The sequence below is a fragment of the Rhodamnia argentea genome, chromosome 4 (genome assembly GCF_020921035.1).
Source record: "Rhodamnia argentea isolate NSW1041297 chromosome 4, ASM2092103v1, whole genome shotgun sequence".
Lineage (NCBI taxonomy): Eukaryota > Viridiplantae > Streptophyta > Magnoliopsida > Myrtales > Myrtaceae > Rhodamnia > Rhodamnia argentea.
This window is the reverse complement of record NC_063153.1, coordinates 11140184-11278755: the sequence shown is the minus strand read 5'-3', so window position 1 is coordinate 11278755 and position 138572 is coordinate 11140184. Positions and strand designations below refer to the sequence as shown.

Sequence of the window (138572 nt, the reverse complement as noted above, 5' to 3'; positions counted from 1 at the left end):
TGTCATCTATCCAATGACACGTGACACCCATATAAGAATGAATTTGCCAAGGATCACTCCAAATATCGCTACCTATATGCACACGTCCATTGAATTCCGCAAAAAATTTTGCTAAAGATTTTTTTCCTTTTTTATAAAGATGAAAAACTTCGCGTTTAAGAGTATTTTTTGGAATAGTTGGCGCTTGCGTAACCAACACAGTATTTATCAACTATTTCATATTAAAATTTTCACCAGTATTAAACCGAGCATGATCAAGGGCAACATATTCACCTAATGTTTGTTTATAAAGTGCTTCAGTGAAACGAAATAAAGGATGAGGCTTAGAAGTGGCGTACCCGGAAATTTGTTGTTGCGTATTGTCGATCCCCGCTTGCGTTGGATGTTTTTTCGTCAAATGCCGACGGAATGTTCCGTAGCCGTCTCCTTTCGTGAATTTATATGTTTGCGAACAATATTTACATTTTACATTATACTTACATTCGACTTCATCACGTACCTTGTCGAAGTGTAGCCACAAGTCCGATATATCATCTCGGCCCTTCCGTTCCGGCTCATTTGCCGTTGACGTTTCTTCGACACCAGTGGGAGGATGAAGACTTTCTTGTGTTGGGATGTGCTCGACGTTCGGAATCGGGACATAGTTGATATTATCGTCGTCGTCTTCCCAACTTGCATACTCACGAGGATCATATTCGGGAATGGGATACTCGAAATCTCCCATAGTCATCTTGCCCTTGTCGGCATTTCTGTTTCCACTTGCCATTTTTGAGAGAATTGATCGGAAATCCGATTGAGAGAATTGAGTCGGGATTGAGAGAATTGGGAGAATTTGAGCGATTTGAGAGGATTTCAGAGAGAATTCGAGAGATTGTTCGGAGAATTTGTGACAAAAATGAAAGGGGAAGCATATGCATTTATAGGCAAGAATTATTTTTAATTCTTTTTTTTTATCCAAAGCAACGGCTAATTTGGCCGTTGCACGTTGGCAACGGCCCAAAGGAGGGGGGGGCGGGGGCGGAGAGCCCAACGGCTATCTGCCCCCCGGCCCAATTTTTTTTTTTTGGGCCGGTTATGGGCCCACGGGCCCAAATGGCCCCCTCTACCGAGAGTGCTGCTACGATTTGTTTTTTTTTTTTTTTAATCTTGAGCTGTTTGTGTTATTTTGAAGAGAGTGCGAGGAGAGGAAAGAAGTGGTGAAAGAGATAGCGGAGAAAAAAGGGTTGGGGGGAGATGTGAGATTGGGATAAGGGAAAATGATGAACATTGCTAGTCTTTGTCAATTGGAGTTTACACTAATCTTAACTAATGTCTTAGGCTAGATATGCCTTAAGGCCATACACGTGGACCATGGGAGCAAGAGTATGTTTCAGATTTGCCTACTCATGAAATTGGGTTTGTATTCATTTGATTTCTTTGTTCAATGTGCGTATCAACCTCGGCAACTCCAACAACAACAATTCGGTCCTCCACAACCTCTGCCGGGAAAAGTACACTAGAAGTGCCATAACTTGTGTACGGCGTTCACTTGAGTGTCATAACTTTCAAAACGTTCACTTAAGTGCCATAACTTTAAAAAATCGTTCACTTGAGTGCTACGTTGGAGCAAAATTGTTCACTTGAGTGCTATAGTAACTTTTCCGACGTGCCAAGTCGGCTTTCCGGCATGCCACGTCATCTTTCCGGCGTCTACGCTAACTTTTCCGGTGTCTACAATAACTTCCCCGGTTGCCACGTCGGCTTTTCCGGCTGCCACGTCAACATGGCACTCAAGTGAACGATTTATAAAAGTTATGGCACTTAAGTGAACGTTTTGAAAGTTATGGCACTCAAGTGAACGTCGTACAAAAGTTATGACACTTCTAATGTACTTTTCCCACCTCTGCCAAATAGCTTGTGGTGCCAATAGTTAGTTCATCATTGGCAACACTCCCGGCGTAGGGAGCTCGATTCACTTCCGCGGTGTAGACAGCTCCATCCACTTCCTCAAGAACATCAATCTCGACGACTCCAATAACAACAATATGGTCCTCCACAGCCACTCCCAAGCAGCCGATGGTACCAACAGTCAATTCGTCGTGGACAACTCTCTAACGTCCATCCACTTCCTCGGCGACAACAACACAAACCTCCTCCACAAGCACTACCAAACCCTAAGAGCCGGTGGTGGCAACAATCAATTTGCCATTGACAACACTTAAGGCATTGACTAAATTCTTTTCTCCCTTTGTTTTTCTCTAGCATCATTTTTTTTCTCACATACTTATTGTTATGAGAAGTAAAAGCAATGGGATATAAGAAAACGACAAAATGAGCCTAAAGCAAATTGCAATTAACTCACTACGGTGAGAAACTCTACGGAGCAATCTCGTACATGGAACATTCACGGGTTTTCCATAGCTGCAAAAATTGAGTTAATTTGATATCAGACGAAATAGTTGTGGCCTGTCAAAGTTTGGCCAAATTTTCGAAAAGAACGTATGTACATGAATTTTCAATTTATTTTCAAATTTAATGAATTGAAAATACTAGGTCACGATAAGTGTAACGGAAGACTACAAGATGAATTATTAAGCTTAATCTAAAATTCCCAAATTCAATGAATGGCCTAATTCAAATCGAGTTCCCAACAAATCCAAGACGGAACCAATGAAATGAGCAAATCAACTGGAAAAACTCACCAGGACGAGCATAGGGCATTGGACCGGAGGAATCCGGCCTCCATCGGAATCGTCATCGGCAGCCACCAACTATACATTACCAAACTGGTCTTGGTTCATTCGTAAAGAGAGACGTCTTGGCTTCCAAGGCCTTGATCTTCCACCAGAGCTCCTCTGGGGACTCACCGCAGCCCTCGCAATACCAGGCCTGGCTCATATTGCTTAGCTTGTTGGACAGAAAAGTTATATTCGGACAAAATTTGGGCAAATTTGTGTCAAAAAACACTTTAATACGACCTTTTAAAAATCTTCTCAATTTGATGAATTGAAAACATTGAGTCATGGGCTTTGCGTAGTGCCAATGGGATGTCGCCAAAAATTATGTCCAATCAAAATTTGGCCAAATTTGTGTAGAAAACACTTGAATTCAATTTTTCAAAAATCTTCCAAATTTGATGAATTGAAAACATTGATCACGGGCCTTCCGTAGGTGCAAAGTGGAATCAATAGGAAATTGGGGGGAAGAAGTTATGGCCAGTCAAAGTTTGGCCAAATTTGTGTAAAAAACACATAAAATTTATGCCATATCAAGATTTTTGAAAATTTTTGGCGAATTCAAAACATAGATGTAAAAATCAGAGTCTATGGAACACCACCAAGAGATACATTGGTGTCTAGCCATCCAATAAGAAATTTCAATATTTTGATTCTCTTGAAGAAAGGGATTCTCGAGTGCTGAAAGCCCCTCTATGTTTTGTGTCTATTGAGATTTGATTTTTTATCTTGAGTGGTTTGCATTATTTTGAAGAAAGCGATAGGGAGGAAAGGAAGGATGGGAGAGATAGAGGAGAAAATAGGATTGGGGGAAGAATTGAAAATATCGAGTCACCGGTGTTTCGTAAGTGGCAAGAATTGAGTACGTTGGGCGGAAGAGTTATACCCGGTCAAAATTTGGGCAAATTTGTGTAAAAAAAAAAATACATGAATACAATCCTTTCAAAAAAATATCAATTTGAGGATTGAAAACTTCAAGTCACGCGATTTGGTAAGTACAAAAATCAAGTCAATGGGATGTCGGACGAAAAACTATAACCATTCAAAATTTAGCTAAATTTGTATAAGAAAATACATGAATATGATTTTTCAAAAAATTTCCCACTTTGATTAATAGAAAACATTGGTCACAGGCCTTCCAAATGCACAAGTCGCACAGAGAAGTTATGGTAGGTCCAAGTTTCAAATTCCGACCCAAAAAAAGTTTGGTCAAACTTGTGTAAAAAACATATGTTTATGATTTTTCAAATTTTTTTCTAATTGCTGAATTGACAACATCGTGTTGGGCTTCTCGTAAGCGCACACATCGACCTAAAGGAATATTGGACAGAAAACTTATACCTATAAAGAGTTTTGCAAAAATAAAATGATAATTCAAAATATCGACTTATGATTTTTTGTAGGTGCAAAAATCGAGCCGGATGGAAAACATATGACCGGTCAAAGTATGGTCATATATTGTCTAAAAAAAAAAAAAACACATAAACGTGTTTCTTCAAAAAGATTTCCTAACTATTTTCAATTTCAAAGTGGGAAATTTTGAAATACCTGGTCTGCAACATATCCAGCACGGGCAGAGTGGAGGAAAATCTGAACCTTTTTTTTTTAGTCAAAATATATTTCTCTCTGTTCTGGTTCTATCAGATGCTGACGTCTTTTACCAAATCATCCTGAAGTCACATTGACAAACGAAGGGGACTTCAAAGATTAGATTAAAGAAAATCATTCAATATTAACCTGAATATGGTGCACCTAATTGCCTTATGCCAGGCCTCAGGACTCTACAAAAATTAATAATAACAAATTTGCAAGTCCTGTACTAATTACTACTTCCCTTCACATGATTATGATTACCTCAGCCCTTTGTGAGAGAAGAATAACGGGGATGAATTACGAAGCTTCATATCAAATTCCCAAATTCAAAGGAATGCCCTAATTCAATTCGAGTTCCCAACAAATACAAGATGGAACCAATGAAAAGAGCAAATCAATTGGAAAAACTCACCAAGATGAGCCTGAGGCTGGCGGAGTCCAGCCTCCGTCGGAATCATCATCGGCGGCCATCAACTGCACGTGAGAAAATATTGGGTATAAGCGTGGTAAAGTTGATGTAGTCCAAATCACCGTTCATTGTGCAACACATGGTGCACAAGGGCCCACCTTCGCGGCTGGGATGCCACTTTGATGAGCTTGCACCACCACGGGCGCGAAGCTCAAGCAGTTTGATGTTTTAGATACATGACTGCGGAACTGCGGTCAAGTGTGGTCCCTTTCTTTTGCTCAGCGGCAGTCATAGTTAGGAATGCTCACATCCCTTTCTTTCAACATTGCCTTCATCCCTGGAATGTGGGATGTGAGCATTCCCAACTATGACTGCCACCGAGCCATCCCAGGGAATGCCCACATTCTAGGGATGAAGGAGATGTTGAAAGAAAGGGATGTGAGCATTCCCAACTATGACTGCCGTCGAGCGAAAGAACGGGACCACACTTGACAATAGTTCGGTAGACATGTACCTAAAACGTCAAACGGCTTGAGCTTCGCGCCTGTGGTGGTGCGAGCTCGTCAAATCGATGTCTCGGCCGTGAAGGTGGGCCCTTGTGCACCACATCCAAGGGAATGCCCACATTCTAGGGATGAAGGAGATGTTGAAAGAAAGGGATGTGAGCATTCCCAACAATAACCGCCACCAAGTGAAAGAAAGGATCGCCTTTGACAGTAATTTTGCACTCATGTACATAAAACATCAAATGCCTTCAGAAAGACATTAGAAATCAAACGAAAACGACCTTTCAAGAATAGAAATAAATCGCGTACTCATTTCAGTCATCTAGGATGATCCTGGTGGCGTTGGAGAAGTTCTTGCGGATTAACCAAAACATCAAGTCATGGCTTTACATAGGTACCAATGGGATGTCACGAAAAATTATGTCCGATCAAAATTTGGCCAAATTTGTTTAGAAAACACATGAATACAATTTTTCAAAGATCTTCCGAATTTGATGAATTGGAAACATTGGTCACAGTCTTCATTCGAGTCAATAGGTCGTCGGAGGGAGAAGTTATGACCAGTGAAAGTTTGATCAAATTTATGCAAAAAACAGATGAAATTTATGCCCTGTCAAGATTTTTGAAAACATTTGGCGAATTCAAAACATCAACTTAGGAGTTTTTCGTAGATGTAAAAATCAGAGTATATGGAACACCACCAGGAGATACATTGATGTCTCGCCATTATCAAATAAGAAAGATAAGAAATTTCAATATTTTGATTCTCTTGTAGGAAGGGATTCTTGAGTGCCAAAAGGGGCGATCTGTTTTGTGTTTATTGAGATTTGATCTTTATCTTGAGTTGTTTGCATACTTTTGAAAAAAGTGATAAGGATGAAAGAAGGGCTGAGAGAGATGAAAGAGAAAAGAGGATTAAGGGAGAGTGAGAGATTGGGATAGGAAAAATGACGAAGAGATCATATTTTTTCCCAATTTAAAGAATTAAAAATATTGGGTCACAGGCGTTTCGTAAGTGGTAAAAATCGAGGACATTGGACAGAAAAGTTATACCCGGTCAAAATTTAGGCAAATTTGTGTAAAAAACACATGAATACGATCCTTCAAAAAATTTATCAATTTGATGAATTGAAAACATCGAGTCACGGGCTATGGTAAGTGCAAAAATCAAGCCAATAGGACGTCGAACGGAAAAGTATAACTGGTCAAAATTTGGCCAAATTTTTTAAAGAAAGCACATGAATATGGTTTTTCAAAAATTTCCCAATTTGATTAATAAGAAACATTGGTCACGGGTCTTTCAGGTCCACAAGTCGGACGGAGAAGTTAAGGTCAGTCAAAGTTTGGTCAAATTTCACAAAACTTGTGTAAAAATCACATAATCGTAATTTTTCGATTTTTTTTTCAAATTGTTGAACTGAAAACATCATGTTGGGCTTTTCGTAAATGCAAACATCGAGCTGAAGGAATATTGGACGGAAACCTTATGCCTATAAAATTTTTGCAAAATTTTTTTTTTTTGATGAATTCAAAATATCAACTTACGATTTTTCGTAGGTGAAAAAATCGAGTCAAATGGAAAACATATGACCGATCAAAGTATGGTCATATTTGTATAAAAAAAAAAACCCATGAATTTGATTCTTCCAAAAAGTTCCCTAACCATTTTGAATTTCAAAGTGGGAAATTTTGAAATACCGGGTCACCTTAAGTGCAACGGAAGACTAACGGGATGAATTGCGAAGCTTAATCTCAAATTCCCAAATTTGAAGGAATGCCCTAATTCAAATCGATATCCCAACAAATCTGAGACCGAACCAATGAAATGAACAAATCAATTGGAAAAACACACTGTAAGTAGGACATCGGGACCAGCGGAGTCCGGACTCCGTCGCAACCGTCATCAGCGGCCACCAACCGCACATCGGCAAACTAGTCTGGCTCATGTCGCTCAGCTTGTTGGACAAAAAAGTTATATCCGGTCAAAATTTGGCAAATTTGTGTAAAAAAATGCATGAATACAATTTTCTAAAATTTTTCCCAATTTGATGAATTGAAAACATCGAGTCATGGGCTTTGACTAGGTGCTAATGGGACTTCGCAAAAAATTATGTCCAATCAAAATTTTGCAAAATTTGTGTAGAACACACATGAATATGATTTTTCAAAAATGTTCCGAATTTGATGAATTGAAAACATTGGTCATAGGCCTTCCGTAGGTGCAAAGTCGAATTAATAAGACGTCGTATGTAGAAGTTATGGCCTATCAAAGTTTGGTCAAATTTGTGTAAAAAACACATGATTATGATTCTTCAATTCTCAAGTGCTGAAAGCGCTTGTATGTTTTGTGTCAATTGAGACTTGATTTTTATCTTGAGCTGTTTACATTATTTTGAAGAGAGAATCACACGGAGGAAAGAAGGGGTGAGAGACAGGATAAAAGAGGGTTGAGAGGGGCAGGTGAGAGACTGGAACAGGGAACACGAGTAAGAGCCCACTTCTTTTTTGTCACCTTTTTGTCAATTATAGCTCACAATAGTCTTAACCAATGCCTCTAGTACATTGTGGATGAAGTGAAAGACAATTGCAAGAGTGACATACACGTCGCCTCGTGGGAGCAAGAGTATGTCTTAAGATTTGCCTACACAGGAAAATGGGTGCATATTCATTTGATTTCTTTGTTCAATGTGCCTATAAGTAAACCTTTTTTTCCATTTGTTTTCCCGATCATATTTTTGTTTTTCCTATACTTACCATTAGGAGAAGTAACAACATTGGGATTAAAAGAAAAACAAAAAGAGGCAAAAGAAAATTACAATTAATTCACTGTGTTAAGAACCCTGCGGAGCAATCTCGTACATGGCACAAGTCACGGGATTTTTCATAGCTACAAAAATCGAGTTAATGGGATGTCAGACGAAAAAGTTATGCTCGGTCAAAATTTAGCAAAATTTGTTTAAAAACACGTGAATATGAATCTTCAAATTTTTTTCCTGAATTAATGAATTGGAAATATCGGGTCACAGGCTAAGTGCAAAAATCGAGTACGTTGGACGTTAAAGTTATACCCGGTCAAATTTGAGCAAATTTATGTAACAAATACATGAGTACAATTTTTCAAAAATTTTCCCAGTATGATGAATTGAACACATCAACTCATGGGATTTGCGTGAGTACAAAAATCCAAGTCATTGGGACGTCGAACAGAAAACTATGCCCTATCAAAATTTTGCCAAACTTGTGTAAGAAAACACATGAATATGATTTTTCAAAAAAAATTTCCAATTTCATGAATTGAAAACATTGTTCGCCCTTCCGGTAGATGGAAAAATGGAATCAATAGGGCGTCGGAGGAAGAAGTTATAAGCAGTTAGAGTTTGGTCAAATTTGTATACAAAACACATGACTATGAATTTTCAAATTTTTGTTATTATTAATGAACTGAAAACATCGCATCATGAACGTGCAAACATCTAGTTTATGAGCATCGGATGGAAAATTTATGCCCTTCAAGAATTTTGAAAAACACCATCAAGAGATACATCGGTGTCTAGCCATCAAACAAGAAAGATAAGAAATTTCAATATTTTGATTCTCTCGGATGAAGGGATTCTCGAGTGCTGAAAGCGCCAGTATGTTTTGTGTCTATTGAGATTTCATTTTTATCTTGAGTTGTCTGCATTATTTTGAGAAGAGTGATAGGGAAGACAGAAGAGCTGAGAGAGATAGAGGAGAAAAGAGGATTGGGAGAAAGTAAGAGATTGGGATAGGGAAAATGATGAAGAGATCCTTTCTTTTTTCTCCAATTTAAGGAATTGAAAATATCGGATCAAGGGCGTTTCATAAGTGGCAAAAATCGAATACGTTGGCCGGAAAAGTTATACCCAGTTAAAATTTGGGCAAATTTGTGTAAAAGCCACATGAATACGATCCTTCAAAAAATTTATCAATTTGATGAATTGAAAACATAAGCTCACGGGCTTTGGCAAGTGCAAAAATCAAATCAATGGGCCGTCATACGGAAAAGTCATGGTCAATCAAAGTTTGATCAAAAAAAGTTCGGTCAAACTTGTGTAAAAAATACATGATTATGATTTCTCAAATTTTTTCTAATTGTTGAATTGAAAATATCGTCTTGGGTTTTCGTAAGTGCAAACATCGATCTAATGGAATATTGGATGGAAAATTTATGCCTATCAAATTTTTGCAAAAAAAAATGATGAATTCAAAATATCGACTTATGGTTTTTCGTAGATGCAAAAATTGAGTCGAACGGAAAACTATGGCCGATCAAAGTATGATCATATTTGTGTAAAAAAACACATGAATATGATTCTTCAAAAAAATTCCGTAATTATTTTGAATTTCAAATTACTGACGTGAAGAAACGAGAGCAATGAAAAAAGCGTGCCCCTGCTTCTTCACTTTTTCACTTGTTTTTTTCTTTTTTTTGGGGTTCCATTGTTTGGGGAAACAGCTTTCTTTCGTTAAAATTAAATAATAATCTATCTCCAAATCCTTGTTATAATTAATCAAGTAGCTTAAATTTGTGCCGTATTAAATTAAATTGGACTATCATCTTCTACCTATGAGCTAACTGATGTATCGCATCTCTCCTTCCATGCTTATTATGAGGCATCTTATTTAGTGTTAGGGATGACCCAAACTGCTCCAAAAGGTGTAGAGATTTCATCATCTTGAAGGTGAATAGGGATTAGAAAAATGATATCCTTAAAAAATATGTATCCTGATGACATATTAGATACGTTTGAATCAACCTTAAGTGTCGCCCCATATGTCCCTCGATAGTAAATACATCAAATGAAATTAACTGTTGGCAAACCACTTGAGTGCAAGAATTTGTATAGGTATGCAATGTAGTGATTGAAACTAAATGATAACGTAAATTGGTAATGATGCGTTTGTTTTAGTGAAATTTTTTTCCTGAAATTGATTTTCCGGACTTTCACCTGTTTGGTTCGCCGAAAATGATTTAGTCAATGGAAAATTCACGCATAAAATCAGGAAATTGAATTCCTCAATCTAAAGAGGAAAAAACACTTTTCGGAATTGCTCCTCTCATTTTTTTTTATATTTTAATATCCAACGGCCAGTCACGGTGGAGGGAGGAAGTTGAAAAAAAAAAAAACCTAAAATAATCTTTCAAATAAGATGCAACCACCAGAAAATATTTTCGATCGTATATCACGAAACAACGGAAAACAAATCATTTTCCAGCGACCCTCACTAACCACAGGCTATGGTGTCAAGGCCCCGCCTAGATCTAGGTGAGGGCTAGCGATCGCCTCACGATGCCCTCGCCAACCCAGAGTTGCAAAAAAATAAAGAAAGAAAAGAAAAAGAAAATTTAGAAAACATATTAAAGATTATAAAATTTGTCCATTTTAGCGCTGGTTGTGCCACATAAAACGATCGGCGTCCATATCGGTGATTTCCAGCTAAAATTGACAAATGGACTACATTGACAAAATGTCAAAAGATTTACAACTCAATTGATAAAATTGAAAAACCGAGGATTACAAATGCAATAAATTTAAGACTTTTCTACTACTTTTCCTCAAGCGGAACATATTGACTTCCTATTTATCTTACTTAAATGAGTCAATGATGCTCTCCTTGGATTTGAGCTAACATAAGATAGATTGCTTTTGGCTTGCTGCAAAATCCACAATTGAAACGAAGAATTGCGAGCATTTGTAAAGTCTCCTAATTCTTTTTCTTGCTGCTTGTGGTTTTTTCAATATGTTTTTGCTTGTACCAAATGACATTTGATGCTTTCTGCCATATGAATCTAGCATTCTTCTCTACCAATCATTGATTGCAGGAAAATTGGGAACACATATAAAAAACATGGGGTTCAGAGTTTCTCATCAAACGGCTGGTCAGTTCAACTGTCTCACCGGTTTGCCGGTGTATTCTGTATTCATGGCAAAGGCTGCGTTTTTTCAGGGATCGAATGTTCTTTGATATGGTATTTTTCACTTCCGTCTGTTCTTAGGCGACAAACGTGGTCGATTCCTTAAGTTCCCCTGCTTTTTCATTATTTGTCCTAGTTTGCATCATTTGAGAAAGCCAAGGAAGTGGAGGACCTCTCTGCGACTTGCGAGAACACTGAAGCAGAGCATTGAGCGGGCGAACATCAATGCACAACGGGTTCAAAAGCATTCAGAACGACGAATGTGTTGCAGAGGCAGCGAAGGAGCCTGGCATACAGGAAATACTAATATTGTCGGTTTCATGGTTTGATGCTTAATTGTTTGTAAGCAAAACACGTCAAAGTGACATCCCATCTATGCCTTCGCTGTAACTCTCTTCAACAGCCGTGAATGTTCATAACCAAGCTCATGCTTCCAATGTATGAATGATCAAACTCATTCTGCCACTGCCCGAACGCGCAATATGTACATCCTTTAAAGGAATGAGCAAATTTATATAAGTCCAGCTGAGCCCCAATTCTTCTCTTTACCTTTTGATTAGCCGGTCATGAATGGCTAATGGAACTATCATCGCCCAAATCCAGTAATAAAACTGCCTATGGGTCCAATCTTATGGCTTGCACTGCATGAAAACTCCCATGGTGTCCTATGGCAGATGAGGACTGCTATAACGTTGAAGAAATTAACAAATAGAGCATAACTTTTTCTGCACTTGCAAAGCAACCTAGAAGTCTGGCATAGGCATTATGAACATGTAAGAGCGGCAAAACTCGGGGAAGAGGTATCCGCCAATTTCAAGCTATTACTCGGCATCAGAATTGCTCTTTCAATCGATGTAGCCTGCATTACTAACCCAACACAAAATCCTCATCGAACCTCTAGACCTACCCGACTATGAGGAATTAAATTGCTCGTGATGTCAAAACAGCTGCGAGGTCACCACGATCTCAGTCACTACAAGCAATATACCTGCCATGTACAGAAGCCAGTAATAGGCAGTGCGTAACAAGGGAGCATGTTCCCATGGTACATTAAGAACGATACTCTCGTAAATCGTAGAGCCCTGGGGTAAAAACATAGGGGCTAATCTTATCCGACCTTACGCAGCTTTATATACTACAGTCAAAGAACAAGAATCGCTATTAAGAAGCCAGTATACAAATCATGTCTTGCTCTTGAACTTCCGTTGAGCTTTCAAATCTACAACAACCACGGTGATGTTGTCCTTGCTTCCCCTTTGGAGAGCACATTTGGAAAGGTACTCAGCTGCCGCTTGAGCTGCGGGGTCCATCACCTCGCCCCTATTGGGAAGATGCGTGACCCCATTCTTCTTGTGCCATAGAAGTAATCTCTTTCGAGCCAAATCACATACCTCCTCATTTGTCATCACATCCCATAAACCATCACTTGCCAAAACAAGGCATTCATCTTCCCTTGATCGGGGAACGAACATGACTTCTGGTTCAGGGATGATCCAAGGTTTCAGGTATCTATCACCTGCAGTCCAAAAAGATAGTCCCACTCAGCAATCAATCAGGTAGTACACATATCTGAACAACTTGGAAATGTCATATCTATCTCACTACTAGGTTTGTGTCGATTCAGTCATTTTATGACCTTAGGTCAAGTTCTAGTATTGCAGAATCCCGTACAGGTATGAAATTTCATATTTCAGAGTGGAAACACTGAAAACAAATGATCCTCCAAATGGTACTCCCTACCAAAGAGCATGTGAAAATCAATTTATAACTGCAAAAGGAAGCCAATGAACTCTTTCAAGACAATCAACATTGACTAAAACACAGAACTCCACGGAAGAGAATGATAAGAAAATCTGTTGAATCGAGATGCTCAATTAACAGAGAGGGCCAGAACAAGTCGATTACTAAAGAGTCGAGACAATTTCTAGCAGGCCCTGTCTTAACAAGTTGAGTTTAAAAAAGAGTAACCTGGCTAAACCAAAGTCTGGGGTCACAAGTAAACACCAGACACTTTTTACAGCATAAGCTCATATACTTTGATGGACCTTTGATATACCACTGGATGGTTTCTACTTTTTACATTCAACACAGAGAGAGTCCTCTATCAATGTTTTGGGAGGACTTTTAACTTAAACTTGTAAAGAAGGAGAGACTGGATCAAAGACAGATTATCATCACGAGAACTCCGACTTATTGCCAGCAAGTAAAAGGACATTTTGCCAGGATAGGATCACATTTATGTCCCAAAATAAACAAGCTGAGTACATCCATATCGATAAGCAGACATCCTCCACAGATAAGCTCTTCAACATCATGATCATGATAAAAGAAAAAAGGTCGGCAATTCAAGTCCCATCGAAAGTGGGAGACCGAGGGAAAAGGGGAAGTTCAGATGGACAAATCAAGCCCCTTTTGACACGTAAATGCAATATCAAAAAGAGGCTATGAAGAAGTTGCTTACCAATAGACCTTGACATTGCCAGAACACCAAAGACGCGATGACCATTCCACTGGATCACCTTTCCTCCAGCTGCTTCGATCCTAGCATATTCATCTTCCCGATTTGGCTGCCACAGCATGATTAACCAAAATGAAACTAAAGAAAATAACACGTTTCGATCGTGTAGATTCTCAATAGGAGGATTCTTACCTTATGATCCACTGACAGTGCAATGGGTTCTTTTCCACGATAAAGAACTGCTCTGGAATCTCCACAATTTGCCACAACAATATGTGATGAACAGATTATGGCAACGACAGCAGTAGAGCCGACTGTCTCTGGGGCAACGGGTTCAGCGCTAGCTTTGCCGCTGACTTCCGCATCAACCTTAACAAAGCAATTTGTAAATGCCTTCCTCCATAATTCTTGGCAACCGTCCATAAAATTGGCATTAGTTAAGCGATCCCTGAAATACTCTATTTCCACGGCCAATGCTAAATGAAGATGCTCTCGACAGTAATTTGCAACCTAAAAGTAAATCAAACAACTCAATAAGTAATAAACAGTGTAGAGGTACACTTTTTCTTTTCTATGAGTTGGTTGCTGAAAAAAAAAAACCTCCAAAATAGACAACCCGAAAAGGAAAAGGTAGACTAATCATGACTAAAAGATGGAAAACATTGGCTGAAAATTATTCAGATAAAACATAAAAATGAAATACCTGCAAACCTCCATGTCCATCATAGACTCCGAAGAAATGAGCAGTCTGCTGACTCACAAAATCACTGATGCCATCAAGGGCTGGACCACCAACCAGCATCTGGATAGGAATTTTTAGAAACTGAGGCACAATTGCGACCGCATCTTCCATCTCAGGTCTCCTGCCGCACAGCGAAGTGAATCCCCAAAGGGGTACATATTCCACCTCAAAAACACTTCGGCCAACAGTCGCACTCACTTGTTTGCCTAAGGGCAACTGAACTACAACAGCGGAAGATTGGGAACTCAAACTGTTCCTGATATCTTCCTCGAGGCTCCCTGCAACAGAGAGAGGTCCATTGGTCATCTCTCTCTCAACATTCAACTCCTCCACGTCAGGCGCCTTGGCAAGAATTTCGACACTGCAAATACTCTTCTCAACATCTAAGCACCTAGGTGTTTCTATTTCAGAATTAGCATCTACAATTAGGAAATCCTCTGCACATAAGCTACTAGTCTCACTTGTCACTGAAAGAGAACACGAGCTATCAAGGAATCGATCACCCTCCAATGATAAGGAATCATCTTCACTTTCTTGGGCTATCACATCACCAGTAGCAATCCAGTCAGTTTTGTCGTCAGTTATCATATCCAGCAAAGGTATTTCATTGCTTTTTTCCTCTGCCGGAACTGACACTGCTACAATCCTAACCTCATTATCCAAATCACCACAGCTAGAGTCATCTTCTTCGCCAGAAACCACCTCTGTTGTATCCTTCATCACAGAATCGGATAGTGAATCCGAAGTATTTGCCATCAAATTTAACCTTGACAAATCCACCTGGCTTACCCTTCTTATATGATCAGAGCCTGAATTATCTACTCTACACAGCACCAAATCCACCAGAGACATCTCCTACATCAAAATCCTTCACCCGAACAAAGAAAAAGTCGCCCTCAAACCCCTCAGAAAGCAAACAACCTTCCATTTTTCAACTAAATCATCAACTCCATCACTCTCTAAGAAATATTCAGAAAGACAATTTGCACCATTCAATTGTCCATTTTCCATGCCCAAGAGCCAACACCGGAGAAGTTGCTACTCCATGCTTGCCGACATTGAAGTTGGTGAAAAGTGTTGAGAAATGCAAAACGGCAAGCATAATCTGGCCCCGTAGAGAATTTAAACCAGACAGGTACGGCAGACCTCTAATAAAGCCTTACAACTTGCCCTTCTCTGGAGTCTTCTTTATCCACATCCATCAACTACAGTGAAAGCGAAATAACCAGAAAAGAAAAGATGGTTTGAAATCCTCGAAACAAGGATTGCAAAGCAAAACCCGATAGTTGAAACCAACCCCTTTTCTCCAAACAGAGAGAAAGTGAAAGGGTCATGAGAAAGTGAACCAAGAAAAGGGTAGAAGTCCCAAGAATCACAGGGCAACCCTAAAAAGATATTACCCTTTTCCTCTTACTACTTGAGTTCCCTGGATCTGAGGCAACCCACTTCAACCTATTGCAAATTGACTCTCTCTCTAACCTCTCTTCTCTCTCTCCCTCGCGTATGTTGTATTCACAATTAATCAAGAAAAAGAACTTGGAGGAAAGGCAAAGAAGACTCGCTACCAAATATCTTCAACTGTAAGAAGCACCTCCTCCCTCATTCTCTCTCTACCTCTCTTGCATAGACTCCTAAAATCTGAAATCTGAGAGCCAGAAGCTTTCAGGAAAAAAACCACGGAACCAGGCTTGAACGTTGCCAAGAATCACAATATAACAGCTCAAATATGATCACAACAGTTAAAGGACTCGAATTTCACTCTCTTTTTGTTTTTTTTTTTTTTTTTTGAGAACTGAAAGAGAAAGAAACCACGAAGGTAGTGAAGCAGCAGAGCAGAGGATGAAATAAGAAAGGGGAGATATTAAAATGGAGAAAAAGGGGAGACCCAGGAAAGAGAGAGAGAGAGATGGTACACGTGTCAGATCTCGAAGAGCATGTCAAAGCATCTCCACCCATTTTCATCCCATTTTGCTTTTTGCTTCTCCAATCCGAAGTCTCTCTCTCTCTGTCCATTTCCATCCATTGCCTTTGCTTAAAGGGACCTTCTTTGCTTTTTTGTGAGCACACACAATCAGAGGAGAAATACAATGTTCCCTTTGTTAGGTTTTGCCCATTATTGTCAGACACTAGAGTTTCTTTTGTAAAATGCGAAAATTCCTTAAGAAAGCACCTTTTCTTCTCATTTGGAATTTGCTTACTTTAATTTCTCCCTCTATGGCCAAATCAAATCCACTGGTTGGTTTCCTTTTTCTTTTTCTTTTTTTATACCTGTATGATCTAACAAATCAAGATGGTTCTCTTTGTCTATATGAATAAGTTTTGATTCGCAAATTCTAAGCAACAGGGGTCGAGTCCTAATCGAAAACCTTATGAATATCGTTCTTAGATTCTCGTTGGGTTATTCACATCGTTCTTTTATGCTAAATTTATGCTCTCGATATTCTTCTATATGTGCTTAAGGTTTGAGTCGGGTAGGCATTCGTATCATCTGAAAAGTACTTCAAATAGTTATTATGGTAAATATAGTTCGGATCTTGATCAATGGTCTCTTGGTTACTTTCTAATTCGCATCCTCGTGAAATCTTTTGCATTGTTTTCATTCCCATAGCTTTTTGTCACCCTGAAATTCATGTATAGTCTCAGACAAATTACTCTCATTCCAAGCTCCTCTAACAACTGAACCCCTAAAAGGAAAATCTATATGACTCCACTCCACAAAAGGAGGAGTCAGTTGTTATTATTGTTGCTAATATTGTCATTGGTAATTTTACCTTCCTGTATCAATGTTAGTAAGAAATCATGTAGTCCCCCCTCACATGCACCCGAATAATTTGAACACCCAGAAAAAGAGAATCTCAAGGCGTGTGCCCATAGCTGGTAAACACATGGTGCCCAAGCAAACAGCCTGCAATAAGATGAAACTTTCACTGGTCAAAATCACTTTAAAAAAGGCTAATTAGAGCACTTTCTTGGTAATGGAAAGCAGACTTCTTTGCTCTTCCGTCAAACAAGGAGATGGAGGCAAAGATCAAATCGATTGGTCGAGGAAGGTGTTTTGTCTGATGTGGGTCTGGCCTCCCCCCTCGTGACAACGTCTGCAGTGAAAAAGAAGTTTGATGTTGTTGTCAATCTTTCTGAGAAAGTAGACACTGCTTGCTTTTGACTTGGTTTTTGGGTCCTGAGAGAGGGTGGTTTGGCTCTAGATTTACTCCAATGAAAATCCAAACCTTACCTAATTTGTAATGTCTGTCTGGATATAATTGCCAAAGATCAACTCCGAAACGGATTAATTAATTGGATTTTTCCGGGAGGCAAAAAGGCAAAAGATCGAAAAGGATAACGAACTGTGCGTAGTTGATAATATTCAACCCGAGTAATATAAATATAAGGTGATTGTCAGGAAGTTTATATTTGTTATGTGAAAAATCGTTTCATGCTTCAGGCGAGTCTCAAGATTAGTCTTTCACCAGATTTTCTTCCAATCTAGCAGTCAGTTTTCCTACCTTTTACCAAATAATGGGTGTATTTAATTTCTCATGTTTTGGTGAACTTCACCCTTTTTGTAGGTCAAAATTTGACCCCAGTTCTCGTACACCATGAGAGTCAACACGACTTAAGCTCACAAGGTCAGTTGTTTTGCTTCTTTTTTAAACAACAGTGCTTATATTATTAAATAGGGTACAAGGTTACCTAACAAATAGAATTTGTATCGAAATGAGTCATACGGCGCAAATAAGTCGGAAAACATGAAGTTATTTCCGATTAATCATTTCACCAGCGACAATTTTTATGTTTTAATATTTTCAAGGAAAAGTACTTGAATAGCGAAACAAAAATAAAATGGAAAAATTATCAAAAAAGTCTTAAATCTATTACAATTGTGCTAATTCAACCCTAAATCTATTTTTTTGCCGATTCAATCAGAAACCTTTTGCAATTGTGCCAATTCAGTCCATCCAAAGAATATTGGCCAACCAACGATTGAATATTTTAATAAAATTTTCAATTTTTTTATTCTTTTCTTTTCTTTTTCTTTTTTTTCCCCTTCCCTTCCCTTCCTCTTTCCCTCTCCCGTTCTACCTCCAGCTTCTCTATTCTACCTCCACCGATCATCGACCTCAACGAAACCAGCTAAAGAACGACCTGAAAGGCTCTCGCAGGCCTCACCATGGCCAGGTGAGGCCCGACCTCACAGTGGCCAAGCGACACCAAGCCTTGCCATGGCTAGGCCACGCCGACCTCGCCAGCCCAAATCTGGCTTTGGAGAAGGAACACGTCGTCGCAGTGGGGGAAGAACTCGGGAAGGGCCGAGGCGGGAGGGTGGTGATAAGTGATTTCCACGGCCGGGGTCGAGAGCGAAGCTCGCTGCAGCACCTTTGCTCCAGCTCAATCCGGATGGCAACCGTGCTCGATGACTCCAAGCTTATGAGCCTAACCATTTTGAACCAGAATAAAGTTGAGAACTGCGTTTGCGCTTCACCAAATCCATCACGGATCATCAAAGGCGATCTTGCGATGGGAACAGGACTTGATCGGGCTCCTTTTGCTTTCTTTCCCTCTCTAGGTCAGCCATGGTGAGGCTGACCTTGCCAGATCTAGGTTGGCAAGGTCAACCTCGCCCGGTCAACTAGAGCCTCGTTGGTCGCGGAGTTCCGGTGATCAATGGAGGTAGAACAGAGAAATAGAGAAGTGGAGGTAGAATGAGAAAGGGGAAGAGAAAGGGAAGGGAAAGAAAAGAAAAATTAAAATATTATTAAAATATTTTATTATCGGCCGGCAAGCGTCCACGTCGTCCCCAAGCCGTTAAAATTCACCGGATGGACCGAATTGGCATAATTACAAAAGATTTAGGACTTAATTAACAAAAAAATATGTTTAAGACTGTATTGACAGATTTACAATAAATTTAGAACTTTTTTGGTAATAAAATGATACGGGAATTGAAATATTACATGCATATATACCTATATATCTTAATAATCTTTGTGCCTCATACTTTCCATTCTCACACAAAGATTGGCCAGATCCATGGGCCCCGTGGAAGCATTGCAAAAAGTCTCAATCTTCTCTTTGCCAAATACAAAGCCTGAAAAAGTCAAAACGTTCTGTAAAAATGGCCAATGGCACACGAGACTTTGGTATCACAGATTGAATCTTTTTTGTTTCCAAGAAAAAAGTCATTCTCTTTCCTTCAAATTGCCAACCTGGTGGTTCTTTAATTGGAGCTTCACGTGCTACGGGAAGGAGAAATGAAAAATAAAAACAGAGCATTTCCTTTGAGTTGGGACCAACCATGTCAAAACAGCAAATGACAAACCATCTCTTGCTGAAGTCAAGATGATGCGGTCTTAGCTCAGCATATAGAAACTAAACAGGACAAGATGCTGATACTCCACTTTGAAAGACTCGGTAGCTCGCATTTGCTATCTGATCAAATGTCTTCGAAATGTCAACCGGTAATAAAATTCAGGTAAAAAGATCGGTGAACTAACCCGATGCAGACATCATCGGGAAAAATTTAATAGCATTGATGCTTCCAACAACTTCAGATGCTCAAAAAGAAGGGCAAGACTCAATAGGTAATTCCACGAATAGTAGTGAAGTACCAGAAACTGCCGCTAGAGAAGGCAAGTGTGTCACTATACCAACCTGGGCAGTCAGCACATGTTTGAATCACCATCTCTGTCCTAGAATGAATATACAAACTCTCTTTATGAAAACCTCCTTAGTACCACCGATTCATCTACCACGGCTAAGAGGCAAAGGCAACAGCAGCATGGAGAAATCACCATCTTGCAGGTTCATGGTAACATGGCGTCACCTGATGTTTCCAGCATATGCACCTCTGTCTCGTCGGTACTCACCTTGGAACCGTGTGTAGCCCTAGGATCACCTACATGCCACAGACAAGAGGTCAATAATTAACAAAGGGAAACAGAAATCATGGTATTGGGTAAAGAACCCCATTTAAGTAGGGGTTAAAAATAGGAAGAAACATGACTTCGAAAGAACACCCGACTGGTGTTGTTTCCAAGACTTACAGGGAGCATACCAGTACAGAGTGCAAACATCCCTTCAACAATGAGTATAACCAATCAAAGCATCAGCTCACAAAATTTGGTCTAGACATCCTTGTACAAAATTAAAATACACCTAATGATGAACCTACTTCTTCCTTACCTGATGAGAATAAACAAATTATGTTTGCCACATTTAGCCTCATTAACTTTTCTCCAGTACAATATCGAAAGATAAGTGCATGCCCTTAGATGCAATGAAGCAAAAAATGTTACATCTTGTGTTTTCCTTATTTCGCTTCGCAGTTACTACCTCAAACTTGCAGCTGCATATGAAATGCTCGGAAAGAAATCAAAATCTCTAGTCAACTCCATAGCCTGAACTAGACCAACAATAGCTGCATTCTCAAACCTGGTAAATTTTTTTGTCAGTTTCAAGGACAACTTAACTATTGGCACAAATAGTTGCACAACAGCATGAGTTATAGTAGTTGTTCCTTTTCTATTCTCTAAGCTTCTCCCAAAAAACAAAAGGAGTAACCTCTCCAAAACCTTACTTGGCAGTTCTCCTTTTGCCCAAGGCAACTCAACAGAAAGCTACCATAGAATCCAAAGCAGATCCTGTAGTTGGGAAGTATTTATGGGGTCAAGCCCTAACTTTCCAAGTTGAGCTTCTTGACGACCTTCTGTTGTTGCATTCTCGATTTCACTTAAAGATGTCATATTTTAGCAATGCCTTGTTTAAACTGCGTTCTGAACATCGTGTGCACATCAAAGAACTGACTTACCTACTATAGAAAGAATAGCCTGCCCAAAATCTCAACATGCACCCCAAACCAACAAAACAATGTCACTAAACACTTCTCATCATTCCTCCTGATTTTTGCATCCTTATCCGATCTACTCTACTGAATCTTTGGACATGGTTGGCGAATTACTAACAATAGGGAGATGCTCCTGTTTATTTAGGATGTATTATCACATATGTATCTGACCTCGGTCCACCTGATAGGCTACTCAATGTGAATACAAATCAGAGCAAACATGAAACTTGAACTAAGAAGCAAGAGTACATACCAAAAGCACGACGCAATCCTTTCACGGCATCAAAGTTCTTGTATGTATAGCCAACGAAGCTTAGATCTTTGGGTGTCAAAAGCAGCTGGAATTCATGAAAGACAAGTTTTAACAGAGAATTCAGGTGATGGAAATAACTTCAGGCAAGACTGCAGAGGATCAAAACAAATAAAACAAAAGGATGTTTGTTTAAGTAATCAAACCTTCCGGGAGGGTCCTGATCTGGTTCTTGAAGGTGTTGGAGGATTTAACTTCAACATCCAAAAAGCAAAAATTAATATAGAATATAACTACTTATAAAATAGATGTAGTACAGAAATTTCTAAAAATCGATACTAATGAAACTTGGAAAAGAAAACGCTGAAAACAAGGAAATAGTTTAGAAGTTTAGCAGCACTAATGAAAATTAAATAAAATGTGATATCGTAATGCTACTAGTAGTCTTGAGATGAACTCTACCTTTGTATGTTTACATAGCCTCTCCCAAGCCAGGGTAAAGGCGGAGGGTTGCGTCGGGCGTAGCGAGCCGGTTGTAAAAAAGAGCTATTTTTATGAGATAAACCCTTCTAATTTTTCGTTTAAGCGTAACCTTCTTAGCGACGCGTTGCATTGGCGCCCGGGAGTAGTGAAAAATAGGCAAAGATCCTTGCACCAAGATAGGTGGGTGCGAGGGGTAAGGAAACTAGCTTTGGGCCATCATTCCCAGAGTGATGCGCCACATCGGTGCTCGGATGTAGCGGTAAGTGAGCTAGGGTCCTTACACTTTTATGGGCATTTTGGAGGGCAAGAGATACCTAGGGGGTAAGGATTCGGTTGGAGAGTTGGAACATAGGAACCTTAATGGGTAAGCTAAGGACGTTAGCATATACTTTTGCTAGAAGGAGAGTGAATATTACTTGCCTGCAAAAGACTAAATGGGTAAGATAAAAGGCTAAGGAAGTGGAAGGCATCGGATTCAAGCTTTGGTACACGGGCACAAAAAAGAGTATAAATGGAGTTGGGATTTTGATTGACAAAAGTTTCAAAGATAAAATTGTTGATGTTAAGAGAACAGGAGAAAGGATAATTTTGGTTAAGCTAGTAGTTGGAGACTTGATTTTGAATATCCTTAGTGTGTATGCCCCCCAAGTTGGATTACAAGTATCCGATAATAACAGATTTTGGGAAGACCTAAAGGAGATTTTAAGGGGGATACCACGCAAGGAGAAGGTATTCATAGAAGGAGATCTAAATGGACATGTTGGTCAAAATAGTGGAGGTTTCGATAGAGTTCATGGAGCATTTGGCTATGGGACTAGAAATGAGGCTGGCAAAGACATCTTGAGCATTACATTAGCTTATGATTTGATGTTGGCAAGTACCTTCTTTAGGAAAAGAGAGTCACATCTAATCATTTTTCGCAGCGGTCAAAATTGTAGCCAAATTGATTTCTTTCTTGCTAGAAGAGAGGATAGAGCCTCGTATGTAGATTGCAAAGTCTATCCTGGAGAATGTGTAGCTACGCAACATAAGTTGGTGGTCTTAGAGGTTCAGTATAACAAAGTACAAAAAATGCAAAGATGTACTCGGAACCCCAGAATAAGATGGTAGAAGTTAAAAGAGGAAAAACAAACATATTTCAAGGAAAGAATGCTTCGGGAAGGACTATAGCAACTAGAGGGCGAAGTACATATGATGTGGAATGAGATGTCTAACTGCACCCAGAGAGTGGCAAGAGGGGTGTTAGGGGAAAGTAGAGGGAACGGACATCAAACAAAGGAAACTTGGTGGTGGAATGAAGAGGTGTAGGAGGCAATTAAACAAAAGGAGTGTTTCAAATGTTTGCATAAATGTCCTAATGAAGAGAATTTGCAAAAGTTTAGATTGGCGAGAAAAAAATGCCAAGAAAGCTGTGCGAAAGGCTAGAAGCAAGGTTTTCTCCGATATGTACAAAAAACTTGGGAGCAAAGAGGGAGAAAAAAGTATCTATAGGCTTGCAAAGATAAGGGACAAGAAAAGTAAAGACTTGACACAAGTTAGATGCATCAAGGATGAAAATCAAAAACTCTTAGTAAGAGATGCAGAAGTTAAGGAAAGATGGATGAGCTATTTGAACAAGCTTTTTAATGGAAAGCGCGATAGAAGTGAGGTGGATTTGGAGGATGCTTCTGATGATTTAAACACAAGGTTTGTGCGTAGAATTAGAGCACATGAAGTTAAGGAGGCACTAAAGAAGACGAAGGATAGTAAAGCCTTGGGACCCAATGGTGTCCCTATTGAAGTGTGAAAATGCTTAGGAGATGTGGCAATAAGTTGGTTGACTAACCTTTTTAACAAGATTCTTCAAACTAATAAGATATCCGATGAACGGAGGAAGAGTATGCTTGTGCCTATCTACAAGAACAAGGGGGTTATTCAGAATTGTTCCAACTATAGAGGCATTAAGCTTATGAGCCATACAATGAAGTTGTAGGAGAGAGTTATTGAGCATCGTTTAAGAATAGGGACCAAGGTCTATGTAAATCAATTTGGATTTATGCTAGGAAGATCTACCATGGAGACTATCTTCTCGATACGATAGTTGGAGAGATATCGAGAAAAAAAGAAGGACCTACATATGGTGTTTATTGATCTCGAGAAGGTGTATGATAGGGTTCCAGGAAAGGTTCCGTGGTGGGTGCTTGAGAAGAAAAAAATACCTTCAAAGTATGTAGAAGCAATCAAGGATATATACGATGCTGTTGCTACATGTGTAAAGGCTTGTAATGGGACATCAATTTATTTTCTAATCACGGTAAGCTTACACCAAAGTTACGCTTTGAGTCCTTATCTTTTTGCCCTAGTTATAGATGTGCTAACAAAAGATATCCAAGATGAGGTGCCGTGGTGTATGCTATTGTGCTTATTGATGAGACCGGGGCTGGAATTGGCGCTAAATTAAAATTATGGAAAAGCACGTTGGAGTTTAAAGAATTTACGTTAAGTCGAAGTAAGACCGAATATATGAAGTGTGAGTTCGACACAACAAGAGGAGGAAATCAAGAATCCGTGAATATGCTTGGATAAGAGGTACCCAAGAAAGGTGCTTTTAGATATCTAAGATCAATACTGCAAAAGGGGAGAGAGATTGATGAGTATGTAAGCCATAGAATCGGAGCGGGTTTGATGAAATGGCGCAGTGTATCGGAGTTTTTGTGTGATCGCAAAATCCCTCTTAGGTTAAAAGGAAAATTTTATAGAACAGTAGTAACGCCTACAATGCTATACAGAGCTGAATGTTGGCCAACACAGAGACAACATGAGCATAAAATGGGAGTAGCGGAAATGAGGATGTTACGATGGATGTGCGATCATACAAGGATGGATAAGATAAGAAATGAAGATATTCGACAAAAGATGTTGTACTGGTGGCGAAAAAGATGAAAGAGCATAGATTTAGATGGTTTGGGCATATTCTTCGAAGATCCCTAGATACTCCGGTAATAACAGAAATTTGTTACCGAGAACATGACATGAAAAAAGGAAGAGGTCAGCCCAAACTTACCTAGGGGAAAGTAGTAAAACAAGATTTAATGAAATGAGAAATAGATTGGCGTACGGTTTATCTTAGGACGGAGTGGGGAAAAGCTATTAATGTTGTGGAGGGGCGGAATTCCTATATTTCAAACCTGTCCTTTTTAATCCTTTTCCCTATACATATTTATATATTTTTATTTTTATATAATTATTTCTTTTCTCCCAATCGGTCATGCTTTTATTTTATTTATTTTTGGGTTCATCGATTGCCGACCCCAACTAGTTTGGGATAAAGGTGATGTTGATGTACTGGTAGTCTTGATAAATTACCAAACACGAGTTATCTTGAGCTGAAAGTACTCTTGGCGACATTAAAAGAAACAGTTGAGTCTTTACTTCGTCAAATTTCATGAAGTTCTGAGTGTCAAGCTCTCCATTGACCTCCGGTTTGAATGCTGCCTCCATTTCATAAAGTCTATCCCACTGGATGCAGCTGAACCAAGGATGAGCCTAGTACAATGAAACTTGTTCAGAGAGAGAGGAACATAAGTGAACCAAATGACTAATCGATTCAGATAATTACTTTGATTTGCACTGCTCCTGCAGAACCTAGCCTATGCTCAGCATCACAAAGCAACCGACAAATGAGATCCTTTGCTGCAGGGGACAATCTTGCATCTTCCGGAAATTTCAATTGATTTCTCCAATTAACAATCTGACAAAATTGGTGAAATTTGTAAGAAAGATCTGTCCTTATAGTCCGCATAGAGTAATTTTCAAAAAAAAAAAAAAACAAAGTAGACTTGGCTTTTGTTTTTCCTCTCCTCACGTTCCCTCTTTTTTTTTGTTTTTTGGGGGGGGTTCCCCTCACATACGCTCCTCGATGTTCCACATATGTGAATGGTGAGCATTACAATTTCATGATAAAGAAGGACTTAAATGTCAAGAGTTCTCATCTGATCATTCTTTTGCAAGGGAATGATGAAAGACTAGCAAATATCATACAAGTATTTAAAGGTCAGATAGACAGGTGATAGTACCTCGGTATCACCAGTAATTACCTTTCTGCATGTAGTTATTGGGTCATCTGAGTAGAAAGGTGGATACCCAACAAGCATTTCATACATAATTGCTCCAAGCGACCACCTGAAACCCAAGAAAGGTCAAATAAATAGGGACCAGAAATCAAAACACAAATGGAATGAGGAAAGATGCAATGAAATTCCACATTTGTCAAGAAACGATTAATCTGACTGGAAACATAACTAAGAGACAAGAAACCTTCAGCATGTGCAAGTCATACCATGCAAAATTAATCTGGTTACCTGAAAGTGAACGTATTACAGAAGAACCAATGCAGAGATATAAGATTCAACTATTTTGAGATGATAAAAGTCGAAATTCATTCATGTACTAATGAACTTCAATTGAAAAAAAGACCAGCAAGGGATGAGCACAATACTTACCAGTCGCACTCCATGCCATATCCTTTCTTCAGTAGTACCTCTGGAGCAATATAGTCGGGTGTTCCAACTGTCGAAAAAGCCTTCAAAACAAGATGGTGAAAAGCATTAGAGTTTTCATGACAATTTTAATTAAAAGTTCAGATCAAAACTCTGTCTGTGCCTGTATGTGTACATGTCCTCGGAAACAGCATTAATTCTAACGAATTCATTTTAAAAGTGTGAATCATCAAGTTTACGAGAAAATGCTTCCATTTCTTCTGCACAAAAGGAATCGCGAAAAAGAAAACCAAGATAGTATAAGAGAATGAATAGTTATTATTCACATTCCTAAGGACCAGAATGGAGTCTTTGCTAATATATTCTGTAAACATACTATACAGGTAAATAGTATGAACCTTACCACTGGTCGTCCCAGAACCATGATCTGAATTGCAATTGGTCAATGGTTCAGAAGAAGCACATGCATGAAAATGAAAGAAAAAGGAAATAGGTTTTCAAAGCTGCATGCTATCAAATTTTAAGGGGATATCCTTACATCCGAAAAATGAATATACAAGGTAGTATCCATACCAAGGTCCTCCTGTTCATCTGCCAATGCTGAAGCTGTTCATGGGGGCTCCTCCAACTACTCCCACAGTTTGTACCAGTTGAACATTGATCAATATCCATTGGCTCTGCCAATTTTTCGTCTTCCATCATCTTATTTTCATGAATTGCAGATAAAGTTGTACAATCAAGAGGCTTGCAAAGGCCAAAGTCAGAGAGCTTCATGTGACCGTTTTTGTCGAGGAGAAGGTTGTCAGGTTTGATATCTCTAAAACAAAAAGAATGTGAACAAGTGAGAAAAGATAAATATTCAAACTCAAACCAGACAGCTCACAACCTGTAGGAGTGCAAACCAACATATGATGATGTTTCTGTCTTCTAACCTGTGAATGTAGTTATGTTCATGAATGGATTCTATTGCCAGAACACTTTGAGCTATGTAAAATCTGGCCACATCTTCGGATAACGTGTCTTCCCTAATAAGCAAGGTCATCATGTCTCCACCGGGCAGATATTCCATAATCAAATATAAGTACTCTGCATCCTGAAATGAGTAGTACAGTTTCACAATGAATTGGCTGGCAACTTCTGCCAGCAAGTTCCGCTCTGCTCTGACATGCTCCACCTACAATTATCATTATATCAGTACTTCAGCAATATAAAGGACTCGAAGAATGGAACCTCGGATAGAAATGATAGAGTACTTAAGACAGTGCGTTAGAAAAGACTGTCAAATCAAGAAAGATAGCTAAATAGGTGGCCAATCATTTTTAAGAATCAGGTGCATAAGTTACGGCATGGTAGTTTGATAAACTATTGATTGATCAGTCAGAATCATGCAAGCTAAGTTCAAAGATCATTTTAAATATAAAGAAGCTCAAAAAAAACATTTACCAGAATCAGTTCCCAAAAGAAACTATGTGAAAGCTTCATCTTGCATGGTATATAATACAGTTCCTCACGTGCTCAGGAGTATGACCTATTTCCATATGCACCCAGAATCATTCTTAAAGGGAATGGTCACTAGCTGGTCTATGAGTCATGACATGTCACAAGCACCATTAAATTTCTTAGCATAAAGATCTAGCATCTTACATATCTACTATGCAACTTAATCCAGTGGAAATTCACTACAGACTGCCTCAATATGCAGTACTACCTAAAAAAATCTGTCAATTTCATGGGTGACATGTTGCAGCAAAGAAAAAGTGGCAAAAACATGGTGGCATCGTGAAGCTTCAAGGCCTAGGAAATGAATTTGACATGTGCTTAACAAGTAATAAAACAAACAGTTGTTTGATTCTAAGACACTCATGTGGAGGCAAGGCCATAGGTTAATGTTAGCTAGTGACATGCCGATAAGACTTTATCAGCAATATCATATAACAGGTAATCGTACTTAACTTGAGTAGCACATGCAAACTGATCATTAACAGTAAATCAGTAAGCCGTACCTTACTCACATCAACAGTTAAAATGTCTCATCTCACCTGCCCCCTCTTGAGCATTTCGGATTTCTTCAACTTCTTCATTGCATATATATTGCCAGACTTCTTCTCCCGACATAATCGCACCTGAAATCAAGGAATATGCAAAACATGGTTCATCACAATGCATGAGGAGACATTCATAGAAGGATAAAGATGCAGATAGACATTCAGTGATTGACTTATCTTACCTCGCTGAAAGCTCCCCTTCCTATTATTGCCAAAAGCTCAAAATCATCCACACATATTTTGTTCCTTTTGAGTCGCATATATTCTGTCTCTTTCCGCTCCAAATCTTTTATCAGATCGATTTGCACTTCCTTGGGAACATCTGAAATAGCTAATTTTCTTTCCAACACCCATCTCCTGCAATATCGGCATGTAAATTAGGCATTGTTTAGGCATCTCGAATCAGGATGCCACCAACATGTATCGATCACACTCATAATTACACGGGCCAATCCCCCAAAACAATACGCGAGATTGACGACTGAGGATTGATGACGTTCGCCTGTGCATCCCACCATGAACGCATGCATAACAGCCCAAAATTCGAGTCTCATGCAAAGTAAAGAAAAAGGATAAGGATAGAGATGTTTTTATTACGATTATGAACATGACCAAAAAAAGAAAAGGAAAAGGGGAGACACACTGCTAGAAACTCAAATGGACCATCTTCTCTTCATAAAAAATCTTCTCAAAAGATGCCTCAATAAGCTGCACAACCACAAACTGCATGCTCTTCACTTTTACTAGACAGGTCCAGTGGCAGTGATAAAAAGCAGACTAAAAGATTTGGCAAAATAAAATGATTAACCTGACAACCCATGACATCATCACTAGAGAAAAAAATCATTCTTTCCTCAGTTCCCATAAGATAATAATCCATCATTCTGCGCATCTTGGCATACCCTAAACTAAACCAAATTGGTAAGAGCTTTAAAGATCGAATCATCAAGACAATGCATTTAAGCCCATATCACAAGCTTGGAGTTTCATACTACCTGGCCTCTAAAAAACCTAGTACTCACACTGGGCTTCCTCCACTTACCTACATTTTCTCAACAACCAAACAGATCATAACCGAAAGAATGAACCAAAGGAACTGAATCTGATGCTGTCAACTGTTTTGCAAGTTAGAGGCCGACAATACATGTTGGAGTTCAACACCTAATATGAGATACCTAGCAAGGTTGCGCACTCTACAATTTGTCCCGTACATATACTTTCCTCAACTCAATTTTTCTCCCCCAGCATAACCATACTCCAATATTTTTAACTTTTCCAGCTACCATCGTTCCTTTTACACATATTTTCCCGGCGACCAAACAGGGCATTAGCCAAGAAAAAAGAACCGATGAACTATCACACTTGTTTCCCTCTTTTTCGAGCATTACCTTTCTTTTCGTTCTTGAATGTTCTTCATCTGAGTCCTGTAATGGTTCTCTATGTACTGCTTCGCTGCAGCCACTTTCTCCATGGTCAGGCTCGAGCCCAGCACTTCCTCTCCGCGATTCTCGCCCTCCTCCTCCACTATATCCTCCATGATCTCCTTCTTCACGAGCATAAAAATCGTACCTTTCCGGCAAAAGTACAATCTTTTACTAGATTTCACTCGTGCCCTTTTGCTGATAAGCTCTCAATTCGCGAAAATCCTTTCAACCCACACCCTATATATGCTTTTTTCGCTTTTCATGGTCTGACAAGACACCTCCCTCTGCCTTCTCTCTCTCTGTAAAGTGTGACCACTTTCTTGTTGCTTCAAAAGGAAAGAGATGAATGCTCTCCCAGTAGATTCTGAAGTGTATGCCTTAATTGCAACAACTCAGAGGGAGAGGGAGATGAAATGATGCAAGAACTGGTCAAAAGGGTGACTAAGATCCATCTTCGGCCAACTCAGATCTTTTTCCTTCTCTTGTTTTTTTCCTCCCTCTCTTGCCTGATTTCCAACTCAGAATGTTGAAGCGCCCCCACGTTATTTATCTCAGCAGCACCTTTTCTTTTTTCCCATTTTTAAATAGTTGTCTAATTTTGTTTTTTTGTTTTGTCTGAATAATTTTGTTTATTGTCTCCTGAAAAAGTAGGGGGTAAAAAAAAAAAAAACAGAGCATCACTTGTCAGTGCGTGGCATCCTCATGCGTTAGGACGACTCAATTTGACTCTCAATCCACCGCAAACTGAATTGGCAATTTTTGCATCAGAACTTTAAGGAATGCTTTCTAGATTTTGTCCCAAGACACGAATATTCAGTTTATAATCATATTGACTGACATACATATGTTTAATGCAAATTAGTATAATCTCTAAAACACTCAAATTAGTACAATAGTTGAATTCAAATTACAATTTTTTTGTTATTGTTTGCTTGCCAAGCGTGGGCTTTAATCACGAAAGCCGTTTTTATTAGGATTTTAATTAAGAGTATGTTATAGGCACTTTTTTTTTTTTTGCGGGGAATGGTTAATGGATATTTAAAAAGACAAAGATTATTTTTGTTAACTATGAGAAAGATATCTAAATTTAATTACGCCTGAAAATCAAAATTCCTAAAGCCATTTGGTTCGACGCGTTAAAAGTAGCTAATTCAAATAAAATAAAAAAAAGTGGAAAGTGCTTTCGTTTGCCTGCTTACAAGCACGAAAACAAGGTCTTGATAGCGATAGTCGATTCACGAAAGAACTGGCCATCAAGGGCACTCTATCGGCCTTTGTTGACAAAATTTCCGACTTATAAGAAAGAGCCCGGTAAAAGAAGAAGCTTGGTATGCCCATTTTTTCGTCATAACAAAATAAAGAAATTGTGTAGGAAAAAAAGGCACGTTTGGTTATAAACAATTTCAATGTCTATTATCTTTGGTAACTTCAAAAAGCTAAATTTAAAATGATGCGATCGAAAAAGTTAAAATGATAAATAAATGAAAAACACTCAGAGCAGACACCCCTATTATAATTCTGATCAATGACGTGTCGGTTTTACATCAGATGCTGAAATAAGTCGATCGCTTAAAAAATGAATTACACTCGTTTCGGCAGTCGATTAAAAAGAATTGAAACAATCAATAAGATTTTCTCCGAATACATCCGAACATTTCTCGATAATGAAGAAAGAAAGGACAACATCTTGAATTTTCGGATGGGGTGTCTCTCTTTCTTCGTAGTTGCTGCTTATATTTCATTCATCAAGTAAAGATTGATTCAACCGCCCACTCTTTGGCCCCCCACCACTGAAAAGAATGAAGGATTAGATGGAAGGAGCACGATTGTCCAACTTCTGCCGACGAGAGGAAGAGGAGGAGAATTGGGGGTCCGCGATTGGGCTCACGCGCGGTTAGGTGTCGTGTCAGGCCGTCTTTTTTGGGAAGGGAGTCGCGGTCAGGATCACGAGCTTTCACCCCATTGCCCAGTACCCGGTGCGCCACGTGTCGGTCCCTCCATGCACCGCCGTTGCTCTGCCCCCACGCGCGGAAGCTGGCGTTGATTCTCAAATTCCACGATCTTTGTACTTTATATACGTAGATAATAGATATTCGTGTGTACATGTGATTTGGGAAAGACGCACATTAATAGAGAACTCTTCTCTCCGGGTCGATTTCGAAGGATAGATCGGCTCTTAAATTCTTCGGACGAGTCGGGATGAATCCAAGAGAGGGAAAGGGTGAGATTTCTTGGCTTATCGTGTTATCATGTGTGCTTTGTGATGCTGTATTTTGTCATCACGCTTATAAAATCATTGCCGTTAGGAATGTGCACAAGTAAAATCAAATGATTAGCGGTAAGATTTGCTCGCTTATCTATGAGCCTATGACACACGCAACGTGTGCCAATTGATAATACGATCATATGGTCATATGACTACAACACATGTTCTGTCCCTAACACGTAACCGCATTAGCCTAATTTTCTCCTTCTCAACAGATATCGCAATTTGCTAGAATTGGCTAGAGATACACATATCCAATGACTTCTCACATGTCACCACTTTGGAAAAAAAGGATAAAGCGGGATAAATCTTGTACTCAAACGATGTTTGCAATTAATAATTCATGATTTTCGCTGTTATGTCCATCATTTTACAGACCTATAAACGAGGAGAAATCCACAACAAACAATATAGTTTAGAAAAAGAGAAATTTAACTCTCAGTCTCATTAAATTTTATGTACTGTAATAATTTCGATAATTGATTTTTTTACAAATGCAATGAACAAAAGCCAATTTGATAAGATCTCTGTCTTCCGGGCAAAAAAAAAATCTAAATGGGGACATCCGCCGGGGGAGGACGAAACCAAAAAGGAAGCCGTGGGACCCACTCCGCTCTCCTCCCATCACTTAATTTCATGCGACAAGAGTGGGACCCAAAGTGCATGGTCGGTTGGAAGCGACTCGGGTATCGCTCATATTTAATTCTGTCCTCTGACACTTTGCAGTGGTTTTTTTTTATTTTTTATTGTCCTTTTATTTTTCGGGCTAAGATTTTCCTTTATTTTAAAGGAAATACGACATGAGGCAGTTTATGATTATATAATGTGGTTAGGTTTCCTTCTTTTTTTTTTTTTAAACTTCTTTTCGAGATCTGTTTTTCAGCAAGGACAAACTGTAATGTTATGTATTAAATAAAACATGGGTTTTCGACAAGCATGTGATATTTATGGTGCGACAGGGAACCACTCCAGATTTTGATCGGTCCTTGGTCAAAATATTCATTAAAATCACTTTTGTTTTTCATATAGTCTTGTTAATAATCTTTTGTTACTTTCAATTTCTCTCCAGAAGAGAAGATTGACTTTATTATATTTCTGTCTACTTAGATTTTGATGAAATTGAGCAGTTGATCTTGTTCACAAGCCCCTTTGGTGGACGTGGAAAAGAAGTCGGTACTTGAACTCTTTAACTTAATTTTGTCTTATTCATTATTAATGAGTGAAGAACGTATCAAACGAGCAGAATCACGTGAAAATGAGAAAACGGGCTGAAACTCGAGCTGCTTGTGAAGAATGCGGAATTAGCTTTGACTATCCAATTTTAAATTAATCGATAGCAATGAAAAGAGACTTAACATTGAAGTTTTAGGCTTTTTTTTTTTTTTTCTCGTGAGAAGTTTGCACATTCCTTGGCGCTTCAGCTAAGGATAGAGTGTGTCATGGTTTAACATCGGATAAATTCGTGTTAATTAAGAAGCCATAAAGCCTTTGAAAATTAAAAAAAAAACTTTATTATTGCAAATCAAGAAAGATGCCTGCATTCTTGAAGCTGAAACTTTGCAGGCCAAACCTTCAAAAGGATCAGGAGGAGAAGTCGAAAGGTGGGCGTCTGTACTGAAGTGAGAAAAGCATCACTCCAAGAATAGCCAAAGCACACAAGGATGGATTATGTTTGGAGAAAGGTATTGTCGTGTCACATATACCGAAACTTGTGTGGCAACTGAGAGTGATAGGGACGATTTCGATTTTTTGTTGTTGTTATTCCCACATGCTCTCGACTCTCGAAACAATTTGTTATATCACTATCTCTTCAAAAGATGGATTTCAAAACAAAGCGAGGCGACTTGATACATCTTGATTGGATCAATACGAGAACTGATGAGTTACATTAAATTCATGGTTTCACTAATGTCTGTGAAATTGTTTGGCATTTTCAAAAACGGAAAGGTTTTAGATCAAATTCTTGGAAGAATCACATCCTTTACGTATGAAGAGTGCAAAGGCGAACAGATTCCCGTGCCAGTGACCAAAAAGGTTTGCAGGGGGGACCGTCCAGCATGTGCCAAGTGAACCTGAGTTTGATCCATCAAGCATTACTCAAATATTTTGTGTTTAATGAATGTCTCTTTTCCAATGTCGTGAAAACCCAAATTAAATAAGTAAATTTCAAGCTCATATAATACTTTACTATCTTTTGTAATCGATGTAAAACGCGAGCTAAAACTCGAGTGAATTGTTCAAAATACAGAATTTGTATGAATCATGTGGCACAGCGAGTCAATATGTCGTGTCGTGAGCCCAATCCGCACGGAAAAATCCGTTTATTAATCACTAAGCCAACCCGCCCTAAGTAAATTTTCTCTGGTGGTGACTTTTGACTAAAGATTCATCTTTTACTTTAGACAAAATTGAATTGAGGATGTCCCCTCCCCTTAAGCTTGCTCCGATCCTTCTATGAGTCTCAAGACTCAAACAAGCATAAAAGGGGCTCGAGGTGCGATTGGCCTACTATAAGAAGAAGCAAAGTTGTTCTCGACGACATTCATGCGACACGATGGGTCAAGAAAAGAGGTCGGCTCTCCTCACCGGAAGGTCGCCATGGTTTCTGAAGATCGTCGGTTTCATAGGACTAATAATCACTCTGGCAGCAAGAGTGAGTTCCGAGGATGCATCTGGAGAGCCCACGTATGGGATTTTGTGCATAAGCGAATGCCCGACGTGTCCCAGCATATGCTCGCCGCCGCCTCCTCCTCCGCCATCGTCCAAGTCATTTCCTCCTCCTCCGCCGACGCGGGGGCCGCCAGTTTCTCACTCTCCGCCTCAATATTACTACAATAACCCGCCATCGCCTCCACCGCGTTCATTGCCTCCGCCACCTACGTCGTCGCCACCGATTCAAGCGCCCGATATATATCCCATATGGGGTGCTCCCCCTCCGCCGCCATCGCCATCGCCACCGCCGCCTTACAAGTACAATAAACCCCCGCCGCCATCGATGACCAACTCCCCTATAATTGTGTCACCTACTAATAGCTCCTCTCCTTTCTACTACTTCTATGCCTCAGATGCTGCTTCTCTTCCTGCCTACTTACGTACCTTGTTGCTCCTCCAAGTTCTCTCTTTTCTTTCGTTTTGACAGGTTGTAATCAAACAGAAGGAGGTGGTGCATAGGGTCGGATCATCTCTGTAATTATGTATATTGCTTTTATGGTTTTCAGCTTCTATTGCCAATATGAGTGAGATAGATAATTTTTTCTGTATGTGTTGATTATAAATGAGCAGTATATAAAGTGCTAAATTTTGATTAATGTGTTTCTGATTGTCCCAATTGTTACCATGTTGAAAGGAGAAAGGTTGCTTCTTTGTCGCGAAATTGGGACCAGAGAGATTGTGAAGAATATTTTTTTTTTACAATTTTTCATACGGTACGACACTTTATACGAAAATTAAAATAGAACAAACATAATTATAACTAGTTATACCGGTCGAAAGTGATTGTGTCCGAGCATGAGCTCGATCCATTTTATCTTCGAGTCATATGAACTCTAACTTGAACTCGAAAAGAACTAAGATGGAAGTCCGTTTTCGACGGGATTCGACATGGCTATGGAAGCATAGATCGATAAGCTCGAACCCGACACGGATCGACATAATTCGTGAGAAAAATCAATGCACTATCACCTTCATATATGCATTCAAAGCCAAGCTTGACAACTTGAACGAGCATTGACAGGCCTAAATGGGCCTAAGTGTTGGGCCAAAGCCCAAGTTTGAGCCAATTTGATCGTCATCGGAAGAGGCCCATGATTTTGTTCATGCGGCCCATAAACTAGAGCTCATCTCGCAGGCCCATGAATTTGTCCACGCGGCCCATAAACGAGAGCTCATCTCGCTCCTTCAAGCCTCGACCATGGCGACTAGAAGCAGAAGGCAACGAACAGCTCGAACGGTTCATCGCAGAGGGAGCTTCAGATCCATTGTCAATGGAAGCTCGAACCTGAGCTGGTTCAGTCAACCGCTGGATCGACATCGTCACTCGTTAGATCCGTGGAAGGACCTCTCATGTCGAACTCAAACCCCTGATTGAAGACCCACCTCAATTCCGTACCACTTCTTTCAATCTCGATTCGTCGAAGTTAGGAGGAAACCAGAGAGAATGGAGCCCGACAATGGAGAGGAGACGGAGACGGTGGCAAGCCTCCTCCTCCCTCTCGCTTCCGCGGCTCAGCAGCCGTACGTCTCCGAGCTCCTCTCCTTCACTCTCGACCGCCTCCACAAGGTGCGGTCTCGAGAATCTCCCACTCGTTTGCGCTGAATTATGCGCATAAGCGTTGATTCGTTATGTGCTCGAACTGTAGGAACCGGAGCTACTCCGAGTTGATGCGGAGAGGATTCAGAGGCAAATGCAAGAAGTTGCTGTCGGAAATTACAGAGCCTTCATTGCGGCCGCTGACGCGTTGCTCGCGATCCGGGAAGAAGTTTCTTCTATCGATAAGCATCTTGAGTCTCTCGTAATTCTCGCTTTCTTCTGTAAATTTGGCATTGAGTGCAAAATTGTGCTATGTGCTGTGGTTACGCATTTTGAAGACTGAAAACTGCTGCTGATTCCTTCTGCTTATACACAATCTGTTCATGGATACTTGCTTGCATCAGAAGTTAACTTTTGCGTTGATTCGAATGAGAAAATCGAGTTTTGACCAGTATAGTAATGGTCATTGGGGATGATGTTTTATCTGTTTGCAGATAAGTGAGATACCAAAGCTCACATCTGGGTGCACTGAATTTGTTGAATCTGGTGAAGAAATTTTGGAGAAGAGGAAGATGAATCAGACTTTGCTTGCCAATCACAGTACATTGCTTGACTTACTCGAAATTCCTCAACTCATGGACACGTATGTGTTTGCCAAATTCATATGTCACTCATTCATTTGATTTCATCATATGTGTCTCATGAGGCTTTTGGAGAATCACTTAAGATGTATGGTGGATTGCATGTCCTCTAGATGGCTTATTTGTTCTCTGGCTATGTGAGCTTTGTTAGGTTGTCATAGAGTAAGAGTAGTCTGCATGCTGTTTCAGTTTGATCCAGTTGATTGAGATGGAGATCAAAGAATTTTGAACCTATTAGTGAAGGAAATGCACTATATTTATGGATCTTACGTCAATTTGGATATCTGGCTATAGGCATTTGAAAAAAATAAACATTACTGATCTTATTAGAGTAATTAAAACATCTAAGTTGGAGGTCTAGAAGGTTTCATTGGAGACCACCGCATAGTAGGATGGTATCCTAGATTATTATCAAGAAATGTCAAGAAAATTGCTGGATAGCATAGACCAACAAAGAATTGCTCGTTTGATAAAAGCAATCAGTCTGGCATCTTAACTCTCGTTCAACCTTTTGGAACGGGAAGTAGTGGAGTATGCAACAAATTAACAATCTGTAGCAATTTGCCTAGCATCACAGCTCTTCCTTTGCATGGCCTCTGTTTTGGAGGGTAGTAATTATGAATTTTTCTGAGGAAAGTGCATGCTGATACAGTACCATGAATAATATGCTGGGAAAATACCCTCTATTTTATATTTTTTCTCCTTCTCACAAAATTTATTAATTGTTTCAAAACTTCCACTCAAATTTTCATCCCCTCCATTTTCCCCATTTCCCAAAGAGAAAATGACTTGCCCTTGAGTGGCTTGCCCTGAGAAAATGTCATGCCTTGCCCCTTGACTAATTAATCTTTGATAGCCACTGATTCCAGACATGCTGCAGATGTGTAAGGAATGGAAACTATGATGAAGCTCTTGATTTAGAAGCATTCGTTTGCAAACTTTCAACAATGCACCCCAAGTGAGTTTCTCTAATCACTATACTTTGAGTTATGCCTTGGGTATTGCTTTTATCTAATTGGCTTGCTGGGGCTTTGCGTTTCTGTCCAAGATTACCTGTGGTTCAATCATTGGCAACCGAGGTTAAGCAAACCACTCAGTCTCTTCTTTCTCAGCTGCTTTTGAAACTCAAGTCAAATATTCAGGTAACCTTGCCTATTTGGTATGGAGTCATCTTGCTTCACCTGGATATCCATGCATGGATTTAACATTCTGAACTTGATTTTGCCTATTTCCTTGACAGTTACCTGAATGCCTCCGGATTATTGGATATCTACGCCGAATAGGAGTTTTTAGCGAATATGAAATGCGGTTGCAGGTAAAACTTGTTCTGCATTTATTATGAGAAGAAGACCACTCCACATTGCATTTAGATTTTTCATGAGGTCTAAAGATTCACAAGGGGCATGTGTTACGATTAGTCAAACTCAGCAGATGGGATATAGTTGATCTATCAATTCTGTTTTGCATGTCAGACGATTTACTTATCTCTCTCTTTTATTTCAGTTCTTACGATGTAGAGAGGCTTGGCTGACTGGGATTCTCGAGGACTTGGACCAGAGAAGCCCTTATGAGTACTTGAAAGGCATGATCAACTGTCACAGGATGCATCTTTTTGATGTTGTTAATCAATATCGGGCAATATTTGCTGACGATACATCAGGAAGTGAAGAAAACTATGACGGTGGCCTCCTTTTTAACTGGGCAATGCATCAGATTACCTCACATCTCAAAACTCTGAAAGTCATGCTACCCAAAATAACTGAAGGAGGGTCATTATCGAATATATTGGATCAATGCATGGTGAGATATATGATAGTTTGGTTTTATATGCATGGTCTGGCAATTCTTTTCTTTTCCTTTTTTGTTGTTGATAATTCTCTTACATATCTTTGTTCTTTGCCTAGAAAGATACACTAAAACTGCTCATGAATGGCAATTCTAGCTATCTGCTGTTCTTGATGATATTGTACAGATAGTCAAGTTCTATTGCATCTCGAGTTAATCGGGAGTTTACTTTTGCTGCAGTACTGTGCTATGGGCCTTGGCTGGGTTGGGCTCGACTTTCGAGGCTTGCTTCCATCACTGTTTGAAGAGTAAACATACATCTTATCCTTGTTTCCTGCTGCTTATTGGCTTTTCACTAGCTTCATGCAAAAGTTTGACTTTGGTCTGCTATGCAGGGCGGTTCTTAATCTGTTCTCAAAAAATATGAGCACCGCAGTCGAAAATTTTCAGGTGCATGGATGAGTATGATGTTTGTAAAACACACATTTAAATGTACTTATATGTTATTACTGGAGATATAGTGGAAATATTGAGCGCGGTGATTCTCATCTTAATGTTTTTGACCCAGTTGGTCCTGAATTCGCATCGTTGGGTTCCTCTGCCTGCTGTTGGTTTTTCAGCCAACAGTGTCTCAGAAGAAAGTCAAGAGGATGTCACTCCTCCATCTCATCTGATGGAACATCCACCTCTTGCTGTATTTGTCAACGGTGGGTGTTTTTTTGAGGAGGGAGATATATTTGAAGAATGTACACAAACATTTGTAGAGTTATTCCGGGGTTTGTTGCCTGCGCTAACTTCTCGACTATGGTGGTTGTAGGCGTATCTGCGGCAATGAACGAACTACGCCCTTGTTGCCCGATTAGCTTGAAGCTTATCATTGCTCAAGAATTAATTAAGGGATTGCGAGAAGTGGCTGAGTCTATATTAAGATATAATGCAACTCAGATACTGAGAGAAAACGAATCTAGCCTTTTTCTTTCTCTTTGCCGAGCATTTATCGAGGTACTGCACACTAGTATTCATCCACCCCACTGTTCAAAAATTACTTCTGCACCTTTGCGATCTAATTTTCTTTCTTTCCCTTTTTAGGTCGTTTATCCATATTGCGCCACTTGCTTTGGGCGATGTTATCCTGGTGGAGCGGCTCTTGTCATGGATGCAAAAGGTTTATACAATGGACTTGGCCGACTGTTAACGGTTACTCCTTCAGTAGAAGTACCTAAAACCTCGACACCTGTTGTAGAAAGGACCATATCTGCGAATGGTGAATTACCCATTCTAGAGAATGGAGGTCCTCCACACTCTGAGGAGGCCCGGTCTAGCAATGTGGACGAAACAGAAAAAACAACTTTGGAGGCCGATCCAAAAGATGAATGAATAGATTGAGGGCCAAGTCTCGGCAAAAGAGGCGTCTGTTGTTTTTGCAGTTCTATATTCTTTCCATTATTTCAATATGGGTCTCACCAGTTATATGTGGTCATAGGATTAGACTTGTCCATATGTATCCAATCCAAGCTTCTCTTTTTACCATATTAGAAGAAATGTAGCATGGGAGGAGATTGCCTTGTAGTGAACAGGTAGTAACTGCAGGGGCTTATACTTACAGGCAATTCATGGATTCTGTCTAGAGATATTATCTCCTCTGTTCGTTTCTCATCCAGTTTTGGATTTGCTTACTGGACAATGCTGGTGGAAATCGGTAATCACAACTGTCTGAGGTAGCTGAAACTGAAGTTGTGTTTGAAGCTTTGGATCAGATAACCTCCGTCTGAATTGGGAGGTTGTCGAGTTTGATGTACAGACTGATGAATTGTACACGTTCGAGATTGAAAACCGCATGAGCTATTTTGATACAGTGAAGCAAACTGAAAGGGGGTTTGCAATGGAAAATCCTTTTGCTTTGCTTGATCACGAGAGAAGTCATGCTGAGGGACTGATCATCTTAATTGTTTAGAACGCTGCAACTGTTGCAACGATGACCCAGGAAAGAAAGCTCTTGTGGTGCAATCTGACTGATAAATTGAATCAATTTCTGATCACGTCTAACAACAACCGAACATGAACCTACGTTTTCAAGGCATGGCATCTCAATTGTCCTATCAATTTGTACAAACCGACAAAAATAATTTGAATGGTAGTCGTACCTTAGATGGCCATCCCGACTGGAGCACGGTTTTACTTTGGGATGACACAGCAGAAATGCATAAGGGACGTAAAATCGTGAAAAAAAAAAAAAAAAAAAAAAAAAAAAACATTCTTGATTTTCACCCCTTTGACAATTTGCGAAACTACAAAATTCAGCAAAATTGTTCATCGATTTACAACTTTGCCATCTCACTTGTGCGGTGGAGGGGAGATGGACGAAGTTTTGCCATTGAATGGAAATTGAGCCATAACTTTTTGTAATTTTTTAGATAAAGATGGGAAAATTACAACTACTTCCGATTTCCGACAACTGCACGGTGAACCGAAGCGAAACCCTGCCGCCAAACCCCACACGCCCGTCGGTCTCCTTCAATTGTATTAGAATTTAGCCCGATCCTCACCTGCAAAAACAGTGATTTTGCTGCCAAAAAGAACGGAGAACTCTAAAAAGCAGGCAGTACCGGCTGAGCCATGTCATCTGATGCCCAGGCGAGTACAGAGCAGCAAGAACCCAACCCCAAGATTCAGATATACCCCACTTCAGCCGCTGGAGTTTCCCCTTTCTGGAGAGGTCTCGAGCGCTCTCTGTCCTCCTCAATTTGTGCCTCTTTTCTGATTGGAAATGGCATTAAAAATGCGATCTTTCTCTTTTGGGGTTGCTCTGATTTTGCAGACAAGTACGAGAGAGAAGCTAAGAAGTATTGGGATGTCTTCTACAAGAGACACCAGGACAAGGTTTGCTAGCTTTGGCCATTATTCTTTTGTCTGCTTTCTGATTGAGATGGATTTTTCATTTTTGTTTTGGTTTGAAGTTCAAATCTTTTGAGAGATTGATTTGTCTGCAAGTAAATTGATAGGAGCATTAGTGCTGCTTGTTAAGTTGTGACTAGTTGTTTTGAAGTTGTTCCGTTCATCTTATGCTCACTTTGCTGCTTTAGCTATTGTTGCTAGTTTTGTTAATGCCATCTCTCTCTCTCTCTCTCTCTCTCTCTCTCTCTCTCTCTCAACAGTTTTTCAAAGATCGGCACTACTTGGACAAGGAATGGGGCCAGTATTTCTCTGTGAGTTGAGAAAAACTTTTTCTTTCAATCTGTAATTCACTTTGTTCTTGGATGGTGTAGATTTTGTTTTGTGCTTTTCATTCAACTGATTCTTGTTTTGTCAGGGAGCAGGGAAAAAGATTATTTTGGAGGTGGGCAACTAGTGTCGTGTTTGTTTTCAGCAGACTGCTTTACTCTTGTTACATACAATTATTTTACCCATCATAAGATAACTCCATGGTTTGTATGGAGAAATCTTTCACTTTGTGTTGGTCTGTTATGGTTTGAGAACTTGTCTTCATTGCTGATGAATGGTAGTTTCTCAGTTCTAAGTTATAGGTCGCATTTTTCAAGATTGGTGCAAATACTCTGTGCAGGTTGGTTGTGGAGCTGGAAACACTATATTTCCATTGGTTGCTACATACCCAGAAGTTTTTGTTCATGCCTGTGATTTCTCACCACGTGCTGTTAATTTGGTTAAGGTTTGATTTCTGTCCTTGTCATTATCTACGTCTTTGTTTGTGTTAAGGTCTGATCACTATTTTCTGAGCTGACGTGGCCTCTTGCTGGAGTGCTGGGCTGGACATATTTGTTATTCCTACGACAAAGTGTGGGGGGCAGGTATGGTCGGGGTGGGGGCATGAGGATCAGGGTCTTGTGAAAATTTGGATGTTAATGCCAAATGACAAATATACGAGTCCCTCCCCTACATTAGCTAGCTTTTCATCGATAATTAAGCCCTGCTAGTTGTTCCATCCAAATATGAGTTCCAGAAGGTCTGATGTACAATGTGGATGTGGTTAAAATTTGTTTTTGTTAGATTGACATGGTTCATGATACATTTGGCATTTCTTTATTGACATGACCTTTTATTTTCCTCATTACAGCTGAATAAAGACTTCAAGGAAACACAAATTAGTCCATTTGTCTGTGATTTGACCGTTGATGACTTGAACCAGCAAATTCCATCATCTTCCGTTGACATTGTGACCATGGTAATCAAAAGAAAGAAATGATCTGAATTTAATACATCTTGGTAGCTTAATGAGCTGCTACTGCTATCTCATAGCTTTTGCTATTAACTCAGAGTTTGCTTGGTCAGTTAGTTATGCAGTTTCAGTAGCTGATTGTAAAGCAGATATTTGTGCTATCTGCAGTGTCTCCAGAGAAGATGCATCTAGTATTGCAGAATATAAGAAGGGTTCTCAAGGTACCAGACCTCCCTGTTTGTAAGAATAAAACTGGTAATATACTGATTTTATCAAAGTACTATCACTAGGGAAGATATAACTGCAATGTACTGTGTTTGCTTCCAGCCAAAGGGTCATGTGCTGTTCCGTGATTATGCCACCGGTGATCTTGCTCAGGTTGCTCCTTCAGTATAACATTTATTGTTTAGAAAATTCTTTTCTGCCGACAACTTATTGAGTGCAGCTGCACCGTTTTTTCGCTATTTCTTACGCATTTTCCCATGTCTAACTGTTTGCCGACAGGAAAGGCTTACTTGCAAGGATCAAATGATTAGCGAGAACTTTTATGTCAGGGGTGATGGCACTGTCAGTTCCTGCTATCTGTTTGTGGATACTACCTTTTATTTTCTCCTCTTAATGAGCCAATCTTGACGCTCTTTTCTTTCCTTACACAGCGTGCATTCTATTTCTCTAATGAGTTCTTAGCAAGTTTATTCAAGGACAATGGATTTGATGTGAAGGAAATTGGTCTGTGCTGCAAACAAGTTGAGAATCGATCTAGAGAGTTGGTAATGAATCGGTATGTTTTCAATTTTATTTTGGCTTCAGGAAGTCTCCTGTTGCTTTTTTTCGTTATGATTCTTGTTGCATTTGATTTCAGACGATGGATCCAAGCTGTATTTTGCCCCTCAGATTCTGAGGACCTTTCTAGCAGCAATTGTGTTAGTATTGAAGTTGACTTGCCAAGTCAAGAAAATACTGAATCCAACAGATCATCAAAGGCTTCAAAGGACCCTGTCAAGAATATTGAGATTGATATTTCTGAGGGTGTTGCAGCTGATATGTTTGGTATTTCATCTTCTGTTGATAACGAGGTAAAGTTTTCTCTCATTGTTAATTCTGTCGACATGTACCTATTATGGATCACGGAATGAGATATTCTGCCTCTCCTCATTGCATATGCTTTCAAGATATCAATGGATTTTCACCTTTGAAAGGATTCACCTGCGGACCGAGGTCTCCATGTATATTTTCTTGGACAATGACACCTGTTTTTGGCATTATTTCCTCTCAGATAATTCAGGTCAGTCTTAACGAGGAAAAATTTAGCATTAGAGTATTGTCCAAAGAGTATCAACACACATGCAAGTCAACTGGGTTGATGCTTTGGGAATCGGCTCAACTTATGGCCTCTGTTCTAGCCCGAAATCCAAACATTGTTTCAGGAAAAAAGGTTTTGGAGTTGGGCTGTGGTTGTGGAGGCATCTGCTCAATGGTGGCTGTTAGATCTGCTGACCTCGTGGTAGCAACTGATGGAGATAAAAGGGCCCTTGACCTGTTGATGCAAAACGTTGCTTTAAATATAGCTCCACCTTTCCGCGATAAATTGATCGTTAAGAGCCTAGAATGGGGAGATAGGGGCCATATAGAAGCAATCAAAGAAGTGAACGACGAAGGTTTCAACATCATCATTGGCACCGACGTGACATACATTCCTGAAGCAATTTTGCCTCTTTTTGCCACTGCAAGAAAACTGATCTCACCCAACAGAGGCGATGAAGAGGACCAGGCATCGGCACTTATTCTCTGCCACGTTGTGCGCCAAGTTGATGAACCATCTATGCTCTCTGCTGCTTCCCGGTATGGTTTTCGACTTGTAGAGAGGTGGCCAGCGGGAATTTCTGGTGATTCATCTCGGGGAGTTGTCGGCTCTTGGTTTGCTGAAAGTGGTATTGACAAGTATAGTTTTAGCGCGGCATTAAGCATCATGTATTTTCAGATCGAGTGACGATGATCTTCAGTGTTCATATTCTGTTCTTTTTGGGTCTCGAGCAGACATTCGTTAAAGCTGGTCCCGGGTTTGTGCCATCTGCCGTCTCTCATGCATGGACAGATTTCCCTAGAAACCTTTGAGAACAGATAATTTGAAGAAAAGATCTTTTGAGTACTTATTATGTCCTGGTTCTCATTAATATATGTAAGGTTCTGTGGTTTTCTTAAAACATGTTCGGCTCGAAAAACATCGTAGGTTAAGTTTAGCGTATCATATTGTGTCCACCTCTCTTAGTTTGGTCGAGCACAAATCATCCACGCTGCGGCTGAAAAAAGAGATTCAAGACGAATCTAAAACTCCTTTACATTTAGGGTCAAGAGGGTTATGCCCAGTTGGAATTGAACTTGCTGCTTTTATGTTTCTTGAGGTGACAATGACTCAGTCGAATGATCAACTCGTCTGAGTCCACAGTACCATGGACTATTTAATGATGTTGATCCAATTAAATTATCTTGTTTTTGAGATGTTTGAGCACTATTTTCGCGAAATACCAATTGTATTTCTCGTGTTAGGAGCACATTAATTTGTGATGGGAGACTTTGGACATTAGAAAGATAAATCTGGCTGTAGTCAAAATAAAGGCTCCGTTTATTTCTTGAAAAATAACTTTCGACGTTTGGTTGGTAAAAAATAAGCTAATCTAGGAAAATATTTTCCACTCATAAAAAAAAAAACTCCTTCAAAAGTGGGGAATATATTTTTCTCTTTTTACACTCTCAATTCCTTTACATTCATTTTCTTTTATACTATTTTTTTTCCTTTTTTATTTCTACTTCTTCCTTCCGCAGCTCCTTCCCCCGCCTACCTTGGCCATGAAGCAAGCTGCGGGAGGCTCAAGCTCACCTGGATCCGGCAAGCTCGTGGCTCATTGGCCTCTAGCGAGCCTAAGATTGCCGAGACCAGCCGAGTCTCGAGCTCGCTCGCGGCTGGTCAAAACCGGAAGGAAAAGAAAAAAAATAAGAAAAAAGAAAAAGAAACATAAATAAATTCAATTTTTTTAAACTTCAAAAATTTTAAACAAAAAACAAAAATTTATTGAAAAGAGTATATTAGCATGGAGGAAAATCAAATTCGAATCAAACAACTCTTTTTCATATTTAAGCCAAATACCAGAAAATAGTGTCATTTTCCGAATAACATTTTTCCGAAAACATCATATTTTTCGCGAAATAAAGAGAGCCTAAACTTCTTTGATTATATAAAACCGAAGAAATTGGTAGAAGACTTCGACAGAGAGCTGAGTTCATTCTTCACTGAAAATGCACTAACTTGTGCGACCACCAAATCCAAACATCCTTTTGAAAATATAAAAACCCTAATCCAATATGTCTTCTGCTTCATCTTCACTTCTTCAGCATGTCACCACAAGACTTGGCCCAAACTGTTGGGATTTATCTTTTCGGGAAATATCATCAATCTGCTTCATTTATCAATTCACAGATGAACCTCTGTATGTAAAAAGTATAGTTAAGTCCAAACATAATAAGTTTTTCTTTAAAAAAGTTGGAACTTGTTAAACATGCTTAATGTAAAAATTTCACAACATCTAATGCACAGTTGGTACTTTGACAATCGATTGTTTCATTGTTAAATATGTTTAACAAAAGTCCTGAGACCAATCGTTAACAACATTCTTTCCTTATAGCATTTTAAAAAAGGCAGTATCACGAGCACAAACCCAATAGATCAAAAAGAAAATTTAAAAAGAAAATTAGGATGATAGAGTTTGTGGCAGCCGGTCTGAACAACCTCCTACAGATGGAATGAGATGGTGATGCAGCATGTAACACTTGTTAGCAACAGCCCGTGCAGTCCCCAGAAGAGGTAGCAGTAGTCAAAACACAAACAAGTACAGGAATCAGATGGGTCTATGATGGCTCTTTCAATCACAACTTCTGACTTACACTCTCTGATTTAATTTCTCTTGTATTAATGATGCGATTAATAGGGAACAGGAAGACAAAGATTTTCATCTAAGGGGAAAAAAAGTGAGAAGTATGAATGAAAATCACACGCGAAAAAACTTGGACAGACAAAGATACTGTTAGGGCTTACAATGTCCATCTGATCAAGACCAAGGTCTTTTGGATTTGGGTACTATACAATATGTTACTTTATTACTCCAGCCAAGGTTTTTGCAGATCTACGTGGTGCTAGATAAGTATTACAAAAGAGAAGCATTACTGCAACTAGAATATGTGTCATAAAGGCCTGAAAGCTTTGTTTTCACTAGATAGAAATGGTTATGTTTTGTTTAATATAAGTGGGACATCTCTAAGAAACAATTTTTCGGTAAGATCGGAAAGAAGAAGTCATCCTTCATAATCCTAAAAGACAACCATGAAGATCAAAGAAACACAGACGCACACAAACGAGAGAGAGAGAGAGAGAGGGGGGGGGGGGGGTGGGGTGGGGTGACAGATAGAGAGTGAGCACACAGAGATTCAAGCATGATCATGCAAGAAAACACCGTGTGTGCTCACTCTCTTCTGTCACCTCCCTTACTCTTCTGAGGTTAAAGGGGAACCACATCACTAACCCAAGAACCATTCAGCCGATCGCTTGCTCCCTTCCTTGCCCTCACAAAAGTATAACTCAAAGCCCTAATCTTGACACTGTACTCTCAAACTCAAAGCCCTTGTTACTGTTACATTAGTGTAATGGAACAATTAGGCTTTGTCTTTGCTGATGAGATGAAGAAGCTGTACAGATGGGGCTTTACATAGATGGAGAAAGAAGGGGGAGGGAATAAATGTGGGTTCCTCTTCCCATTCTCTTCTTCTTATCTTTTATTATCATCCTTCATTCATTCATTCATGAGAGAGAGAGAGAGAGAGAGAGAGAGAGAGAGAGAGAGAGAGAGAGAGCAAAGGAAGTCTTCATCTTTTCTGAATCTGATCTCTTTTCCAGAAAGATCAAGCCAGACTCATTTACTCAGTTACCGTTTACCAATGCATCTTGTGATTCTAAATCTTATCTCCTCTCTCTCTCTCTCTCTCTCTCTCTAAAGATTAGAACTTCCAAACCCTAACTCCGACTTTGTCCCTGCCTGGTGGTCTTACTCTTTCTTCTTCATCACATTATCTTTTCACATGTATATCTTTGGAAGAACAATAGATGCCCATCCTGAGAAAGATTAATGATGAAGTACTCTGAATACTCATTTTGGTTGGTACATGTCAATAGAACAGGAATTGTAGATTCTTTATCATATTTCATAGTCCATTCAAATTAGAAACTGGGCAAATGTATTGAGATTGCACACATGCGACACGAATTGCAGCATAATAAGAAGATAGAAAACCTATTTGCACATAATATTTCATTTTGCCCGAAAAAAGTTAGCAATTGACCATTGCTGCACCTGTAGGATCTAGAAAGGGCTACGTTCACGCATCATTTTTTTTTTTTTTTGTTTATGCGTTACGATGGAACACTGACCTAAGGCTACAACCATATGCCACAAGGCAGCATATTCTTTGGTATAGTAGTTTTTGCATATAGTTATTTTTTCTAGCATGATCAATAGTTAGGCTGGCACAAAGGGTCTAGCATGTATTCAAGTTTCAGGTGCAGCTAACTTTTTTGAAATTATAGAGTGGTCAAAACGGCCAAAAAAAAAAAAACTCGAAAGATTACTTAACTACATCATTTACTTCTTTTCCTTATTCCTTCTCCCTTGAGAGTATCTCTTCTAGACTTTGCACAGGTACCGCATCAAATGGTGAATTTCCACCGCTAGTAAGTGTGGCCGTCTTCAAGAATGTTGGACAACTTGATATATCCCCTATGAAGCCTTATTGTTCCCTAGGATTGGCTTTGGACCTTTCTTGCGCAGATTAGTTGGAAAGCGAAGAAGGCCCCCTTCCCGGGGTGCTCTTAGGTATAGAGGCTATTAAACCATTATTAGTACTCACTCTCCTTTTGCTCTCTCTTTTTCTAATTATGACAGAGAAATAGCAGCCCATGCAGAAAGAATGAAAGCTTCCAGAACCAAGTATACCAGTTTAAACAAATATAGACTATTTGGAAAACGTATATTCATACAGCATCCCACTTGTATGATCCCAATCTTGAATTAAAGGAGAAGGCAATGGTTGCAATAGGTAACCATCGATACTCCTTTTTCAACCATTTAAACTCTATGAATGTTATAACATAAATCACTCAACCTGTAGCTAGTAGGTACGCCCGACATTGTAAAGAATTTAAATACTAAATCAAGCATTATTTTAACAGTTTAATACTCGAAAGTTCCGAGTTCAAATCTTTTCAAATCATATCCGTCTCTCTTATTATATATTTTTACACTTTGGTCATAAACTTTTAAAACAGTGATCCCATAAAATCTCTCATATAGAGCAGAGCAAAATTAGGATTTGTAGATATCACAACTAGAAGTTGTTTTCTGTTATGATAGACCGAGGGATAGCAGCAGCCCAGCTCACTAAGTGAAAACAAAGAATCGTACATTAGGTAATATTTTCAAAGATTTAGAAACATTATTGTGCAGGAAGTGTGCATTGATTGAGCCACATAGGGGGTATCAAAATGGAAAGAGACCCATCTTTAGCATCCTGGGAAACCCATGCTTTTTCTCATCAGAATGTCCCCTCCTCTATCCTTTGAATGGCTATTACAAGAAAGAAGCAACATGAAAAATATTGGATTTTCCCCCTCTTCTGAAGGAACAACACAAAGCCCACTGGTATATGTGGGGGGAGCGTCAATCAATTGATCAAAATCATCCCTAATGTTGACCCGTCCCCACCTGGCTCGAACCAAGGGGGAACAAGGGTCCAATGGCAGTATAACACAGGCACTTACGTACGTGAACCCTTTGTTCAAGCAACCATATATTTATGCGGCGCTGAATAAAGCAGCTCAAAGTATATATGCTTTCTGACAATTAGATGATCAAACTAAATTGGTGAAATTTTGTAGCATAAGAATCTTTGACATTGTTCCTACCAATCACAGACAACGCGTGGCTTTCGTGGGACCTTTTTGGCTTTCCTGAATTCCCCCCCAACACAACCTGAGCATCTGTTTTGTCCTCAGGATTTGATGCTTAAAGTCTTAAAGTTAAGAAGAATTAAGGTGATCGCATCCTGTCTTCCATCACCATGCAATCATCCGACTTTGGTACCATGAATTTACCAGTTAGGAGACAATGCAAATGTCGGGAGTTTACTTCCCGCGTCATTTATCTCTTAAAATTTATTTTGTCTCGCTCCGATTACCTTCCATACTTTCATAAGCAGCTGTCACAAAAAATTCAAGATTTATACTTTTCAAAGGAAAGATTATGGTCATCTTTTATATCGGCCTTTTTTCATAACTTGATTTAGATGGTCGCTTACAAACATTGAGAACAAGTATGAAACACGTCCCTAACCGTTTTTGAAATTCACTCGAACTAACATATTCTTTTGATTGTAGTAAGTGTCGCTAAGGCATATGATTCATCACGTTTTTATACCGTACAATAGGAATTGATTTTTCTGTTGCAACAGCAGTTGCAATTAGTTATTATATGTCATCAATATACGCTCAGGTCACTTGATAAATAGCACTCGGATGAACATGTTTTACACCGGCGGTTGGTATTAATTGCAAATCCCGGTTGAGATACATTAAAGCGACTTCCCTCTAGCAAAGTGGATAAGAAAGAAGATTTAGGGTTTCGCCTTTTGTAGTGGAGGAATGATATGGAAGACCTTGCACAGCCTCAATCACCATGGGAATTTTCTTATTCTAAGCAGATCCTGTGCTGGCTTGCTATCACTAGAATTGTTTTGTACAAAAGGAGCAACAACACAGACGCGTCACCAAGAAACTTAAACGATCGATAGAGATGAGCATCTGATCTTTTGCTTCCGGCCATGGCAACACCTTTAACCTTGGTCCAACCTCTGGTGCGGTGATCATGGCATCATTGGCATCTTCTTCTCTCACTTTCGGCAACTAGCTGAGAAAGGGGCCTCTCTCGATGATGGTATGACCTTTGCACAGTTGGTGTCCACGTGTCCTCGTTGGGATGAGTCTCTTGTTGGCTTAACCCCAACCATACATTTATCTGATATGAAAGAAATAATATCTTGCCAATTTAGTTGGAAAGGTCATATTTGAAAATCTAGATTAAAGTGTATTGATTGAATTATTGTCTTGCTTAGACCAAAAAAAAAAAAAAAAATTATTGTTTTTTGGTTAAAAAAAAGAATTATTGTCTTGTGGTTCTTTTGTCTTTTGATCCGAGAGCTGCATTCGCACTAGGCAAAATGTTTTCTTTAGTATTTGGGCGTGGGGGATGAAGTAATTGGGGCATGTATAGACTATAGAAAGATCCAAACATTTCGCCAGAAGAACACAGAAAATACATTGGCCAAGAGAAAATCAAACCACATAAAATACAAAAGGCCTATTCAAAATATGCCCATACTTGTAGAGAAGATCAGGATACACAACGGAATGCACATAAAACTCCCATAACGAACATCCATGTACTCTTAATTTCTCAAGTTGTGATAACCAGAAACTGGACAGTTTCGATGATAGAGAAAATTAATCTCGCTTTTGTCCGATGGACATGGTTCGGGATACATTTTGTTCATGATTTGACCGTTGATGACTTGAGCCAGCAAATTCCACCATCTTCTGTTGACATTGTGTGTGACCATGGTAATCAAAAGGAAGTGATGACTTAACTCCAATACATCTTGGTAGCTTAATGAACTGCTACTGTTAGCTCATAATTTAGGCCATTGATCTAGTGTTTGCTTGTTCAGTTACTTATGCAGTTTCAGTAGGTGAAGCAAATGTTTGTGCCATCTGCAGTGTCCCCAGAGAAGGTGCGCCTAGTATTGCAGAACATAAGAAGGGTTCTCAAGGTGCTATCACGAGAGGTAATATAGCTGCGAGGTAGTGCGATTATGCCACCGGCAATCTTGCTCGCGTTACTCTTTCAGCATGACATCTTACTATATTAAGAAATGAAATCTGCCGGCTATTTATTTTAGCATGGCTGCTCACTCATCTTCTGGTAACACATCTCGGGGAGTTGCTGGCGCTTGGTTCGCGGAAAGTGATGTTGACGAGTGTAGTTTTAGTACAACATTGAGCACCATGTATTTTCAGATCGAGTGATAATGATCGTCAACTTCGTATTCTGTTCTTTTATGGTCTCGACCAGACGTTTGTTATACCTCGTTCCTGGTTTGTGGTATCTGCCTTCTTTCATTGAATTTATCTTTGCCACAGGGAACAAAAACCAAGGGAACTTCTTATACTTATTAGAATCGTCTTTGGCTTCAAGATCAAAATGATTAGAGTTGCATTGATTTGTGCTGCGGGATTTCCTATATATATGGATTCAGACCTTAGTGAGCTTGGTATAGTTGGAAACTTCGTTTATGAAACTTTTTTCATTAATAAGGCGTTACGCCTGTTACGACATATGCTTGTTTTAACTCTTGAGGGAGGAATGCATAGTTAGTTTCTATTTAATTTGCCATTCTGTGGATTTTGGATATGATTTGAGCTGGAGTGAGGCAAGCATAAGGTTGCAAATGCCTCATTTTGGAAAAAAGCCATAAATACAAAAGAAGTTCTAAGTAAACAAAAACGTTTAGACCAGAATAAGCAGCAGCAGATCAAAAGCTCTTGACAAGGCCTTGAAAAGAGAAATGCATTGATACAAAGTTAAACACTTTTGTTGTCTTAGAGCACTGACCCAATCTGACATAATTAATACATGAGCTTATTACACAAAAGCAATTCAGTCTTATACACTTAACTTGTGCAACTGCCAAAATGTACAAGAAGCTTCTTCAAGCAATCCAATCATCTTTATGAAACATCTAAAAACCCTAATCCTACTACATGTCTTCTGATTCATCTTAACTTCTTCAGCATGTCTCCACAAGATTTTGTCCCAAACTGTTTGGGGTTCATCTATTCTGGAGATATCATCAATCGCCATCATTTGTCAATTTTCACAAATGAATATGAGGATAAGCACTATGTATCTAAAAGTAAAGTTCAGTCCCTATATTAGAAGAATTCCGTCTAAAAAAGCGTTGCACTTGTTAAACGTGCTTAATGTTGATCGATCGGTTCCTTGTTAAGCATGTTTAATATTCTTTCCCTGTAGCATGAGAAATAAGACAGTATCATGAACACAAACACAGTAGAGAAGAAAAGTTAAAAGGAAAATTAGGATGATATTTGTGGCAGCCGGTCTGAACAACCTCCTACAGATGGAATGAGATGGTGATGCAGCATGTAACACTCGTTAGTAACAGCCTGTGCAGTCCCAGAAGAGGTATCAGCAGTCAAAAGACATACAAGTACAGGAAGCAGAAGAGTTTAGGCTGGCCTTTCTTTCACTCCCCATCGACATGTTACGACTTCTTACTCACTCTCTCTCTCTCTCTAATTTGATTTCTTTTGTATATGAATATGCAAGAAATAGGGAAGAGGCAGACAAAGATTTACATCTCAGGGGAAAAAACATTCTGGGAAGGAAAAAAGTGAAAAACATACCCTAAAAAACATAGACAAACAGACAATAGTTTTTAGGGCTTACACTGAAGAACACCCTATCTGACGAAGACAATGTCCCTTGGATTTGGGTACTGTCCGACATAATACTTTATTTCTCCAGCCAAGGTTTTTGCTGATCAACTTGATGCAAGAAAACTATTGGTGCCAAAGAAAAGCACTACTGCCAATAGAAGTGCGAGTCATAAAGGCCTGAAAGCTTTGTCGAGTCGGACATCGATTTTTCTCCGTAAGATTTGTGAAATGGAATTCGGACTTCCTAATAGCAAAGGACAACCATGAAAATTAAAGAAACACCGACACAGACAGCACACGAGAGAGAGAGAGAGAGAGAGAGGTGGGGTGACGGATAGAGAGTGAGCACACAGAGATTCAAGCATGAACATGCAAGAAAACACCATGTGTGCTCACTCTCTTCTGTCACCTCCCTTACCCTTCAGAGATTAAAGAGGAACAGCATAACCAACACAAGAACCGTTCAACTGTTGATTGCTTGCTCCCTTCCTTATTTGCACCAAAATTTTGACACTACACTCTCAAACTCAAAGCCCTTTTTACTGTTCCATAGTGTGGGAAATTTAGACTATGGCTTTGCTGATGAGATGAAGAAGCTGTACATACAGGGATTTATATAGAAGGAGAAAGATGGGGAAGGAATAAATGTGGGTTCCTCTTCCCATTCCCTTCTTATTTTTCTTTATTATCATGATCCATGAGAGAGAGAGCGCAGAGAAAGTCTTCATCTTTTCTGAATCTGCTCACCTCTCCGAAAAGATCAAACCAGACTCATTTACTCAGTTACCGTTTACCAATGCATCTTGTAATTCTAAATCTTATCTCCTCTCTCTCCAAACCCTAGCTACTATGACCCATCTCTCTCTCTCTCTCTCTCTCTCTCTCTCTCTCTCTCTCTCTCTCTCTAAAAAATAAAATTTCCAAACCCTAACTCCGACTGTGTCCCTGCCTGGTGGTCTTCCTCTTACTTCTGCATCATACTATCATTTCACATGTATATATCTTTGGAAGAATGATCTTAACAATTCTAAGAAAGATTCATTTTTTGGTGGGTGGACATCTATAGAACAGGAATTTAGATTCTTTATCATATTTTAGTCTTTGATGATTTTTAGGAGACAATAAGCGAAAAATGCATCGAGATTTTACGCATCCGACACTAATTGTAGCATAATAGCAAGATAGAAAATCTGTATACATATGACACTTCGTTTAGCGAACAAAAGGCGTTAATTAATGATCGCTGCATTTGTCGGACCTGGAGAAGACTATGGTTTGTGTAACTCATTACAATAAAACACTGACCTAAGGCTACATCATATGCCACAAGGCCACATGATCTTTTGTATACTAGTCCTGGCAAATAGTTTTTATCTGTAGCAGGACCAGTAGTTAGGCCAAGATAAATATCCTAGCATGTATTTCAAAACTTACATGTGCGAAATCTAGCTTTTCTAATTACATAGTGCACAAAAAACCAAAACCTCATAGATCCTTTGACTTCTTTCCTATATTTGCCTTTTCACCTGAATAACATCTCTTTGAGACCTCGCACATGTACCGCATCAAACGGTGAAATTCCCCCATGCATGAGCGTGACCATCTTCAAGATGATAGATCTATTAGCTATAGATGCAAATACGATCATCATAAATTCTCGCTCTTTCTTTTACCATCATCCCTTTCGCTAATTATGATGAAGAGAACGAGCAGCCAATGCAGAAAGAATGAAAGCTTCCAAAACTAAGCATACGAGTTTGAAAAATCTAGTCTATTTAGGAAAATTTAGTCAGATAAAATGTATGTATAGAAAACCACTCCACTTGGGTTTTTACGAGCTCGAATAAAAGGAGAATGCAAAGGTTGTATGAGCCATTAGGTGGTCGGCAATCGTTTCAACAATCTAAACTCCACGAATGTTATAACATAAATCACTTAAACACTGGCTAGTAGGTTAGCCTGATTTAGTGTTATAATATTTGAATTACATACTCATGTGAAGCTTAAATATTTTTAACAGTTGCTAGTCTCACAAAAATTTTGCATGGTTTTGAATTCAAATCCTATTTGTTTCCTCTACTATATTTCTACGTTTAATTCTTAGACTTTTAAAATGGCCGGTAGTGGTCTTGCAAAATTTCTCCTGCCTGCAATCTCGATGGACCAACGCGTGTCAGTAGTGGCCCCTAACCCCAATGTCAAAACAAAATCATAAATATTGTAACATCAATATTTGTATATTGAGAATATATAGTTCAAAGTTTTGGTCTCGCCTTATTTCGGTGGTTGGCTATATTTAGGAATATCAAAAAAATCCTAAACCTATTGCAATTATGTCAATTCCATCCTAAGCTCTCTTTTTTTTTCAATTGACTCCTAAACCTTTTGTATTTATGCCAATTCATTCTATCCAGCCAACTTTGGCCTATCAATGCAGATATAGACACAGCGCTAATGTAGAAATTTATAATAATATTTTAATTTTTAATTTTTTTCCTTTTCTTTCTCTTTATTTTTTTCCCTTCCTTCTTCGTCCTCCAGCTGATCGCCGAATCTAGCGATAGGCCAGAGGTGAAGGTCGACTAGGTCCACCTCTCTAGTGCTAGTGGTTGGTGGGGGCGAGCTCGCCGGTGCCGGTGGCTAGTGGCGGCGAGCTCATTGACCCTCGTGTCCGGCCGGTCCTCAATCCGGCAATCGGCTAGAGAAAGAAGGAGAAGAAAAAAAAAAATAAAGCCTAAAATATTATTAAAAATTGCCACGTCAACGGCGAAGTGCCATGCGAAGACCGACAACGCCACACCGGGTCGACCGAAGTCCACGTTAGCATTGCCCGGATGGACTCAATTGGTACAAATGAAAAAGGTTCAGGACTCAATTGAAAAAAAAATTGAAGACTAAATTGGCACAATTGTGATAGATTTAGGACTTTTTTTTTATAATTTTCCAGTTATATTTACTTTAAGCGTTTAAACTTTCACTTTGACTTTCATATTGAACATCTCTATTCTTGCCAATAAGAATGCAGTCTTGCTAGTAAATGGATTTGGGGGGGAGGGGGACATAGATACGGAGTTCGACTCCCGCGCTCTATTAAGATATAAGCAAAAGTCAGAGAAAGGAGAGTTAGAGATAGAACAGATAAAAATAAAATCATCTCTGCTCTCAGAAATATATACTCATATATAATCTTTTTTTTTTTTTTGTAAAATGAATCTGAATGCTATTAAATACCTAAAAATAATATCATTTTTTTCTCTTTGAAAGGGAAAACCCAAAACCTCTTTCTAGAAGCAGCTTTTTACTCAGGGTCCCCCCAAACATATTTCCTCAAGAAATGTAAATTGAATCATTTAATGGGGCACCAAAATGGAAAGAGACCCATCTTTTGCAATCTGGGAATCGAGCTTTTTCTCAACAGATTGTGCCCTCCTTCCTTTGAATGGCTATTACAAGAAAGATGCAACATAAAGAAATGGATTTTCCCCTTCTTGAAGGAACAGAACATAGCTTTTGGATATGTTGGGAGCATCAATCAATTAATCAAATCATCTCTCCCCACCTTCTAAAGCAAAGGTGAAAGGCTCCAATGGAAGTATAACACGTACATGAACCCTTAGTTCAAGCAAACGGATACAATTCGGCGCTAACTAAAGCTGCTTAAAGTATATATGCTTTCTCATAATTAGACCAATTAACTTAAGTTGTGCTAGTTGGAGCATAAGAATCTTTGACTTGTTGTTCTACCAATCACAGCCAACGCGTGGCTTTCGTGGGACGTTTTGTCTTTCCTAAATTCCCCACACAATCCCAGCATATGTATTTTTGTCCTCAGAATTTGATGCTTGAAGTCGTAAAGCTAGGAATTAAGGTGATCGACCAGCCGCACTAGGCTTCATTGCTAGTAATTGCGTCCTTTCGTCCATCGTCATCACGCAATCAGCCCACTTTAGTACAGTAGATCTAACGAATAAAGAGAACTAGGAAAAAAAAAACACGGAAATGCCATAACTTTCATAAGGCGCTTACTTTAATGTCAAAATTCGACGTGCCAATGTTTTATCGTTGTATCGGATCAATGTGGCTTGTCGGTACTCCGAGTCAGCACCAATAGCCTTATACGACGTCGCTCAACATGTTTGCCTCAAATTTAAACCCTAATTAGGACAAATCAAGGGATTTTTCCTCTTCTCCACACCCTAATTCGGACTAGGCAATTTGGGGCAAAATTAAGAGTTGAATCTCGCAATAAAGAGCAGAAGCCCTACAGGCGGCTCAAGTTGGTTTCCACAAAATGCAAAAATTTTCAGGTCTAACAACAGAGGCGAGCAAGTGAGATTTGGGCAAAGTTTTTCAAGTTGTGCAAGGTTTTCACCTCTTTCTTCTCTATCTTTTGCTTCACTTCTGGTGAAGGGCCTCCCCACACCATATACCCATGTCCTAATTAGGGCGTTTCCCCAATGTTATGAGCTCAAGCTTAAATCTTCTGTTCTGGAGCTTCGGTGTGAAGTGACAGTCCGTCAATGGTGAAGAATCTGCTCGTCCTGGGCCTCGTGCTCCTACTGGTTTCGGGTTCTACTTCTACGGCTTTGATGTCTTTGCCTGCGAGTGAGTTCTCGAGTTGGCGCCTGCTTGTGGACGGAGCGAGCAAGCGAGTCAGAACACAGAGAGAGAGAGAGAGAGAGAGAGAGAGTTCCTTTACTGTGCGGCGTCTTTCTTATTCTTAGCATACGTGGACGTTTTTTTATATAAAAAATAAAATTCACGTAATATTCAATATTTAATTAAAAAGTCACGTTAATTTAATCAGCAATGCCGCATAACATTTTTTGCTTGCTGGATTTTGACACCGGAGACATTTAAGTGATTTTTTTTTTAACGTGGCATTGAATTGATCCGGCGAAAAGAGTGGATACTAAAGTTAATGTTGTACAAAAGTTATAATACTTCTATTGTTCTTTTTCCCAAAGAAAATACAAATATCGAGAGTTTGTTTCTTGCATCATTTTACCTCTTGAAAATTACGGTGATTAAAGTGGTTATCGACCCTCAATATGCACTCGTCTCATTTGATAAACACCACTCAAATAAGCATGTTGAACAATGTCGGTATGTGTTAATTGCAAAGGGTCTTATCAACATGACAGTGTGATAGTATAGTGGTGGAATGCTAGGTATAAGATCAAAGGTGAATCCCGCTATGATTGCTAAATATTTTTTATCATTAATAACACTTGCGGATATATTCAGCGACAACTTATCACTCGTGGCGTTATTGGCGGATCAAGCCCATTCAGCTTAAGGAAGTTTGTATTTTTTTTCTCTCCTCACGAAGCTAACTCTTGTGCAGATTGGCTAGTTAAGGCTCATAGATTAGGTTACCTCTCTTCTAATTGGCTGTCTATACCCCCCTCCATCCTTTGGGATTTGTTATGTTTTAATGTTACTTCGGGTTGTTTCTCAAACTTTGCTAAGTGAATGAAAGTACTGTCTTTTAGACCAAAAAGAAAAAAAAAACACTTGCAGTTGAGATTGCACTATTATACTGTTACATTGTCGGGTTTCAAAAATCCCAGTTGCAAGGTCCCGCTAAGATGCACAGAAGCAACTTTCCTTTAGCAAAGTGGATATGATAGAAGCATGTGATTCATATAATAGAAGATCTAGGGTTTCTCCTTTTCTGTAGTGGAGGAACGATGTGGAAGACCTTGCGCTGCCTCAATCGCCATGGGAATTTTCTTATTCTGAATAGATCTTATGCTTGCTTACCATCACTAGATTTGTTTTGCTCAAAAAGGAGCAACAACACCCACACACACACACACTCTTGCGTTGCTCAAGAAATTGAAATGATTGATAGATATGAGCATCTGATCTTCTTGCTTCGGCCATTGCAGCATCTTTAAGCTTTGTCCAAACCTCTGGTGCGGTGATCATGGCGTCATTGGCATCTTCTTCCCTCCCCCTATCCTCTTCTTTCTCCTTTCACTTTTGGCGACTGGCCAAGAATGGGCCTCTCTTGAGGACGGCATGACCTTCGCACAGTAAGTGTCCACGTGGCATCGTGGGGATGAGTCTCTTGTTGGCTTAACCCTAACCACACTTTTTTTTTATATGAAAGAAATCAGGTCTTGCCAATTTGATTGGAATGGTCATTTTCATAAAATATTCAAGGGCATTGATTGGATTATTGTCGTTGTGGCTCTTTTGTCTTTTTGGTCCGAGAGGTGCATTCGCAGTAGACAAAATGTTTTGCTTGTTAACGGAGGTATGTAGCCAGCAAGTTGGTTAATAAATAATGTGCGAAACACAGGCCAGCTACGCAGGAATCGAAATCCCGATAACTCACCCTAGGCGTGAGAGATTACTATACCTGCTTACCCGGTGGTAATCAATCGAAGTTGACATGGAGTTTACTTTCTCCATCGCTATCCTGAAGTTCGGAGAAAATATTTTTCTTTTCTTCATCTGTAATGAGTACCTCCCAAGTTTTATATTTTAGAGTTTAGATGAAACCTTTTAAGGCCATGTTTAGGACCATAATTGGGGCATGCATAGATAAATCCAAATATGTTGTCAGAAGAACAAAAAAACACACACACACACACGTTGGCCAAGGAAATAAAACTCAGTAAAGTACAAAACACCAATGTTAGAATGCTTACACAATAAATCACGCATTTATATAATTGTTTAAACTTTTAGTACAAGTTAGTAGTGGTTCCACAAAATCTCATATATATTAGAACTAAAGGTCCCGAGTTCAAATGTCCCGAGTTCAAATCTTTAGTTGCATTTTCAACGCTTTAGGCTAAGGCTAAAGTCAAGTCTACGCGTAAGGGGGAGTATCATATTTAAATAATGAATCACGCCATCATCTAATAGTTTATATTTTTAAAGCAGTTGAAAATGATCCCGCAAAATCTCTCAACGTACATAAATAAGTCCCTATTCATAAACAATAATGGAGTGCATGACATAATAGATGAAAGTATAAGAGAATGGTATCAATGCATGCAAGAAGTACCATTACTCACTCCACTTAGTCAAGTAGTTAATTAAACCATGGCATACAAATTATTGTTGCATGTTCGACTCTTGTTGGAATTTGTTAAGAATTTAAAGTCAAATCTTCTACAAAGTCGGGTCAAAGCACTCTCCCCAAAGGAAGGTTTCCTAGTTTAAAGGATTTTCTTCTCTATTGGGGGCTCAAATTCTAGATCCAAACACAAGAAGTTGTAGCCCTAAATAAGCTATAACAAGTACGCTTCACTCATAGGGCCTAATTGATGAATGCGACGTAATCTCATCGATCGTGAAGGTTAAAACGTATAATTGACCTATAAGGCCCATGGATGGAATGCATGATGAGCTCATCGATAATGAGTTTTTAATAAGCAGAGTTTCAGTGGAGTACATAACACGTGGCCATGATCGATTGACTCGAAGCCTACGTAGGAGTTCATCGAACGAGGGATAACTGTGGCTAAAGAATCGGTACGAATCATTCCTAAAGTATCATGCAAGTCAAAGCAGTTGTAAATTCTTGCAATGGAAAGGTAGAGGAGCAATCTAAGCATCGACAAGCGCAGACAATACACAACTATCAATCAACAGAGCATCAATCCAAGCATTCAAAAGCAGACAAGACATCATATTCTAAAGATGGGAAGATCATTCGTAATAGATCGATTTGGTTCTAACACTTGTCTTTGTTCTTGCCAATCATATTTTGTAAGCTTTTTGCATTCTCTTCGCACTTTAATCATCTTTATTAAGAAGTTTATGTTCAATTTCAGTCATCTGAGTGAGTATGGCATCCAAGAGTATAACTCATCTGTTCTGCTACAATAAAGTTTAATGTAATGCCCCTAGTTGTTCCCAATCTACTTTCTACGCGTTATTTTAGTAGTTCAAATTCTACAAAGCCTTTGAGGTTTTTTTCTTTTTTTAGGGTCGATTGACAATTTTTTTTTAGCTTGCGAAGAAGTTCTAGAAAAACCCAAACAGGGTGAATCTAAGCATAAAAGAAACCAAAGAGTTGTGGGGGAGCAAAAAACCAGCTTTGAGGAAGAGAGCCAAGTCATTGGTTCTTTGCGATCCAATCAGCAACTGCGTTTGAAGCCCGCGGCCAATGGGCTTTGCAGATAAAGGGGTGGGCCTTCGGGAGCTTGAGACAGCCCAAAGTGGCCGGTCCTCCCAAGTAAATTGATCTGCGGACTCGCTTATCAAAGCTTCCACAAGATCTACACAATCAGACTCCAAAGTAACTCTAATAGTTAGGGGTGAGCAAATCGGACCACCCGAACCGGGAACCGCTCGGACCGGTGGTCCAGTTTCTGATTTTAAATGGGTCCGGTCCCATTCCCGGTTCTTAATATTGGAACCAATGGCTAGGTGGTCCGGTTCCGGTTCCAGGGGACATAGGACCGAATTGGACCGCCCGCACCGGACATGTCGAATTTAAAAAAAAAAAAAAAGCAACCGTAATGTTTATTGTTTAGGGTTTGCTTCTTTCTTTTGCTATTTTGTGATTGCCTTCTTCCGTCACTAAGAAGGGAAAAATCTTGACGAGTAATCAAATCACATCCAAAAAGCTAAAAGCAGAGTAAAGAAATAGCGATGAATCCTAAAAAAGGAAAATATGCTCTCTATTCCGGGCACGTGCAAAAATTTGTCATGTTATTGGTTTCCGATTCCCATGGTGGCCGGTCGGATCCCCGGTTCCGAAAAATGAGAACTGGGACCATCGGTCCGGTTTTCGATTCTTGACGGAAACCGGATCAGACCGGGAACCAATCACCCCTACTAATAGTTCTATCTTCGTTCAAGGCTACAACTTGAAGAGCTTCGAGGACGGCTAGAGTTTCAATTTGAGATACAGAGGAGACCTTCACCGATCTAGCGAAACCCGTGATAATCGCACCTCTATAATCTCTGCATATACCGGCTATGCGCCATCCATCGAACCGCCCTTGAGGTTTTATGGCATATAATAATCTATTTACTTTTGATTCGAAGTCAAATTTGATACTTCAATTGACTGCCGATTATCGTCGGTTGGACTTTAATATTTGAAAGGACTTTGCTAGCATAATAGTCTTTGGGTGATCATGAGAATAACAACATATTATCGGTAATAAATTCTTGAATGAATGGACCCCACGATAATTTATAATTATTTCTTATTTAATTTTTATAACTTACAACATGATGTTAATCTCACATTAGATTAAAAAAAAAACTATCACATAAGCATATTTCTATTTGAAACCATCGAGTTTTCGGCGATCACGAGCACCCATTGCATTTTGTTTTTAATCACAACCATAATCTCCTTTAGTCTCCCATAATCTCACATTACTTATAAATCAAAAGATACATTGAAATTTAGAAATATGGAGAATAAAGGCCAAATGGGGCAAAACTAAATTCAAAATAGCTCAAGGTTCATAAAGTTCGACTTTGTTTCATTTCAAATAATCAATATCATGACACGAACGTTTGCTTTTCTCCTTTCAGATTGCGTTTGGTCGTCATGAAAATGACTAGGATAAAAGAGGGATACAAAGAAATTCCCCGACTTTTGTTTCGCTTAGATCAAGTTTTAGTAGAGCGATTTTGTTTTTACACCGAGCACAATGCACGAAGAGGAATGAAGGAAATCTCTGGCGGTTTGGTGACGTCATTCTAAGACGGGCCTTGAGGCCCATAAGATAATGGGCTTACTGATATCGGGCCTGATGTGCAAGTGTTCGGGCTTTGTCCTTGGGCCAAATTACATGCAAGGAGTTCTTTGTGCAAATTCTGCATGCAATGTGCTTTCTTCCATTATGTTGTTCCTATTCCAGATAGAATCACGAACCTTGGTCGACTGAATTTTTAATTTTTCGTCTGCGATTCCAACTCCTAAATTTCTTGTTGGTCAAGGTCGGAGAGCTACGGTTCGCCCATGTTATGACGTGGTAAAATTTGAGCGGCTCAATTCATTGACGGAAAATAAAAAAGTTTAGACTAGAGCTACCATTATAAAGTCACGTTTAATGAAATTGGACTTTCAATTTCTGGATTCCAATTATTTAATGATATGGGTAGGTAGTGCACGTGAAGATAGACAATCGTGCTACACTATGTGGACAAGGAGATTAGTCTTGATTGAGGTGCATTTGTAGCTGTCATCCCTACAGCTAATGCACTCTATTTCCCTTAGTTAAAGAGAGACTTGTCCCCCATTGGTGAAGCTTGTCCTGTCACCTAGTCTAGCTTGATGACAGAGAATATGTCTTTTTAAGTTACACCAACCATTTGATTAACCTTAATTATAGCATTTTGATCGAGCAATTCATAAATGACAAATTTTTCGTTTAACTATGTTGAAAAATACACTTATGTATCAAAACCTTTTAAGACACGTGGAGGAAATTCTATGCGGGACAGCTGTCCATCCAAATCAATCGTTGTACAGAGAAGATTATGCATTTCACCATTTTTTTTTAAATGGATATTACTCATAAAGACACCGATTTATCAATTAAGGAAGAAGAATTTGAAGATATCAATCAAAATCAATCTCTAAAATCAAAGGATTGCTGACTTTTATAAAATGATGGTCTCTTTTGTATTATCTCCATATGTAATAATTTGTAATATCTTTATATATTGAAAATCATCTCAACAATTATACGTTGAGATCAAGAACCAAATACCTTTGTTCTTTTATGATATTATAGCCAATGTTACCACCAAGTCTGGACCCAACAATCACATGAAAGAGACATGAATTATTGCGGCTCCCATCCAAGGCCCAATGTGTGAGAGGTAGATTGTTGGGGTTGTCCCATATCTGTCGTGGAAAAGGCGATGGTTGGTTTATAAATATGAGAAAAAGTTTTATCTTTTGAGCTAATTTTTAGGATGAGAAAAGTCAAAAGTCACCCAATATTGGTATCAAAATATAATATTAGGGGTTTTATATATTAAATATGTCCTTGTCCATGCTTAGTAAACACGAGGAGGAGTGTTAGAGTTTTTAAAATATCGTGTTTCCTATATCGAGAAAAATATCATAACTTTGACCTTCTATTAGATATAGTTTGCATCTGGCTATCTAATCACCAATTAGAGAGGTTTCTCTTTCCATGCTTGTTTCATTTGCTTGAACGAATGAAGTTTGAACAGCATAGTATATTCCAGATGCCTCCTACGACTTGGTCCAAAACAAGGAACAGATTAGTAATAGCCATCAGCAGGATTGGTTAGCATGTCCAGATAATCAACAATTCATCAAGTCATCTCCCAAGTCTGCAGAGAGGGACTTCAAGATGTAATATTTTTTTTGTCAGAGGAAATATCCAAACCTATGGCAGCCATGCCATGCTCAAAAGTCAATTTCTTGGTTGTACGCCACATTTTCTTTCATCACGTCACGGTATCATCCCCATCGTCTCTCTCTGCCTCTCTCTCTCTCTCTCTCCCCCATTTTCCTTCTCAGACTCCCAAATTTTTCAAGAAACGATCCAAGACTCAGAGACCCAACACCCATCAATCCTCACCCCACCGCCACCAAGGCTTCGGTCTCGTTTTGTGATCCATGGCGGATTACAGCTACAGTCACGACAGATCAAAGTCCTATGTAGGCCCCAACACGATGCAGCTGCAGCGGTACTACGGACCACCACCGCCACAGCCGCGCGGTGACCTCAGGAGCTACAGTGTATCATATGCAGAGACAGACATGTGGGGCACTTACAGCAGCAACAACTTCAACAGGGACTTGAAGTTGAAGAAAGGGAAGAGCACGTCTGGGTCAACCTCAAAGTCGTGGAGCTTCACCGACCCTGAGCTGCAGAGGAAGAAGAGGGTGGCCAGCTACAAGATGTATGGGGTTGAAGGCAAGGTGAAAGGGTCTTTCAGGAAGAGCTTCAGGTGGCTTAAGGATAGGTACACACGGATGGTTTATGGTTGGTGGTGAGGAAATTTCATGTTTTGGGGTGTTGTCGGGTCCTTTTTGGTCTGAAAATTTGGTGCTGTGTAATATGTTTATGATGAGTTTTTGATTTTCCAAAGGGATTTGTTCACGAGTCTAGGGTGTATAAATTGGAACATTGGCACGAATTCTAATTAGTAGCACAGGTAGTTCGTAATCCAATCGTCTGCAATCGTCTCCCGGGGCTTAAAATCTATTGGCATGTGTGTCTTATTTCGGCAGACTCGGTATAAGCAACTTAATTCATGCCTTTTGATTCAACCTGTAGTTTCTGCAGAATGAGCTGTTGTGGTCAGTTGATGTCTTTGGTTTCTTGCTAGACTTGCCCTGTGGAATGGCGGTTAGGAAGTCCCTCATATGTTCTCTATTTCCCTGTTCAGGTTGTCACTGTCGTTCAGGTAGTTTAACGACTGCTGCGACATCCTTCATTGTGAGTCGGTGTACCTCTTCGTGAATATTACCTATTGATGTCCGCGAACTCGGCGTTTTCTGTCTACCAATTGTCAAAGTGAGTTATCACGCAGCAACTCGAGGGACAAATTCTTTTTGTTTTCGTTGAATTATCTGATGGACACTATTGATTAAGTTCAGGGGGATTCATCATAAGCAAGGTCTGTCTTTTTGGAGAGTTAGCTATAACCGGGTATCCTCCTGAGAACATTGTGTCATGTCATCAAGTCTGGTGTATACTGGTAAATTATCGAATCGCGCTCTTTGCCTCTTTTGTTTCGCCGAGTATAGTGGAACGTGTTCCAGCTAATGTATGTCTGTTTCTTCTCTTTTGCTCACACACGTTGGTGAATAGAATGTAAAACACTAGACAATTTTGGTACATGATACATCCCTATGTAGTTATGCAGTCTTTTCTCCCAACCTCAAAACTGTCTTGAATCCCATGTGCCTTTTGAAACTGATACAGCAGGATGTAGCAAGTTTGAGTGCTCCATATGGCCGGGCTCTCAATCTGCTTCTTTTATCGACACCACCATGGATTGACTCAATTGCTTGACTAGACTCATCGCAAACCCGAAATTGCTCTATGCCTCCTTGTATCTTGCTATCTTCTACTGAAAGGAGGCTGCTGAGTAATCCGATATACCAGTTTGTGCGCCACTCGTGCGCTTTGAATTCCCAGTCACTTGTGCCAAAGAAATCTACAAGCGAGAAATATTATCTTGATCTCTGCTCGATGCTGTTGTTGAAGTGTGTTTGCTCAGTGAGTACTGTGAAGTGTGAAGAAGTAAATCTGGGGGTTAATGTCTGCTTGTTGAACACCAACACGCAGATAACCCTGAAGGCTCAAGAATGGAAGAGTCCTTGCTTGAGACATTCCATGACTATCCGAAATTAAGACAGTCAGTTACCAATTCTCAGAATTAGCATAGCTCGTCTCTCAGTTGCATCATTCTGCGACACTCTGGCCCATGCCTTGCTTCGTCTTTTTTGCTGTACTGGATCATAGATATCCTCCATAACTTTCTCGCAATTTGCCGGCATGTTTCTGATAGAGTTGGTCAACATTTAGCAGTCCCTTATCCAATGAAGCAGTTAAGTTTCTTAAGCAGGGACACGGGATCGACCTTGCAATAGCCATTAGCCAAATCTTTTGCCAAGATCAACACGTTGCACATCGTCACTGTTCGTATAAGCAAAGGCGGGATATGCATTTCGATTTCATCTCATTCTTTGATATCTTCAACTCTTGGACCATAACATCTGTACTTGTGGCTCTCGCTCTCCTGATTGGTGTAACAGTGCAGGAAGCAATTGCAGCAATGGCTGCTGCTTCTATGCTTGCCATGCCACACATGGGAATCGGATTGCAAGCAATGAAGGCCAAATTCTTTAGTTTTTCTACTTTTAGGCCTATTTATATAAGCAGTCATTTGATGTGATCTAGACTGAGGAACTCTCATGCTCAAAATAAATGCAATAGCTGCTGTAGTTGGACTTGGACCAACCTCAGTAACATGTCACCAACTTTGTTTTCATAGGTCATGTAATTACGTTACCACTACCTTAATATTCGTAAATGAAATTAAATTGTCTAGCATCTCAAAATTAACTAATATTCGAGGCTCAGCTACAAAAAAAAATAATAATAAAGAGATTTGAAACCAGTCACTTAAGATGTGTTGGCACCTGAGGAAGATGACCCAAATTTCTCATTTAATTGAAGTTTCGCCTGAAAAAAAAAAGCAAACTATAATTTAAATAGGACAAAATGAGAGGAATTTGAGGTGAACAAAAAGAAAGCAAACTATAAATTTAAATAGAACAAAAATGGTAGGAATTTGAGGTGATCAAAAGAAACAAAATTATAAATATCTAATTTGAGGTGAAACTAGGAGTTAGAGTCTGGCTCCAAAAAATTGAAACCAACAACTGGACCGCCAATCCGATCCAATTCTCTAGTGAGTCCATGGAACCGATGCCACCAAGCAAAAGGAGGCGATCAAGAGCGATAGAGGGAGGCGATGAATGGTCGGAGGCACGGTAGTGAGTCGATGAGAGTCGAGGCCGTGAGTCAAGAGACCTAGATGGAGATATCGAGGTGAGTGTGAGAGTTTAAGACAAGACGAGCGAGTTTCAAATTAGAGATGTAATATTTTTTATTTTTTTAAATTATAAAATAAATAATATATTATATATACGGGTCCGGTTCGAGGAGGGCGGATGGGCGATTCCACACTTGGAATCGGGAACTGGACTTGTACTTATGGATTCCGGGCAATTGGGGCGGTTTTGATTCCTTTGCACACCCCTAAGGAAGAGAGGGTTGCCATTTAAATGATGTTCGGTCAAAAGCAATAGCTTATTACTTCTGTGTATGACTTCCCTTTCAACTTAACTATGGATAAATCTGTCTCCAATTTTCAAGAAAATATGGAAAGGAGTTTTTTTTTTATATCGGAATGGAAAGGAGTTATATTACTTTTTTTTTTTGGGGTCGAAGAGTTATATTACTTTATGTATTTAATCTTTATACACATTCTTGAGCGTTTTAAATTGAATTAAAATCAAATGACGATAGTTGAAATATCTAATTGCCGTTTTTAACTTACCATATCTCTGTTGAACCAAAACCTCAAGCTCATAATGATGGTTAAAATCGATATGAAATTATCAATCCTCTTGCAAATACACAAGCAAATGTACAAAAATTCACAGTTAAATTAAATGACCCAAGCATTTTTTTTTTTTTGTTTTTTGTTTATATAAAAACTATATAAATGGGTAAACCGAAATTGGCCGTACCATTTTAAGGCGCCTTCGTTGTGCATCAGATCAGGCTGACACTAAATATAAAATCTCGAGAGTGGAGATGACGTGAAACTTAATCAGCCTCAGAACCTCCAAACGGTATATTACCGATTCCAAATCCAAAAAACAGATCTTGCTAATCCATTTCCCTTCTTCTTCTTCTCTCTGATTCTGGGTCGCTTTCGAGAGAGGGAAAGAGAGAGAAAGGAAGATGTGGGAGGCGATTTGTCTGACGTTGGTGGCCACCGCGGGCAACAACATCGGGAAGGTTCTCCAAAAGAAGGGCACCGTCATTTTGCCCCCTCTCTCTTTCAAGCTCAAGGTCGGTCCTTCTTGTTTCCGTTCCTTGCCTTTCTTCATTCGCGGGTCTTGGGTCGATTATGTTGTTGGTATAGATCATTTTTGAGCTGGGTTGCATTGCATATTGCGCCGAGAAAAGCTAGCTTTGCTTTTAGGACAGTAGTTATTCCTATATGTAAGTGTGAATTTTGCAAATGGGTTGTCGAGTTTCGATGTTTGTTGATCATTAGTATGATTAGAGGTGGTGGCAGAGTTGTTTCTATTGGGATTTGAGGAAATGGCAACTCTGTTGAATTGTTATGCTGTTTTCCTATGCTAAAGTATTGCTGTGTCTCATTGGGACGCTCGATGGCATAGGTACCTTTACATTTTAATCCACTTCCATGACTTCCCTGGCAGTTAAAGAAGTTAAAAGTACTATATTTACATGCCCTTATCGATCTTTTAATTATAGGATGCATTTCCTGCACAATTAGGAACTTTGGGTAAGCTTTTTGACTAGGACATTGAGTTCTTGTTAGCATTGGCTCATGGCCGGCTGACGCTATTCCCTTTTTGTAGGTTATTAGGGCATATGCTCTCAACAGAGATTGGGCTGTTGGGTTTTTGATGGACATACTTGGAGCATTCCTGATGTTGATAGCTTTATCTCAGGCTCCTGTAAGTCGATGTCTGTGTGAGCATTCCATGTGAATGTCCCTATCTTGCACAAGTAATCTTCTAAGTCCATATTGGAGTTGGGGCAACTTACCTATGAACGACTCTGTAGTCAAGTTTTGTCCTGTTTTTACTTCTTGAATTTGTTTGTGTCCCTGCAGTGATGTGCCTGAGGCACTTGTGCTTGTGTGTGCATGCATGTAGACAAGTGAGAGAATGTTGAATGTGCTCATTTTGCTACTATATTGTGATTACAGGTATCTGTTATTCAGCCGGTTTCTGGTTGTGGACTAGCTATTCTATCAGTGTTCTCTCATTTTTATTTGAAGGAAGTCATGAATGCGGTTGACTGGATGGGTATCACATTTGCGGGAATGGGTACCATAGGTAACATGAGTTGATTGTCTTTCTTTTCATAATGCATATCATTGTCGCTGATACTGGTAAGATTGCTTTGAAGTGGTGAGATGCTTATAGTCTATAGATAGAATTTTTGGATGTATGCATGCTTGGTTAATAAAATTAGTAGATCATAACTTGCCAAATTAAAAAAAAGAGTACATTGTGGCACCCAAGGGCTGACCCGGCTCTTTGCCTAGATATGAGCATAGTTTTACAACGCCTTCTCATTTTTTCTGCCAAAAATCAAGAAGAGAAAAAGATATGAAAGAGAAACATAACTATATGTAATTACAGAATTAGTGCTCTCATCTGATTCTTACTTGTCCACCGAAAGCTAGTTTTCATAACATCATTCTGGACTAATTCGCAGCAGCATTGAAGTTTTTTTAGATAATTAAGAGACGCATGTTTGTTCTTTGCTCTGATGACTAGCAAATTTACACCTGTCATGTGGATTCTATTTGCAGGAGTTGGGGCCGGAGGTGAGGAGCAAGTGGCTTCTGCAATATCGATTTTCCATTTGCCATGGCTAGCATTCATTGTTGCAGTCTTGTTTGTAGGTATTCTATCCTAGGCACCATTTAATTGGCTTGTCTTTTCAGCATAATTACAGATTTAGGCATTTTTGGCTGTGTCAAATTTGTTACATATTACTTGATGTCGAATATGTGAACTTATTTGTTATTTCAGGTCCATTACTTCGGAGTTTGGTACTTATGTCAGTCATTGAGACTTTAACTTGTGTTTTGCATTTTCACACACATAAAACTGTAGAGAAGTAAGTGTGATGCATGGATCCATACAAGCCTACGATTCTCGCTTCATAGATGTGCCCCATCCATTTCGAAAGCACTTCTGGGCCTTCCCAGATCAGTCAAAACATAACATTAAAAGAGAAGAGGTTGGATGTTAATATGCTGATTTATCTAACGGAATTTATTTAGCTGCTGAAGTTAGTAATTGAAATGTGTAGGATATCCTGAATATTCTGTGGCGACACCCCTCCCTACTCTTTTTCCTTATGATAACAGGATAATATGATTCAGTTGATGCTATTGATCGGATGTACTGGGATCCCTCATGAAAAGATACTAATAACTACATTAATTGTTTACTATTTTGGGCTGCCTGATTAGGCATGCCTCTTCTGTAATACATATCTCAATTAATTTCCATTGTGGAAAACCTAACTGAATTATATTGAAAGGTACTGCTCAATATGTGGCTTCGCATTTTCAGACGACATCGCAGGGAGCAGGAGATGGTAAGACGGGTTCACACGATTTGAAGTTCTCATAAGTGTGCTTTTTCACTGAGTGCTACTAGGCATCTGAAACTCAACGTCTCTCATGACTCTGTATTGTGGAGCAGATGGAATATGAAGTTGTTGAAGAAATTATTTATGGCTTGGAATCTGGCATTTTGTTTGGGTATTAATCTATATTGACCTCAGCACTTACGAATTCCGTTCCTTTTGCTTCACTAACAATTTATTCATATCTGATCATCCATCTATTGCACAAAAGATTGTGCGTAGGGCAAATCTACCAAAGGTCTGCAGTTTCCTTTGTCGATTGATATACTCGCCACTGATTTGGAGACTAATTGATTTGAGTTTAATCGACTTAACACCTCCTCATTGATGAAGTCATATTGGACAACTATGAAACATTGGAATGCTACACTGTTTAACATCAACATGGAGCTTTAATGCGTTAAAAGAAGAACTAAGTTTGGACTTTAAACCCGTTCAGAAGCAAAATAAGTTCAGAAAGGAAATTATGTCTTATCATTTAAATTTGCTTCTCTTCTTTCTTTTTCGTTTTGGAAAACAAAATCATGAAAGGAACCTCTGGTTGCAGGATGTCTTCTGTTGTATCAAAGATGGGGTTTCTTTTCATGGAGCAAGGTTTCTCTAGGATGCTGGTTCCTTTATGCATCGGTATCAGCATGTCTTGCAGCGGTACAGGATTTTTCTACCAGGTATGTGTTTAACCTGCCGATATGGGGGACATTTCATATGGTGTTGACCTCATTCTATAGCTTGTCAAGAAGTAGGATTTGCTGTTACTCTAGTTGATACCTTAATCACACTGTACTTTTTGAAGTTATTTTATGACAAAGATGAATAGGTTTTTCCTCTTTTGAGCTATTATTGGATATTGGGTCAATATGGATGTAATTTTTTAGAATTTTCTGTGCTTGCATATTCTCTGTGGTGAACCTGCATAGAGTGGGTGTTATTTCATTATACTTGTCTGAACGAGTGAAATGGTGTTCTTTTCAATAGACTCGTGGTTTAAAGCATGGGAGGGCAATTGTTGTATCTACATGTGCTGCAGTGGCATCAATTGTAAGTGGTGTGCTAGCCGGCATGTTGGTACTGGGTGAGAAGTTGCCTTCAGCACCAGCGGCACGACTTTTGCTTTTGCTTGGATGGTAAGTGGAGGCACCTCTGATTTACGGAAGAACACATCATATATGTAACGTGTGTTTTGACCCTTGATTTTAAGTTGTGTGAGCTCACCACAATGTGTTCCTTTCTCCAATCTGGTAAATTGAAGTACATGAGCATCATAGGATTTGCTTTTTCTAAAAGCCGGTTTCAATTTGGTTAAGAAACTATTGCGAGAAAGAAAGTGCAATCTTATTTTTGTATGTAGACACTGCATGAGGTAACATATCCATGAATGGATGATCTTTTATACAAATGTTAGGAAGAGTGTAAAATTCAGGGGGTTTGGCCATGAGCGAGTTAAGTCTATAGTCCGTGTATGACCCAAAAAAAAAAAAAGTCTACAGTCTGGTGCTTTTGCTTTCTTTCTTTGGCAATACTTATTAGTTGGGCGGTTTGAACTGCTGATTGAGGTTACCAATGCATTGCAGCATCGATGATGTTCCTTAGTTAAATTTCCTTGCGCAGGATGCTCATCATTGTAGGTGTGGTTTTGCTTGTGAGCTCAGCACGGCTGGTTCGACTCCTCCCGCGGAGATTCCGACAACTTGTCCCAAGTGGAGTTGGTCGAAACTCTGGCCTGAAACGGTCAGGGTCTGTCCATGCCAAAGATACCAGTCCAAGTGCTGTCATCCATGCAGCCACATTGCACCATCTGATATCTTCGCCTTCTAAAGAGAAGGCTTGAAGCTAATACAGAGTTAGCACAGTTCAACGTTAGACGCCATAAGTCTCGCTCACATTCTTGTGCATGATCTGTTTGGTGCTTATTCTTTTGAAGGGGTAGGGTGTACAGTTATAGTCCATTGCCTATCCATTTTCCTGGAGGGCATGAAATATCAGAGTCCATTCCTTCTTTGAGAGAACTCACCTCATCTTTGCCAGAGTACCACAACTTTCTGTTCCGATTACATTTGTCAGATATTATTGACTCTAAGAGATTCTTTCTGTGAATATGGAAGTTTATCTCGAAAATCTTGCGCTACATTAGCTAGCAATAGCCCCATCGCCGTCGGCTAGTCTAACATTGGCAATCGCATGGTGAACCGACAAAAGAGGTTAGTTATTTTCTTTAGCAACTTGCCCTACAAATACGTGAGCTCGATTTCACACTTCCTCTTGAAAGAGTAGTTGTTCCCTTTGCATAAGTGAAGTTATGGGGTGGACAGGGGTCTCCAAGAAAAATATGCGGTGCCCTGAGTTACAAGTATTGCAGGTGTAAATGAACAATGGACCATCCTTTCAACTGATACATCCATTTCAAGCTCAGGAAAAGGCCATAGAGGGTGCCATTTTGACTCTTTCAGAGAGCTGCATGCATGTGCGAAGGGGCTCCTTTCTGAGCTGGCCTCTGTCTTCCCTTCGCTATGGCTTGATGTAAGTGGAGTTGGTCCCCAGAAAGGGCATGCGTGATGCGTGTCATCAAGTAACTGAACCATTGAGTTGATCAGCAGATTTCATAGTAGGTGAATCATTCATGCCAAGATCCTTTTCCCATCTATCGGACCGTCATCTAGGTCGGATCTTCCATGGTTCTGCGCCTAAAATAGATGCAATCGCGATGTCCCTCTGCACCGACTACCGGTATGTGCTAACTAACTTCCCGAGACTGCCCAAATCACCGAAACCCCCGTGGATTTCAAGCCGACTTCAATGGGATTAGGTAATTAAGAAAGACTACTGAAGTATGTGATGCTGATTCCGAGTACAGTCCTAATAGCACATTGGTGTTGGCATGGGAGTTTGTGAAGGCCACCAAACACAGATTGTCTTCTTCTCTCATCGTGGTTTGAAATGTCGCTCCACGCTCTCCTTTAACACTACTTTTCCCTGGCCCGGTCGATGTCAAGTCGCCCTCTTCCCATTTTGTTATCGACTGAATTTCATACCAAGTCCATATGGAGTTCTGTACGTTAGGTGCTTGAAATTATTGTCGAATTTTGATGGAATTCTTGAAAGATTTTCAGTTGGGTATGTCAGGAGTCAGGACCATCTCCCATATTAAATAGTGTTAACACCAAGGGATGGTGACAAAACCAAAGGGGGAGAGCAGAAAGCCCAAGGCGTCAACGCCTGACAGACGTAGAAGATCCAAACCGTTTTTTTCTTTTATATGTAATCACGAGGGACGACAACATAATTTGCACCCGGGTGTTTGAAAGTTTTCACCTCTCTCTTGTCCCTTTCTTGGCACGGTCCACGACAGGAGACACCCGATCTTCGGATAGATGTTCTGTTAGACAGACGATGATTTAAAATATGGAGTTGCATCGTGCCGAATTTCTTCCTTGGATTCCTGTGATTCAACAGGTTTTTTCCATTTCTGTGTTAATGACACTGATAAAAGAAGAATTACACCCGACCCGAGTGCTAAAACATTATACTACTGATAAGAAGACTGTCGCAAATGCATAATCGAGAGAGAATGTAAATGGACATATTTGACCGTCAATTCAACGTATTAAGTGTTCCCATGTAAGTAAACTTCACATATAGACAGAGCATTAAAGTGTCGATATGGTATAGGAACGTAGTTCTACCGTATTTTTGTCGAGAATAATGTTTGAAGCATTTTACTTTATTGTACCAATAAGAATAACAGAACGAGTCATTCCATTAGAAACAGTCCATAATCCTTCCCGTAGTTAGAATGACTCGAAATCACGCACAAGTAACGGCAGTTCTGACATCAAACTCCGCTTTTGAAAGCAGAGTCACGAATTCGGATTCTATCAAAAATAACTTTCAAGTTGTTTTCACTTTTCACGGACATTCTATCTCGTTACTTATTAAATCGTAACAAGAGTATGCGCTATGATCATTGCGTATAGATCGAATTCTGATAATGGATGGAAGACTCAAGTCATCAACAAACGTCATTCCTTGCTCGCAGGAATAGAAAAGGTCAAAACAACACACTGTTTCCGATCATCTCGCTCAAAATTTGAAAGGGCTCCAAAAGTTTTGACAAGGCGAGATCGTGCAACCAAAAGTCATGAGGCCCCTCCTCCTCTTCCCTCGTTCAAGCAAGACACCCAGATCTTTGACAGCACTGACTCGAGAGATTTCCTTGTCCCCTTCTTTTTGTTCTCTTTTCCAAACGGGACGTGCCTTTTCATGAACAGAAATTAACCTTTCCTTGCCATATTTTTGTCTTTCCTCCCAGTAGGACGTGGGCTTCTTCAATAATAGCAAACTTTAAACAAGAAATTTTGTTTCCACCGAGTACAGTGTTCAAGTTTTCAGATGCCGAGACAGAAAAATAATGCAGAAGCACAAGGCGTTGGCTATGGATTCGAGCGGGACGATGCTTTTCTTTGTCTCCATTTGTTGCTTTTTGAATTTCAAAACCCATCGCACCCCACGAAGGGCTCGTTGGATTTCGGACCATTGTACTGGCCTGGCCTGATTCTCTGCACGCTGCACAAAACCAACCCACGACCAAGACCCCCTAAAGCCAGCACTTCTGGAACTAAACCCTCTCTCTCTCTCTCTCTCTGATTTAAATGTGCCACCATCTACTTTTCTCTTCTCCAAGGGCAATCTTTGCTTTTTGTGGAGCTTCATAGTTACTCAATTCTCGTCTCGACTCTCAACTCTCTCTTTATTGCCCATCTTCTTCTTTTTCTTCTCTTTCTGCTGTCACCCTTTTGACTGCTGCTTCACATCTTGTCTGTCACTTGAGTTTCCAGTCTGAAACTGGGTTCTTGAGATCTTTCAAGTCATTTTATTGCATAGCGAGACCTCCTCTTCCCTCCATGTGAGCTCTTGTCGCCATTGTCGGGGTGGAAGATCATATTACCAAAAGAAAGTTTTGATCTTTGAGGTGTTGCAAGCTCTTTTCTGAAGTTAGCGTTTCTGCACAAATGGGTGCTTCAGGCAAATGGGTGAAAGCTCTTATAGCTCACAAGAAACCCGAGAAAGAAGACCATGTAAGTCTCAATCATCACCCTTGAGAAAAGTTTGCAACTTTGAAATCTTCGATCTTGCTACTGCACACTGTTTTATAGGCCTAAGCTCATCCACTCTCTCTCTCTCTCTCTACAGCAAAAGGGAAGCTCTAAGGGAAAGAAATGGAAGCTATGGAGGGGCTCATCAGGAGATCTGGGGTCTTCATGGAGTACATTCAAAGAGAAACACTACGCAGCATCTGAGGGATCTAACAGGGGTTCATCACCACTTGCTAGTGCCTTTTCTGCTGCGATGGCAACTGTTATTCGAGCTCCTCCTAAGGACTTCAGGGTTGTGAGGCAGGAATGGGCTGCCATTAGGATTCAGACCGCTTTCCGCGGATTCTTGGTGAGTGGGTCGGTCATGGTTCTCTTCTTGAAAGTGTTTTAATCTCTTCATATTGTGATGCTTGATGTTGGAAAAACTGTGGAGATGGTCTTTTGACTTAGTCCCCTGACTTTAGCTGATTCATATTTGCATTCTGTGATCGGAAACTATTGGTTTAGTCGTAAAACTTGTAACTTTTCCTGAATCATTATGCTACAGTTCTCTATATTTTGTGCACCCATTTTGTGAGAATGCGAAATGATGTGGTTTGGTTTTAAAGCAGCCGGTTTTGTTGCGCTTGGGTTGCTGTTACGTTTTTGCCCTCTATAGACGACAGAGCAGCAATAGTTGATTGTTGAAACTTGAATTGAGTATTTAATATGATGCTTGAGAATGGAGAAGGTTGTAATGAGCTTTCAGATAAGATTATGTTGGAGTAAGATTGATAATGTTTACTAGGAATCAGAATTTGGATATCCATCTGGAAAGGGGTTCTTTTCTCATAGATTTATGTGCAAGTGAAATGCAGGCCAGAAGGGCATTGAAGGCCTTGAAAGGAATCGTGAGACTTCAAGCTTTAGTTCGTGGGAGGCAAGTGAGGAAGCAGGCGGCTGTAACACTGAGATGCATGCAGGCTCTTGTTCGAGTCCAGGCCCGAGTGAGGGCACGCCGTGTCCGAATGTCCATTGAGGGCCAAGCGGTGCAACGGATTCTTGATGAGCATCGAAGCAAGGCTGATCTCTTAAAACAAGCTGAGGTATTAAATATCCGAAAGCATGTATATGCCTGAGATGATCATGATTGTTTGTTCAATTCAAGAAACTTCATGAACTTAGAAGTCAAAATTATGGCATCTTTAATTTTCAGGAAGGGTGGTGTGACAGTAAGGGAACACTCGAAGATGTCAAAGCAAAGTTACAAATGAGGCAAGAAGGAGCTTTCAAAAGAGAGAGAGCAATTGCATACGCCCTTGCTCAAAAGGTACGTAGATCAAGGTTTGATGACATTTTAATCTCTTATTATCGCAACCTAATCTTTGGCATAAGCCGGCTGAGTAATTCTTCGATAATGCTTGCACATGGGGCAGTGGAAATCAAATGGCGATTCAAATTCCAGATCACTTGGGTCAGTGCCTGCTCTCAAGTCTTATGAGTTTGACAAAAACAGCTGGAATTGGAGCTGGTTAGAACGGTGGATGTCAGCCAAGCCATGGGAGACCAGATTGATGGAGCAATCCAATTCCGAAGCCTTGGAAACAACTGCCGCTACGAAGACTTTCTCAGATTCTCCTCTGGGCGCACAATCAAAATCTTCCGAACCACCTTGTGTTAAAGTTCGGAAGAATAACATGACCACTAGAATTTCCGCAAAGCCTCCCCTAGCTGGACGTGCCACTCGGTCATCCTCGAGCCCGAGTTCCGACTACCTCTATGATGAGAGCTCGCCTTCGTCTTCATTCTGTACGCCTATGACCCTGGCTTCAGGAAACAATGGCTTGACATCGGACAAAATGGATGGTGGTAGCTATGGGAAGCCAAGTTACATGAACTTGACCGAATCTACCAAGGCAAAGCAGAAGACTGGAAGTCATCTGTCGAGGAGGGTACAGAGACAATCCATGGATGAGTTTCAGTTTCTCGCACTTACAGCAGGGTTATGTGGCAATGGGGATTTCAAAAGCAGTGCTGGTTGCAAGCCCTCAATGATGAATTTCTCGAGGCCACTTAATCAGACGACCAGGTTGGATAGGAATTTGAAAGTGATGGAGAGGGAGAATTGCTTGTACTATTAGAGATTCATGTAGTTGTCCTTCGTGCCTTTTGGTTTTCATTTGTGGGTAATGTAAGTTCAACAACTTGTTGGTTTCAAAGAGTTTAAATTGACCTGTAGACAGTTCTTCCTGTAATTTTTTCGCATTTGAAGATTAAGCACAAAGCAAACTGAGATTCCTAGAGGTTGCAGCATTGGATTTGGAGGTGATGCTCGTCACTCAAGGGATAGTCCCCCCAGGTTCACATTTAAAAATCATCTAAGTTCAGCATCCTAAAACGAAATGTGTTTCTCCTTCGTATTCAACTCCCTCTTGGGGAAGCTCGAGGTCCCGAGTTGCAGGTACGTGTTTCATCTTCTGCTCAGGCCATGGCGGCTACTTTGAGAGAGCCTTGCCATCAATCCAGCCAAGAATGGCGAAACCGGTGCAGTCTGAGTTAAGACTCCAGCAATCTACAATGCAGACAGTTTTATGGTTCTCGAGTGTCGAGGATTATTTGGTACGTTAGCATGTCGTGTAAAGAGAAGTTTTGCTGGGCCTCTGCTTGAATCAGACGGGAATCCATGCCATCGGCTGCGACTCCATTTTGCAGGGGCATCTGATTGTTGCAGATAACTTCATTTTTTCCCTCGAGTTTCATCATGAAAGAATCATCAGCATCTGCGCACTACGAGCTAGAACCCGAGTGGAGCTGAGTTAAGATGTAAGACCGAAACCGGAGAGAGCGTAAAAGTCCACGTGATGGTTGGCAACTCCACTTCAGAATGAAAGACTAAACACTTCTCCTCCTCCTCCATTTATGCCGCAAAGCTTTTTTCACGAGACAAATTCTTGCCCCGATGCTACCTTTTCGTCACATCCTTTACCATGTTCGCGAAGAGGAAAAATCATTAAACGACTGGACGTCCCTCATTGTCATGTGTCTCCTTTGGCCGACGACGCAGCCGCTCTCTCATTTTGTTTCGTGCTTCGTCGGAGGAAAATGCTTTGGAGAAGAAGCTCCGCATGTCCCACATCGGGACTTCTCGCACACTGCGTTTAGTTTATAAACCGCGTGCTGGTGCGTTTAGTTTGCCGAGCTCAGTCACGGGAGCTTGTGACCCGAGTGGGGGCATTACTGTGGTGGAACATGGGCTCGGATCCTTTGGGCCGGGTCTGGTGCTGCTTCTCGCTGGCCCGCCCGCTCCAAGCCGAGAGTTGTGCCACGTGGTTCGTGCGAAGGCTCGGGCCACGTGGTTCCTAGAGTGGCGGGGTCCGCGTCAGGCTGGTTTCACAGAGCAGCGTTAACCTCCCGCTCTCGGCAGTGGAAGGACAACGGGCCGGTGCCGCCCAGTCCCGCCGTGGTCCAATGGGCTGAGTCCGACTGAACCACCACTTTTTTTTAATTTTTTTTTGTTTATTTAATAAGAATCATTTGGGTCTAATACCCAATAAAATCTCTGATAATTATGTCCAAATTCTTTTTTGATGTCATAAAAAATTCTCAACTTTGATTTTTATACCATTCTACCTATTTAATATCCAAAAAACCTTAACTTTAGTATATATCTTCGATTATATTCGAAATTTTTTTTGTCTCATAAAAAATTCACAACTTTTACTTTTACCCTAATTCTACCACCATCATCCTTCCGTCCATAATTATCGTTAATTAATCTTATGCGACCCGAATTTTCTCGCCAAACTTACCGATGAATCTTTGAAATTTAGAAATAGTAGGTTTTAGAGACGACGAGATTTTAGATGGTTCGTCTAAATATCCCTAATCTAGCCATTCTTTGAGCCGTTGAGTGCCGAATAGAATATGAAACGTGTCGTCTTGAGTGATTTTGTATCTCCGGGCAATATATAAGAAGCAAATAACGGAAGAGAAGTTTAAGAATTTTTTTCATGTCGGCTTTGCTAAGGTGTAATTTAATAACGATGTAAAAATACCACATAGGATTAACCGAGGGTGATTATAGACGAAAGGCTAATCGTGGTAAAATTGAAATAAAAGTAAAAATTGAAGGTTTTTTATAAGACAAAAAAATTTAAATATAATTGAGACATATGCTAAAATAGATGATTTTTTTTTGTACTAAGCCGGTAGAATTGTATAAAAGTAAAAGTTTAGAATATAATTAGAACAAAAGTAAAAATTAGAGATTTTTTATGAGATATTTTTTTTTATATCTCTAAAGTTAGAGTTTTTTTTTTATATTGAGCCTAATTACGTGTGGCACAACTTTTTACATAAATGTTGTCTACACGAAACGTGGTTAAATTTGTTGGAAGTAAGGTTTTGATAGTATTATCACAAATAAGTTAAAGCCGTTTAGCTCTCAAACACGTAAAAACAATTAATTATTGCGCGTCCGATGGATTTCATCTTAATTATTATTAATGGTCAGGTAATTTAGGCCATAGATTATGAAATTGACTTTTTCTACTAAGAATATGATAACCATACTTTTTGAAAAAAAATGTCAACTTTTCTTTTTAAATTTATTTAGGTGCACTTTTATTGATTTCATATAAACCGGATAAGCAGGTAATCTGGCTTTGTTAGAAACAAATTGGTGGTCCAAGATGTCCTGTCGCTTTGCCGAGAGCGACGGAACAGTCAGTCACCTTCTCTCGATCCTATACTATCGAGAGCTCTCTGTTTTGGATCATCAATCTCTTCATCTCCTACAGAACTATAAAGAGGGGCCAAAACAAGTTTCGCCAAAAAAAAAAAAAAAGAACTAGAACAGCCCAATTTTTTAACATGAATCTGCTGGCTCAGTCAACCAAGAATTTACATGGAACAAACAAAATCTGTACAATCTTAGCTTGGAATGAATAAGAGAATCTGATGGTGTGGAAAGAAAAGAACTGCGAGGATCATGAATTGGGCTTTGTAATTTGGAGAGGCTTCGACAAGTCTTTCGACCAAATCCACCTGCAAAAATGAATCAAAGAACAGGAAAAATCAAAACCAGCAAGAACTTATTCAACATTAACATCAGCAAATACTAGACAAACCACAGAATTAAGGATACAGAGAAACCAGCCAGCAAGCAGGCAAGCAACATTTGATATTTGGTCCCCCACTGCAACTTTTGACTCAACCATTCCCTCCTGCTCAACACACTCCTATATCAGATAACAAGCCAAGACTAGCACACAAATACATAATTTCATTACACACTCGAAGAGAGAAACGACTAAGGACATGGATTTTATTTGATGACCTACCACAAATCTTCATATATAGTCAGGAGTGGTGGTTGTGTTGCAGTGAAAGACCAATTCAGTGAACATCTATCACGGCGTCGATCCGAGATAACCTATTTGGTCCACCAGCTCTTTCAAGTCCTCTCCCCAGTCCAGAGGATTTTCAACCAAATCCTCCATTTCCACCTCGATCTCCGACTCCTCATCGTCGCCGAGGGGTAACACTTCCTCCGGATTGCCTGGAATCATGTCTTCATTCAGTAGTTCCTCCCAGATCGTTGCATTCACGGTATCCAACTCATCGTTAATGGTCCCCGGCATCGAACTCCCGATTGGGTCTTCAATGTCGATCCTTGATTCGTTGTCCAAGGCGCCATAGAGAAGTGCCTCCATATCGGATTCAGCCGATGCCAACTCTTCCAGATCTTGGTTTGCTTGCAAATTCTCCTCGCTCGGGCTAGCAGTCAATCTCCGCTTCCTTCTCATGCCAAGACTCTGCAATTCCTTTCTTTGTGACAAGTTCTGAACGAAGGAAGGGTTATTGAGCGCTTTAGCAAGGAAAGTCAGCATCTGCTGCTGCTTCTTCTCTGTTCTCTGCAACCTATCTTCCATTGCTGTGATCAGGCCCCTTGAGTGCTGTTGCTGCTGCTTCAGTTTCACAATTTCGGACATCAACAAGTTGCGGTCCCGTCTCAGCCTCTCGAGCTCGCCTTCCAATCCAAACTCTCCCAATTCGATGCAGGCCGCTGCTCCATGCTGCTGCTGATTCTGCGCGACGTTCCTCCTCCTCTTGATGGTCTTGAGCAGATGCTTCTGGCCTCCCAAGAAACCTTCATTTGCGAATTCCCATCTGTCTGGATCCACCTTCCTAAATCCCTGCATAAATTTCATACGTCAGTAAAACTTCATAGGTGATTGATCTCCCCCAGCTTTATTTAATGAGGTAGTGTTCAAGTTTTGGCTAAGTTTCGTCATCTGAGCAGAATTAAAGAACTACTCAAGCTACATTACAATTCAAACAAACAGATCACTTCATCCACTTCAAAATAGGAAATGGACACTGGATAAAAAGTGAAATTTCACTTCTCGATCTTAATGCAGTTCGATTGCTGTAATATCAGAGTTGATCAGTAGTCAGCCTAATCACTACTCGCTGAGGGGTTGCTAAACTAACTGAAGCAGACTCCAAAACCAAAACCAGAAACAGAACCTTCATTCGTCCTAAAGCAAACTCAAGAGCATGGACATGCCAAAATCATTACCAGATTCCCCGAAAATGACGAACTGAAGACAAAAATCAAAGGTAGGTGATTCGAGAATTTGATCAAACACTTACGTAAGTATTGAGCTGTCGGATGAAGCTAGAGAAGTTACTGTGCTTGAAGTACTTGGGAAGCAGAGTGGAGGCGAACCGGTGGGAATCCCAGACGATGAAGCTGTTCTTCCCTCCGCTCCACGACACGACGGCGTCCGTCGACGGATCCTCCACCATCTCGAACGTCTTCATCAGGAACGGCGGCGGCCCCACCTCGTGGAGCCCCTCAATTGGCCTCGGAGCGGTCGAGTTCTTCGACGACGACGACGACCCACTTGAGCATATGATCACATCTTCATGTTCTTGATCTTGATCTTCTTCTTTGATCACAATCACTCTGTCCATCGGTGGCATTTCTTGGTTATTTTTCTTTCTTCTTCGGCTACGCGATTCTTGATCTTGGTTCCATTGTCGGGGGAGAGGGGAGAGAGAGCGACTTCGGTTATATGTAAGGTTGGGAGAGGAAAAATCTAGAGAGAGGCACGGAGATATGTCGGTGTCAACTTTCTGTGTCTGAGAGAGTGTGAGAAGCTTCCGACAGGTGGCAGTGTTCTTTTGGTCAAAGGTTTGACTTGGAGAGTGAAAATTCTAGAATTTTCTCGAGATGTCGGGCCGTGAGTGAGACGCGAAAAGGAAAGGATTTATAACTTAATTCGGAGCCGTTAGATTGTATTAATGGGGCCCACGAAATCTCTCTCTCTCTCTCTCTCTCTCTCTCTCTCTCTCTGTCATGGGATGAAAAGGTCTTTGTGGATAAACCGAGGGAAAAATCAGAGCCGTGAAAATTACATCTAAGGGGTCCCACAAACTCTTTCCTCTGTTCTGCCATGAGACAGACAATCTTCGTGGAGAAATCTCACTGAAAAATTATGGCACTAAGTAATTCTTTACCAAGGCATAAGTGGGATATGGAACGGTGATATTCCAAGTTACATGTTGAACGATCATAAGTCAATATTTTTCCTAAAATGGTCATTACATTATATAGTTATTCAGAGTAGGGGTTAGCATGGACCTTGAAACTTGAGAACCGGACCGGTAGAAAACCGATCGGATTTCGGATTCTATAGTATACATGGTAAGTTTCATGCTTCAAAAATTAGGGAATCTGTTCCAACGGGTAGGTTTCGGATTTTAGGTGGAACAAAAAAATTAGAACCTGTCTTTGTGTTTTTCTTGTTCAATGTCTTTACATGATTTTGCAGTATTCTATGACTTCCGATGATGAGTTTGTAATCTTGAACCACTAGTCCACGTTTTTATTTCCGGCGATATCCATCAAGGGTGTCAATGGGCTGGGACCTCGCCCGAGCCGACCCAAACCCTCTTCGGGCAGGGTCGAGTAGGTTTCTTTTTTTTTTTTTAATCAAAATCACTTGACATGTCCGTCGAATGAAAGAATATAAAAAATAAAAATGAAAATAAGATAAATTAAAAATCAAACGTGGATGAAAAAAAAAAAAACAGAATCGGGCCGGCTCGATCCTAACAATACCAAGCCGACCCGAAAATTAGGGTGAATTTTCGGGCCGACACGGGTTTTTTTTGACACCCCTAATATCCATGACTGAAATTCAAACTATGTTAATGTTTTATATTTTTTTGTGCGTATAATTATGAGTCGTGGTCAGTAAATTGTAATAGTAAGTTGTTGTTATTAGAAGTGAATTATTCATCGCAATCGTTCAATTCGTAATACGGGTGCATTATGAGTAGACACTGGAGCTTGTGACAGGATGTGTTTCGGGTTTTAAGGTGTATAGGGTAGGTTTCAAGTTTCAAATATTAAAGAACTAGTTTCAACGAGTAAGTTTCAAGTTCTAGACAGAACATGGACCGACCCTAGAACCACTCACCCCTAATTTAGAGCACTCATTTTGGGGTTTGTCCCACGTGGAACGAACCATGTCATTACAAATGTTAACAAAATCGGGTTTTCCTTCAATAGATGTGTAGTTGCTGGACGGATTAGGCCCATACCCGATTAGACAAGGGCTAAAAATGATTGTCAAAGCATGAAGATTTGGACAAGATGCGACTCATGACAGACTTTTTTAGGATGATGAGGGGGGTGGGAACAGACCAGACATCACACACAGTACAGGTCAACACAACAATGAGGATGATATAAGTTCTTTACATGGGGCATTTTGTGACATCCTAACTCCATCATCGGTTGGAAGAGGTCTTATTGAATGATTTATTAGCCAAAATTGCATATGGTAACAAAGCAAGATCCCCTCTAGTAGATGTGTGACTTGTGGATTGATGAAGCCTATACCCAATCAAATCGGGACAAAAAGCGATCGTCAGGGCGAGAGAGGTCGAACAAGGTGTGGTTCCCGATAGATTTCTAGGATAGTGGATGGGGCGAGAAAAGATCGGGCCACACATCAAATATGGGGAATATCGCTGCGTAATACGTGCTAGCACTGACGAAAATATCGTTTCTTTAAAATGAGAAAGCTTGTGACATCATAAGTTCCACATTGGTCACGAGAGACTTGTTGAGTGATTCATAAGTAAACATCGACTCTCCAATGATCATCATCTTGTGTAATTACTTAGGTTACTGCTTTTGGGACACGGGTGATTGGATGGCCCTTATATTGTACCTAGCAACTATTTGTTTGTCCTAAGTGAAACCTAGGTTCAAAACGACCGTGCATCTTCATATGATTTACTTGCTTTCAAAACACAGCTCTCGCACGATGCTTATGGGTTAGAAATCCCCAAAGTCCACGTGGGCTCTATGCTTCATGAAAAACTTGAGTTGGGCTTAGAACCCAGACATTTCAAGATGGACCCAAACTTTCCACAGTTGTCTATAATAATTGGTGGGCCGAGTGAATGTCTTGAAAATCGAAAGAGAAAATTGGCCCAGAAAACGAGAATCAATGTTCATTTTTCTGTCCATGCTATTTCATCTCTATGAGATTTTCCACTACTGTAGATATTAGGGGTGAGCATGGTCCGGATTGGTCCGATTCTCTCAAGAACCGTGACCGAACCGGACCGAATGCCCCCGGAACCGTGGACCGACCATACCACCCATCCGGTCTAGTTTCCGGCATGTCCAATGAAACCGGTAAAATAAAAATAAAAAATAAAATGAAAACAAAAATATGAAACCCACAGAACAGTTCGGGCATGCAAGAAAACCCGAAAAGATGCATGCGTGAAAATGAGACAGAGAAAACCAAAACTCAATAGAAGAATGTTGTAACCGGGTCACACCGGTGACCCAAAAAATGACCATTAGGTTTCCTTCTATCTTTTTTTAGAGAATCAAAATTGAGTCATGTTTTTTTTAATTAACTTTTTTTAATTAACTTATGTATTTAAAAAATAAAAATAAAAATAAAAATTCGTCGGTCTTGACTGTCCGGTTCCACCGTAGAACCGGGAGCCAGACAGCCTGAATATCGATTCCACTTTGAGGAATCGGGGACGAGACCGGTGACCTCGAGAATTGGACCAAACCCATCAATCCGATTCGATCCGGGAAGTTCTCGGTTCGAGCAGTCCACTTTGCCCACCCCCTAATAGATATGGGCCGGGCTTTGCATTTGGCATTTGTGTCCTTTTTGGACTTTGTAGAGAGTTTTGGCACCACGAATTCGGAGTAAGAGCCGTGGAGGAAGACGGGCTTGACCCCTTTCCAGCGGGTTTTGTGTTGGGCGATGCCCCGACGGCGCTAGGCAACCTGTCATCGGCTCGTGTTCTCACAAGAACCGACCCCATGCCAAGATTGTCGATTTTGATCGACTTCCTACTTTTACTCGCTACACGCCTCTCCCTCTTCACCTACCCTTCAACCTATGTTCGATATTGTTGCTCGCTCCTCCTCTCATGTCTTCTCTTCTTCATTTTAGTTACTATTAATTCCACGCGATGTTTTATGGTAAGTAAAACTCGGGGCGAGATTATTGATACACTAGCAAAAATAAAAATGCCAAAATTATAAATCTCAAATGTATACAGATAGATATAGCACACATACAAATTTTTAATTTTCAACAGTGGAGGAGTCAATGAACTTTTAACGGCATCAAAGGAAACTATTTCTTCCACGAGCAATTGGTAATTGATATAACAAAAATAAAAATCGTTCAAACAAATGATATTTAATTATTTAATTATATGTACAGTTCTTGTCAGTTTCCAATGGGGTCAGACGGTACATGCTCCTATGAATCCGAATATACTCCGGTAATAAAGACATGACGTCAGAATAAGTCGTCACTCCTTTTCCCATCCTAACTATTTATGGGTGCACTTGTCAGTAACGTGCGACAGGAACTTAAATTTCTTGAAATTGCTAGAGTTAAATTATTTTTAGTGAAACTTGTTTATTACGGTTCCGTTTGTTTCTAAAAAAAAAAAAAAAAAAGATCTATAATTTTTTTTTATAAAAGCGATCGCTTTTATCGCTTACGAACATGAATGAATAAAGAATAATTTCCATCATTTATGAAAAATTTTAGACAAAACTATTATGGATAACAAAAATGTAGTTTTATTGATTAATTATTTTAAGCAACATAAACAATCATTTTTAAGAAAATATTTTTCATACTATTTAGTTTTCGCGAAACAAACAGATGCTGATGACACGAAAAAATCACATCAAAGCATCGGACCTGTGAAGCTTAAATGATTAGGACCGATAATCTTAACAAAATATATTGATAACTACAAAAAAAAAAAAAAGGTCAGTTGTGTCCCTTTTTTGGATCATAAAAAATGGCACCCTCAAACTTGTACCGATGATTCAAAACACCGATCATCGAAGTTACGTCCCGAACGACAGGTTGAAAATCGATGCGAATCCAAGGCGGCTTTACTGATAGAAGATGGCCAATTTAGCTTTGAAGCTGACATTTGAAACTTGTGCTCGAAGGAACTATGTTATTTTATGGGTAAATAAAACAAATTTGCTTATCTTACGTAACACATATTTGTCTTGTCCTTAATACCCTTGGTCATGATTGAGTTCACAACTGCTTTTTTTTTTTGTTTTTTTTTTAATTTAGCCGGCCGAAGAGGGCGACACTGCTTCGAAGCTAAAAAGCAAGCAAATTGACTAATATTATTATTATAATCATCATTAATTATCGAAAGCTTTTTACCTAATGTGTTATTTCGTCATCGCTTTCCTCGAACAGGAAAAAGCATAAATTAAAGAGAGAGAACGGCCATTATTTTTGTCGAACAGCGAGGGAGGCAACTCCAGCTAGCCCACTTCCCCGAATGATGCCCACCACAAATTTGACTTCTTTTCCTTAATTTTTTTTTTTTTTGTTTTGGGTGTGTACACTTGGTCCCGCGAATTACTTTCAAATAGATTTATAAGTGTTAAGAACCATAGCATTTCGTGATTAGTTGATAAATCCGTCCTCCTCTCTTTGAAACGAGAAGTCTTACGGGATGGATTGAGGTGGTTCCTCTACGCCTAGGACACCGGAATATCGAACAGCAATCAGAAAAAAAAGGTATGAGAGAAAAAGCATATTGATTTCTTATGCGAGGTTATCTCTCTAATTGCTTGCTTCCAAGACTGACATTTCAATCTTTTAATTGATTGTCAGCGACTATACTATTGTAGCTTCCGTCCTTTTTTTTTTTCTTGACAAGAAACGTGATTTGAAGTTGGTTGTATTCGTATAAAAGATCGATCTCTTTCGAGGGTTAAAGTATCTTGCTCAGAAACGGGCAAAGTAATGAAAATCTGCGGTTGTAGAGATGTTTCGCATTAATCAACTCGAAAGTCGAGGGAAAACGATTTTGTTGCATTTTTATCTTTCATTTTACTATAGACAAGTTGCTCACACGAAGATAGAGGTCGATTCAAATTCCTTTAAGATCTTCTTCTACGTACGCATATCCAAAAGATGAGGCAGAATCTAAAATGGCCAAGTTGACCACGACGCCTGCTAGTGCTAATGTCTCATGGATTTTGTTTTTTTTTTTTTTTTGGATTTTGGGGTTTGACTTTGTGCAAATTGTATATATTTGGACACTCCTTGGTCCACCCTCCCATCACATTATTCGCGATCAACTTTGGTCACCATCGGTTTTTATTTTTAATTTTTTAAACTCTCATTCCTTAGCGTGTTAACCTTGGGGACAACTTTAGGCCCAAAAGTCAATCCCCGATTTTGCAAATGTTACTCAAGTTTGGCTCCTCTAGGGCGGCTCGACGCATTGACTAGCACAAAATCAAGATATGTCACCAACGCTAATATGCTATTCTTAAGAGCCTTAATCGGTTAAATTCAACGATGATCGGTTAGTTCGAGAACGTACTTGCGATACGATTATGGAGATTATGTTTTAGAGGTCGAGATTTATCGTGGACCCACGTAGTCATTTCATTTGATTTTGACCAAGCTCATTTGGATCACTTTGTTTTGCAAAGATAACTAGAATTATTGTCATGCCTACTAGGCCTAGTGATCAGAATTAGTGATTAGAATTACTGTTATCCTACGTGGCAAAATCCCTTTTCCCCATTTGTTTTTTGGCGAGTTGGGTGGCCACAAGACCTTGTAAAAATAAAGTGAGATTCCTTTTTTTATTATTTGCCTCTCTCGCCAATGAAATGAAGTGAGGGCGGGTGGGCCCCACATATCGCGACGTTGATGATGCAACGGAATTCCTACGAAGCTTTCTCTCCATTTTAACATGTGGCAGACATCGATATAGATAAACCTTTGCAGCCACCATCAACGGCGGAGGTTGAAGGACACCAAGACCCGTTGCCATGATGGCGAGGGGCCCGCGGCCCACGAGCCCCCCAAGATCCTGTATGGAATCTCGGAGCGTGGCGTGACACGTGGCGCGTCCCGATTGGCTCTCGCGCTCTCCGAGGAACCAGCAAAGGTGGGGAAACACGCTCTCGTCGGAACCAAGTATCTTTGGACCATCGACATAATCTCCACCAGAGCAGTGGGCTGGGAAATATTCTGGAATTTCAAATCTGGAGATCCGACTAACTAAACACGTCAACAAATATTTCCAATCATGCATGAATTGTTTATCATGGTCGGTTCAATCTATCGCGGTTATAATCGATCGAGAAGTCGTTTGAATTGACATAATTTAGCCATGTAAATGTGAACTCTAGAGGGCTAAACCTAGAAAACTTTTAAGCGAGAAATTGAGGTCACAGATTATCAATTTGAGACATAACATGATGTACACGATTCAAATAGAAAAATTAAATATTAATTCACACATTCTTTTAATTATTTAATTTTTTAGAATAATTGACAATTACTTCATAAAATTTCACGTAATATCATAATAAGAAATTTCGAATTCAATTTTTTTTCAAAACCCTATTAATCTCGTATTAACTTTTCTCATGAGTGAGATTATCGAATCATGCGATCCGTCGCTACCTCCGATTCCCGCTCTCGTCTATTCGATCGGAAGCCCCAATAATTCGCATATATCACATCTCATCATCTCTCATCAATGAGAACGGGGCACGTTCTGGACCAATGACGTGGCATCTACTAGAACCTCCGGGCCCCACTCGCCCCCAACCCACTCCATGCTTGGAGGAAGGGGAACCGCACCTGCCACGTGTAAGCCACAGGGGCGCCGTGATGACGAGGAAAGTGCAGCTTTGACCCCGCCCCCTGCCCCTGCCCCTGCGATTCCCTGAAGGCAATTTGGCGCCCGCCCTTTCATTTCGCAGCGGCTTACGTCATCGGATTTTTTCGACATTGCGTAATTGGGGGTGGTTCGATGGTTTAACTTGACGGCTCGGAACGGCTCGGCTCGGCTCGGCTCGGCCGTCACCTTCGCCATTTCTTTTCCACCGGCAAGCCAGTGAAACGGCAGAAAGGCAAGGACAAGTTGAAAGGACACAGGTTGCGTGGAAATCGACTTTTGCCCCCCTGCTTTTTGGTATTTTCTCAATTTTGCGCCCACCGTGCATTTTCGTAATTACCACGATTGGTCCCACCCCCCCCAACACGAAGTTCCTTTCCTAAATCGAAGCTTTCGTAAGTTCACAAAGACACGTAGGTGAGTCAGGGTAGGCCTATCAAGCCGGTGGGTTCGTGATCGACTTCAGTGACGTCTTAATTGAAGTTGAGCTTTTTGTCTTTTTTTTTTTTTTTTTGTGTGTGTGTTGTGGGGGAGGAAGTCAAATTTGAATGGCTGATTCACTTCATAGGAGAAGCCTGATATGAGAATCGCGATATTATCCTGACAGCGAGAGAGATTGTTTTGATAGTATAAGCTAATTGTGATACGTCCTAGCTAATTCGGTTCCTACCCTTTTGTTATTGTTAGATCTATATTGATACGCAATACCTACTTTCTAATTTCAAATGTGCTTTTCGTTTGAAAAGTTTACACCCCATCTTGTCTCATAAATAATATAAAATACAGAACAAAATGTACAAAGATGGCATAACGCTTGATATATCTTACACCATAAATAACTTCTCTCTTTTTTTTTTTAATGATCGAGGAAGCACCCTTTTGGTTACCCCGCAGTCGTGAAACAACACATCAACATATCCAGTTGGACCCACCTTCACTAAAAAATCTTAAGCCAATGAATTATTGGTTAATTAAGATATATTAACTGCTCAAAATCATATCGATTCTCTAATGTGGGTTTCTTTAAGAATCTCTCACGTGTGAGCTTTAGTGTTAGGTCCGAGATTTGCTCCCCCTTAATTCAAGTATCCTTTTACATGTGAATATCTAAGTTATTGCAATGTACTCGCAAACTATGCACCGCAACCAAACAACATCAACTGCTAACTTGGGATTGCACACCCATGATCTCTATATTGCGTCTCCCGACCGGCTATCGACCGCTAACTTGGGATTGCATCATCCATGATCTCTATCGTGCGTTTCCGGACCAATTGTCCTGAGTCTCTTCCCGCCAAATCAACCGTGATAGCAATTTTCATCCGAAACAAGCGTTGATCATGAGATTTCTTTCTTTGCGATATTCACCAAACACTAGAATAAATTGGAGACCCGCCAATCAATAATTTGTGAAGAACGCGCAGCCAAAATCCGATAAGCGCATCCGAGAAAATCGCTAAGAGGGAGCTCAAATTTGAACTCGTCAACATATCAATTTAGACCTATCTTCATTTGAAGGCTTAACGCAATAAATTATGGGTTAATCAAGATATATTAATTACTCAATCGTAAAAAATAAAAATAAAAATGAACGCTCTACTAAAGCGGTTCCTGAACCCCCAAACGTGCAAACACATTATTAGAGTGTCAAGTTTGAGAATCTAAGGTCGTGAAAAATAAGGTGAGTTTTTTTTTTATTTTTTATTTTGTTCTTTCCAATGAGTTCAGCTGGACCTTATATGTGTCATCGATTAGACTTCAAATGCAAAACTGTACCGTATTATTTGAGGTGGGAAAATAATAAAAATAGAAAAAGAAAAGAAAAAAACAAAACATCACCAGTACACAGTACTTCCAACTCTGTGACGTCAGCAACCTTCCACTCTCTCTCTCTCTCTCTTATATAAAATTCACCACAAATCCCACTCTTCTCACTCGCCCTCTCTCCGTTGACAATCTCTCTCTCTCTCTCTCTCCATCTCTCCGGCGACGCGTCTTCCGTTATTATGCAAGGACTCTGCTCCGACGACCTCGTGCGCCTCGACCTCGCCACCCCGACGGCCGCCTCCGCCTCGTCCCTCTCCATCGACGCGGACGAGTCGGCGGAGACCCGGATCCAGCGCCTCATATCGGAGCACCCGGTCATCATCTTCAGCCGCTCCTCCTGCTGCATGTGCCACGTCATGAGGAAGCTCCTCGCCTCCGTCGGGGTCAACCCCACCGTCATCGAGCTCGACGACGACGAGATCGACGCCATCCCCACTACCCCCGACCCGGCTTCCGGCGGCGGCGGGCGGGGCGGCGCGAACCCACCTCCCGCCGTCTTCATCGGCGGCTCCTGCGTCGGCGGCCTCGAGTCCCTCGTCGCCCTCCACCTCAGCGGCCACCTCGTGCCCAAGCTCGCCGAAGTCGGCGTCCTCTAGCCTGTGCTTTGGAGACATGGGACCTGATTTCGACCCGGTACGAGATTTCATGTATTAGATTGAAGATGGTATTCCTATGTAGGATGCAAGAAAGAATGATATGATTTTCAATTATTAGGGTCAAAAGCAGAATATTTGTATTGGTTGTAGCTTGCCGTAGCTTGATTTGATGGTCAAAACTGTAAGTTGCAGTAGAAGCAGCAGCAGCAGCAGCAGAAGAAGAAGAAGAAGAAGAATCTGAGCACACGTGTACGGCACACGTGTTTGAGATATTATCTTTATCACCAATGAATTCTTATTTATTGTCTAGTGATAAATTTTGTGTATTTGGAATTGATTGGAATAATATCCAACTTTTTCTCGATTCTTAAGCATGTGATTTGAATTTTAATTGCGGTGCTCTAGCAAGTTGGTTGGGATTGATAGTTAAGAAGAATCGTAGAATTTCATCCGCTCTATAAACTCGATATACTAAGTGGTATAACATTTTCTTATTGATTATCGAGTTCATTAATCAAATTCAAATGTTTTCTTTTGCAGACGGTGCATCATATTAATTTGTAAACCGGTGGACATTCCTCATATTAATCTTATAAAAGTGGCAAAGATCAAAATTTCTCTTTCTTCATGAAAAATTTAGAGCATAAGCAGCCTGTATAAAGAAAAATTTACCCGATCGATCTTATCCATCATTGGTTTGAGAATTTTAATCCCAATCTCTCACCGATCATCAAGTTAATGATAGATGTCGCTTGTGGAAAACATTTTTACCATTGGTAGTGTATGCTATAATTTCTTTTTTGTTCATGACCAAAGTTCAATCATGTATAGCTCGTAGACAATTCCCGACCATGGTTAATTTTATCAAAAGATCTTTATTGTTTGTGAACATACGTAGCCACAAAAAATTCTGCCTCCTTTGGTTAAACATGTATAGTACAAGATTCTGTGGGTCGTGTCCTTAACGCGACACAATCTTGGAGGCATCGAGGATTGGTTTGGAAGGCTACGTGACCACGACAAAGTAGAGCGATACCCATCAACACATTAAGACAAAGTTCGTCCAATAATTAAAATCTCCAAACCCTAAAAGGGTCACTTTGCTTTCTCTTAAAAAGTTCAGGTTAGGGTTTCGTATGAAAATACAAAGTGTCATCCAACATGTTGACAAGTATTGTGAAGCTCGCCATCGTTATTTCCATACAGACATATGCTGTTAATTTTAGAACACGTCGAGAAAATTTAAACCTAGTGAAGCACGCTTACTTATGACTTACTCTACATGTGTTCTTACGCTGCACTTGCTGTGAAGTCGATGGTAATTTGCGGTGAAAAGAGTACGGTGACGTCAACTGTGGATCCTATATAAAAACTAGAGGAAAGCGTAACGTGTCTCTCAACACTAAGAATGGTATCTTTCTCTTTCAAAGGTGAGGTCTAAGATTCTTCTAGGTCCAAAAGGGTGGAACCCATGATTAGGGTTTCGAGATTCTTGACCTAAACAAGCAACATAAAGATGAATAAAGAGAATGTGTTTTAAGTTGGCAATCAAGTAACCACAAAATGGCCTTTTCCCCCCTTTTCTGCAGATTTTTCTTTTGGCTTTCTTCTAGCCATTAAAAGTTGCTTTGTGTGTCACGCTTGCTTATGAGGTATAAATGGATGCCCCCACCGAGCTCCAAATCTGCCATGCTTTGACCATTAAATTCTCGAATCTATTCCCCAGGAAGGGTTTCATCAGGCCTAGAATGCCGGATACTCTGCTGATATTTCATGCAAGGAGGAGTATCGTGTGTTTCTCTCGTGACGGTGCTACGTTCCGACAATCATGTGACTTTCGACGTGAACTTTAGTGAAAAAAAGAAAAGAAAGAGAAATATCGTCCGATATGAGTCGAGATGGTAAATTAATTCCTCATTTGCCGGTGGCGCTCTATGTATTAATCAGTCATTATTTAAAAAAAATGTATTATGTGGAACTTAAATCCTAATAGTCAAACAAATGGAAAGCCAGTGTAATAAAGATTTAAGGAAGGTGAATAGTTTAGTGTGGAAATGGGATGAGCCGCGAAGGGATCACAAGTATCTTGCGGCTGGTTTGTCACCAACACTTTGCTCACAAATTATGAAAGATTTCCATGTACACGTTATCAGGGATTGCAAGTATGCCAAAAAATGTTTGGCAAAAGATTTTGCCTACCAGTTCAAGAGGCAAAAAAAAGAAAAAAGAATGTTTGGCACAAGACTTTGGGGTATTCTTGTAGGCCTCAAACTGTCAATTTCTCATCCCAAAGTTATTGTGGAGGTGGACTCGCAAGCATCAATTGTACAATTTCGAACTAGCTATCTCTCGCCGTCCTTTTGCGATATCCCCATCTTTTGAATTTGGAAATTGTTGAAGTACTTCCAACAGGTCAGAAATCTTCATACTTTCAAAGAGGGAAATTCACGTGCGGATTGGTCGGCAAACTGGATTACTCAATCCTGCGATGTAAATGCCACTCCGGCATTAGACAGGCCACAAATAGGTTTAATTCTCCCAATGACAGGAGATTAGCCTGATTTAAGCTTTGTTAGGCAAATTTTAATTGTAACAATCGAGCTTTGCCCCTTTTCTTTTTAAGAAATAAAAAAAATATGGACGCTGAATACTCACGAGAACATGACAAAAGGAAAACTACCTAAACCTAGAACAAGTTTAACCCACTTTTGTCACCAAACCACCTGACAATATTCTGAAGTGCGACGTCACGGACCACAATTCTTTTCTCCTTTTTTTTTTCCCCCTTTCAAGGAAATTAAAATAGCATGACAAAAGAAAATGCGAATAAAATAAATTTTTGGCACAACTGTAGTGTTCTATGTTAGTACTTTGAGCGTGTAGTGGTACTGCACCCCAACAGTGTTCGATATGTGAGGAATTAAATCAATTCTTGTGAATTTATTCGCAAAAGCAAGGATAAATTTTCTATATCATATTTATGTTCTGCATCTACCACGACATAGCCACGAGTCGCCCAAAACGAAAAGGGAAAAAAAAAGAAGTCCAATAAAGAAAGATATAACAACGGCTTCCCAAATTTGTAACGAGAAAACGATAACAGATATTACTTTGTGTAAATAATTCCTCAATGCTTTAGCACATGGGACGGCAACGATCGCATAAAAAACAGAAAAAAAATCTCAAAAAATCAACGTTCAATTACTTCACCTATGCCAAATCCTAACTTTAGAAGCTTATCAAAAGGTCGAATAAAGATGCGATAACTTTTGGAAAGTAGAAGTGTTTATGTTGTGCAGATCTATTCCTCTGGTAAAACTATGTACAAACCTCTAACATAGTTTTTCTTTTTTTTTAATGTAATTGAATAGTGATACCCTAATTCTTTCTTTAAGGATGTTCTTGTTTTTTGTTTTACCTTTTTAGGGAAAAAGGAGGAGATGTGAGACATGTCAAATTAGGCTCCGGCTTAACCTCCCTCCACATCAATTGGGGCCCCAAAAACTCCCTTTGGTTTGGGAAAAGACACTATGACAGCAACCTCCGCAGAGACACCAGCAAAAGAAGCAACCATTACAGACACCCCCAGCAAATAAAAGAATCCCTCAGTGCAACTTTTGACTCCAACTTGCCGCCGGCGCACACGTGGAAGCCATGCATTGGCTGTGATCCAGCACCACCCTCTTGGACACTTAAAAGAGTTTGGAATCTTCAAAACCTGAACTTGCAAGAATCTAGTGACGATTCTCTCACTGTCTCTCTCTCTCTCTCTGTGTCTAACAGTAGAGAGCACCCAGACACACTCATCGACCATGGGAGAGGAAAGTATAAAACAATTTTGAATTGGGGTTGTTCTTGTCCTTTCTTATTCTTTTCAAAGGGAGGGGAAAAGGTGATGTCCCCAACCCCACCCAAAGTTTGTTAATGGTGGGGCTTGGCCTTCCACTTAGCCCGAGAAACGGTTCCAAAAGCCTCTTTAAGTACTTTAGCACTTGAAAACAGTTGTGTTTTTACCCCCCCTCCCACCTGTCAAGGGAAGTGAGGTCATGGTTGCTTTGGCTTCTTTTCTGGGGACCCAGTTTATTTATTGATCTTTGTTTCTATTATTGTTTTCACCTTGTGCCCACGATTTTCCCTTCTGATAATGGACCAAGGGAATTTGGTTGAGGCCCATTTTGTCTGAGCTCTCAAATTCTAATGCATCAGTTAACACCTCCCCTGGCTAGATTCCACAACATCTTGAAAAAGCTTGGCTTCAATCAGCCAAAATCACTGTGTCATATGTCAGCTTAGATCACTTTGTTTTGGAGAGACAGATTCAAACAAAAAAGGAATCAATGTGCTCTCAACGTCTAATGGAACAGTATGTGTATGTGGGGTCTGCAACGAGCAGTGAAGTGAGATCTCAAACGGTCACATGAGAAGCAAGCAAAGCATATACTTTGGTTCTTGTCCTCCTTTCAATTATGCTGCAGTGGAGGGGAGCACTGATTTTCAGTTAATTGGTTTTTGGCTTTCTTCTTTTGCTGATTGGAGCAATCTGGGCGTTTCTCATGCTCCAGGCACTGAGCCTTGAGATCTTGACACCAACTGTTCCATTGTTGAACACATATAGGCGAGCTCTATTGCCGACGGCCAAGCTCGGATAGACCCTGGCAGTGATGCAAGTCTTCCCTTCGCCGCCGAAGCTCTCGACGATCGAGTGATCAATCTGTGCGTCGATAATTCAAGAAATGAGTGATTGGACTAGGAGAGGGTCACAGAAAGACAGATGAATGGAAATGCCAAAGAATATCACATTGATTTAATGCTACTTTTTTCATTGTGCTAAGGCATATAAGATTTGATTGGCATAGGACCATCAATTGTGGTTGAGAACGATTCTTCTTTGACCCATTAAGCGCGTAAAAGCAGCAAGATCGAGGCAAATTAAATGAATGGAAACTAGAAGTACCGAGCTTCTGAGAGATATTTTCTCGTGACGAGGGTCCATGTCGACGAAACCTCCATAATTGGTCTTATCAAGGCCTCCCGTTAACGACGACCTGCTTGCAATGCCAACCTCAGGATTAGATCAGAGAATATATGCAAATGTACCCAGAGAACCGAACCTCATCGATAAACCTACCTGCTCTGGTCGCTGCACATCAGGACAACGAATTTTCCATGCTTCTTCAGAACATGAAAGTAGATTGCCGTTTGTTCTTTCAGGTCCTCAGAAGCTAGAGCCAACAGACCAAAGGGGCCGAGTTTGCCCCTGACAGAAGCCGTTTTGCTAGAGCAGAGCAGTTGCGGATCGACTGAATTGTGATCTATGGTCTCAGCCTTGGCTATATCGGTGATCTTGAACGAAACTTTGACATCCGCCTTTAATCTCACAAGATAAGCGGAAAGTTTAAAAATTGTGATTACTATGAACAATTGCAATTAATTACATGTTTTGTCAATGTATTGAACTAATTACCTGCGCAGCTGTAATGCCTGAAACTTCGACTACCGATCCCCCTTTGAGATCCTTACTCAGAGTAGTCACCTCCTTAGCACGGAGTTTCTCCATTTCTTTAATAGGCCATTGCACTAATTGCTTTCCCGTTTCAGTAAGAAGAACACTCCGAGGAATCGACTAGGAAACAGAAGGAAGGTGATTCGATAAGCTTTCGGAAATGAAGACCTAGTTTCAACTATATTGTCACTAGACAGAATGTTGCAGTTAACCTGGTCTGCAATACAAAATATAGATCAGAACTCAACAGTCTGTCCACAAAATCAATCTATCCACGACAAGACCACTAAACTGAACTACTTATGACAAGTACAACAACTGTACCGTCCTATCGGCTTAAGGTGAAGCAGAAAAACTGCCTTTTTCCAACCAATTAATCACTGATTATGCCTACAAGGAACATGTCTTAAACAGATCCTGAGGCAATGTTCATTTAAAAACAACTGAAGGTCAGAAGTACCTGAAGTCCTGACCATCCCTTCTTATTGTCAAATGCCTTGCTATCAGACTCGTTTATCCAGCCCCACAGAATGCGCCTCTTTTTTGCGCTGTCATAGAACGTCTTCGAAGCATAGTATTTCCCATAGTCATACCGCAACCCCGAACTTGAAAGGGTGAAGTCATTCTCAACAGAGAATCTGTCTGTTTTCGTTTTGTAGTTCCCAAGTACGTAATAGTCGTGATGGTTGAAACTTGCCTTGAGCACATGCTTTGTCAACTCCCCTTGGTCCGAGGTTTCGAGCGAATTCCTGCTTCTAGTACTAACTGGATAAAAATCCGGGCATTCCCACATGTCAGTCTCGGCCATTGAATTAAACAGGCTCCCGATCATCCTCCATCTGATAAAGTCTATGCTTTTGTAAAGAATCGCGGTCCCTTGACCTTTAATCTGGCTTCCAACTAGAAGGCGCCACGCCATGTCCTCGCCTTGCCAGGCAGTTGTTGGGTCTCTGAAGAAATTAGGATCAGTTTCATTTGGCGGAGTGATTAACGGGTTATGAGGCGATTTGACCCACTCGCGGAGCAATGGATCAGATGTGTTTTTGGGCAATGCAATATTTTGGACCTGACGGTTCTTCAGGTCGATCCCTGCGTAAAAAATGGCAGGTTTGTCCCCAGGAAGAAGGGTCACCGAACCAGACCAGCATCCATTAACATCGAAAGGCCCTGTCGGATAAATTGCATCCTCCAGGTTCACCCAGTTGATGAGATCGTAAGATACTGAATGAGCCCACACTATGTTACCCCACACAGCACCATATGGATTATACTGATAGAACAGATGGTAGACTCCATTATAATACATTGGTCCTGTCATATGCAAGAAATTTCATAAAGCCAACGCTGCAGTTAATTTCTATCTTTATCCATTCAATGTCAATCTTTCAAGTCGAAAGACATGATTTTCATGTAAAAGCTGACTTTGGAAACATTAAGCTTTACGAAACAATGACTTATTTGTAAAAGCCTGCATCTTGTCTTTCTTAACTCATTCAATGCCGCTTTTAACACCAATGAGATGCTGAAAGATTAGACAAACTCACCATTTGGATCTGCGTTGTCGTGTCATTGTTCAGCGAAATATGGAGTTGCACCGGATGACACAAATCCAGGGACAGAGTCAAATCAAGAATCAACAATGATCAGACTAATGTAAACTCATTGGCTTTAAAACAGACAAAGAAGTACCAAGAGAAGGGTATCTATTGAAGCACCGTTCATCCAGTTTCTCCGAGGTTGGAAGTGGTATCCAGTTCTGTAAGGCTGATCTGTAGCATCGGATTGAAGATTTCTTTGAACATGATCAAAGTCTCCAACTTCAGCTCCATACCCAACTCCTGTAAAGAATAATCCTAGGACATATGTCAGGAGTAATTTCATTTTCAGAACAACTGCATATAATCTCCAGGTTAGCAAGTTCCTCTCAGTTCCCATTCAAGCATTTTCTGTTTACATCAAAGGGTGTCCGGAGCAATAGATCTGACAACAACTTGCATAAACAACTAGTACATTTCTCGTACCAGTTCTGCAACTTGCATTTCTTTATTCTTTGAATATTACCAGGACAATTTTCTAGTACTTAGGGAAGTGTGAGACTTCAAATACCAACTTGGGAATAATGCACATGGAGATCAGCTTGTATTTTCTGGAGACAAGCCAAAGACTACCAACTGGTCAAGCCATTAAAAAACAGCGTATGGATAGATTACTGAAGCCAGACTCTACCTGACAAAGTCCAAGTTTAAGGGATTGCCAAGAACATCTTGTCTGTGGTTTTGCTAAGTATGTTTTAAGCTCTTATATTAGGCATCATAACGAGCTTTGTGATGCATCGTGACCCATTTAGCCGCTCTAGGGCCGGCAGTCATTCAGAGAAAGTATTATACTGCTTCTCCTGGAGCTCATGTGGGGTATCAGCCATTCAACTCGTAAGGTTCTTTTCCCAGGAAAAAATAAGAAAGAGGCAGAGAAGGCCCATTTTGCAGAAGTATACCATTCATATTGAATCAGGATTACAAAGGACTCTGACTGGTACTACTTTTTATTGATTCAGATTTCTACACGGTCGGGAAGTAATGCAGCGATTCTGCGGATATGTCCCATGGCATGCTATACGGTGTGGAGGGAAAACATGGATGAGAACGCTAGAATCAGTCTTGCTTTGAGCATTTCAGATCGCGGAAGCGGATTCCTCACAATGTGAGGGTGATGCTGCACAGGATGGACACTCCTCAGATCCGCGAAATGAGAGGTTCTCGCACTGGGACACCAATGATTCTCCGGGACCAATACGGGCTTTCCTCATACTCCACGCATCCAGTCTCTCAATTCGTACACTAAGAGTTCCATAGTTGAAAGTATACACGCGAGCTGCTTCGTCGATAGCCAGCACTGGATACACCCTACTAGTGATGCATACTTTCCCTTCCCCACCAAAGCTCTCAATAATAGAGTGATCTATCTGCAACATTGTTCAGAAGCAATCATCAGACCATGAGGCAGCGGCCAGAGGCCATAAAATCGCAGACAAACGTACCAAGGTTCTTAAGGAAATCTTCTCGACTTGAGGATCTATGTCGAGGAAAGCTCCATATATGGTCTTATCAATCTCGTTCCTCAATGAAGACCTGTCATAGCCAATCTTTTACGACGAATTCGGAGGACAATGAACAGGAGACCAAGGCAAGAGTTTGTAAAAAGCTATCCCACATTTTACCTGCTTTGATCACTACACATCAGGACAATGTATCTGTTATGGCCTCTGAATACTCTAAAGAATATCGCCGTTTGTTCTCTTAAATCCTTCGTCGCCAAAGCTAACAAACCAAACGGTCCATACATGCCCCCAACCGATGCATTCTTTTCGCTGCACAGAATTTGGGGGTCGACCCAGTTTGGATCCATGAGCTCGGCCTCTTCCAGTTTGGGCAATTCAAAGGCAACTTCGACGTCCACCTTTTGATTTACATTGGAAAACCAGAGAGAAGTAAATTTAGAGCAATGGCATCATATATATGAAACAAACAAGTTGAGATGACTAGAAGATGCAACAGGTCTATTCGCGCAACCTGTGAAGCAGTGATATTTGAAACTTCATAAGTTGAACCACCGTCGAGTCCCAGAGACTTAACACCAATATTTTTGTCGCGCAAAGTTTTGATTTCCTCAACAGGCCACTGTATCAGTTGCTTTCCACTTCTGTCTAGCCAAATTTCTCTTGGAAATGCCTGCAAAACAAATTAAATTCGGTTCGTAAGCGGACTTTTCTACCCATGGGTCTCCCAAATAAATTTTCAAACACGTCTATTTGCATGCTGCACATGAATATCGATTTATTGATTTGTATTAGCAATTGAAGCTCAACTCACCTGAAGTCCAGACCAACCCTTTGCTATGTCATCCTCTGTACTATCCGACTCGTTGACCCATCCGAACAGTATTCTCCGGTTCTTTGCACTGTCAAAGAACGATTTGGAAGCGTAGTACTTCCCGTAGTCCAATCTTAAGTCCGGACTAGCTCCCTTGAGGTCATCATCTGGTGAAAACCTTTCCAGCTCAAGATTATAAGTGCCTAGCACATAATAATCGTGACTATTGAAGCTTGCCTTCATCACGTGCTTAGTGCTTGGGTTCAGGGTTGATGTGTCCATGCCATTTGTGCTATCTGTGGATACCGGGAAAAAGTCTGGGCACTCCCACATGCTGGTATTGCTCAATGTGAAAAGAGGATGCTCGGATTTAGACCAGTGAAAGAAGTCATCACTTTGATAAAGAATCGCCATTCCTATGTTGTCCCTCCAGCTTCCAACTATAATCCTCCATTTACCATCTGGACCCCACCAGGCAGTTGTTGGGTCTCGAAAATTGTCCGGTTCGATTCCTATGGGAGGAACAATAATCGGATTCTGTGAGAACTTGACCCATTCTTGTAGGAAGGGATCAGACTCATTCTTTGGAATCGCCAAGTTCTGCACTTGACGATAATTTGCGTCTATGCCAGTATACAAAATGACTGGTCTGCTCCCTGGAAGGATAGTAGCAGAACCTGACCAGCAACTTTTGACGTCGAATGGTTCGCTTGGCTCGAGGGCGTGATTAAGGTGAACCCAGTTGACTAGATCATACGAAACTGAATGCGCCCATACTATACCGTTGCTGAAGAGGGCGCTGTGAGGATTGTACTGGTAGAACAAGTGGTAAACCCCTTTGTAATACATAAGACCTGATTGGATCAATCAATGTTAGGGAGTTGTTTGAACAATTCAAGAACTCCACAAACTCTATTTTGCCACGAATTCATTCTATTCTTTCGTAATTTGTTTCTAGTAGCAGTAAGCTCCAATGATCAGTAGGCCCTAAAAGAAGTAACAAAACAATGATATTGCTCAAAATCTGCAAAACTTACCATTAGGATCTGCAGGAAAAACAAAGCCCCCGTGTATGCTCTCCGCGATCAGATTCGGAACGTGTCTCGTAATAGCATCAGTACAAAAGAATAAGAGTGAAAAATGGTTCGATTAAACATCGAAGAAAGAAATGAACAGATTAGAGGCGATATTAAAGAACTTCGTACCATTTAACCAGTTCCGAGGAGACTGGAAGTGATAGGAGGTTCTGTAAGGTTGTTCTCTCGCAGCTGCGATGGATCTGCTCTGTGATCCTTCGAGTTCAGCTCCGATTCCACAGCTCAACAGAGCACAGCATAAGCATGCAATGGCCAGAAAAAGTGTGGCCATTTTTCTCAAAAGCAGGGCAAGAGCAGAGTCCTCCTTCGAATCATTTTTATGCTGGAAAAAAAGTTAATCATTTGATCTTTTTCTTTTTGCTTTCTTGTTCATTAGTTTAATGATACAAACGTCTGAGAATTTGTCTTCTCTTAGGCATGGAGACAGGAGAGATGGTCATGCGTGCAATCAAAAGAATCTTTTAAACCTTGGACGTCCCTTAATGAACATCAGTCCACGTCCTTCCAAGGTCAGCACTTTGGCACCATTGGCCTAAACTGCTTTATAGACAGCTAAATATCACGCTCGTGTTTGGGAGGGTTTAAAAACCTAATTTGTTCTGTAAAAGCTGGGGAATCAACAGACCTGGAACAGATGTGCTAGTTTGTCTTTTCTATAAACAAGTCGAATGCCATGTGAGGAAGGCCATCCCCGGGAGTGGGGGGAGGGGAGGTGTGTGTAATCAGATCCGGAGGCGACCATAGTCCCCCGAGACAACGCTCTCGGCATGGTCGCGACACTGCCGGAAGAGGGCGAGTCTAGCTTTTCCCGGAAGGAGATGTTCATGAAGCTCCACTTTTTGCATGGGCGAGCGGGTCGCCGGAGAGCTCATTTCTGGAGAAGACAAGGTGACTTCTGGGGCTAGCATGGATCTTGGCGGGCTACTTATCTCGCTAGGTTGATGGTTACAAAGCTCGGCATGAGTACCAAGACCTGGCTCCTCAGCAGAAAGGAAGTGAAGCGGCTCCTGGAAAGGGCTTAGGACGATGCAAAGAATGTCCCGACAACTCACGGCGAAGAGCTACAAGTGCTCGCTAATGCGTTGCTTGAACACGAGACGCTAAGGGGAGACTAGATGGCAAATCTAGTTGCCCAAGTGAAGTGTCCAGAAGATGAAAAGCGGCTGCAGATAGTTAGTGACGCAGCAGATCGATGTGCGGTCGGATCAGGTGCCTTCCCCGATGATGGCGTTGCTCCTTTGCAATCCTAACACGAAAAGAAATTAAGGGCGAGGCATTACGGTTTGATGTGCACGAAGTTTTTCTTCCTTCTCAAATTGACTATTCCAAGTCTCTCAACCATTCCTGCGTGAGATTGGTGACGGGACATCAAGTTTAAGTTTGTGCTTGTCTCTTGATGTCTGAGAACCTCCGGAACATTTTGTCACGGCTTTGCTCGCAGCAGTGTGTATAGCTAGCTTGACAGTCTGACAAAATTGTCGATTATTTTTTACTACATAATCTCCCAATCAATGAGTGCTTTATGCAAAACACGCGATGGTAGTGTGCGAATTTATGATTGAGATTATATTGACAATATTGCAGGAAAGCATTTTCCTTCCGAGTAGTTCATTCTCAAGAATATAATCAGTATCAAAGGCACAAATCCTTGTATGGCTTTCGCTTTTTGGATAACTACCACGAAAAACTCTAAACCGGTACACTTGTGATAAGTTTATCTCAAATTATTTTTTTGACGACATAAAATCATAAACCGGCACACTTGTGATTAATTTACCACATTATTTTTTTGACCACCAAAACCCCAAACCGATATATCTGTTATAAATTTATCCAAAACCGGTACATTTATGATAAATTTACCCCATGTTAGTTTTCATTAGTATGATCACGCATCATAACAAGAGACATTCCACCACAATATCAGACCGATATTTCTCAAACCCATATGCCACTTTGGCATTCACTACCCAAGTGAATCCATGAAAATCTCTCATACCAGGGATATAAACCTTATGTCTCACGTCTATTATATACTTGTCATTAAGTTTAAAATCACATCCTATGTCAATTACAATTCATTGATGTATTCATCAATGAATTAGCGCTACACATTATGTAAGTGGTCATTAACATGTGAGCTAGCATCATGTATTTTTGAAACCATATAGAAATACAAGGAAAAAAATACAAAAATACCCTTTAAAATAAATGTATATAGGGCTATGTACGCATTTTTCATCCTTAAAAGCATCAGACATGTACTATGAATGTACTGCAATGTAGAGCAGGATTGTACGAGCATGCTAGCATCACCTACGCTCCAAAAAAAGCTCGAATGTGCCCTCACATGTCGCTTAAAGGCTCAGCATGTGAGACGCACAGGTGACATCTCATCCGGCCCGAAGGCCAATCCATCCTTAAAAGCATCGGGCATGTAATAAGAATATACCATAATATAGAGCGGGACCATATGAACATGCCAGCATCAAACATGATCCAAAAAAAGCCTGCATGCCCCCTCACGTGCCGCCTAAAGGCTCGGTACATGAGACACACATGTGGCATCTCATCCGACCCGAAGGCCGATCGGACCGATTCGACCGGTTCGACCATATAATGGTCCGACCGGTTAGTTCGATCTAGCCATATTATGGTCCAACCGATCCAACCACCGACTAGATAGACCTGTTAATGGTCAAACCGGGTTAGGCGGGGTTGGCGGGTCAACCCAGGCCAAGGGTGACATCATGTTGGCGTTAGCATAACAGTTACCAACAATCAACATAGGTGATGTTTCGTGCTGCTGGGCGTGTAGCTGCACACGCAGCCACCGGCATGGTGCATGCAAGCGCATGAGCCGCCGTCCGGTAATAATAATTTTCACCAAACAAAATGTAAAAACAGTAAGTTTCACCGTGGCCGTCACAAGTCATAGCCGTCATGGCACGTAAAGGCCCCTCTCGTGTCCACCGTAGTCGTGTGATCACTCAAAATGCTTATATGGATGAGATGAGTCCATCTATGTGATCAAAATAGTTTTCATTGGTCAAAAGTTGCAAAAACAACCCAAATCCGAATGTTCCAATTCTAGCTTATGGCCTCTATGATACCAAATGTAAGACTGCGAAAATGGCACATCCCAAGAACACCATAATCAGAGTTGGAAACACATTATCATAGAGGAAAGGAGATTCGCATACCTAGTTTAGAATCTATCGATATTGATGTGGTATGGCGATAATTTGGAACTCAAATGCTTCCCCTCTATTCCCATCATCGGAACACTAGCCAATTGAGAGCGCAACTCACGAACAGATGCGATCTTCCTTTATGTGAGATGATTTGTGCATTAGAGCGTTAGAGGAGGGATTTGCGCCATATTTAAAGAGTTTTCAGCCACGGGTCCTCTCATCAAGGATTGGGCTTAACTTGACCTACGCTAGCCATCCCATGTTAAACTAATTAAGAATCAGTATATTGCACCTTAATAGACTAACCCCATTAAACGGTAAATATTATTTTCAATTAATGTAGCCAACATCAGGAAAATTTTTAAATTAAACTCTTTCAAAACTCGCTCTAAGCAATTATATTAAAACACATAATAAGTGGAAATTTCAAAGTAGAATCTGTGTATGCAAAATTAATTATTTTTAGAGGTTTTTTGCCAAAATAAGCATAGATATACTAAGAAATGCGGAGTTAGAGATTTGTCAAGGCTGATAACTAAATTAACATTGACTTGAAAGATTCGATTGAGTGAAAAGGCTTTAAAATAAAAATAAGCAAGGAGAGAGGTACTTAATTCATCAATTGGAAAAGACAATTGACAATATTCAAACTCTTGTCAACCATATTGCTAAAAACCGATGTTCGCAATTTCTTGTTTGGTATGGAAGTAATTATATTCAATGTAAAACAACTTTTCATTTCTATTGGCAACACTTAAAATTTTGATGGTGCTCATATTTTCAACACTAAACTTTTCAGCTTTGATGAACGAGCCCTTAGGATACAGAACTAGGGATTTTTCTTTAGGATTACAGATTCGCTAAAGCGGCCTCACTAGGTAAAAGCTCAACCGGTAGAAGCACCGGCCGGTTCGAGTTGATACCTCGTCGGTTTCGGCCGCCCAAGATATCGATCTTAAAAATGAAGTGCCACATTAACCTGCTCCTACTAATCTTCAACAGAGAGAAATGATGAACATAATCGAAGCGAAAGAAGGAAAAGAAAGAAAGAAAGAAAGAAAAATGTTAACCCTTTTCTTGCTTAAACGAAAGGGATCCAAGCAAGAACAATCCAGTCAAATATCAACAACAAACACCCCCCACGTACTGCCCCTCTCTCTCTCTCTCTCTCTCTCTCTCTCTCTCTCTCCATATCCACCACTTCGCACAAACACCTTTCAGTTACCTTAAATGAAAGATCTCTCTCTCTCTCTTCAAAGAGCCATCTGCCTTGCTCCCACTTCACACGCAGAAATATTCTCCATCTCTCCCCGGAAATCACTCCCCCCTTACTAGAATTATAAGCAAACGAGCCGGCAAAACAGGCCAATGCCTGCCGCCGCCGCCGCCGCCAAGCCCGACTTGCGGGCTTGCGCCGCGTGCCGGCACCAGCGCCGGAAGTGCCGGCCTGATTGCCAGTGGGCCGAGTTCTTCCCCGCCGCCCTCCCACAGACCTTCGCCAACGCCCGCGCCCTCTATGGCCTCAGGAACATGAACGAGCTGACCAGGCACCTCCCGCCCGAACCTCGCAGGATCGCCATGGAGACCATCATCTTCGAGTCCAACATGAGGGCCTTCGACCGCGTGGGCGGGTGCTACCGCGTGATCCGCGACCTGGCCGCCGCTGTCCAGCTGGTCGAGTGTGAGCTCCGGCGTGCTCAGCAGCTGCTCGCTATGCTTCGCGGCTCGGAGCTCGGTGTCGGTAGCAATGTCGAGAATTGCAATCTGGGGTTGCCGCAAAGATCGAGTCAGGATCAAGAGGTTTCACTGCGCCATTATTTCATCGCGGACGATCTCGGAGCGTCGACTTCATCATGTCGAGTCGATGAACCGCCAGGCGCCAACCCGTTGCCCGGTCATGTTTGCCGAAGCGATCAGCCATTGAATTTTCTCGACGAACAAATAAGCAGGTATTGAGACATTCAAATAACATTTTTTTTTCTTTTGCAGTTTTGATTTTTTTAAGGTTTTTTTTTTTCCTTGTAAACTTGAGTACTAGAAGTTAAAGTCACGGGGGTTTTTCGCATAAAGATCGCGAGCTCATGTCCTCAACTTGGCATGCATATATTTATAGAGACTCGTAAATAATGCAGTGGATCTACCATATTTGTTCGATATTCGAATATGATATATGCACTTGATATTCAAATTAAACCTTTGGAAACAATAGAAATTTTCCTTTACAATAATGTATTTCCATTTTTCAAAATGTATAAAATGTTCGAAATAAAAATTAATTTCCTGTTATACATTATCTTGAACAGTGACAACTTTTGTCCTTTCTTGTTGACATATGAACTGAAAATCGAATGTTCATTAGCACTGATTTTATTTCATTAGCACGTTCATCCTCACCCGTTATACAATGATTTTAGCGGCACGGTCCCGGTAATGGATGGCGCGAGCTCGACGTACATCAATCAGTTAGAGCTTGATCCGAGTTCGATCGCGTCACAGTTGTGTCCCCCCGGTAACAAGTCTCTGAAGACAGTCGAATGCACGAACTCGTGGCTTCTCGCCGGCGTTTACCCGAGAGATCAGCCATCGAACTTCCTCAAACTCAAATCGCTCGACAAAATCAACAGGCAAAGTAGGTAAGAAATGAAATGATCAGTTTTGCTCCGAACATTTCCATTTCCCTTCTTTGTGTATGAATTTGATGCAATATAATATGTCGTAGAGTTAGATCACATTTGCAAATAGTATGTCATGGATCGAAATAGGAAGCTCAACATATTTCGCGATGCGAAAAACGAATTTAGGGTTTTGAATTTAATCTACTCGATGGAACCCAAGTAGCCCAATAGAATGCACGTTGTGATTTGCCAAATTGTCTGAAATTGGTAATTTTTTAGTTAGTTAACCAATGTAATAGTCCAAACTAAAGGAGACTTTGGTATTTTCCATGATATTTGGTACACTTCATAGTCTCTTTTTTTTATAGTCAACATTGGATTTGAATATATTGACCTAATTATGCCTTCATAGCTTTGGCCTTTTTAAAGATTTATGTTCAAGATTACCATATATGGATGATGGTGATGATGATTTGCTTAAGTTTATAAATCTTGTGGCACAGGCCTATTGTTGCAAGGGACGAGCTCGATGGACGATAAATTAAAGAGTAATTAGGATTCAATTGCTTCCCAGTTGTTCTCTCGGGAAGAAATTTTGTTCACTCTGAAAGATTCAAACCAAAGCAAGTAATTATTTCCACTCATGAAAGTATCATTCTTTTTCCTTAGCTGCTTATATTTTTGGTTTTGTCTCATTTCCAAGAAATTAATACAGCTTAGGAGAAACTTTTGAAAAGATTATTTCTGGGACCATCGTTCAATTTTATTTTATTTTTAGATTTTGTTGTTCCCCGTTATAAAGTTGGCAACAGTGTTATGGCATCTTACCATCGTATAGATGAATTACGTTGATAGCTAGCTGTCTTATGGAAATAATAGCCTTGGAACAAAAAAGATGATGAGTTGTTTTGTCCGAATTGTTTTCAAATTTGGGAAAATTGTCTAATCAGCCATTAACCTATTGTAGTTATGTCAATTCAGTCCTAAACTTTTTATTTTTGTCAATTGAGTCCTAAACATTTGCACAAAATTTCATGCCAGCATTTTCAAGCGAAAATTGGCCGGAAAATGCTAGCATGAAATTTTGTGCAAATGTTTACGACTATATTAAAAAAATGGAAAGATTTGCAACTGAATTGGCAGTATAATTTGTTTACGACTGATTGGATAATTTTTCCTTGAAATTTGAAAGATAATGATTCATGAAATTTATGGCAAAAAAAATCATACGATATATTCCCTTATTATTTGAGTATTATTCACGTATGCCTCATCAATCACTTTCGTCTGGATTCACTCCATTCTTTCCTTCATTCTTCTCTATGCGCATATTCACTTGATACTTTACAAATTTTTTTCTGGGCGTGTATTAAAATATATTGCTTCATCTGGATATTTTCTTTCCTTTTAAGTCATTTTCACTTCAACTTTTGCCAAAATAATAGGGCATAATTACTAAGGTTTTGTTTGGCTTGGCTTTTGGAGAAAGTTTGTAGAGAAATGCAAAGAACTTTAGGTTAAACAATTCCTTTACGAAAGTACAACTAGCGCTTATAAACGAGTAATGTAAAATTGCATCGGAAGCACTTTAGTTAAATGTTGCTTGGAAAGAATCGTGTAAATGACTTTTGCTATTTTGAAAAATAAAAATAAACCTTATACCCTTTGCCGAATGCCGTCGGCGAGCTCCTGGCGGCCATCACCCGAGGTTGCACGACCTCTAGCTAGCATCATGGGAAGGCAATTTTGGAATTCTTAAAATTTAGTGAAGGCAGAATTAGAAAAAATGTATTGCCATTTTCGAAATGCTAAAATCCAAAACTCCTGCCAGCTTGCTTTGGGCTAAAGGACTTTGTAAATGCATTTCCCTAAAGCCTTCAAAAAAAGTGTCAAACGCCATACCATGTGGCCAAGGGTCTTTGGAGGCCCAAAAGGCTTGGCAAAGTGATTGCTAAACGAAAGCTAAGGGTGTGTTTTCCAGGAATTGGTTTTCCAGGCTTTTGCTCATTAATTTGCCAAAAATGAAGAGTCAACGGAAAATACTTAAAAATGAATTCCTCAATTTGAAGAGACGAAAACACTTTTCGAAATTCTCCTCTTGACTTTTTTTTTAGTTTTAATTTTTTATATTATATTTTTTATTTTAATATTTAATATTTAATAATTTATGTTTACTTTTACTTTTTTCCTTTTCTCTTGGCTGCTCGCCGGCCATCGAGGATGGTCTCAACTAGCCATTAGCGCAGCTCGACGATTCTAGACGTCATTGGACCTGACCTTGAGCATTGGCCTCTGGCGAGCCTCGAGCTCCTTTAGCCTCTTGCAAGCATTGAGCTCTACAACATCGATGCTCGTCGTGGCGCAGGCCAACAAGCTTCAAGCTCGCTGGATCTGGCCTCAAGCTTAAGGCTCATCGAGATCCGGTGAGCCTAGAGGTCACCTAGAGCTTGCGAGCCTCGAGCTTGCCGGCCGCGTCTATGGTTGGTCGCCAGCCGTATTTGGCCCAAAGATCGCCTAAGGAAGAAGGGAAAAAAGAAAGAAAAGAAAAGAAAAAAAGAAAGAAAAGATTCACTTAGGTTCAAAAATTAAAAAATAATTTTAAAGTATGATTATTTTGCCCTAGATAAAGTCGTCATCTTCCAAATGAGATCCAAACACCAAAAAAATATTTTGGGCCACATTTCACCAAACAAAGGAAAACTAACTATTTTCTTGAAAGGTAATTTTCAGAAAAAGTTTTTCTTTATCACAAAGGCTTTTTCGAAACGAACGCACCCTAAGTTACTGTTACAAAAATAGTTCCCTTATATTGTAAAATTTAATGTATACTGATATTTTCGGAACATGCTCATTAACAGCATATTGCTTCCAAATCTCATTGGCATGGCTAAGTTAATTAAAGGCGTGGACTAGACTAGCAGGTTGAAAGGAGGTGGTGCTGTACAGGATAAAGCTCGCCATGGAGACCGCCATCTTTGACTCCAACATGAGAGCTATCACACGATCCTCAACTTGGCCTTAGTGTTTTGGCCGGTGGAGTCCGGAGCTCTAGCATGTTCATCGGCTGCGATGGGTGCTTACTGTTAATAACAATGTCGAGAATAGTAATCTCAAGTTCGTACATGTCAGATTGGATTAGACTTTATTATGCGATTATTTCGTGGGTGATGATATAACATTTATCCTTTCATGGATCGATTTTTCATTTTAGAAGCTGCGAGGATGCTAGAATGCATTTAAATTAATCGAGAAGGGTCTTAGATCCTGAGGATTATTTGGAAAAAGAAAATGCTTTCTCAATTTCAGAAGTCGGGTACATATAAGAGATTTTATTGGTCACCTTAGATAGCCGACATGTGGAAGAATCCAATTACTTAGCCACCAACCAATCCTAAGTACACATGTCACTAATCTAGTAGTACTTCTATCATTCATTGTACACCATTACTCGCGTTGATGGAATCTTATTCATAATATCTGTTAGTAAAATTAACATTATGTACACAACTTCTTTCATTGACTCTATTTCCTTTACTTCAGATTTTTTTTGGTATAAGCCAAAAAAAAAACATAGATCTTAGAATCATGATTGTATTGAAACTTTAACCTAATTTTGAATTACCACATTGCCAGTCCGATATTGTACCATTGAAATATATGAGTTCTTCATGGAATTATTTACTTTAAATTGAAATATCGTTTGATTACTCGTCGTTACACGGAGATAATAATATTCATAAAATCACTGTGTAAGTTCCATAATCGTGGATACTCATTTGTGCTTTCATGGATGGACATATTATAACATTTTTAGATCGCATGAACCTCTCGGCTACGAGAACCTTTAACATTTTTCTAAATTGTTCCAAGATTGACTGTTCTTGTTAATGTTGTTGTTATTATCTTAAACTTAATTCCCTTTGTCTTTTTTTATTAATTGTGTTTGTCTAGTCTTAAGTGGCTCTTTTATGATTGTCAAAATTAGCATATGGCATTTAAATAGCTTGCCAATTTTTGGATAGTGCCAAATACTAAGACTTTCAAATTGCCATTCTCCTAGCTTCTTAACCAATGATGAGCACATGTTTATCAATTTAAAAATTTTATATAAAAAATGCCTTAGATTTGTATTACATGCAGGACGATATTATTACAAATAGTTTTTGCTAAATAAAAAAAAAAGACAATACAATTAGGGATTCATTGAAATTCTCAAATTTGGATTATTAAAAAGTGACCGAAACAATTTACTTCTTTTATGTATCTCAATCTTTTGATTGCATGCTTATGCATTTTGATTTTCTTCAAGAAAGTAAATTATCATGCTTTGAAATTTGATAGTATCGGGATAACTTCAACGTAGGAAAAATTACCTAAAAAGTCCTAAAACTATTGCAATTGTGCGGATTCGGTCCAAAATATTTTTTTTTCAATCGAGTCCTAAAATTTTTGCATTTACGCCGATTCAGTCCATTTGATGGACTGATGCTTATGTGGACAATTTTTAATAGTAATTTAATATTCTTTTCTTTTCTTTTTCCTTTTTTCTCTTTTTTTTTCTTCCTATTGTGGCTGGCAAGGGCTTCACGGCCCTCGCCTAGGGCAGCCTCGCCCGCGGCGCGTCTCCCGACCTCGATGGTTCGACTCTTTTTTTTATGCTAAATATAAGAGCAAGATGAATAGATGTAATCAATTTCTTCGATTAATATGATAAAGGCGGCAGGATAAAATTATATTCGCCGCGCGACATGTTAACTTAATCACAAAACTTATACTGACCACGAAACTTCACCTCCATGTCTATACATTAGATACTAGACTAGAGTTCAACGTCGAAGATAAACTAAATTTCCAAGTGCATGAAACATTTTGAAAAAGAACACGGATAAAGCATAAAGGTGCATGGGTTTCCATCATCAGAAAAAATCGCAAAGCGTACCGACCAAGGGCTGGATCGTACTATTGTTAGAACAGACCCACGAGCGACGATAGCTTTTCATTATGACCCCTCTCTAAATAATAGTAGTAACAATTATTATTTATTTATATATCCTTACAGAGAGAGAGACAATTTCTGACAAAATTCCAACCGCCCCACTTCAATTTCGACCGACTTCTACAAGCAGCCTCAGAGACCCACGTGCACACCCAATTTTTTTTTTTAAAAAGTTAATTTTTGGGCTTGTATCTCTTTAAAGAATGCCAACAACCTAATAAAAAGTTAATTAGATGTCCGATGCAAATACACATTAGATCGAAATAATTACTCTTCGGAAAAAAGAAGAAGAAGAAGAAGATACTATTTTAACATTAAAGTCAATAACTCTACTCTCGTAGCCCATTAAGAATGGATTAGAATATGCTTGCGCGATTTAATCTTGGGTAGGATCGGCTTCACTTGCGCGTCTTTCCTTTTCCATATGACCATGACATTTGTCGAAATATTCAAATTCGTTATTTCGTGACTCGTGCATTTAATTGGATAACACGTATTGTAGCAGCCTATGCTACTTCACAAAGCTGGAAAAAAACAAAATTCTAAGACAAAGAAACTTTAAATGAGCAAATTATGGCCATTCTTGTGTTTTTCAATTGAAAGGTGGGAGATGTGGATGAAAAACATGAAAAGAAAGCGACAGTGAAAAAGGATAATCTTATGATTGATTTATAATCTCTCGAATTTCGAATTATTTATTAAAACAGAAGTCATGAAAAGTTCACAAATTGTGAGAAAAATTACCAAAAAAGTCTTAAACTCCTAAATTGTTTGTTTGTCAATTTATTCATAAACCTTTTACATTTGTGTAAATTCAATCTTTTCTGATCAATTTTGGCCGAAAATCGATGATGTGGCATAACTAGCGCCGACGTTTATTTTTTTAAAATAATATTTTCATAATTTTTTGATCATTTTATTTTTCTCTCTCTCTCTCTCTCTCTTTTTCCTTTGCATTCCTTAAATCGATTAGTAATATTAAAAATTATCTAAGTCAATGCTAGACGAGCCACATCGGTAATTTCCAATCAGATTGAATCAACACAATTACAATAGGTGTAAGATTTTTTTTAATTAATTCTTCCCAAGTACCCACCCAACTAGTTTTCCAAAAACCTAAGAATAATTACATTTCGCAAGAAGAAAACTATATAATTAAAATACTTCAAAGTGCGTTTTTGAATGAAACGTGCCCTTAAATCACGTAAAGAAGAGGGCATACAAGAGCTGGGAAATCCCATCCTACGAGCATATCCACTTTATCCAGGGATAGAGATCTAGATTTGACTATTTGACCATTGACTTGCTGAGTGATGGCCTGGATTTCAGTGCCTTGATTTTGTCGCAAGGCCAATCGTTTTCCGGCCAATTAAATAAATCAAACATTAAAAATTGATCCGCCAGCCATTTCCAACTTGAGTGACAAATTGTTCAGACCTCCTCTGGCCCCGCAGAAATGCCAGAGGAAGTTCATCCATACGATGTAGTATAAATAGAAGACAAAAATTGCTAGAAAAACTTTGAAAATTTCCAAAGAAATTGCAAAGATTGTTTATGTCAAGCACTGACCGTATCACATAGGACCGATCAAATATTTTTCCAAACAAAATTGATCAAAATGAGTACATTGACAAATCATCAAGAGAGTTAGAACTAAATTGTCTAAATTAAAAAAGCTTACGACGGAATTAGCATCCGCACAATATGCCGAGAGCAACAATCGACCTAATTGCTCCTCCATGAAGGTACCGAGATCTCGCATCGGGAAAGAATATTTGGTTTGAGCCATAAATACTCAAGACTTCTAGTAATTCTACCAATGTGCTGGCAATCAGAGAGCCTTATCACATAAAGTTGTCAATGCCCAGGACACAAGCTAGCCGGAGATTTACATGTGATCTCGCGAAAGCCGGTATGGCGACTTTACCACCGGGCAACCATGCTCAGTCTTATGATCAATTTGTACTAAAGGAAAATGGTTAAAATTAGAAAGCAAAAAAAAAAAAAAAAAACCAACCAACCAGAACGAGACATCTAAAAAGGCCAAGAAGAGCCAAATTTGTTGAGCCTCCACCAAGAACAAGATGGCGCAAGGGGCTATGAGCTCCTTATTATAGTGCAAGAACAGCTCATTCGATGAGGATAACCACTCACATGTACCCGAATGGAGTTGAAAGAAAGAAAAAAACATCATCAGCATAGACAAAACCCTAGCAAATACCATGTACAATAACTACTACTAGGCAGTAGCCACTACAAATGAGCACTTTCTTTTTCTTTTTTTCTATAGCCAAAAAGTGAAAACTTAAAATATCATTGTTCTCGTTCCCGCTATTATTACTAATAACAATAATAATAGCATTCTTTCATAATTGTTTCGAGAAAAACTTCATGATTATAACAACCGACGATAATTGCTGAAGTGTTAGCAAATCATTGGAAGCCCATGATGTCCCATTTGATCTCACATCGAGTCGCGACTACGGCACAACAACGGGCGACATGTTCGTCGATACAAGCGGTTGTTTTTTTTTTTTTTGGGCCCCTTTTTTTCTGTAGGTCAAAGGGTTAAAACAACGGCTACTAAAGCAATTTCCATCCATAAAGCAAAGACACAATATGACCCCCTTTCACACGGTACTTGCAAGAAAACTATACTCACTTGCACCGACATAATTGATAATAAAATTCTTTCTTTTCTCACATGGACTAATATAAACTCTTTCTTTTCTCGATCCGCTGATAATGCTCAGTAATTCTTGAAAAAAATTTACTGAAAACAACAAAAGGAAAAAGAGTAAAAATTTTGGATTCCGGAGATCAGAAAGTGAACCTCCAGATCTTGATCAGGACATCCACCTTGCACTTGGAGTCAGCCACATTAGCGACGGCCGTCGCGTTCTTGTCCCCCGGCGGCGCCACTCCCTTGACCCCGTCGCAAACGACTCTGATCCCGACCTTCTTGCTCTTCCGCCCATCCGCCATCACCCTCACCTTCGTCTCCACCCGGATTTTCAGAGCCAACCCGCCCTTCCTCCTCAGATCCGACCTCAGGGAAGCGACCGACCCGGCGTCAACGTCGTCCCAGCTCCCCGACACGACCGTCCTCAGGGTCGTCTGGTTCTTCGGGTAGCTCGCGAGCGGAGGGAGCGAGCCGTTGGCCAAGGGGACGGAGCCCGGGGACGAGGAGAGGGAGACGGTGAATGGGTCGTAGAAGAAGGTGAAGGTGTGGGCGTTGGGGTTCTTGGAGATGAGGGTGAGGTTGAAGAGGGTGGTGAGGCGGGAGGCGGAGCCGTCGGGGGCGGTGGTGAGGTTGAGGGCGCTGGTGCGGAGGGAGGATAGGGAGAAGGCGGGGCGGTGGGGGTGGTAGAGGACGTAGAGGGCGGCGCCGGCTATGGCGGCGAGGAGGGCGACGAAGAGGAGGACCAGGATCGTCCAGAAGCAGCAGCAGCAGAGGCTGCAACGGCGGCGGCGGCGGCGCTTGGGGGGCTGCGGGCGATACGGGCGGTAGAGCTGGGGCTTGGTGGTGGCGGGGCCGGCGGTTGTGGGAGTACCGTTGGCGGCGGCGGTGGCAGCGGCGCCGTTGGTGGTGGCGGCTGCGGCGGGGGGTTTGGCTGTTGGGTAGACTCTGTCCGTCATTTTGGGCGGTGGATTACGGAGAGGAGGAGGAGGAGGAGGAGGAGGAGGAGGAGAGTGAGAAGTGAGAAAGAAAGGAAGAGATGCTTCTTAGGCCATGGCAAGTGTGGAATCTCTCTTCATTTTCATCTCTTCTTAAATCTTTCTTCTAGCAAGAACAATATGCCTTGCTTTTTTGAAAATGATTAACAAAAATGTTTTAATCCTAGGGCCATATCTTTTGGATAGTGCCGGCAGCTCGTAGTTGCGTGTAATATTTATCACAATTATTCGTGTTATTTAGTATTCGCCAGCGTAATTATAAAATGTTCCTTTTAAAAAAGTGAGTCGGATTTAGGTTTCTTGATAAATTTATGTTGGATTTTGAGTCATGTTCATATGTCCTGTTGAGAATTACAACGTTTGCTTTTTGGACATGAGAAATACGTCTTTGAAAGTCAAATTTGATGAGAGTAACTTATGCATGTACATTATACTTTCCTGAAATTCTCTAAGCACTTTTCATATGTTTGACCGAGCCGTTTTCACTACACGATATAATTTCTTTGGGGATATTGTAAACTAGAAAGATGGTCTATCCTCTCTACCGAAAGAAATTAAAAGAAGGTAAATCTTTTTTTCCCTTTATTTCTTTCTATCAAATTTTGTCACTAGAGGACAAGATTAGTTGACAAGAAGTCAAACCCGGGACTAGCTAAATGCCCAAACGGTTCTTAGGGTAAATAAAACCTGGTAAAAAGGCATCCTCTCTCAACAAGAAACTTTATGCGCGTAATCCCGACAGCTGCACGTAAAGGCAAAGGAACCACCCCACCGACAGTCGCCTGGGTTTCTGCCACGTGGCACTCAAGTGGGATTAACCATGATTAGAAAAACTAATCTCCAGTCATTTGTTTGCATTAACTTCACACCAAAGTCAATGATCAATCCACTTGAGTAAAGTTGCTTTGGAGGGTGGGGAAGCATCTCATTAAATATTGTTCTTAATCAGTGTCCTTTGAAGAATACAATAATCATAACTGCTGTAATTACGATAATGATAACACTAATCTTTGTTGGAGTTGGCGAATACTTCGGGGACCCTTGTTTCTCACACCGGGCACCCTCACATGAGCTTAGGAAAACTGAAATATGATCCGACAATATGTGACCTCTGCGCATGGGATGCGGGGGTTCGAGGACGGCGCCCTCAACACGGTTGTCCCGCCGCTCGGTTAGTGGGCGGGGGTTCCTCTCACCGGTGAGTGGACGGTTGCCCCGCTCGCCGGTGAGCGGGCGGGTGTTCGGGCGCAGCGTCCCCGAAACCTCAACGAGTTTGGGCTTTTGTCTAAGTTAGCCCATTTGTTGAGGGATTAAAGGGGTTTCAGATAGATTAGGTTTTGAGCCCGTTTAGGGCATGTATATATTTGCTCGTTTTTTGCTAATCATTGAAACGAGTTGTGCGGCTGTAAACCTAAAATTATAGTGAAATCTCTTTGCGGAACGTAACCCTATTATGGGGTGAACCTGGATAAACCGTGCGTCGTCTATTTTTCTTCTATTATCCGTACGATTATTCCGAATCGGTTTGCGATACATCCCTTCAATCTTATGAGATTGCTTGATATGAAAAATAAAGAGTGGTTTCCTAAAAATTTGCCACATAGATGTGAGCCCTCTCAAGGAAGATTTCCCCACGAAGATCAAGCTCGCAATGTTTACATATGAAAAACAAATTAGGATTTTCAGAATTGAATTTGAATTAATGGTGGTTTATTTCGTGAAAAATCTAGGCTTTGAAAAACATTTCTTAAAAATCATTGCTTTTATAACTCACAAAAATATCTTCATTGTTCACGAAAATATTTAAATGTTATTTATTGTTGATAATAAAAATATTTTTTGTTAGCTGATTATCTCAAATGATATAACTAATTATTCTTAAAAAGATATTTTTCAAATTATTTATTTTCCATACGGGTAACTTTGAGTTAAAATCGAAAGCACAAGTTTAAAACAAGCTCGCGAGAGCGGAAGTCTGGCAAATTAGAGAAAGCGATTGGAAAGACTTGGACAAATTAAGTAAGATCTCACGATTTGGTCGAGTGCGCGCGCATTATTCGAGTCCTGAGCTTGCTTTTGTACTAATTCTTGAGGCTGGGCACCACAGCTAATTGTCCGCAAACTTGCTCCGAAATTCTTGGGATTTTCGTAAAATCCCTCCAATTATTGATTCTCTATCATTAAGGTCTGGCATCTTTTCCTTGCCAATCTCTTATTTTCCATCTGTGGAAGCCAGATTTATTATTATTATTTTTGTCATGCCAATCGTGCCGTGAAAATTACCCGATAAGTCATAGCCGATTTATACGGATGCTAATTCGATTCTAGACTTTTTTTCATTGCCAATTCAGTCCTAAACATTTGCACGAAATTTCAACCTAGTCTTTCTATTCAATTTTCGCTTGAAATCATTGACGTAATGATCCTACGTGGCACATCGCTTTGCCAGGGATTGCCGACATAAATTATCCTGAAAGATTAGATTAGAATTTTAGCCAAAGGTTTAGGACTAAAATGAAAAAAAAAATTGAATTATTTAAGACTGAATTGGCATCCATATAATATGTTTAGGATTGATTGGACAGCATTCCTATGGTGCCAACAAGAGATTTATCTGCAGAAGTAAACACAGGAAATCTACCAGATTGTTTATATCTTTGAGTACAAAAAAGAGATTTAATGCTTGAGTTATCTTTTGGTTTTTTGACTCACGGTTTATCCGATTCTTAAGATCAATTAAGAATTTCGTCGGTCAAGACTTACATACCTATTGTAGGCTTACTCATTCGAAAAACGTAATCGATGATAAGAAAGTCTATACTTTGGATTTTGGAATCCGAATCATTGAAATCAAATAGGAAGGTTTGTAATTCCAATATGCTACATCATTTCATTCTTTAAAGTTATGTAACTAATTATTGTCAAGATAATAAGCATTATAGTAAAATAATTAGTTAATAAAAATCTTATCATTGTCGACGACACTTTATAACTGAAAATTTTTGTAAACGATGAAAATATTTTTCATTCATTCATTTTTATAAGCGAAATATGGAATTATTTTAGAAAAAAATATTTTCGATTGTAATCCTTTTTTGATATATAAATGGAGTCGTAATTAAGACTTAAATTCCAATAATATTAGTCACTTTTTATAAATGCAACGCCGGTAGGTCGATCTCTCTGGGTTGGAATGTGACACTATAATGACATGAACCACTCCTTCGTCGATGTTCGTACTAGGATTGAAGATGGACGCACTGATCTGCAATAAATACAAAGTGGAAAAATGCAAGAGGTGAGTCCTTTTTGGGGCACATGATGTGAACATTTAACTGCTAAAACAATTGAACATCACCCCTGAATTTAAGACAAAACACTAAGGCTGCGTTTGGTCGTTGGGATTTCTGGTCGGGATAGGATTGGATAGGATATGATAAGAAATCTAGGGATTTGGCCATATCCTATCCATCATTTGGTGAACTACGGATTTAAAGTCGGATATTCTCATATCCTATCATATCCTGCATTTGGTAGAAACCGTATATCAATATAAATGACATATATGCCCTATGTGATGCTATGAAATATTTCGATTTTATTACTATAAAAATAATGTTCTCATACACAAAAAAAAAAAAAAAAACTTGAAAATGTACACATTTTATTAGATTTTCAAACCTCTTTGCAAAACAAATAAATAAAATGAAAATAGAAACAAATGAGACAAGAAAGTTAGCTTTTATATGACGGATAAGAGAAATCTTATCCGACCTTATCCTACCCCCTCCCCTAGGATTTTTTTATCCGGGTTATATCCCCACTATATCCGACATTATATTATCCGGGACACCTACCAAACACGGGATAGGATAAAACATATCATATCCCGAGTTTTATACGGACGATCAAACGCAGCCTAATTGTAGAATATGAATGTAGTTGCATTCAAGTCATTCTCACATGGAAAATGTCTACATCGTAAACCTATTGTACAAGTGTCAATTCACTTTTAAAGACATGAAATCTACGAGATCGTTTACGTCTTTGAGTACAAAAATTATACTTAATGCTCGAGTTATCTTTTGGTTCTTTTTACTCATGGTTTATACTACTCTTAAGATCAATTAAGAATTTCATCCGCCAAGACTTACGTACCTATTGTAGGCTTACTCGTTAGAAAAATATAATCAATGATAAGAAAGTTTATACTTTTAATTTTGGAATCCGAATCATTGAAATCAAATAAGAAGGTTTGTAATTCCAATATGTTATATCATTTCTTTCTTTAAAGTTCCGTGGCTAATTATTGTCAAGATAATAAGCATTGTAGTATAATAATTAGCTAATAAAAATCCTATCATTGTCGACAACACTTTAGAACTGAAAATTTTCGTAGACGATGAAAATATTCTTCGCTCAATCATTTTTATAAGCAAAACATGGAATTACTTTCAGGAAAAATGTTTTCGAATTTAATCAGTCTTAATTAAGACATAAATTCCAATAACATTAGTCACTTTTTATAAATGCAATGCTGGTTGGTCGATCTCTCTCGTTTGGAATGTGACACTGTAATGACATGAACCGCTCACACTTCGTACGAGGATTGAAGATGGACGCATTGATTTGTAATAAATACAAAGTGGAAAAATGCAAGAGGTGAGTCCTTTTTGGGGCACATGATGTGAACATTTGACCGCCAAAACAATTGAACATCACCCTGAATTTAAGACAGACACTAATTATAGAATATGAATGTAGCTGCATTCAGGTCATTCTCACATGGAAATTGCCTACATTCTAAACCTATTGTACAAATGTCAATTTACTTTTAAACTTTTCAAAATTTTCCAAATCAGTTATAAAATCTTTTGTGCGAAATTCCAATTACTTCTTTCAACCCTACAATCGCCGATGCGGCAGAGTGCAACGCAAGGCAATAGGTGATCATTGATAGCCACGTCGGCGATTCCCGCAACATTGGCCGAAAAGACTACGTTGGAATTTAGCGCAAAGGTTAATAATTAAATTGGAAAAATTTTAAAAAAATTAGGAGAAATCGACAGCCCTAAACCTTTCATACTTTTACCAATTCAGTCATAAACCCTTTAAATTTACCAATTTAATCCTAAACATTTTCATGTTTTATTAATTCGGTTCTATTGGTCGGAAATTGCCAACGTGGACTCTGACCATTTTACACGGTACTTCTTGCGCCGATGTGGATAATTTTTAAATATTTTTTCTAATTTTTTAATTTTTTCATCTGAACCCAAAAATAGGTGGCCTCGCTAGCCCATGGGTGAGAGTTGGTAGAGGCCAACACCGCTAAACCGTGAGCAAAAATTTGCTGATTCAGTCATAAATCTTTTTATGTTTTGTCAATTCAGTCATATTGATAGAAAATCCCTAACGTGAACGCTCACCGTTTTACATGGCACCCCTGGCGCCGATGTGGACAAATTTTGAATATTTTTTTTTTCTAATCTTTGCAAGCTTTTCCTCCGAAACCAGAAATAGGTAGCCCCTCTAGCCCCTAAGTGAGAGCTGGCGGAGGCCGGCAACCCTTAGCGAACCGCGTGCGACGGGTCGGCGGGGGTCACAACCCTCACCCGCCCTCCATGTGGCCAAATCTGGCCATTGGCTAAAGTCACGATACTCGCCTAGGGTCCGGTGATGGTCACCGGCCCCCGTCAACTCTCGCTCGGGGGCTCCCGATGGGGTTAGCAAGGATGCCATTTTGTGAGTTCAGAATGTCGCGACCTAAAAAATCAGGCTTTCGGGTTAATGGATTACTAAGTTAATTAAAGTAACTAACCTAACTCGAGTCCTCCCAAACTCTACCAATTCACAACTTAAGGTTCAAATAATTAACATGTCAAGATTTTAATTGGAGTCGCTACTAATCATTTAAGGTAGGTTGATTAGGAACTTAAATAAAATAGCAAGAGGACTATTTTATTTACGTGAACCGGAGATTTTGGATACGAGGACTTGATTACACTAGATTACTCTAATGCCCTTTCGGTACCATTTTATTTCATGAAAAAATTTGATCAAGCAGCTTTAATTGATTTTAACCTAAGTCACAAACATTGGTTATCATGCGAGTGCACAATCAATTAAACGAACATTCAGAATTCAAAGTAAGTAGGGAGCATGCGCCAAACAATTTTGTTTACTCTTTTTTATTTTCACTTTTTTTTTAAAATGAAGTCTAACCTATATGCAATGCATGACTTTTAGTCTAATGCAATGGCATGAATGAATGGATATGAAATTAATCTAATCTACATGACTATTCTAAACATGCAATTAAACTAAACTATAGTAAAAATAATATTAAATCTAATTAAATCGACTACGTGGTGCGAATTAATTAAAGACCATACTATGCAACTCTATATGATGAACTAATGACATGGCAAATGACGTGTCAAATGATATGACAAATGCATGATGACATGGCACATATGACATTTTATTATTTTCGGATTTAATTATGACCCTAAAATAAACTATGCCAAATGAATAGTTATCTTGTATATCTTAGAGTTTAAATGAACCTAAACCCTAACCTATCGAAGATAAGCTATTTTAGGCATAATTATCTATCTAGATATGCATAATATAGCCTAGAATGGGGGTCTAATCTAATTTATTCTATGAACCAAATAAACATGCAATCCTATCTATATGATTTTATCCTAGAATGCAATTTCATTTAAACATGGCAATTCTATCTAGAATGATATGTAAATCTAATCTATATCCAGCAATTACCTATATGTAATATTTTTTAGAGATTTTCAACATGCATTCAAATATTGCGAGAAGATAGCAATTCAATTAGTTCAATTCAAATATGGAAGCAAATAAATCATCTTGAATATTTCGCAATTTCTTTCGAATCAAGTTTCGATCTAAAGCCTGATAGATCGACCCTAAAAATTCGAAATACCCGCTATGTCAATGATTCCATCTAAAGCCTTATGGATATAATCAAATCCATATGTGCGGTTGCGAATTAGGAAAGATTTTCCTAATTGATCACCTGCGACTTAAAAAGATTTCGTCGGATCACGAAATAGCTCAAATAGGTAATCAAATATTTCAAATCGTGGCACCAACTTCCAGCATATCTCGAGATTAGAATCATTACCTTATTCCAAAGCTTTAGCAGAAAATCTTGTGCACCAGGCGAATTCTCGAACCAATCAGCTAGGGAGGTTTCGTATACACGATTTGGACTAGTGAGGCAAAATCACAACAGCTATTTCGCACCTCAAATAGCACCTAATCAGTGGAGAGATTGCGCTCAAAAGTGCGGTACTTGATCCTGAACGGCTAGCAAAAATCTGCACTGCAGAGCTAATGAAATCGTCCAAAAAATAGCACTTCTTGGACTAAGAACAGTGACAAAATAAGACTAGAACAGCAGCAAATTCCAGCACTAATCGACAGGGGATTCCAATACCAAATTGCAGCTAGAATAAGGGCCGAACGGATGCAAAACAGCGGTGAAAATCAGCACTGAACATCGGACTAAACAACTTCTAAGATCGGGACTGAAAAGTAGCAAAATTAACACCAAACCGCGCATAAAAATGCAAAAGATTTAGGACTTTTTTTACAATTTTTCCGATTTAGAACTGATTGAGTAATTTTTTCTAGTGTCAAATGTTAAAAAAATTTCTTTTCCCAATAGATTTATGCATGCGATCTGTGAGAAGGGCACAAGATGAGGATGATATAATGTAAGCCCCTTCGATCCGAACGATCGAGAATCACAATAAGAATGGCCACGTTAAAGACTTTCATAAGCACTCCGACCCCCCGGTAGTAACTAGGAGGGTTGGATTTGTTGGACGTTAAATATACTCCGACACCATGTAACAACCTTCAAGTTCAGTTTGGCTGCGAGCTCGAGTAATGTTGTCTAATTAAGCTCCCATTAAGCAGAAGGTTTGTAATTAATTAACTCGAGCTCGACAAGGCCGAACTGGGCCGTGAAGCAGAGCCTGCATGTCCAAGCCCACCTAACTTCTAAGTACGGGCCAGACCATGAGGTCTAGGCTTGACTCTCCTAAATATCCGTGATGCTAAGCTGATGATGAAGGCCAATCCTCCAAAGTGTTCGTGCCAATCATACCCATGTGAGCTAAGAAGTTGGGATTTTGTGGCATCCGGGTGAAGCGCGAGAGATGCAGAAGGGCTCATATAATTGGTTCTTAAGAGTGGCATTGTGGAATTTGTATTAGGAATCCAAGGACGAGATAAATTATCATATCAAGAGATCTCCCTTGCGTAAACCGATCGGGAGTCGATGCCGCTCTCCCGAATGATGACTATGACAGGCCAGCATCAATTATTGCATAGAAGCGATCTGTACGTCTCGCTCGAGGGATTTGATACCCAAGTCCAATTGGGCGCGGGGCAGTCGTAATTGCGATGATGTGAATCGGTCTACCATCCTTTGACACGATCTATCGAGGAAAGGCTGGCTTGATGTTATGGTTAAGTAGGCGCCGCACGGGCTTGTCCACAGCCGAAACCGGTGACATCATTCTGTCACTTTGTTTAACACACAATAGAAAACCCTAAACTTGGAAGGTGGAACAATAAAACAGCAGTTGAGATAAGAACAATAACAATTCTTATAGAAATATTTGTTCGGGCACTTAGGATTTAATACTGCTTTGCAAATCTGGCTATGTGCGCAAGCTATAAAGATAATGGTAGGCTGTTGAGTAGGAGCTTAGGTTACGTTGGCCCAATGAAGCACATAAAAATAGTTCACGACAAGCTCAGCCACATGCTGACATATGGTCTTTAGAGTAGATGGATTAATCCCATCTCCACTGGATAAATATTAAATCTTTCTGAACGAAATTGCCCGGAAATTTGTCCTTATGCGTACTTTTGCAAATGAATTTATTCAATTTATGTAGCGGAGAGGAGAGAGAGATGAACCTGAATTTTGCCCATTTAATTACTAACCAAGGACTATATCCCATCTAACCTATAAAGGAAAAAAAAATTATAAGTTTATTGTAATTGTACCTATTCAATTCTAAATCTTTTTTTTTTCTAATTAAGTTCTAAACATTTTCGTATTTGTGTCAATTCATTCCATCTAGCCACCTTTGGCCGAAAACGTCTACCGGTGGTGACGTGGACTATTTTTAATAGTATCTTAATTTTTTATCTAATTTTTTATTACTTTTTTACCTTTTTTTTTCTTTCTCTTTTCTTTCTTTCCTTGTTTTCTTCCTCTAGCCGGTCCCTAGACCTCGGTGACGAGCCAAAGGCGAGGGCCGGCGAGATCAACCTTGTCGGCTATTGATGCGGCTTGGCCTCGTCCGGCCTTGCCCGGGCAGACTAGGGTTGGACAAGGCTCGACCTCACCCGTTAGGCTAAGCCTCATCAATGGCCGACAAGGTCCGGCGACCGGCTGAAGGAAGAAGGCACATAAAGAAAAAAAGGGATAACTAAATAAATAAATAAATAAAACCTTATGATATTATTAAAAATTATCAACATCAACGCCGATGAATGGCCAATGTTTACGTTTGCAATTTCTGGTTAAAGTTGATCGGATGGACTAAATTGTCATAAATGCAAAAAGTTTAGGACTGAATTGACATAAATGCAAAATGTTTAGGACTAAATTGGTAAAAAAAAAAGGTTTATGGTCAAATTAGCACAACTATAATAGGTTTAAGACTTTTTTAGTAATTTTCCCAACCTAAAAGTATAGAAATAGCACTCTCATTTTCGGACCAATTCACTAAAAAAACACCAACTTTAGGTCGGTCTCAACTTTGGCACAAACTTTTTTATTCTTTTCGCCTTTACCTTAAAAAACCATCGGCTTTCACTTTATACCCAAATCTAACCCGTTAAATAATTCCATCCAGTGTTGCTGTTAGAGGTTTGATGTGGCAATTCTACATTTGCATTACCTCCAAGACGCTTGTTGACACGGATTGAAGGCATTTCCCCCATTAACTTTGTAATATTGCAGTTGAAATTCTCTTGATCCTGCTGACGTCGATCTGAATCGGATGAAAGGCAATAGCCACTCGATCCACCGTGTACTGCATCTAACTTAAAAGCTGTAAATGCCATAAAACAACATTTGGTTAGGTCCGGTACGAAATCAACGATCTAATAATGGCAGATTTGACGAGTGCTTACGCAATCAAATTGCATCAAGACTTAGGGTACATGTTTTGCAAAAAAAGCAAAAATTACCAAAAAAAATCTTAAATCTATTGCAATTGTGTCAATTCAATCTTAAACCTTTTTTTCTTGCCAATTTAGTCCTAAGCCTTTTTTATTTGTATCAATTCAGTCCATTCAGCCAACTTTGACAAGCCGATGCTAACCTAAACAACTTATATATATATATATATATATATATATATATATATATATTTGCTTTTTCTTTCCTTAGACTTTAGGACCGAAGAGGGGCCGTGTGCCCTTGCCCTCGCCTGTGGCCAACGACCCTCACCAGCCCTAAAGTCTTAGGAACAAAACGTAATAGAATAAATAAAAAAAAGCATTATTAAAGATTGTTCACGTTAACACTAGCATCAATATCAATGCCGGCCGACCAAAGTTGGCGGGATGAACTGAGTTGGCACAAATGCAAAAAAAATTAGGATTTAGTTGAAACAATTACAATAGGTTTAACACTTTTTTTTTTTATGATTCTCCCACTGTGTTGCATTAGTAGGATCTTATCCTTGTTTTATATAATATAGCTTTATTAGAGGGCTCAACTTGCTTGCTTGATAGAAAGACAAATCAAAGCCAAATTTGATGGACGTAGAAATTAAGCACAAATAATTTTAAAAAATTTATAGGAACGAAGAGTTATATACATAGGCTTTGTTTATTTCGCGAAAAAAGTTTTTCTGAAAAATTTTCTCCAATTTCCGATGCTTGAATTTGGGGCCGGGGGGGGTGGGAGGGGGGAGGAGGAGGAGACTAAGTGGTCAAGGAAAATGATTTCCGATCAATAAAAAATATCATTCTAAAATTGGGAAAAGTGATTTCCTTCCGTAAAAGCAAGGAAATCATTTTCCAGACTTTCGGTTCACTTCCTTCGCCCTCTCGCCCTACCCTCGTCCATCCATAAAAGCAATTTTGCAATTTTTTTTACAAATTATATGAAATTTTTACTGTTATATACTTAAGGAACCATCTATCTTCTCCTAATTGTGGTACCAAAACACAAGATTATTATAGCCAATCAAAATTTTTTTTTTAAATATAGTCAACGCCTGTAACCAACCTATAGATGTTCCCATTATTCATGATGGGGAGTTTTGCAATCCAAGAATCATCTAACATGTTAAGCAATGATTAGGGTTTTTCTCTGCAAATAATTAGGGCTCCTGCAAATAATCTTTCTCCTGCTTTTCTTTCTTGATCCAACTCTGTACATCACACGATACAATGCAACACCATCTCCAGAAGACCACTGGTTAAAAAGGAACATACTTGGAAGGAGCTCAAAAGGAGGTAGAAAAAGATGGACATCTTCAACATTTCTAATACACACCACACTGATCAAACTCGGAGTGATTCCTAGTTATCTGCTAATTGCGACCTCCTCTGTTTTGCCCAGTGATGGAGTCAATCCTCTGCAGCTTCAGTTGATGCTTGAACCTGTTGATGAAGTCATCGGCCCTGGCGTCGACCTCCTCATCCCCATGACCGCTGGTTTTACCCTTCCCTTCTCTCGCGCTCGCCGGCCGGCGCCTCTCGAGGAAACCTCCGTCTTCTTCTTCGTCGTCTTCCTCGTCGATATGCACAGTCGGGTACTTTGCGCTTGCGGATCTCCTCATGGTTCTGGGCAACCCATTTATCGCCACTCCACTCTCGGCTTCGTCAGCACCACCACCGTCTTCTTCTTCTTCTTCTTCTTCTTCCTGCTGTTCTTGTGCCTCTGCTTGCTCTTGCCGAGAGCTGTAGTGAGCGACTGGCTCTAGATTTGGGTAATTAACATTGCCGGTCGGGGTAGGAGCGGGTGTCGCAGTCGGCTCTATCACTATGTGGCTGTAGAGGCCGGAGGGCCTGGGCTTCTGGGGCATGGAAGGAGATCTAGCAGAGCGAGATGGAATCTCTTGCTCCTGTTCTGGTCCTTTTTCTTGTCTCTGTTCATGTTCTGGTTCTTGAAATGGGAGGTGGATCTCCATTTCAGGGGCTTTCACAGGAGTGGGCCACCAAGTGGGTTGTTCTTGGGGTCTGTTCCAGAAGAAGATGATGGACATGAGCCTCTGGAAGATGGAGGGAGGTCCAGGAAAAGGTGGGGCTGGTGGGTGTTTTTGGGTCTCGTGCTCTTGCTGGTCTTGTCGTTGATCATCGTTGGTGCTCCCGGGAGAAGAACCGAGCTGTGAAGTGATGGCGATGGTGCCAATCATGAGGTTTAGCAGCAGGAAGAGCACAGGAGGGGTGAACCAGCTGTTCATGGTGGACCAGAGGGAAGGAGTTGGTGGTGTTGCAGATGCCTCATCAGACATGGCTTCTGCTACAACAGAGAAGGTCGATCGAGAGAGAGAGAGAGATGGCGTTAGGCGTGAGTGAAAGGTTGGTGTCAATATAAAAGAGGAAGGCTTTTGGTTTTGGTGGATACTCTTTTATGCTGGCAATTCCTGTTGTTTATGTTTGGCTTTGTTGAATATGGACAGATCATTGGTTGTTGCGAAGAAGAGTCTTTTCTGCTTTCTTATGGGGACTGGGGGGCAAAAGAAAAGGGCCAAGCGAGAGTGGTGGGCAGTGATGTGGATTGTGCTGAATTTTGATTCAACGTGCAACGTGATTCTTGAACTTTAAATTTTCTCAATATAATTTTTGAACTTTAGTCCAATATACAATATCATCATTGAACTTCTAATTTGTTCAATGTCGTCAAGTTACTTTTGGCAACATGTTCCATAGAGTCCCAAACTTTATGGAATGGTTCAATGTTGTCCATGAATTTGAATTAACGAAAAGGCAATATTGAACGTTTCCATGTAGTTTAAGGACTAAATTAAATGTGTACCAAAAGTGCAAGAACTGCACTGGACAAATTAAAAGTTTAGGAACGATATTGAATTAATTCAAAGTTCGGGGACCATAATATATATTAGGCGAAAGTTCATAAACTATTTATATCATTATTCTACTGCGGATGACACATGTTTGGACTTCCCTGCTTAGAGCACTCTCAAGTCAAGGCATGATTTGATGCTTGCTCCAAGTCGGCTTAGACCGGGTCGTCCACGAATGTTCGACCATAAGACTTTGACTCAACTTGTATCACCAATTACATGAGTCATCAACCAAAGCCCAATGAGCTAGGGCAGCAACTTCCCTCAACTATAGATGAGCCACTTCATTTTGGGCCATAGGAACGAAAGTGGATGTTTCATTTGTTGATATCAAACTACTTCCCCTAAACGTTTTGCATCTCCACAGAAAATAAGTTGGACCTTAGGTGACGTCGTATACACCTTTATCGTGTAGGAACAAGCTCAGTTCCTAGGGCGCGCATGGTAATGCTTCGTTTTTTTAGCAGAAGTTGATTTTTTACTTCTCTCAAAAAGTAATTTTTTTTTTTTACTTTTTCAAATGACTCAACAACTACTTCTTACTCTAGAAGTAGAAAAATAAATTGGAGTAATCAAATGGATTGCTACTCTAGAAGTTACGTTACCAAGCGAATTTCCGCTCCGAAAGTGTTGTCATGCGCGCCCTCACTCTGATCTTTACGCTTCGCCGCATGATAATGCATGCCACAAAGGAGCATCCATGTCGGCAATGGACATTCTCTAATTCTCCCGTCCGACACCATTATAGTTAAAATTCGGGAACAATGTCAAAAAAGTCATAAACCTATTGCATTAGTTCCAATTTAGTCCTAAACCTATTTTTTGTGTCAATTCGGTCCTAAATCTTTTGCATTGATGCCAATTCACTCATAAATCGGTTATATTTATGCCAATTGAGTTAATCAAGCTAATTTTGATTGAAAATCGCTGACGTAAACGTCGATTGTCCTACGTGGCACGGTTAGTATTGACTTGGACATTTTTAAATATTATTTTAATGTTTTTAATAAATTTTTAAAGCATTTTTTGGTTTTTTAAAAAAATATTAAAAAATGTCTACATTAGCGTTGATTGTGCAACATAGGACAATTGACATCCACTTCCAGTGATGTCCGAACAAAATTGGCCAAATTGACTCAATTAGCATGTATACAAAAAATTTAGGACTAAATTGACATTAATACAAAAGGTTTATGATTGAATTGGCACCAGCAAAAGGTTTATAACTGAATTGGCACAAATACAAAAGGTTTAGGACTGAATTAGCACCAAAAATAGGTTTAGGACTAATTGGTACTAATGCGGTAGGTTTATGACTTTTTTGACACTTTTCCCTAGTTAATTCTATCAAACATCCCATTGGTCAAGAAATACATACTGAAATGCTCGTTTGTTCACACTTGTAGGATGACTTTGTAAACATTTTATTAGGCATATGGATACATCAAGTGTCAATATCTGTGTACGACGTTTACTTTGGTGCCAATATTTTATTTTGGATCACTTAAGTGCAAAATCGGATAAAAAACGATCACTTTAATGCCAACGGCGAGAAATTCCAGCGACCTTACCGGAATTGACACTTAAATAATCACTTTTCAAATAAATTAACACTTAAGCGATAAAAAAAATCACTTTAATGCTAAATCGGAGAAAAAAATGATCACTTTAGTGCCAACGACAAGAAATTCCGACAATCTCATCGGAATTGGAACTTAAATAATCATTTTTTATTTTAAAAAAATTGACACTTAAGTGATAAAAAAAAATATTAACACCAAAGTGAGTGCCGTTCATAAATATTAATTCTTAATGTGTCTTTTTATCCATTTTATTAATATGAACTTTTATGGTGGGCTCAAAAAGCATTTGCGCCTTCCGTCTCAAAAAACAAAAGGTCCCAAATTTATCTCTCACCTTCATGAATTCTTCATGACAAATCCAAGAATCTCGTATTTGCATCACCTGATCATAACAAGAAGTAAGGGAAAAAAAAGCGGTTTTGATGATATACCATCAATGTTCTTGATGTTGATGCAATCTTTATGTCCTTCAGAAGCAAGCCATTCACGTCCAGCGCAAGATGGAGATATTCGTAAAAGGATTAATAGAGTGTGTGAATGTGTTTAACTGCAGATTTTTTAAGACAGGGAATCCTTGTCAATCTCAAACTGCACGAGGTCAAGTGTCGACTGCAATGGCTGCGAGAGAGAGAGAGAGAGAAGGAAAGGAGAAGTGTAAGAGGTGGTAGTCCCACATCTCCACGGCAGCTCACTCAGCGACTGAGCAACAACCAGAAGGAATCGAGAAGCACCCTCTGATTCCATCCATCTCTCCAATGATCCAGCTCTAGCACCCGAGCTTCCATCCCCAAATTCACCGGAATGCCACTCGTCTCGCACCACCGAACCTCCCCTTCTCCTCCGCCGTCATCCACCAGCACCCCCATCCCCTCCTACACACCCAAACCCGTCAAGCCCCAAAAGCCCACTCCCACTCCTCCGTACTCCCGCCGGATTCTCCTGCTCATCCTCGCCTTGTCGATCATCTCCCTCGTGATTGGCATCGCCGGAGTCTCCTTCTCTTTCTATGCTCTCCGGCGGCCCAGGCCCCCGCCCGTCTTCCGGTGCGGAAGGACCGTGGACACTTTCCGGGCTTTTTACTTGGCTTCCGGTTTAAGAAAGCCCGGTGATGGGGGCAACGGTGGGTTGGCTACGGCGACGGATCGTCCCAAGCTTTTGGGTCTTGTTGGCATTCAGACTGGGTTTGAATCCTCCGATCGCCGAGCTGCTATTAGGAACACTTGGCTTGCTTCTGACCCTGATGGGCTTTCGAGGTACTTGATCTTGGGTTAATGTAAAGTTTTCATCTTTCGCTGATTGTGCGCTCAGTGCTGATTTCAAGATCAGACTATGGGGATAGCATTGTTGGTTTCTAGTACTATGGCTTTCACCTTGGTTTAGGGGATTTTGGCTGGTGAGTAAGATGGTTGATTCCGTAACAGGTGATCCATTCCAGAGTACTTTCATAGTAATTGAGTGTTCAGAAATACCCTAGACAATGCTAGATCACTTCTAAACAAATAGATTTACGTTTAGAGGGCATCTGTGTCCTCGTTCATCAAGGAAGCAAATGTGCTCATGGTCACATTTTTGCAAGTGCAATTTTTGTGTAGAATTTGATAGTTTCATATGGAATTCTGCAATTGGGGAGGACATGTTGGGGGTTGTAAACTATACTCAGCTACCCCAGTAGCATGGTGCAAACTGCAAATGATATTTGTTCTACTTAGCTTAAGATGGCACTCTGTTCTCTGTTCATCGTTTCCAGAAAGAACTATACAACAGACATTGCTTCTCATTTGGAATTCCTTGCTCCTACCTCTTTCACTCTTTTCATTTTCATGTCCCAATATCAGGGATAAATTCCTTTTTTTGACTTATCCTTAGGTTGGAACAAGCTACTGGTTTATCTTTTAGATTTGTGATTGGGCAATCAAAGGATGCAACGAAGATGGCCAGACTTCAGAAAGAGGTCGATGAGTATAAGGATTTCATGCTCATTGACGTTGAGGAAGAATATTTAAAGCTCCCATACAAGATGTAAGAGCTGCTAATTTTTATGTGCAGCGTGGTTGATGATTATGAATCATGAGAGATTATACAGTGATGGTCTATCTGTCAGGCTCGCATATTTTAAGGCAGCATTTGAACTTTTTGAAGCAGAATATTATGTCAAGGCCGATGACGATATATATCTGCGTCCAGGTATATCTAAGTGCGTGGATCTCTTTGAGTAGTAATCCTTGGCTTCAATACAGTTTAATGATAGATTCCCACGTGTCAGATCGTCTTGCAACTTTATTAGCTAAAGAGCGAAAACAGTCTCTTACTTACATCGGGTGCATGAAGAAAGGGCCAGTCATAACTGACCCGAAACTGAAATGGTGAGTACTTGTCACTATACACAGTTGTGAAAACTAATATTTCTTGCCTGCTTATGGCCCTATATGCATTCTGTCTGTGGAAGTGGTAGCTTCACTTGCTCATAGTGTTCGGGAATGGTGAGTACCCTCAAAGGAGCATAAACTCTAATGCTCATCATGTTTGGGAATGTGTATTTGGGCCTTGTCCTGTCTAGAGAATTTTTAATTTGATAACATGTATCTTTCAGGTATGAAAAATCGGGCCATCTGATTGGAAATGAATATTTCTTGCATGCGTATGGCCCTATATACATTCTGTCTGCTGAAGTGGTAGCTTCACTTGCTACTGCTAGAAATAACAGGTACATCATTTCATCTTAACTTGTGCTGCTTATTGTGTCTTTTAGTATTAATCTGTTGTTTCCTGCCATGTTCTGTTCTAAATTAAAATTGTTCAACTTATTCTTAGATAGGTAGTTGGACACCCTACATTCTTGATTGGCGGACTGGATAGCTTCATGTTTGTGTTATGATCTTCATGTTTCTGTCCCCAATAAACTTCTCTTTCCAAAACAAGCAGAGCAAAGAACTGTCGATAATAGCACATGGAACATCCAATTTCTGTGTGGCTTTGTTGGACTACCATTACTGTTCATCTTGGACATAACAACAAGTGTGTCATCTTGGATGTGCTCGTCAAATTTGTGTATATTCCCTGGATTTATTCTCACACCACCTGTTCATTACATTTTAGATTACGTGGTTTACGTCTCTCTTTTCCATCTAGAGCAGCCTTTTAATTCTCGTCTCTGAGTTTCTTCTACAGCTGAGACAGTTCAATTTTTGACTCTCAGCTTGAGAATGTTCAGCAATGAGGATGTTACTATTGGTTCATGGATGCTCGCTATGAACGTCCATCATGAAGACAACCGAGCAATATGTGATCCTCGATGCACACCTACATCAATCGCGGTGTGGGACATCCCAAAATGTTCAGGTAAAAAGAGTTGCAATTTCATTGCTTGTTTTAGCCTCTCTTTTACCAAGAAAAAAAAAATGACCAAAAGTGGGGAAATCTCCAGGCTTATGCCATCCAGTCACTAGGATAAGAGAGCTTCACAAGATTGATATGTGTTCTAAAAGCCCCACACTGCCTCCAGACGACGACTGAAACGTCTGTTAAGCTTGAACTGACCATTCCTTCAATCCGACTGCTGGAAATCTAGGAGGATTGGCTCACTTAGGGCCTCCATCGATTGGCCTTTCGGTATAGCTGTGACCCGTTTCTCCATTACGCCATTGTTTTGTGGGTTATCCTTGTAGAGATGACCATGCCGAAGCCTTGCCTGCAACTCCATGAAACAGCAAACTCTTGAGTCTGTATTCACACGAAGCTGTCATACCGCCAGATATTACAAACGGACTAAATGTAACTATTGCTCCAAGACCGGGCCCTCGATGGCCCCGTGGGAATGAAATTATACCTTCTGAAAACTTGAGAACAGCTTCGAGAGCACCATTCCTCGGATGTTCGAGTTCTAACATAGCAGTGCTAGTTGCAGCCTACTGTATCCCGTCTGATGGATCTGTACTCTCAATCATGTGTTAGAGAAGCATTTGTTCTATCCACCAGGGATTTGCAACCTTGAATTCACAGGACGCATGTCTGTCTTCCACACTAATCATGGTGTTCCCTTAATCACAATGACAAGTCATGATCAAGATGTCTGTCTTCCACACTAATCATGGTGTTCCCTTAATCACAATGACAAGTCATGATCAAGATGTCAACATTCCAAGAAAGAGGAAGCGGGGAAGGGAAAAAAAAAAACACATGATTATCTCATGAATGACATGAAGTTTAGCCTTCTGTTGATTGAAGATTAGTTGGATTAAGCATCTAGTAGTCCGACATCTATGGATGGTGTGTGAGCTTTTCCCTACGTACGACCTCATGAATTTTGGAAGGTGGGGAAAAAAGTTGCCGGCAGAATCAATGAGGAGCGAAGAGCCATGTCCTGTTTCTTAATGGAAAGGGTGGTGGCAATGAAATTGAATGAAGATTAGGGGGACTTGAAAGCCTGACTTCAAACTTTTTTTTTTCCTTTTTGTCTGAAAAATGTCTTGTTGAGGGGCCAAAAAAGCATCACACTAACATGGCCCTGCATGGAGAGTAAATGATCCTAAGTGAAACCAATTATTTAGGGTGGGTATAAGTTGAACATCAATAAATCAAACCCTATCTCTTGGTTTATTTACAATTTTTTCCTAGGACTACGATAATAGGCTTCTATCTTTTTTTCATTAGTATAAGTGTATTGAAAGTCTTAAAACTTATCGCGAAAAAGCAATTAAGTCGTAAAACATTTTAAAAATGGCAATTAAGTCCTAAAACTTTTAAAAAGTGCAATTAAATCTTAAAACTTGATGATTTGATATAATCAAGTCATTCCGTTAACTTTGTCAAGTTTGGGTGAACGGAAAATGCATACTTGATTTTTTGTTATTATTTTTTCTATCGTACATGGCGTTGTCCACGACGTTTTTTTTTAGTCCAAATGTGATTTCTTTTCTTTTGTGTTTTTAAGTTTTCTTATTTTAAAAGTATAATTCCAAAACAATTTGTATTAATACAGTAGATTTGGACCAAAATAATGTCATTTTAGCCTTATGTTTCATGTTTTAGTCATGTCATCGACATGTATGAGAGAAAAATAATAATATAAAGCCACGTCAGCATTTTTCGTTAGCTAATTTGGATGGAGTTAACGGAAGGACTTGATTGCATCAATTTGATAAGTTTTAGGACTTAATTGCATTTTTGTGATAAGTTTTAGAATTTTCAGTACACTTATTCATTTGATTGGATCCTATGCATTAGTGCTGTTACTTTGGTACACTTTTTTCCATTTCAAGACCAGTTATGGAGTAAATACCGCAAACATTGAGGGCTTGTTTTATGTCTAGCCGAAGTTACATGGACTAGGAACCCACTCGGTAACTTGTACAGGGTATACACCTATGGGTTTCATTCATTAAGTTATGTACATCTTTCCATCAAATTGAAACATGATTAGTCATGCAGCATCCAACAAAACATAATTGGGAGTACAATAAAATTTTCAGCTTTTGTTGCTAGTTCTTCTCACCAGAGCAATCATAAACTTGACTCAAAGACTCAAATTTAAGAGTGATCGATTTCAGGATAGGTCAGTTCCACCTTGGAAATTGGAATTGGATCGAAAGGGTCAGTTTTCAGTTTGTGGTACCATGAATTAGACCAAACTCGACTGGGTCCAGAAA

General features: G+C 39.9%; 16 protein-coding genes across 28 annotated transcripts; 9 read left to right on the top strand and 7 right to left on the bottom strand.

Moving 5' to 3' along the window:
- Positions 1 to 12064: 12064 nt before the first annotated feature.
- Positions 12065 to 16216, bottom strand: LOC115756773 (protein phosphatase 2C 53-like). The gene is made up of 4 exons (XM_048277557.1): positions 14322 to 16216; positions 13811 to 14128; positions 13622 to 13727; positions 12065 to 12676 (listed from the first exon to the last, which is right to left on the bottom strand). The coding sequence occupies exons 1-4, from the start codon at positions 15210 to 15212 to the stop codon at positions 12342 to 12344; spliced, it is 1650 nt and encodes a 549-aa protein (XP_048133514.1). The 5' UTR covers positions 15213 to 16216; the 3' UTR covers positions 12065 to 12341.
- Positions 16217 to 19864: 3648 nt separating this feature from the next.
- Positions 19865 to 30354, bottom strand: LOC115756774 (serine/threonine-protein kinase tricornered). 5 transcript variants are annotated; one of them, XM_048277175.1, is made up of 13 exons: positions 29846 to 30350; positions 28640 to 28814; positions 28452 to 28535; positions 27345 to 27586; positions 26986 to 27229; positions 26416 to 26495; positions 26011 to 26095; positions 25533 to 25664; positions 25346 to 25459; positions 21658 to 21705; positions 21455 to 21539; positions 20131 to 20253; positions 19865 to 20042 (listed from the first exon to the last, which is right to left on the bottom strand). In XM_048277175.1, the coding sequence occupies exons 1-12, from the start codon at positions 30013 to 30015 to the stop codon at positions 20162 to 20164; spliced, it is 1551 nt and encodes a 516-aa protein (XP_048133132.1). In that variant the 5' UTR covers positions 30016 to 30350; the 3' UTR covers positions 19865 to 20042; positions 20131 to 20161. The 5 variants fall into 5 exon arrangements, 4 of the variants coding, with proteins under 4 accessions (XP_048133132.1, XP_030552541.1, XP_048133134.1 ...); XR_007198052.1 differs by lacking the exon at positions 21455 to 21539 and having other exon boundaries at positions 29846 to 30352; XM_030696681.2 differs by having other exon boundaries at positions 19865 to 20253.
- Positions 30355 to 34701: 4347 nt separating this feature from the next.
- Positions 34702 to 35383, top strand: LOC125314811 (mulatexin). Its single transcript, XM_048278018.1, has 2 exons — positions 34702 to 35259; positions 35366 to 35383. The coding sequence occupies exons 1-2, from the start codon at positions 34702 to 34704 to the stop codon at positions 35381 to 35383; spliced, it is 576 nt and encodes a 191-aa protein (XP_048133975.1).
- Positions 35384 to 36059: 676 nt separating this feature from the next.
- On the top strand, positions 36060 to 40449 carry LOC115756771 (conserved oligomeric Golgi complex subunit 8). The gene is made up of 12 exons (XM_030696677.2): positions 36060 to 36426; positions 36506 to 36658; positions 36891 to 37039; positions 37918 to 37995; positions 38086 to 38179; positions 38278 to 38352; positions 38541 to 38837; positions 39063 to 39130; positions 39218 to 39272; positions 39391 to 39529; positions 39640 to 39824; positions 39912 to 40449. Exons 1-12 carry the CDS (start codon positions 36304 to 36306, stop codon positions 40197 to 40199), a joined length of 1704 nt encoding a protein of 567 aa, XP_030552537.1. The 5' UTR covers positions 36060 to 36303; the 3' UTR covers positions 40200 to 40449.
- An 835-nt stretch (positions 40450 to 41284) lies between these two features.
- LOC115756772 lies at positions 41285 to 45066 on the top strand. Its single transcript, XM_030696679.2, has 12 exons — positions 41285 to 41538; positions 41641 to 41702; positions 41978 to 42028; positions 42133 to 42159; positions 42385 to 42489; positions 42895 to 43002; positions 43146 to 43217; positions 43324 to 43374; positions 43501 to 43563; positions 43653 to 43777; positions 43859 to 44072; positions 44273 to 45066. Exons 1-12 carry the CDS (start codon positions 41439 to 41441, stop codon positions 44984 to 44986), a joined length of 1692 nt encoding a protein of 563 aa, XP_030552539.1. The 5' UTR covers positions 41285 to 41438; the 3' UTR covers positions 44987 to 45066.
- A 19855-nt stretch (positions 45067 to 64921) lies between these two features.
- On the top strand, positions 64922 to 66505 carry LOC115756780. Its single transcript, XM_030696694.2, has 2 exons — positions 64922 to 65545; positions 65972 to 66505. Exons 1-2 carry the CDS (start codon positions 65196 to 65198, stop codon positions 65991 to 65993), a joined length of 372 nt encoding a protein of 123 aa, XP_030552554.1. The 5' UTR covers positions 64922 to 65195; the 3' UTR covers positions 65994 to 66505.
- A 2077-nt stretch (positions 66506 to 68582) lies between these two features.
- LOC115756778 (probable magnesium transporter NIPA9) lies at positions 68583 to 73638 on the top strand. 5 transcript variants are annotated; one of them, XM_048277705.1, is made up of 10 exons: positions 69217 to 69514; positions 69598 to 69640; positions 69717 to 69815; positions 70070 to 70199; positions 70682 to 70770; positions 71422 to 71487; positions 71586 to 71644; positions 72077 to 72197; positions 72505 to 72653; positions 73138 to 73638. In XM_048277705.1, the coding sequence occupies exons 3-10, from the start codon at positions 69765 to 69767 to the stop codon at positions 73355 to 73357; spliced, it is 885 nt and encodes a 294-aa protein (XP_048133662.1). In that variant the 5' UTR covers positions 69217 to 69514; positions 69598 to 69640; positions 69717 to 69764; the 3' UTR covers positions 73358 to 73638. The 5 variants fall into 5 exon arrangements, with proteins under 5 accessions (XP_048133660.1, XP_048133661.1, XP_048133659.1 ...); XM_048277703.1 differs by lacking the exons at positions 69217 to 69514; positions 69598 to 69640 and adding an exon at positions 68583 to 69177 and having other exon boundaries at positions 73179 to 73638; XM_048277702.1 differs by lacking the exons at positions 69217 to 69514; positions 69598 to 69640 and adding an exon at positions 68588 to 69177.
- Positions 73639 to 76109: 2471 nt separating this feature from the next.
- LOC115756776 (protein IQ-DOMAIN 6) lies at positions 76110 to 78891 on the top strand. 2 transcript variants are annotated; one of them, XM_030696683.2, is made up of 5 exons: positions 76110 to 76601; positions 76717 to 76968; positions 77477 to 77704; positions 77815 to 77928; positions 78035 to 78891. In XM_030696683.2, exons 1-5 carry the CDS (start codon positions 76536 to 76538, stop codon positions 78737 to 78739), a joined length of 1365 nt encoding a protein of 454 aa, XP_030552543.1. In that variant the 5' UTR covers positions 76110 to 76535; the 3' UTR covers positions 78740 to 78891. The 2 variants fall into 2 exon arrangements, with proteins under 2 accessions (XP_030552543.1, XP_030552544.1); XM_030696684.2 differs by having other exon boundaries at positions 76112 to 76601; positions 76723 to 76968.
- A 2591-nt stretch (positions 78892 to 81482) lies between these two features.
- On the bottom strand, positions 81483 to 83646 carry LOC115756777 (heat shock factor protein HSF30-like). The gene is made up of 2 exons (XM_030696686.2): positions 83256 to 83646; positions 81483 to 82795 (listed from the first exon to the last, which is right to left on the bottom strand). Exons 1-2 carry the CDS (start codon positions 83586 to 83588, stop codon positions 82010 to 82012), a joined length of 1119 nt encoding a protein of 372 aa, XP_030552546.1. The 5' UTR covers positions 83589 to 83646; the 3' UTR covers positions 81483 to 82009.
- Positions 83647 to 83903: 257 nt separating this feature from the next.
- Positions 83904 to 93651, top strand: LOC115756779 (glutaredoxin-C6-like). 3 transcript variants are annotated; one of them, XM_048277561.1, is made up of 2 exons: positions 83904 to 83960; positions 92833 to 93651. In XM_048277561.1, exon 2 carries the CDS (start codon positions 92864 to 92866, stop codon positions 93278 to 93280), a length of 417 nt encoding a protein of 138 aa, XP_048133518.1. In that variant the 5' UTR covers positions 83904 to 83960; positions 92833 to 92863; the 3' UTR covers positions 93281 to 93651. The 3 variants fall into 3 exon arrangements, with proteins under 3 accessions (XP_048133518.1, XP_030552550.1, XP_048133517.1); XM_030696690.2 differs by having other exon boundaries at positions 83905 to 83951; positions 92815 to 93651; XM_048277560.1 differs by having other exon boundaries at positions 83905 to 83962; positions 92828 to 93651.
- Positions 93652 to 97426: 3775 nt separating this feature from the next.
- Positions 97427 to 101211, bottom strand: LOC115756770 (beta-fructofuranosidase, cell wall isozyme-like). The gene is made up of 7 exons (XM_030696676.2): positions 100499 to 101211; positions 100328 to 100336; positions 99244 to 100094; positions 98745 to 98903; positions 98409 to 98647; positions 98235 to 98325; positions 97427 to 97991 (listed from the first exon to the last, which is right to left on the bottom strand). The coding sequence occupies exons 1-7, from the start codon at positions 100716 to 100718 to the stop codon at positions 97779 to 97781; spliced, it is 1782 nt and encodes a 593-aa protein (XP_030552536.1). The 5' UTR covers positions 100719 to 101211; the 3' UTR covers positions 97427 to 97778.
- A 37-nt stretch (positions 101212 to 101248) lies between these two features.
- On the bottom strand, positions 101249 to 104155 carry LOC115756769 (beta-fructofuranosidase, insoluble isoenzyme CWINV6-like). Of its 2 annotated transcripts, none has more exons than XM_030696674.2 (7): positions 103858 to 104155; positions 103690 to 103698; positions 102890 to 103506; positions 102353 to 102511; positions 102001 to 102239; positions 101821 to 101911; positions 101249 to 101745 (listed from the first exon to the last, which is right to left on the bottom strand). In XM_030696674.2, the coding sequence occupies exons 1-7, from the start codon at positions 104018 to 104020 to the stop codon at positions 101455 to 101457; spliced, it is 1569 nt and encodes a 522-aa protein (XP_030552534.1). In that variant the 5' UTR covers positions 104021 to 104155; the 3' UTR covers positions 101249 to 101454. The 2 variants fall into 2 exon arrangements, with proteins under 2 accessions (XP_030552534.1, XP_030552533.1); XM_030696673.2 differs by having other exon boundaries at positions 102653 to 103506; positions 103858 to 104136.
- A 4156-nt stretch (positions 104156 to 108311) lies between these two features.
- Positions 108312 to 110298, top strand: LOC115756785 (LOB domain-containing protein 4-like). The gene is made up of 3 exons (XM_030696698.2): positions 108312 to 108892; positions 109358 to 109576; positions 110062 to 110298. Exons 1-3 carry the CDS (start codon positions 108312 to 108314, stop codon positions 110096 to 110098), a joined length of 837 nt encoding a protein of 278 aa, XP_030552558.2. The 3' UTR covers positions 110099 to 110298.
- Positions 110299 to 117364: 7066 nt separating this feature from the next.
- Positions 117365 to 118378, bottom strand: LOC115756786 (NDR1/HIN1-like protein 6). Its single transcript, XM_030696700.2, has one exon. The coding sequence runs from the start codon at positions 118191 to 118193 to the stop codon at positions 117375 to 117377; it is 819 nt and encodes a 272-aa protein (XP_030552560.2). The 5' UTR covers positions 118194 to 118378; the 3' UTR covers positions 117365 to 117374.
- Positions 118379 to 129670: 11292 nt separating this feature from the next.
- LOC115756783 (pathogen-associated molecular patterns-induced protein A70-like) lies at positions 129671 to 131000 on the bottom strand. The gene has a single exon (XM_030696696.2). The coding sequence runs from the start codon at positions 130769 to 130771 to the stop codon at positions 129848 to 129850; it is 924 nt and encodes a 307-aa protein (XP_030552556.1). The 5' UTR covers positions 130772 to 131000; the 3' UTR covers positions 129671 to 129847.
- A 2334-nt stretch (positions 131001 to 133334) lies between these two features.
- LOC115756781 (probable beta-1,3-galactosyltransferase 12) lies at positions 133335 to 136835 on the top strand. The gene is made up of 7 exons (XM_030696695.2): positions 133335 to 134180; positions 134794 to 134946; positions 135029 to 135111; positions 135191 to 135290; positions 135518 to 135631; positions 136124 to 136266; positions 136352 to 136835. Exons 1-7 carry the CDS (start codon positions 133729 to 133731, stop codon positions 136438 to 136440), a joined length of 1134 nt encoding a protein of 377 aa, XP_030552555.1. The 5' UTR covers positions 133335 to 133728; the 3' UTR covers positions 136441 to 136835.
- Positions 136836 to 138572: the final 1737 nt, after the last annotated feature.

What these genes read in the sequence shown, in the direction of transcription:
- LOC125314811 (XM_048278018.1), top strand. Translation starts at nt 34,702, where the DNA reads ATGGGTCAAGAAAAGAGGTCGGCTCTCCTCACCGGAAGGTCGCCATGG.
- LOC115756776 (XM_030696683.2), top strand. Translation starts at nt 76,536, where the DNA reads ATGGGTGCTTCAGGCAAATGGGTGAAAGCTCTTATAGCTCACAAGAAA. An exon ending in CCGCTTTCCGCGGATTCTTG is followed by an intron (nt 76,969 to 77,476) that starts GTGAGTGGGTCG and finishes AGTGAAATGCAG; the next exon opens with GCCAGAAGGGCATTGAAGGC. An exon ending in CATACGCCCTTGCTCAAAAG is followed by an intron (nt 77,929 to 78,034) that starts GTACGTAGATCA and finishes CACATGGGGCAG; the next exon opens with TGGAAATCAAATGGCGATTC.
- LOC115756769 (XM_030696673.2), bottom strand. Translation starts at nt 104,020, where the DNA reads ATGGCCACACTTTTTCTGGCCATTGCATGCTTATGCTGTGCTCTGTTG. An exon ending in AGGGTTGGTCTGGACTTCAG is followed by an intron (nt 102,512 to 102,652) that starts GTGAGTTGAGCT and finishes TTTGTTTTGCAG; the next exon opens with GCATTTCCAAGAGAAATTTG. An exon ending in AGATTTCCTTAAGAACCTTG is followed by an intron (nt 101,746 to 101,820) that starts GTACGTTTGTCT and finishes ACAATGTTGCAG; the next exon opens with ATAGATCACTCTATTATTGA.
- LOC115756772 (XM_030696679.2), top strand. Translation starts at nt 41,439, where the DNA reads ATGTCATCTGATGCCCAGGCGAGTACAGAGCAGCAAGAACCCAACCCC. An exon ending in GTGCTGTTAATTTGGTTAAG is followed by an intron (nt 42,490 to 42,894) that starts GTTTGATTTCTG and finishes TCCTCATTACAG; the next exon opens with CTGAATAAAGACTTCAAGGA. An exon ending in AGAGAGTTGGTAATGAATCG is followed by an intron (nt 43,778 to 43,858) that starts GTATGTTTTCAA and finishes ATTTGATTTCAG; the next exon opens with ACGATGGATCCAAGCTGTAT.
- LOC115756780 (XM_030696694.2), top strand. Translation starts at nt 65,196, where the DNA reads ATGGCGGATTACAGCTACAGTCACGACAGATCAAAGTCCTATGTAGGC. An exon ending in TTCAGGTGGCTTAAGGATAG is followed by an intron (nt 65,546 to 65,971) that starts GTACACACGGAT and finishes TTCCCTGTTCAG; the next exon opens with GTTGTCACTGTCGTTCAGGT.
- LOC115756779 (XM_048277561.1), top strand. Translation starts at nt 92,864, where the DNA reads ATGCAAGGACTCTGCTCCGACGACCTCGTGCGCCTCGACCTCGCCACC.
- LOC115756773 (XM_048277557.1), bottom strand. Translation starts at nt 15,212, where the DNA reads ATGTCTCTGGTGGATTTGGTGCTGTGTAGAGTAGATAATTCAGGCTCT. An exon ending in ATGGACATGGAGGTTTGCAG is followed by an intron (nt 14,129 to 14,321) that starts GTATTTCATTTT and finishes ATTTACTTTTAG; the next exon opens with GTTGCAAATTACTGTCGAGA. An exon ending in CACTGTCAGTGGATCATAAG is followed by an intron (nt 13,728 to 13,810) that starts GTAAGAATCCTC and finishes ATGCTGTGGCAG; the next exon opens with CCAAATCGGGAAGATGAATA.
- LOC115756770 (XM_030696676.2), bottom strand. Translation starts at nt 100,718, where the DNA reads ATGGGAACTGAGAGGAACTTGCTAACCTGGAGATTATATGCAGTTGTT. An exon ending in AGGGATGGTCAGGACTTCAG is followed by an intron (nt 98,904 to 99,243) that starts GTACTTCTGACC and finishes TCTGTTTCCTAG; the next exon opens with TCGATTCCTCGGAGTGTTCT. An exon ending in ATGTGCAGCGACCAGAGCAG is followed by an intron (nt 98,326 to 98,408) that starts GTAGGTTTATCG and finishes CATTGCAAGCAG; the next exon opens with GTCGTCGTTAACGGGAGGCC.
- LOC115756771 (XM_030696677.2), top strand. Translation starts at nt 36,304, where the DNA reads ATGGAGCCCGACAATGGAGAGGAGACGGAGACGGTGGCAAGCCTCCTC. An exon ending in CTTCCATCACTGTTTGAAGA is followed by an intron (nt 39,131 to 39,217) that starts GTAAACATACAT and finishes TCTGCTATGCAG; the next exon opens with GGCGGTTCTTAATCTGTTCT. An exon ending in TCTTGCTGTATTTGTCAACG is followed by an intron (nt 39,530 to 39,639) that starts GTGGGTGTTTTT and finishes TGGTGGTTGTAG; the next exon opens with GCGTATCTGCGGCAATGAAC.
- LOC115756774 (XM_030696681.2), bottom strand. Translation starts at nt 30,015, where the DNA reads ATGCTCGTGAAGAAGGAGATCATGGAGGATATAGTGGAGGAGGAGGGC. An exon ending in CAGGAGCAGTGCAAATCAAA is followed by an intron (nt 25,460 to 25,532) that starts GTAATTATCTGA and finishes TCATTGTACTAG; the next exon opens with GCTCATCCTTGGTTCAGCTG. An exon ending in GATCAGGACCCTCCCGGAAG is followed by an intron (nt 21,540 to 21,657) that starts GTTTGATTACTT and finishes CATGAATTCCAG; the next exon opens with CTGCTTTTGACACCCAAAGA.
- LOC115756781 (XM_030696695.2), top strand. Translation starts at nt 133,729, where the DNA reads ATGCCACTCGTCTCGCACCACCGAACCTCCCCTTCTCCTCCGCCGTCA. An exon ending in TTAAAGCTCCCATACAAGAT is followed by an intron (nt 134,947 to 135,028) that starts GTAAGAGCTGCT and finishes TCTATCTGTCAG; the next exon opens with GCTCGCATATTTTAAGGCAG. An exon ending in GGACATCCCAAAATGTTCAG is followed by an intron (nt 136,267 to 136,351) that starts GTAAAAAGAGTT and finishes GGAAATCTCCAG; the next exon opens with GCTTATGCCATCCAGTCACT.
- LOC115756785 (XM_030696698.2), top strand. Translation starts at nt 108,312, where the DNA reads ATGCCTGCCGCCGCCGCCGCCGCCAAGCCCGACTTGCGGGCTTGCGCC. An exon ending in CTCGACGAACAAATAAGCAG is followed by an intron (nt 108,893 to 109,357) that starts GTATTGAGACAT and finishes CAATGATTTTAG; the next exon opens with CGGCACGGTCCCGGTAATGG. An exon ending in AAAATCAACAGGCAAAGTAG is followed by an intron (nt 109,577 to 110,061) that starts GTAAGAAATGAA and finishes CTTGTGGCACAG; the next exon opens with GCCTATTGTTGCAAGGGACG.
- LOC115756783 (XM_030696696.2), bottom strand. Translation starts at nt 130,771, where the DNA reads ATGTCTGATGAGGCATCTGCAACACCACCAACTCCTTCCCTCTGGTCC.
- LOC115756786 (XM_030696700.2), bottom strand. Translation starts at nt 118,193, where the DNA reads ATGACGGACAGAGTCTACCCAACAGCCAAACCCCCCGCCGCAGCCGCC.
- LOC115756778 (XM_048277702.1), top strand. Translation starts at nt 69,067, where the DNA reads ATGTGGGAGGCGATTTGTCTGACGTTGGTGGCCACCGCGGGCAACAAC. An exon ending in TGCGGGAATGGGTACCATAG is followed by an intron (nt 70,200 to 70,681) that starts GTAACATGAGTT and finishes TTCTATTTGCAG; the next exon opens with GAGTTGGGGCCGGAGGTGAG. An exon ending in TCATTGTTGCAGTCTTGTTT is followed by an intron (nt 70,771 to 71,421) that starts GTAGGTATTCTA and finishes TTATATTGAAAG; the next exon opens with GTACTGCTCAATATGTGGCT.
- LOC115756777 (XM_030696686.2), bottom strand. Translation starts at nt 83,588, where the DNA reads ATGCCACCGATGGACAGAGTGATTGTGATCAAAGAAGAAGATCAAGAT. An exon ending in TCCGACAGCTCAATACTTAC is followed by an intron (nt 82,796 to 83,255) that starts GTAAGTGTTTGA and finishes AAATTTATGCAG; the next exon opens with GGATTTAGGAAGGTGGATCC.